Source organism: Buteo buteo, chromosome 10, assembly GCF_964188355.1.
Source record: "Buteo buteo chromosome 10, bButBut1.hap1.1, whole genome shotgun sequence".
NCBI classification, from domain to species: domain Eukaryota; kingdom Metazoa; phylum Chordata; class Aves; order Accipitriformes; family Accipitridae; genus Buteo; species Buteo buteo.
This window is the reverse complement of record NC_134180.1, coordinates 24,313,100-24,457,278: the sequence shown is the minus strand read 5'-3', so window position 1 is coordinate 24,457,278 and position 144,179 is coordinate 24,313,100. Positions and strand designations below refer to the sequence as shown.

Here is a 144,179-nt window from a genome sequence, read left to right as displayed (position 1 = left end):
AAATAATCCTCATTCAAAACAGAGAGGAAATGTCATCTGCATGAGTGTCTTCTGAGTTTAAGATTGGATTATACAGGGAATTATGTAGAGTAGCTTTGGAAATGTGATAATTAAAAAAACTTTGGACTCTTTTATTTATGACATTTTAAGCCCCTGTAACATTTGGGGAAGTTTTCAGTGTTGTACATGTGCTGTTAACCTCACGTGTAAAATTTTCTTGCGTAACTTCACATGAATTAAAGGTCATAGAGCCTGAGTTCAGATTCAGTCAAGCTGGATTTGCTGGGATTTGAAGCCAATTCTTGGGTCTGCATGAGGTTAAAGTGGGAGTACGGGCAGATCAGAATGTTGCACTCAGCCACCTCATGTGGGACATTCTCCTGCTCCATAGGGAAGTCGGGGAGAGCATAGCTAGAGGTTACTGTTAGCTGTTATGACTGTCCTCCCTCCATCCTGTATGGGGATCCCACAACATCCCCAAATAGAAAACCTCAACATTTCAGTGCCCATTTATTAATGAGCACAGTGAGTCCTGGGAGTCCCTCTGAAAAGGGCCAAATAAAGTCCCTTTAGAGCCATTCCAGTTTACACATTTAAGTGTAGCAGAAAAATGCTTGCAGGTGATCAGGACGGGGCTTCTGGACTGCCCCAAGCCCTGCAGCTCATGTCCAGCATGGGATGCCAAAGCATCCGTAGGATGCTTTCCACAGGTCTGCCACCAGAGCAGGGAAAAGAAGGGGTCCTCACATCAGTCTGACATGCCAGGGAACAGGGCTCATTTCCAGGGAGAGCAGACAGGATTTCTTTCCAAGGCTGATGGATGTTCTGCTTTGTGGGGCAGAGACTAAAACCTTCACATCATTTGGCTTGGCTTTTTGCATCGATGCATGCACAGCACAGGCTTTGGCGAAATGTCACAACAGTGGGAGGACAGTACTGTGAATGACCCTGGAGCTTGCGTGTGGGCTTGCCGTCTAGCTCTTCCCAGCATGTACCAGACCCCAGACCAGAAAAGCCATGATATCTCTGACTCTGCGGTCACGTCCACAGTTGGTGTTCATCAGGGCTGCTAGTGCATGACTCCCCGTGCCTTTCTCAGCAGCAGCAGCTGAACTGGAAGACATGTCTGCTTATGTAGAAGTGTTCCTGATAAATATTGACCAGGGAATTTATCATAAATATGCAACGAATCTATGAGCTAGTGGGAAAAGTTAAAGCAAATATGTTTAGGACAGAGGCTTTCAAAACGGGCCAGGAAAATTCTTATTCCAGCAAGAGGTGACACGCGCCTATTCTTTCTTCAGCTGGCTAAGCAACAGCGGGAGTGTTTCCTACTAAACAGCCTCATTAGCATAAGAATAACTACAGGGTAAATTTTCAAGCTCATTCCAAGTGAATTCAAGGGGAGGGGGGGAAATATTCTTTTAATATGCGCAACTCATGCAAACAATGATATGAAACTAATTCATTTCATCATATTATCACCATATCATATTAACTTAAAAGAAATAATAATGCAACATGGAAATGTTTGCATATTAGAGAGAACTCTCATTGTACCCTATTAGCACCATATCGTATTAGTATTGCATTAGGCTATTATGCTCCAGTGCTAAAATGATGAAATCCCACTGTGAAAACTGATATTGAATTCTTGTAATGTTTCAGAACCATTTTTAGCACTGCATATAAATAATTCATGGGAGCAGATCTAATGAATTGATGAAAAACTCCCATCCCTTGACATTGTGAGAGTATTTATGAATGTAAAGTCATGAACAGGATTTTTTTTTTTTTTAAATAGAGATGGGCTGGGACTGAAATATCTGGTTTATCACCAGACCCAGCTTGCCCGTGTCACACAGAGCATCAGGTTGGGTGGCCACATTTCTCTGTTAACATGGCAAAGGCAGTGTCTAAGAAGTGGCCTGTACCAGGGTCAGGGGTGCAGAGCTCACCTTTCCAACTGTGCTGACTCCGGAAGCCCTCCACAATGTCCTGAGGTGCCTGAGCGGGGAGAGCCTGCCAGGCACAGGATCACTGCACTAGTGTCACTCTGGTCCGTCTGCATCGGCTTTCTGAGTTGTTCAGATCTGAGACTAATGGCAAGTTGTTATATGTATCTAGCTCAAAGGCTTTTATGGAAATAGCCTTTCACTCACTTAGCATTTGGGTACTACGGTGTGATTGTAATGGTAGTTATTAACGTACACTGTGCTGAACTTTGTTTTATACGGATGTATTATTGGCAAACCGGATCCCAGTGACTGTTTAGGAAAGCAGAGGGCTGTATGATGAACTAGTGACAATTAAATCAGCCTTTAAGGGCCCCATGAGGAACAGCTGAAGAAGACAGCATTGCCCATCCCTGTGCCCGGGAAAAGAGGGAGCAGCTGTGCTGGCGCAGCGAACCGGTTGACCTGTGTGCTGTTGTCTGAGTTACAGTCACTGATTTACACCCTGAGTTACCATCACCTTGTTCCTTTCTTGCTGCTTTCTGATATCTCTTGGCTTATGCTTCAGCTCTCTCCTGTCTCTCCTCTGGCAGCCTGCTTTCATGTCCAATCCCACCCAGCACAGAGGACCCTCGACTCAAACCACGCTGCTGCACAACCTAAAGGAGAAATGGTAATGCAGGACCCCTTCACAAACCCATTAGCCCCCTTTTCATCAAGGTGTAAATTCAGGTAGGAGATGCATGGAGAGCAAAACTGGATTACTGTCTCCTTTGCTTTCCAAAAGGACATGAGGATACTGGCAAGCTGCGTAACCTGCTGCCAGGCTCAGAGAAAGAAGCCCTTCTGAGCCCATGGATGCCATGTCTTGAAAGTTTATTGCGCTCTTCAGGCTTGTCCTTTCTTCAGTAGTCTGGGATGCATCTGCTGTGCTTGCAGTGGGAAACAAATCAGGCAGAGGGAATGACTCTCTGTTTTCAGTGCAAGAGGCAGCAATGTGGGGGAAGTTTCTTTAAAGGTCAGCAGGAGTCATGCACTCTCAATGCTTTCCCCTAGTCTGGAGATTTCAAGGAAGAAAATTCAACAGCGAGCTATGGGATGTTTTTGGTTTTGCAGGATACGAGGTCAGTGCGTTATGACCTTGTTCTGAGCAGAGAAGGAGCTGATGCGGTGTGAGATCCCAGGGACAGCATTATGCAGAGCAAGTGTAGGTGAAGAAATATGAAATGTAGAGTATCCTGTGACTCTTTACAGGCATGCTGTACACATGGTTATTTTCTTTAAGACTGGGTTGAGAAATGAATCTTTTAAAGAGAAGTTTGATAGCAGGGTAGTGGGGGAGTGTTTGTTTTCTCTCTGCTCATTTCCCCCCCCCCTCCCCCGTACAGTTTTGCTTTTCCATCCTTTCCTCCAGAAAATACTGCTGTAATCATTGCAGAGGTGCTGCAAGTGCTCTGCTTAGCTCCCATTTTTTGTGTCTAAAACTTGAAAAATTAGCAGTGCTTGGAGTTTATCCCAGCCAGTTCAGCTACTTCTAGTTTTCACTGGTGATATTAAATTACACATATGTCACTAGTAAAAATAATTTCAGTTTTTCCTATAGTTGGTATATAAAGTGTATAAATAACATGTGAGAGAGCATTTTTTTTTGGTGCTGTACTTTTCAGCTAAGTTGAACACCAGACTTTACATTTATTTGTAAAGGAGGTAGAGAAGACTTTTCCTCTGTGAGCTGCAGAGTTGCAGAGATGGTTGAGTGTTCACCTAATTCATACTAAAAGTAATGGATTTTTTTTCCATGTTGGTGTATGAACCACAATAGTAGCATATGCCATCTCTACACTAGCAAATAAAAACACGTGCTTATCTCACCAGAATATTTATATATATATATTTTGATAGGAAATGGGCCCTAAGTTAACTAACCAGTTAGTAAACTATTTTTGCACTGTGCTGCCAAAATATTCTTTTAAATAGACTTCAGCAGCTTGTTGTGGTTTGCTGAATTTGTTTATGTGGGTCAGTATGGCCTAATTTTTCCTGTGGAACTCTTCTCCAATTATAACTGTGAATCATTTTAGGTGAATGTGACAATTCATGAATTGTTCCATAGCTATAAATATCGAACATTTAGAAAATACACCTTAACCTCCAAACATTTACTGCTATAATTACCACCGAATACCGCGGTAAGCTGGGAACAACTGTTGCTAGTGAAGAATGCCGTATTTTATCGGAAAGGTGAGCGAGAACACGGCTGAGATGCTCACTGTGCCCAGAGAGGACTTTGTCAGGGACAAGATGAAAAAATTGAAAGCTCCACACACAGGAGTGGAGACAGGGTCGCGCTTGGTGCTGAGAGGTCCTGGGCTCGGGGCACACACTGAGCCCCAGGGACACAGCCCAGAGCGGGGGTTGCGGTTGCTGCCACTGGGGCTTGCTTTGAGCACTGCGGAGGGCATGTCCCCTGGCTGTGCTCCCATCTGTCCTTGCTGGTGGCACCTGCTAGGATGCAGAGGGGTGATCTCCCGTGCTGGAGAGATGTGATGTCCTTCGCCTGCAAGGCAGACTGCCTCCTGCAAGCTGTTTGCCAGTCAATAGATATGGCGTACCCTAACTTTAAGAAATGCCTTTTACATTATTAACTAAAAATTACCATATGCTTTATTAAAATTCTGCAGGTTCAGTGAGATATCTAGTAGGAAATATTATCACAGATTGGACTGTTTCAGTGCTGGAATTATTCTTGACATTCATGAACAGCTCTTCCAATGGCATATTGGTTCTCCCACAGAGATCGGTATTCAAACAGCTTACTGTTTTCTGGGCACAAGTGTTCATGTCTATTTGCCACTCTAAAACACTCTTTAATCATGATTTTGGAGCTTAGATTTTGGTTCTGCTCCCTGTGAATGAATATGACTAGTGCGATTCTGCTTTTGCACTTCCTTGAATTTGGCTGCTATGGGGATGGGAATGGCTGCAGCGTAAGTTAGCAGCTTCAAAATGTGTTTCATTATTTCAGCATCTCCACAGCTCTATGCTTTCTATCATCCGCCACACCTGAGGACTGCAAACCTCCTCCCTGCTGCTGCTCGTGTTGGTCGCACTGCAGGAGAGGAATACACGTTTGCGTGGCACGTTGCAGTAGGGTACCAGGAATAGCCTTGTGGGGCTGCGAAAGAGCCATCAGGGCTAGATTTTCAGATTTCCCTTCTTCTCGTGTAGCCTGAATCTCTGTACACAGCATTGAGGTGCAGACATACTCCAGCGATAACCGGGTTGTATTGCTCTAGGAAAAATTCTTCTTGTGTGCGCTGTATTCCTTCATCTTGCTGGGAATCACTGGGAGACTGGGGCAGGGGCCAATGTCGTGGACGGTTCCCCTGGATATCTGTCCAACCCTTTTTCTTCCTTACCTCAGATATATCTCTCCCACACATCTCCTATAGCCTTTGTTTCCCTACTCATTCATGTTTCTGATGCCAAAAATCTAAAGCCGGACCCCCAGTAGTATTGACCTCCTTGTGCCTGTCTCTGTTTCTAAATAGCAGGGGGGAGAATTTCTATCAGAATCAGAAAGTACATGGGTTGAAGACATCAGTAGCCCTGTGTGAGCTGGATTGCAAACAGCTCAGCTCCTTAAAAATTCGGTTGCTTTTACTGTGATGAATACAGCAAACTCTTCTTGTTTTCCAGAGCATCTCTCAAACATGCATGCACTCAGCCATGCAGACAGGCCACAGCCTGAGCTCTCAATCTGGGACTGTGAGCTGAGGTCCCCAGGAGCCAGAGGAGCCTGGATCCAGTGTGGCATTGGTGCTTCTGTCCATCTGTCCACGGTGCAGCAGGAGGGAGGCGGTGCAGCAACGAGGAGGGGAGCTGACCTCTCTTCTCAGCTCCCGACAGGACCGCGGTGGTGAGCCCCGCCACCATGCGCAGACGAAAGCAGCGCAGTAAAAGAACCACAGCTGTGCTCTGAGGGGTAAAAACAGGGTGAGTCTGCAGAAGCTGCCTTTGGCTTTTCGGAAACAAGAGCCACAATGTTAAGAGGCTTCAGGAATCTGAGCAGTTCCTCAGAGCATTAGGTTTAGATGGGGAATAGTCATCAGCATCATCTATTTTTTGTGCTAACTATTATGAGTGTTCATCTGATGAAATGCTAAATGAGCTATGCCATGTCACTGCTGGAGAAATTTCACTACGTGGAAGAAGTGCTGGGTGCTCATTTACCACATACAAAAATGCAAAATTTGTCATAACAGTGACTCTCTTCAGCAGCTCTAATATTTGAAAGGAACATCAAGATTGGTGCCGTGATAGGGGACAAGCATAAGTTTGTGAACTGGTGGTGAATGGAAAGGGAAGGAAAAGGGTATGAGAAGATAGAAGACGACACCAGGATGGCAACGAATTGGGTAGAAGAGATGCTTTACAAGTCATGAAATAGGAAGATAGGAGAGCAGGTCAAGGTCTGCAGGCTGTCTGGGAAGCTGTTGTGGTTTAACCTCAGCTGGCAACTAAGCCCCACACAGCCGCTCACTGCCTGCCTCAGGTGGGATGGGGGGAGAACGGGAAGGGTAAAAGTGAGAAAACACGTGGGCTGAGATAAAGACATTTTAATAGGTAAAGCAAAAGCTGCGCACACAAGAAAACAAAACAAGGAATTCATCCACCACTTCCCGTTGGCAGGCAGGTGTTCAGCCATCTCCAGGAAAGCAGGGCTCCATCATGCTAAGTAATGGTTACTTGGGAAGACGGATGCCATAACTCCAAACGTGTCCCCCCCTTCCTTCTTCTTCCCCCAGCTGTATGTGCTGAGCATGATGTCACATGGTCCGGAATATCCCTTTGGTCAGCTGGGGTCAGCTGTCCCGGCTGTGTCTCCCCCCAGCTTCTTGTGCGCCCCCAGCCTGCCCCCTGGGGATGAGGGGGGACGGACACGGGGAGAGGCAGAAAAGGCCCTGACTCTGTGCGAGCACTGCTCAGCAGTAATGAAAACATCTCGGCATTATCAGTGCTGTTTTCAGCACAAACCCAAAACTCAGCCCCATACCAGCTACTATGAAGAAAATTAAGTCTATCCCAGCCAAAACCAGCGCAGAAGTCCTCTTTGAGGGGGGAAGCAGGAATGCCATTCATCTGTTGGGTGTACTGTGGGTCCGTGTTCCTTCAGGGGAACAACAGTCATGGACATGATTGTGAGGGGACAAAATCATGGACGTGAAGTGGGTCATTAATCAGCTGTTGAGGTAGTTCTGGAAACAAAGTCGATGAGCTGCAAGGTTAGACTTCTAGAGGGATGGCAAGATTGTGCTAGTGCCCAGATCATAAAGGGACTAAAGCAAGGAGGGAGCTGCATCCAAATATCAGTGTGTGTATAGGTGCACTTAGTAATACTGCTGGAGCTACATTCAGTCGTGCCTGGACTGAATTTCCTGGCACTGTGGAAGGTGTCTGATACATGGAAAGAAAGCAACGGCTTGGGAAAGCAGACTAAAAATTATCATTGGGAGCATAGCCCAAATCATGGCCTGGCCCTGCTTTTGGTGAACTCCCAGGGAGAGCTTATGCTGACTTGGGAGCAGGTTTAACCCCAGCTCCCAGGACAGGACTTGCTTGCCAATGTACAGGGACAGCCCAAGCTATAGCAGGATCCTGGCGAGCAGGAGATGCTCTGCACCTTCTCCAGCACAAGGCTCTGCCAAGTAATACAGCAAAGCCCAATGGTAGCACGCCTATGGATTTCATATGGATTTCATGCAGCTTTAACAGGCTTCTGCACAGAGAAAACATCCTGCATTTGGCAGCATAATAGCTGAATTGCTCAAGGTCCAATTACAATCAAATCTTGCTAATTTGTGCCCATAACTGGAGACTCAGTGAGAATGACAAAACTTTAGCAAGTTATGGAGTAAGTGGTACACACATTTTAAGAAGTGTGGCTAATGCATTACAGAATTCATTATCACCTCACAAACTTCTTCACACTCTGGAAAAGGATGAATGCTCTTAATTCATTTATTTTGACAAGGTTTGTTTCTTAAACGTCTTTTGTTATAGCTGATAAGTTTGTACTGTCAAAAAAAAAGAAGTAATGAATTGTAATTAAGGAGACATTATAATAGCCCCTTCTTAGCAAGTCTGTGCCATTTTTTGCGGGTACAGACTGTGGCAGGTGTGGGTAGAAGCAAATGTGTGGCACTTCATTCTGCTCCCAAATCCACTGACGTAGCCAGTGCCTGGCAAGTCCTTTCTGCAAAACAGCAATACCAATGACTCCATTTGTCTTCCTCTTGGGGAACTGTTGCTTTTTTTAAAAGCAAACAAACAAATGAATTCTCATTTGGCATAATATCTTTAGGAAAAAAACCCTCAAGTTAAAAAGGAATCTTTTCTATCACAAGGAGGGTATCTCTGGCGCTCTGAGAACATGCTGCACGGAAGAAGTTTGACTGAATGTTTGTTACTGTTCTTAAAATCTTACGGGCTTGTTCACTGCTAACGTATTGCATCTCATTGAATAAGAAATACAGTTTGGTGGAAAATAGATCAGATTTGCAGGTCAGAGGCTCTGCAAAAATAGGATTTGAACCTAAGTGCAGCAACCTTGAGGCAAGGCTGCCCTTCCTTGAATGCCAGATGTGCAACGAGGGTAATTACCATCACCTGTGCTGGCACTCTGATTCGGACGGCGAGCGAGGCAAAGGTCAATTCGTGGCATGAATCTTCATGCTGATACCTGGGCCGCCCCGGGCTGCAGACAGGCAGTTTTCTTTCTTGCCAGTAGCGCAGTGGTTGCAGATACCTGTATCTGCCTGTGTACCACTTGTAAATCTATAATTAATTACCATAGGTTAAACAGACTGAGGAAATAACTGGAGTCTTTTTGAGGAAATGTAATTGTCAATATAGCAAGACCCCTGAATTACGGATTCAGCAATGATTGCTATTACAGAGATGGTGTTAGACGAGTATCATTTTGTCAATTAACCTTTTACAATTCATAGTTTATTATAGCCTAGAACAATCCATTTTTAATGACTTTTCTTTTTTTTTAAACACGACTCTTGCTGCTTTAAACACTTACTACCTGCTCTTTAGCCTTTGAACATAGACTGTTATACTTGCTTAGCATAATGTATAACCCTAGGTCACAAAGCTAAAGCAAACCCTTTTAATTTATGGAGGATTTCATTTTAGCTGAATATTTTGAAGAATTTCCTAACTTTCTGATGGCACATCAGGCTGACCAAGGATACAAATGTATCTGTGTTCCCGGGTCCAACCACTTTACCCTACCATAATTTAAGCTTTAATTTCATGACCTACAGTGGCCTGGGTACTTAGCAAAAGAAAAAAGCATTCTTAGTCAAGACTGTGTAATAGAGAATTCTTCTGCTACAGCAGATAAGATGACAATGACAAAGTCATTATCATAAAATTATTCTTTTCTAAAAGTACTCTATACAAAAATCTCTACTGTAGGAAAGGAAACAGACAGTAGTTTTGATGAAAAACACTTGGAAAAATGGCGATAGGGTTTCTTTGCTATACAAATACAGTTATTTTTCTGCTAGAAATAGTGTTGCTGTAGCTGCAATGGTAGAACAGTAGGAGAGAGGCAAAGTTTGCAGGAGAGGCAATACTTTTTATTAGAACAATAGATATAGTTGAAAAAAACCAGAAACACTTTTGGCGGCCTTGTGTGTCTGAAAGTTTTCCTTTTTTTTTTTTCCCCCAACTATACCAGCTGGTCTAATAAGAGATATTCTCTCTGCCTGCTAACCTTGCTATTTTTGTATATAGCCATTTCTGTACATGTGATTTTTCCACTAAGAGGACAAAGAATTCTACAATTCTTAAAACTGGTATAATTTGGTAAAAATTAACTCTGAAATACTAAAAAATTTAAAATGCTTCCGTAAAATGTTGAGAACATGGGATTGGCTTTGTGTTTTAGAGAGAATAATTGCAACTCATGAAGGAATTACACACATACAATAAAATGTGGTCAACTCTTCCTTTCAGTAGCTTTGAAGCAGCAGTAATCTAACAAAGCACCTTGCTCTTGCTGTGCTGACAATGAGTCCAGTGTACAAAAAAGAAATTAAACAAAAAAAGACATTTTAATTTCAAGGTTCACTGGAAAAAACATGAAAAAAAAAATCAATGTTTGCCAAAGAGAAAGACGAAATCTGAAGGGAAATGAAAAAAATGTATTTACAAGACTCAAAGAGAATTTTATAAATAACAGGGCAATAAAAAAGGAAATAAAATATTTGGCCCTCAACTCTAAATATGCAGGTAATATTCCCAATAAATCTACCACATGAAATGACCTTAAGGAATCATCCAATTATATTGTTATCAAGAAATTATTAGGAAAAGCAAAAAAAGCCTCGAATCAAAAAACCCAGCTGTGATAATATTAATGACTGAGGCTGGATCCGGCATTGCCCTTCACCTCCTGCCTCTCATTGCTCCCTGCTCCCAGTGACTCCGAGGCTGTGGCCTCTCCTGCTCTCTCCCCTACAAGCTCTCCGCCTGCTCCTCCATCATTGGTGTGCCAGCAGCTCGTGGAGGAGTGTTTGGGGTGGTTACCTCTCCACTGCACAGCCACATCACCCCAGAGCTCGGAGGAGGCTACAAAACCTCCCCAAGTTGCCCATGGGACATGCAGAGCTCCTGCGCAGCTCCGTGCCCCGGGAGTGGTGGCCCTGGACCCACGGAGCCTGTCTGCACATGTACGTGGTTATGATGTCAGGATGTGCTCGAGTCCCTCAGCTCAGAGCTCCCCGGTGCTCATGCTGCACCGTTGGCCACTTCTGAGCTCGACAGTGTCTCGAGCACAGCTGCGTGGGCTGCAGCCATCCCCCACCACAGCAAGGACGAGGTCCTCTGCAGCACGCAGCCCCATCCATGCTCGCCCACCTTCCCCCCAGGATGGCCAACTCTGCTGGAGGCCTGGCACGGTGCCCATGCACAATGAGCCGCAGCAGAGAGTGGCACCGCCTGACGGGTAACCATCCAGGGCCGGCTTTGCCGTTATGCTGCGACTGCGCAGCTACTGTACGTGAAGCCTGTAGAGAGAGCTACAGATTCAGCTATGCATCAGGCGCAGCCCCAGCGTCACTCTGCTTTGACCTAACAACAACTGGTAGAACTGAACAGCTTTCAGATTTGAAGCTTCATCTAAATTAACACCCTCGTTCCCTTCTGTGTGTTCCCGGAGCCTGGGTGTGAGTGGTGGGAGGGTGGTGGGAGATGAAGGCAAGCAGAGGGAGGATAGCAGTGGCTGCAGCCGTGCATCCCCTCGCTTCTGTGGAGGGCGGCACGCGGGGCTGGCCACTGAGCACTGGTGTCCTCTGTGCTGTCCTGCACCCCAACGACGCCTGTGAACACAGCCCAAGCCTGCACACTATGCGGGACTGGCAAATTAACTGCAAATAGTTTTTAATTAGCTCCCCCAGACACACGGTCTTCTCGAGTGGGTAACACAGGGATGAGCAGGATCAGCCCAGGGAGCGCGGTGAGAAGTGCTGGGGTAGCGCCTTCCCTGCCTGCACCTGCCTCCCAAGGCCGCTCTCCTCTGGGATTAAATTGATTTTCACAAGCTCTAGCGTTCTGGATCAGACCCGATCTCTCTGCCAGGTCTGTAATGCCTTTCTCCCTATTAGTCTTCTGATATTCAGCTATTGGAGCTTTCTGTAAGGATGTTTAGGTTTCATATACACTTTGTCTGACATCTAAAACACTTTATAAACTTTATCCATTTAATTCTCCTATACTGTGCCATGTGCTGTAGTAGCATTACCTTCACTTTACCGATAAGGAGATTTACATTCACGCAAAGCCAGGCTGGAATTGGGGTAAGGACCGGGCTCAGAGCTCCAGATGTGATGATAACAGGCTGCCTGCTTACAGCAGTAGCTTGTACAGCTCTATCTCTCCCCAGCATGACACTGCAGGTCAGGCCATGGATTTCCTTCTTAGAGGCACCTTTTTGTTTCAGATTGGGCTAAACCTAGCTGAATGTGTGAGGTTGTACGGGCCCTAGCTAAAGGCTCCCCTTTATTTCAGATAGTAGAGCAGGTAAGCTTCTTTAGGAAACCAAAGTGGCTCCAGACTGAAAAGGAGGCACGTATCCTCACCTGCAACAAATGCATGTGTAAAATCATTCAGAAATGTCAACTAGGGGGTTTGCTAGGTGCCTGTGCACTGTGATGCTTGTATAAGTGAGAGAGAGAGAAAAGAAGAGGAAGCACAACGGCTCGGGGAGGGAACAGTGCAAAGTGCTGCCCCCTAAATGTTCCCATGACTAGGGCCCTGAGGAAAGTGGCAGGGACAGAGTTTTTTGGCTAACTGCTGACCTGTGGTAAAGGAGTGTAAGAAAGACCCCATCTCTGGTGTTTAGGTAGGTAAATGGGACTGCATCCTGAACCAAAAAAACAAAACACTTCATTTGATCTTCCTAACTAAAATAACCCAAACTTTGGGAGTTCCCCCCCCCCCCCAGCTAATTGCATGTGTCAGAAGGGATCACAATATTTAATTTGCAGCCATTAGGTTGGACTGCCTGGTCAGCATCAAAAACATTTACAAACTGTGGGTTGACCTAAGCACATCAACTATGCTGCGCTAGCCTCAGCCCTCCAGAGCATGCACTGATGCTCTTGGGTTTGGAAATTATGTTGGTGCTGCTTGGCTGGTTTGCATCTTACTCCAGAAAGGTTTTAAAGAACTCAGCTTCTGAGATAGACCGAAATTTAATGATTTAAGTGAAGCAATGTCTTGTCAGCTACGGAGTTGTTTCAGGGTCTGTAAATCTGATCAAATGCACTGAATATGGTTAAGGCTGGATTCACAACTCTGGGAGGAGAAAACAGCACTTACTGGACAAGAGGATTTTATACCCAATAATTAGGCTAAATGAAGCTGTTACACAGAATGGTGGCAAAGAGCCATGTTTTTCTGGCATGCTATAACATCACATAATACATGAATGTGGTGTATGCAGTAGGTGCTGCTTTCTCCTTCCAAAATTTTTATTACAGCCCTAACCACTGACACTTCATTCTCTGCCAATTCCTCTGCTTCCTTCTCTCATGCTGGCAAAAATATAGCAGGACACCTAAAGCTGTAGGCCTTGGCAGGATCATGTGAATATGCTGAACACACATGCTGATTAATTCATTGCCTTAGCAACTGAAAAGTCTCAGATTATTCTTCCTTGTTTATTGGCCCTTTCAGAGCTAATGTGAACAGTAAAGATCATCCATAGGCAAAATACAGCATCCATTAACTGCTTGCACCTGCAAGGGCCAAAAAACTCTTTTGATCCCAAAAGATTACCTGTTCCACACAAGTCAGATACATGTTCTTTAAAACGCCAACCCAATAGCCGCACATACATGTACAGACCATACATGCTACCCAACTAAATTTTCCATGGTGCCACCAGTGGCGATGTATAACTGTTTCCCTTTGCTTTGTGGGTGCACAGATTATTGCTCAATGAGCAAGGGAGGAGGGAATCTCGCTTTTGGAAAAAGGTGTGCAGACGGAGCCCTTGATGGTGCAATGTCACCTTGGTTTCTTCTCAGAAAGCTCATAGATCTGTAGAGAAAGAGATGTCCAGGGTGTTACGGTAAGCAGGACGTTTGGGTGCCGATCCGTGCATACTAAACATTAACAGCAGCCTCACAAATCCCATACCATTTGTAACGTGGCAGTTGCAGTTTGGTAACACATGGCCCCATGCAGCACTGGCCCAGTGGCTGGCCGGCGCACGGCGCCCCTCTGGCCTTGGCTGCGGCACTGCCGAGAGAAGGCAGTGCGGAGCAGCACCGTGCTCGTGTGGAAGTGGCTAATGAGGGAAATACAGATGGACTCGCTGGGTATTGGGCAAACAGCGCAAAAGGAGCTGGCTCATTAGATGGGGATGTCTCAGTTCAAGAGCAAACATTATGTTCATGTTTCTTTTTTTTTATTAGCTTTCATAGCACTCAGTAAAAAAACCCTGTTGGCTGCGTCCTTACTACCCAATGAATATGTTGCTTCACTCAAAGTCCAAGGATGACAACAATATCTCCCGTTCTGCAGTAATGGACCATGGCAGCTATAGACCACTTCATATTCTTTTGGAAATTCTGCCTGGTTTTCATGCTAGAGCAACCCACTGCCTCTCATTTGGGTGGTTTTGTTACTGAGGGCATCAAAGAGAAGTAACCAGACTGCCTGCTTCTCCTGGGTGTCCTCCCTGTAGGTCCAAAGGTTGTCACAAGTGCATCTCCACATGCATGAGTCCTAACAAAAGTCCTGTCCATTTCTTCTGGAAGACTTTCCAGAAGGTCTCCTTTCCTCTGATGAGCTGTGGTTGTGGGCTTCTGGTGCAGCTGCCCCCTGTCCCCAGACACATTGCATAGTGCCTTAAGACCCTGAAAATGCACAGGAGAAAAAGCACTCCCCACTTTTTGCCCTGGAATCTTTTGATGCCAGTGGCAGGTCCTGCAGACTTTGTGGGGAGACTGCACCAGCAAAGGGTCCCGTCTCTCCCAGAAAGGATGGGAAGGTCCCAGTGCTTATGCCGCTTTCTCTACGGGACCTACAACAATTTCACCACCTCTGAAGTACCTGCTTCTCTATTTTTCTATTTCTATGCAAACACAAGCAACCCGTTGTTAAACTGAGCTTAGAAACATCTAAGTGCTGTCAGGACGAACCTACATTTGCTTCAAGGAAACTAGGTGACTCATCCCTGTGTTCCTTCTACAGCTGCATGGAGTGAAGTCAAATCCCCCCATGGCTGGGATGAAGCCAACTCCTAGCCATCCTTCTATGAATAAGCCCAACACAAATGCCTACAGATGTTTCACAGACTGAACTCAGAAATGTGCTCATTGACACAGAGCCACCATATTAAAGGTTTTGAAGTACAGGTTGTGTACGCCTGAGGGAATGTACAGAATTAATGAAAGAAATGCTGCATAGTCTGGGATTCATAGACCACAACATGAAATAATATCTGGATTTCTTCACACACATTTTTCTTCATGTCTGTGAAAACCCTGATTCTGTATATCCTAATAAATAACTAACAGTCCCCTGACCCTGGCGAGGCAATTCCCTACTAGGAGATTTTCTTTAAATTTGCAGCTGTTGGCTATTAGAAATGGTTTGAGGGTATTGGTTTTGAAAGCAGCATTTTTTCCTACATACTACTTCCATTGCCCTTCTTGAAAGATGCACCATTTGATGTGAGTTTTTGCAAAAAAAAAAAAAAGAATATTTGAGTTTTGGGCTATGGCTTTTTCTGAAAAGATTGTAATACATACTGATGCTCAGAGCCCACTGGGGTTGTATTAATTGATATCCAGAGGTGAGCTAGTGTTCTACCATAAACCAGTCCTCCTCCTGCAAGAAGCATGGAATAATAAGAGGGGCTGTTGGCAGAGTGCCAGGTAAATGTTGCCATGGGCCCAAGGGCTCTCCCTTTCCCTAGAGCTCTTTTTGGAAACAAGGAAATGACTATCAAATAAAAACATATTTACTTGATGCAAACAGCAGTGAAAAGACCGATGTTTGCAAATGCCTCCTTCTGTTTCCAGACACAGTACAAACAAAAAATTACTGCCTCTGATAGACTGGTTTCCACCAAATACATTTTAACCTTTTTTCAATGGTTAGCTTATGGGAAGGGGGAAAAGCCAATGCTTTAGAAGCTCTCCTCAGCCAGAAAAAGGTGAAGAATTAATGCTATTTCAAGTCCACGCTCTTTAGGCAGAACTCTGATATCAGTAGTTAGTTAATCTTTTGGTCTCTGCCTGTTGGTGGAAGATCACATTGGTTTTGTCTTTTGCCTGGTTTGCTTGAACAGCACAGAAAACCTAGCTCAAATGCTTATTTTGGTCAAGCAGCACTTCAGAAAATTACTGATGCTGCATTTGAAAGCCCTGCTTACTTTACAGGGATGAGGTGGGGAATACTTAAAACTCAGTGATACGAAACTAACTAGATATATTTGAAATATTGATTACATATATCTTCTGAAATAGGGTAATGGGATACTCCTGGATGCTATATGCATGTTTATACATCTCTGAAATGTTTGATTAATGTGCACCTAATCTTTCTTTCTACTAATAGACCATCATATTTCTTACTAAGAAATGAATTATTCGACCACTGGTACAAGTGGCTGAGAGAAGACCATTTATAATGCTGCATCTTCAGCTAGTGTTTCTTCAGCAAGTAATCCTTGACCTGGAAAGCTGTTTCACTGAAAATGACTAATTTTGCCAATTTTATTTTTTGCTTTGAATATGTTTTTATGGTGGCAGTCTAATCTATCCTAAAAGACTTATTTTATACTTTACAATATTGGAAAAACATAAATAGAAAATAGACAAAGGAAAACCTTCATGAAGCAAAACTTCAACTCCATTTGCAGAGATGTTATCCCAGAGCTTTGAATTTGGAAGTGCAAAATGAAGTATTGGCAAGCAGAAAGAAAAAAAAAAGAAAAAAACCTAACCCAGTATTGACTAACACTTTTCTTTGTTCATAAAATATATTGTCATTCTACACTGGCTTTGATTTTGCTTTCCATTTTTCTTTTAAGATTATGTCACATTTGACTATTTTCATCATTTTCTGTATCATTTGTTTTGAGGAACACTACTTTTCATATCTCCCAAAACTGCTTAATTAAGAGATTCAACAAATCACAGGTAGTGATAACAACAGTTGCTCTCTGCCAGCCTCATCTGTATCAGCCCCAATCTTGCCATTTATATGCTATAAGCAGCACTTCTCCATGAAATCATTTTCAAAATTACAGTGCTAAACTTTAGGGAACAGGGGTATTCACCAAGCATGTTTGCACACTTGGTCGCAAGCTCAGCTGAGAACATTGAACATTACGCTGGCAAACCATGACAACCTACAGCTGTGGGACTGGGTCAATTTTGTAGAAAAGCTGCTGAGGGTTAGTTTGATCCTTGGCAACTTCTGTAAGAGTAATTGAGCATTTGCATGTGTATTTTCAAGAGGTCAATAAAGATCAACAGACAATGTAATCCTGTATCACTGATGTAAAATTCTGAGCACACTGAGTTTGCGTCGTGGCCCTGAAGACAAGTCCTAGTGTCCAAATTCTCCTTCCAACCAGCAACTAAGAAGTGGTATTTTGGAATTTCCATCCACTTTAATGAATTGCACAGACTTCAGCCTGCCCTGCATCTGGTATTCGGAGCCTTTTAGAGAGTATCTGTCGGGGGATGCAACGAGCCTACGGAATTCCTGACAGTTCGAGAACAGTGCGACCTTGAGCAGCTTGTAGTGTATCCTTGAGAGTCTGGAAAGATCCAAGAAGACCAGTACAAAAACAAGATAGTGATAAGAAGAACCGTCCTAACGAACTCACCAATCATGAGTTGTTAGTTACTAACCAAACCAATCATATACTAACACATACTCAAAAGAAGGGTATAAAAAGGTGTGTTAGAACAATAAAGTAGCCATTTTGCATGATCTATTACTTGTCGTGTCCGTCTCTACCGCGACAAATGGTGACCCCGATGCGTCTGAGCGAACAGATCATTTAAAGGCAATAAATCCAGCACTAGCAAGAAGTATACCGGCGGCGACGAGCGCTGCGAAAGAGTATACGGGCAGCGAGACAAGCTGCGGAGACGGAGCCCGGTGAAGCTGAGAGCAGTGGAATCTGCCTGGTCCGGACCTGAGCCTAGACACCTAATAAGGTGAGCCACCGGGGACAAAACTGTTAGAATGGGGCAGCAATTAACACAAGAAAAGGAGACGATTTTGTCTACCTGGAAAGCCCTATTAAAAAGAAAAGGGGTTAAAACCCCAGAACAAAGCTTGAAAAGGATTTTAATATGGTGTAAGATGCAAGGCTTTCAAGCCACAACAGTTACTGCATTCAGTGTGGGTGTGTGGCAAGCAGTGGGATGGAAAATGTTTGGTGAAATCTCTAAAGGACAGAAAGAGCTGTGTATGTTGGCGATCGTATGGTGTCTATTACGCGAGACCCTGAAGGAATGGACAGCAGAATGTGATGCGAAAGATCAGCAAAAGAAAGCTGAGGACTCTGACAATGTTAGCAATGAAAAAGTTTCTGCTCAAGTACCAGCTGCAGCCAATGCTGCAATCTCAGCAGTTGCAGGCAGAAAACCCCTCATGGGCAAAATCAGATCATACCCTTATTCACCTCCTCCTCCTCCTATGCCATTAATTACTTTACCGGGCGATGAGGGGCCCTCCTCACCTACTGGTGCTGCGGCAGAAGGGGTGACTCCATCAGCCCCCCCCGACGAGAATGATGTGGCGATTAACACCGAGCCGGACAGTGTGGGCCGTACTGAAATTGAGGGCCGAAAGGACGGTGAGAGTCAAACTGAGTGTGAGGGCCGAACGGAAAGTGAGAGCCGAAATGAAACTGAGGCAGAAAAATCTCTAACTGACACTATGCGATCTCTGCAGCTCACAGATAAAACCATACCGAAGGAACCCCTGCTGGGGGCTCTCCCTCCATCCACAATAACTGTGGTCCTGAGATCCCCTGATCAGTTCTGGGAGGGAGTTAGAAAATATGCTGCCGACTCTGGCAACTGGGATCTAGTAGAACGCCTCAGCCCGTGCTCTCTAACACCGGCGTTTCTAAAGCCTCTAGATAAAGCAGCAGAGGCTCCTGTTACATTTCCTGTTTTCAGAGCTGCTCCAGGCACGAACCGGCACGATGAGCACAATCCAATCGGCTGGAGAGTAGTGCAGGATTTGCAGAATAGAGTACAAAAATACGGAATCAGTTCTCCTGAGGTGATGCAACTTATTCGTATAATCAGCACAGATCTGCTGTGTCCATATGACATTACGCATCTAGCACAGGTGCTGTTTCAGCCCGTACAATTGCACGTATTTCAATCTACTTGGAGGCAGATGGCACGCACAGCAGCACAGCAAAATTTACGACTGCTACAGGGTGACCTGAGATTAGGCCTTGGAGAGGATGCTTTGCTTGGTGAAGGGCAGTATAGTAGCCCTCAGCTGCAGGCTACATGGCCTCCGATGGCTCTCGAACGAGCACAAAATATAGGCCTTATGGCAATGAAGCGAACCATGGACATGGCAGCTCCGAAGCAAAAATATGCCACTATCTGCCAAGGCCCCACAGAACCCTTTTTACAATTTGTAGAAAAAATATCTGCCGCCCTGGAAAAACAGGTAGAAGATGAGGTCTTAAGGCAAATTCTATGCAAACGGTTGGCAAGAGATAATGCTGATAAGGACTGTCAAAAGATCATACAGGCTTTACCAGGAGATCCTTCTGTCCCTGACATGGTAGCTGCATGTTCTAAAGCTGGGACACTGGAACACACGGTGACCACCATAGCCAATGCTATGAGAAATTCTGGAAAGTGCTGTGGGTGTGGCAGTGAAGGGCACATCAATGTAACTTCTCCACACAAAACATCACCAGGTCACATTTGTGCGATGGTTTCGACCCCCTACCCACCAGTGACAATCCCTAAAGGTACTCGTATTGCTCAACTTGTTCCTTTTTCGAGTTCTATTTCAAGAGCAGGACAGCACCTGCGATGCGATGGAGGCTTCGGCTCTACGGGACCCCCTCAGTTCTGCTGGTCTCAGACTGTCTCGTCATCCCGACCATGTATGACGTGCACGCTGTCGAATCACGGAAGATCGCCGACTACAGTAAGGCTTGCAGGGCTCCTGGACACCGGAGCCAATGTGACTATTACTGCCGATTGTCTGTGGCTGTCCACCTGGCCCACAGAGGAGGCTGGTATGGGAGTAGTGGGGCTGGGAGGCTCTGCGCAAGCAAAGACAGCAGACACACCAGTTCTGATTACCGATCCTGAGGGCCAACAAGCAGTTATTAAACCATATGTGACGGCAGCTCCCCGCAATTTATGGGGGAGGGATTGCTTGTCGCAGTGGGGGGTGAGAATTACCACGGATTTTTAACGGGGGCCACTGTGCTGCAGGGTGTTAGACAACCCATGCTTGTTTTAACCTGGTTAACAAATAACCCTGTGTGGGTGGATCAGTGGCCCCTACCAATTGAAGAATTAAAGGCCCTGCAAGAATTGGTAGCAGAACAACTAGCTGCCAGACACATTGAACCATCTCACAGCCCATGGAATACTCCAGTGTTTGTGATAAAACAGAAATCAGGTAAATGGTGATTTTTGCATGACCTGCGGTAAGTCAATGCTGTCATGGCCATGATGGGGGCTCTGCAACCAGGCATGCCTTCACCTGCCATGATCCCTCAAGATTGGGAAATCATTGTCATGAACCTTAAGGATTGTTTTTTTACAATTCCATTAGCTTCTCAAGATGAAAAAAAAATTTGCATTTTCTGTGCCTTCTATCAATCATGCGGAACAAGCACAAAGATATCAATGGAGAGTTCTGCCGCAGGGCATGAAAAATTCACCAACCATTTGTTAATGGTTTGTTGCACAAGCTCTGTCACCTGTAAGGGAAAAATTGCCCACTAGTTATTGTTATCACTATATGGATGACATTCTGTTAGCATCAGACAACAAGGAGCAGTTGAATGACATGAAAAATTTGGCCACAAATTCGCTACGACAATATGGGTTGGTTATTGCCCCTGGAAAAGTGCAAGAAATAGCACCCTGGAAATATTTGGGAATGGCAATTACAAACATGCAGGTTGTGCCCCAACCTGTGAAACTTAATCTTGCGGTTAAGACACTCAATGATGTACAGAAATTAATGGGATCCTTGGACTGGATCAGGCCCTATCTTGGACTGACCAATTCGCAGTTACAACCTCTATTGGACTTATTAAAACATTCCAATGATCCAACAGAACCCAGAATATTGAATACGGAAGCGTTAAATGTAATTCACATGGTGGAACAATGTATATACTAGAAATTTGTTTCTCGAATTGATCTGTCTCGATTGGTACAATTCTTTGTGCTAATTGCCAAAACTGTGCCATTTGGTGCTTTGGTGCAGTGGAATTCTGAGTGGGATGACCCATTACGTAATTTAGAATGGATGTTTTTGTCATTCCAGCCATGAAATACTGCTCCTGGCTTGTTTGAACTTATTGCTGATGTAATCATAAAAGCCAGAAAACGCTGTGTAGAACTAATAGGACGTGATCTAGCTACGATTGTTTTACCTGTTCAAAATTGGTACTTTGAATGGTGTCTGGCAAACAATTATGAGCTGCAAGCAGCTATGGCGGGTTTTCAAGGACAGATTTCGTATCATCTACCGTCGTGCCCGCTCCTGAAATTTGCTCAAGAAATACCATTTGGTCAGAAAAACTTAAGCCAGTTGGAACCTGTGAAAGGCCCTACTGTCTTCACAGATGGTTCTGGAATAACGGGTAAAGCAGCAGTAGTATGGTATGAAAACAACAACCTGGAACAGCAAAGTAGTGCATCAAAATGGTTCTCCACAAGTGGTAGAGCTGCGTGCAATGGCTGTTGCTTTTTCTATTTTTTCTACTCCTGTAAATATTGTAACTGACTCAGCATATGTAGCTAATTTAGTTTCTCGACTAGACAAAGTGGCTTTGACCATGTCAGACAATCAATTATTATTTGATGTGCTTTTAGAACTCTGGAAAAGTATTCAACTACGAACAGAACCTTATTTTATCATGCATATCTGGAGTCATACCACTTCACCAGGTTTTTATACGGAAGGTAATGCCAGAATAAAAAAAAAACCAAAAAAACAAAAAGGGGGAATGGTTGGGGAACTACCATAGGCATGCTTAGATAAAGCAGTTTATGTTCTTAACTTTCTCCGTTATGGGGACAATTCTTCCCTACCTCCTCTTTCTCAACACTTCTCTCTTTTCAACACAGAATTTACAAAAGGGTATCAAAGTACATGTTAAAGATTTAGTTACTGGTCAGTGGAATTGACCATGTGAGCTATTAACCTGGGGGCGAGGTTATGCTTGTGTTTCCACAGATGCAGGCCCACAATGGACTCCCACTCGATTTGTGTGACTGTCATCATCTGGAACATCCCAGAGGGTGCGGCAATATAAATACCACCTCAACCAAAAAACTAAGTGTAGGTCACCTTGGCCAATATAACAGGTCAAGATTCTCTGTGTATTGCAACCGCACCACAAAGCCCATGAACCAATAGACAGGATGGCTATGACTCGTGCAGCGCGCCTGGCCAGCGAGCGCATGCGTCATAGGTTGCAACTGAGGCGGATTTTGGCACCCGCTGGCCACGTGTGTTGAAATCCGTTCCTCTGCAAATGTATAAATACTGGGATTTTCCGAAGAGCATCGGGCTGGTGTACAGCAAGGCCATCGTTGCCTCCGTGGGGACGCCCACGCAAAGCTGGCACCTACCGATTGCTGGGCTGAGTTCGCAGAGCAAGACAGCACAAGAATGTACAGATGGTTCATCTACCTCACAGTCCTCAGATGGACGTAGTCATGGATACCGCCACAAACCAAAGAAAACATCTGGATGACCCTGGCTGATGTGACCGGACAAGATTGCTTATACCTTAGTACAGTAACACCAAGCAATCCTTTTTTTGCAGGTTTAATAGGGGGTTACACTGACATCAACAGAGTTTAAGAACTTATTGATGGAGACCCCTGTGCAGCAGGTCATGGACTCAATGGATGGGAATGCCTGGTTTCCACGAATCGGGCATTCACCCTCATTGCCACCCCAGGAATCACAAATTCTGGGGTCCCTGAATACAGACTGGTGTAGTATTATCTGATTTACTGCTAGACTTTGATAGTGTCAGACATGCTACACTACAAAATAGAGCTACAATTGATTTCTTGCTTTTAGCACAAGGACATGGTTGTGATGAGTTTGAAGGGATGTGTTGTATGAATTTATCCGATCACTCAGAATCCATTTTCAGTAGTATTCAACAATTAAAGAAGGGAGTCAGTAAGCTGACAGAAAGCGATGAATTAGATTGGCTGACGAAGATGTTCGAGGGTTGGGGATTGTCTGGATGGTTGATATCTCTGCTCAAGACTGTGGGGGTAGTGATCTTGGTTGTGATAACTATGCTCCTGATGTTACCCTGTCTTTTCAGCCTTCTGCAAAGGGCCCTGCAGAGGGCAGCCGGGACAATATCTTTAGCACAAATACAAAAAGGGGGAATTGTCGGGGGATGCAACGAGCCTACGGAATTCCTGACAGTTCGAGAACAGTGCGACCTTGAGCAGCTTGTAGTGTATCCTTGAGAGTCTGGAAAGATCCAAGAAGACCAGTACAAAAACAAGATAGTGATAAGAAGAACCGTCCTAACGAACTCACCAATCATGAGTTGTTAGTTACTAACCAAACCAATCATATACTAACACATACTCAAAAGAAGGGTATAAAAAGGTGTGTTAGAACAATAAAGTAGCCATTTTGCATGATCTATTACTTGTCGTGTCCGTCTCTACCGCGACAAGTATCTAGTTGTCACTCAAAAGCAGGAGCATTTTAAAATGTAGGCCTTTTTTTAAAAATAGAAAACACCCACTGAATCCACCTATCAGTAAAATCCAGCCTTGCATTTTAGCATGACTTCAGCTTCGGTCTAAGCCTTTTCTGCACTAGTGTTTTCCAGGAATGACATTCACAAGAAGTAGCAGTAGGTTATGTGGCATCTGTTGGTTTTGACATGGAGCTTTTTCGATCCATTTTATGGATTAAAGTTCTTCCTATTGTGTCAACATTGACTTTTGTAAAGCAGAGGAGGCGGACTTCAAATGAGGCTCTCCTCCTACCCCTGCCTCCAGCTCTCTCCAGACCTTGGACCTCCCAAGGGCTTTTGGGAGGGGGAAGGGAAATAAAGTTTACCATGACTGAAGAAAGCAATTGGTGTGATCAGTCTCTCAATAAGATATCTACTAGGAGCCCTGTTAAAAGGAAAATGGAGTTGGGGGAGGGGGGGGTGGGAGAGAAAATTTTCAGAAACCGGCTATGTAGGAAGAGCAAAGGATTATGCAGAGCTGGAGCAGGTGAGCTAATGGCCTCCTGCCCCACTCCATTCTTTCTCCTCTTCTTCTTTCTTCTTCTTCCTCCTCCTCCTCCTCCCCTGCTATTATCTGGGCAGGTGAGAGGGCATCTCTGGTGGTGAAAAAGGTCAAGGCAAGTGTTAGGGTTACTCTTTTAAAGACATGATTTCATAATTCAACAAGCTATTTCTAAGCTGAGCGAGTTGGGAAGGAGCAGCTGTACATGCCCAGGGAGTAAGTACCTGTCTCAGGGGCTAATATTGGTACTTTTTAGCTGTGGAAGTACTGCAGTTAGCTATGTGTGCTTACCATATGAAAGGCAAAACAGTCTTCTAATTGAATTTAAAAATGTATGGGTGTAGTTTGTTTTTATTCTCAAAAGCTTCTGTTGAAACAGAAAAATATCTTTTTGATAAGTGAGAAGTGTCCACTTTCTTACCCTTTAAAAAACATTGCCATCTAAGCCTGTCTGAGAATCTGGGGTAAATCTCTGCTCTGTATTTTGAGCTATCTTGCTCATTCTTGGGAGGAATGCATAAGGAGCTAGAGGAGCTCTGAGTACTTCCAGTGAAGCTGGTTCTGCGCTGGTAAGCTATGGTCCTGCTGGTGTTTGCAAAGGAATGAGAGATAAGCTTTGCTTGTGGAGGATGACATAAGAAATGGTTTCTAGAGGTTTTTTGCCTTCTCTATTTTGAAGGAGGCCTATATTTTTTTACAATAAAAAAAAAAAGCAGTTCTCCTCTTGTTATTTAAGAGGGATACTTCATAGTGAGCTCCTAAGCATTTTTATCAAGCTCAGTACTAAAAGAAAGGGAAAAGAAGCATTGAGCATAGCACGTGAATAGCAGAGGAAGATTTGAAAAAAATTGGCTATTACAGGAAACCTTGTCATAAAGTACATCTCTGTTAAAAACAAAAACAAGCAAAAATGATCTCTTTTCCTGTTTTGCTATGTTACTGCTAAGCTCTGGTTTGTCTGGGAGAGGCAACTTCTCAGGTGCAGCTCCTGCTCTCTGAGGTGATGTTAAAGCCTACTGGCAGTGGGACCATGGGGTGTTGGGCAGGTCCCCTCCAAGCACTTCTTGGCCTTAGCTGGGTACTTGGGTCCTGATGCTCAAAGAGAATAAATGCCATGGAGCAGGAAGCCTTGTCCTGAAAGCCCCAGCTCCTCCAGTCTTGTTAGATCTGTTCCTCTCCCCCCTGGGCTGGTGCCCAGCCCTGAGCAAGACCCTCCTGTCTCTGCAGCGACTGCCCTCCTTGCCAGGGTGCGAGGTGGTGTCAGCATGTGCTTCAGGATGGCACAATGAGCTGCTAATTAATGGGAGGTGAAGGCAGCTGCTGAGGAAGTGCCTGATTAATCCATATCAGAGCAAAAGAGGATGTATGAAGCCTCTGTAAATTGAACACAACTTTAGGAAAGCGTGTTACTCTTCAGGCTTGTTTGTGAGACAACAGCTCTTGACATCCAGCAAAGTTGAAGGAAAACCTGGAAAAACAATGCGAAGCTTTTGAGTGAACAGTTCAGACACAAGAGGGAGAGAAATGTACATACTTTCAGTTTTCCTCCTTGCTTAATTGCTTGCAATTTTTCTTTTTCCAGGCTGTGATTCATCTGTTCATGTTCTCTTGAGAGGAAGCCCTGGTACCACAGCTGGGCTTCGGCTCTCAGCAGGCGCAAGTGCTGGTGCTGCTGATCTGTGCTTACATATCCAAGGGCTGGGGGGGACAGTAGTCCCAGCCAGTGACCCTGGTCCAGGGAAACGTGATGGCGTGGGAGCAGCAGGCAAACCTGCAAGATGGAGCACAACACCTGCCACCAGTGCAGAGTAATAGGCACCTTCCCACAGAGATGAGCTTTATTTCCCTGGAAATAACAGATTGCCACCATTTTTCACTTCTATAGATTCTTTTTCTCCTGTGCCCATATTGATCTGTTCCACTTGGTTTGGTTTTAGAAATAACTTTTTATGCATGCAGCTTATCACCCTCAGGTCCCTGCTTGTCACTCCTCAGCAGCCAAGGAAGGGTGGGCCAGGGCAGCGGCCCAGCATGTGAGGTGGGCACCTACCCTCCTGGTAGTTACACGGGCACATCTCAGACTGACGCTGTTGGAAACACTCCACAGAGAGCAAACAAATAAAGCTTGTGAAGGCACAGTTATGCTGAGAATAATGAATATCAGCTATTCCAGAGGGAAAACTTAGCTGGGTACTTACGTATCTGACAGTTAAATGATCTTAATTTTCTTTAATTAACTTCTGATACCTTCCCTTCCTCTCCAGTGCGGCTACCAGCAGAGAGGAGATGAGGGGACCCTGTGAGATACCCTACAAAAAGCTATGTGTAAAGCCTTCACACAAATGTCACAAATCAAGTTTTTTGTCCCCTGCCCCCTCAGGTAGAAGTTGTTTCAAATGACAGTGACACATTAGAATTAGGGAAAGATAGAGGTTTGGGTTTGGGGTTTTTTTCCCCTTCTTTACTGGTTTCTGAAAAGTGTGGTTTATAAGCTGTCAATCCTTTCCAATGATCTCAGTCCGGTGTTTATTCAAAAACCATGTTTGGTGTAGCTGGAAGTGTTGTTACTAACTGATGAGCAAGTCTGAATGCTGAGAATGAGAAATGATTGACATTCTTTAAGGTAAAGAGGGAGACTCTTCATCCAGCAGAAGCTGCCACTGCAACAGATGCTGTTATAGCTTCTGACACTGATCGTGATGAGTGGTGTGTAATGTCAGTAAAAGATGAGAGGCTACAACAACAAAGTGAAAAGGAAGCCTCTGAACACGAATCCCATGGCACCCAGGTAGCAGTTAATAGCCATGACTTTCCTGGCTAGAAATATGACTTTAAAAGGTCAGGCATATATTGGTTAACTTATCACCTATCCAGTAAATAAGCACAAGAGCTTGCTAATTAGCGATCTATTATTACTTGACTCTGGGTTAACTATTTTTTAAAATTTTTGGTTCCTTTTTCCCATGGCTTTTGGCAAATACGTTGCCTGGTTCCCTTTTTTATTTCAGCTTTTCCTTTTGGTTAAATATAGTAGATGTTTACGGAGAATAATTCATAGCAGAGCTATACATGGTCCTGAATACTGTGGTGTACTCAGGGGTGATACTGCATTTTGGGCATCTTGCTAGCAATATCAAACATCATTTCCACGTGCAGTTATAAACTTTCTCCCTAAGCAGGAACATTTTTAGGTTTAATACTCCCTCCCTCACTTTGCTACAGAAAATCCCTTGCCAGGTGTATTGAAGCAGTGTGAGTCTGGTACAAGGCTCCCAGGGAGAAGTCTGGGAGCTTTGCAGAGTTAGGCCACGACTCCCAGCCTCAAGGAAATCTCTCCTGAGCAAGCGGCCTTGAGTTACCATGGATGAGGGCCCTTTTGGGGTACAACGTTTCACTGAACTCCAAAATTGCTGATCGAGTTCATTTTAGATGACAAAAAAAAAAAAACCAAAAAAACAACCAACGCCAAAAAGTGTATGAACCTTTTTTTTTTCTCTCTTTCTGGTGAGATGTTCAGCTTTAAGCCATGATCTTACTCTTGTCCTCCCAGCTTTCATCTTGCAAGTGTAATTAGTGTCTTTAAATTGTTCTGTAAGTTGTATAAATATTTCCACTGCTGCAATGTGTAAATCAGTCTCTTGCATACATAAGTAGTAAAATTTGATTGGTTATATTCATGTAGCCTCTTGACATGTGCGCGTGTGATAAGAGTGAAGTGAGTGGAGATCCAGGGGTGAAAAGTGAAACGCAACGCCTTGTCAGCCTACAAAACTGCAGCTGCATGCCTATCCCCAACATGGGGATGTGATCCTGGCTGCTGTGCTGAGGATGTGTTGCTCTGTTTGCTGCCTCTGGTGAGCTGGGGATAACCCACCCGCCACCCCCATGGGTCCCACCAGTCACCAGTGGGAACCAGGCAGCACAGCCTATGAGGCCCCACACTGCCCACTTCACTGGGGCAGAGCCCACTGCCTTCACTGGGACTTGACTGGTGGCCAAGCACCTGGAGGTGCTGCTCTGGAGTGAACTCCAGCACTCACCCCGGCTCCCAGTGAGGAAATGCCACAAGGCAGAGCAGGATCACCTCCGCTCCTTTCTCATCCTTCTTTTCACGTTCCTTTGTGCTTCGACTTCTTTAACTGCTGAACTTACTGTTGTATGGTGGGGTAGCTATAATTCAGTTTTCTTTAAATGCAAGAACTCTCAGTGTTGTCCATTTGGGGATAGTGTGTTCAACAATGCAATATTTCTTCAAAAAAGCACTTTCTCTCACATGGAGAATTTCACATGTGTTTCTCCAGGAGCTACAGCAAATCTAGTTGGAGGGTACATGTTTTCATATGTTCAGAATTTAAAAAAAACCCAGTAACTTCTTCCTTATTTTTCTCTTTCCCTGCTTGGCTTCCTTTGGGTCTCTGTGGCATATGTGCCCATATATATCCACACCCAGGGGATGTTGGGGATCCAGATACATTGTGAAGGGCTGGATTACTGATTCCCACTGTCTTCTTTTGTTATACTGCCCCATGGAAATAGCTATGGAGCTAGATGCTAGGATCTGGGTATGTTTTAAGTGGTAACTTCTGTGTTAGTCATGCTTAATATCTGTAATCAATCAACAGTTTTCCTCTTGTAATAGTGTAGAGGGTTTGTTGCAGTGAGATGATTCAGAGAGACCATGTGTAGGCACAGATGCCCTGAATGGCCACAAGCAAGCCAAGCAACGAAATTTATTTTCTGCCCCCTCTCCCCCCATTTTGGGGTGTTTGCCTTATGAGGTAGGTTATCTTAGCATTCTGCACCCCAAGGACCATGCTGTGATTTGTAAAGCATCTTCACCTGGATGGTAGGAATTGGTGCAAGGAGACTGTCACAAAGTTACCAGTCTGCTAGTGGATGTGTTGGCCAGCCCCATGTTTTGCATGCCATTAACTTTGAATGTTGACAGCTGTCTGCTGCATCGTGCCTGGAGGTTACAGTTATTTTAGCCCATAAATTCCAGATTCCTTCCAGCCTTCTGCACTAAGGCTGACATTGTACCTTCTCCTCCCCTGCAGGAGGCAGTGGTAGTATCTTTGTTATTTGTTTGTGAAACACAGACAAAGACAAATCTAACTTTTTGGAAGGCCTCTTGCAGAAGCCTGGTAAGGCATCATTGGTCTCCTGCTAGATGTGACCACCTCCAAGTGCTGTATCTTTCTGGAGTTTCTGTTGCTTTCTGCACACCAAACAAGGCTTCCCTTCTTCCTCCAGCCTTCCCCTTAGGAATCATCCCTAGTTCAAAGATCCCTCTGTAGGACCATGGGCCTTCAAAGGAGACCCTTCCTTTGTACAGCAGCTTTGATACAAATGAACCTCAGAGGTTTAACTGCCAGATAAAAGTAGAGTGCATTAACCCCCACAATTGCTCTAATGAAGTCAGGGTGAAGTTGTGAAGTCTGGGTCACAACTAATGGATGAGCCATTAACACCTCTCAGGCATAACAGCACTTAAAAATATCAAACAGAAAATGCATTTAGTGACTTTCAGGTGCAGAACTGGTCACGGTGTTTTGAGAGCAAGCGGTCATGAAAAGATTGCAATTTCACTGCCTCTCCCCCACTCTGCTTCCTGCTTTCCACATATTTACATTTAAGGTCAACTCTACTCTGGAAGATTTTTGCCATCATGAAGCTGCCAGGTAACTTTTTTGTTTAAGTGCTTAACGCTTCAAGAACTTGGGTTGATCCAGAAACTTTATTTCAAAACTCTAGCTCTGATCAGCAGTTCTGTACTGGCAGGTATTTTTTGCTGGCATATTCACTGAATTTATATCAGAAAGGTCTGAGGTCCTAATCTATCAGGAAGGATTTCCTAGTGGATGAGGTAATTTTTTCCTCCAACACCAAGGGACTGGATTAAGACCAGTTGCTTTCCACAGTGAAGCTGAGTGCTGTGAGTGGACAGGGAAGGGGAGCATGTCCCAGCAGAGAGTCAGATTTGTAGCCGAGATGATGCTGTTGAACAATGGAGGATGTTTCAGAGGTTAGCAGGCTCTTTTGGGCAGGGGTTTGCCTTCTTGGACTGGGATGCAAGCTCCAAACATGGTTTTGTGGAGGTGAGCACCTAGGGGAAAAAAAGGCTCTCCAAAATTTCTTCTCACAGGATCTATTACAGAAGGCCTAGTCATGCTGCTTGCCTTGCCCTGGGCCTTTGGCACTGACTGCAGCCCCGATTATGTTCTCCATAAAACAAAGCTGTTGCATGCTTTTTTTTGCCAGCAAAAAGTTGCTTGAGCTGCAGCTGGCCTGTGTGCAAACCTCCGGTGTTCCTATGGCTGAGCCTCTGCAGTGCTTGCACAACCCACGTGTGGGGAGAGGCTTGACCACGCGTGCTTGGGGTCTCCCGGGGTCTCCCATGGTCTCCTGAGCAGCTGCTGCTTAGTGTGCTGCAGCTGCACTGGTCCTCCCTGTGATCCCGTGCTCGGCCCTCCCGGCCACTGTTCTCTTGCTAGCCTCTGCGATGCTTTTGTCCCAGGCACTCCAGAAAGACATTTTTATTGCACTTGCGAAACACTTCCAAGCTGTGGTTGAGTGCATGTCTTGCATCTATGGCCTTGTTGCAGCTCTGAATTAACTGTACCTGCCTGGGAGAGGAGGTGGTTCATTGGGGAAAGCTGGGGGGGCAGAAAGCTGGCACGGGAGAAGGCTGGGAAACTGCAAGCATCCATGCAGCTGCATTAGACCCTGCCCCTTGAGCATGCACTCAGTTTGGACAATTGTACAAGGCTGTAAATTAGAAATTCCCTTTTAACTCTGCTGTGCTATGATAAACTGTGTCACAGGCGTGTTTAAGCTTTTACCTGCATGTGAAGAATCTGTTCTCCAGCTGTGACCAGCCTGTTACAGATAGTCTTATGCAAAGCCCCTGTGAAACCTGGCTTTGCTGCGCTAGCATCTCCTGGTGCCGCAGATGGAAGAAATGTTTGCACAAAATGCTCTCTGCCGCTCCCTCAGCATACTGGAGCATACAGGTGGGATTACGGAGTCGTAAAGGAAAGATGTATGTTTTAATTTCCTGTGAGCAGTTTGTTAGTCTATAAAATTGAAATACTGAATTGTTATTTAAGCCTTCTTTGTATCATTGTTTTCATACTGAGCAAACACTGCATACTAAATTTACAAGGTGGGACAAGAACAGAGTCACTAGCATTCCTGTTAAAACCCTGCACAGTGAGAAGGTATATCTTGTGTCTAATTCTCCACTTGTGTGCCAGATTTGTACCACCATCCACATTCAGAAGAAGGAACTGCTACCATAAAGCTGCAAAGACTTTAGGCTCTCTGATGAATCCTTAGGGTATAATTTAAGGAAACAGGGTCATGTGTTGGACACCGTCTTGCACGATGGTGTCATTATCTCTTATGTATTAGCAGACTACTAATGCTGACATCTAATTAGCACCAAGAAACTGATTAACTCTCAATAGGGTCAAGAGAAAGAAGAAAAATAGATCTCAGGCAAGCAATTAGGTCATTTATTTAATAAATTAAAATACTCCTGATTATAAGCTCACTCTGGCAATTTTTTTCTGTACTGCACAGCTGATGGCAGAAACAATGATAAAATTCAAATAGTAAATGTAACACCATGTTAATGGCAGCATAATCAAAACATAGAACACAAAAAAACCCCACTTGAGCTTTCTCTAATGGACAATTTATCATCCAAAATGGATGCATTTATTAGGGGAAAAGTTGTATTCAAATACCAGTAAAATAAATGGAGTCTGTTCAGATTTCTTATTCTTGTGATAGGGTTGTTCCACACTGTGGAAGCCAAGTACATAAAAGATGCTTCAATACACACTTGTTACATGGCAGACATTTATGTTTATTGTGTACCTCTTGCAAATTAACCTGAATGCTCAGAAATGGCAGATAAATATTGAGCAGGCAACAGTCACCATCTTTTTGTATGTCACCCTTGCCATTTTCTTTTTCTTTTTTTTATTTTTTTAAATAAGACAAAAAAATTTTTTCTTTCTGTGACAATGAAATGTAAAATGCTCCTACCTATGCTACTGGGCAGTGCATTTGACCCGCAGAACCTGATGTTTACTGCTCTCGCTATAGTGCCCTAAAATGGTTTGGCTTTTCACGCAGTAGCACTCCAGAGCTTTCTAATAGACAAGTTGCCCAGACTCCCTTCTTGCATGCTCAGTTTAAAGCATTTCTTAATTGGGTTCATTTAAATGCTAATTTTATTGAATGCAGACTCCTCTAAATCACTGAGGTGAGTTCTCGCCAGACTCCTTCAGTAATAATAATATTTCAAAAGGTTTGAAGTTCAGATTAGGTTTGGACAAGCACTGGAAGGTCTGTTTGCATGTCCAGCATTGACTGCAAACCATGAGGCTTCTCACACCTTGCTTTCCTCTGGCTTCCTGTGCAAGCTGTCCTCTTCCCTGCTGCAGGTTCAGCTCCTTTGTCCACTACTTTGAACCCCCTTCCTGGCATTTAAAGGCCACCTTTTATTTAAAATAAAAAAAATCTCCCCCTGATGTGTATATATACTACAAGGAAAACCCCAAATCCCTGTTAACTAGAACTATGTGGCCCTTCACAGCCATTTTTTACAGTTCACAAGCAAAATTTTTTGGCATGAGACCTGCATTTTAGTGCACAGCTGATGGCACAGTGTAGTTACCCAGTATATGTCACAAATGCTCCATAGCAGGCTGTGCTGGAGACTTACAAAAGTGTGGTTTTCTGTTCAAATTAGAAGGTAAAGCCCGTGATGCCTGTGGTAAGAGGGTCTGCTGGGGGGAGCAGCTGATAGCACGCTCTACCCCCTTGCTTTTCCTTCCTGGGCTCTAGCCATGTGAAGTGTGGGTTCTGCTCTTGCTCGAAAACAGAGAGCTCCCCCAGCTTTTTTCAAAGGTACCTTTAGAAGATGAGAAGGATCGTCAGACCTTTTCCAAGGCTCAGGATTAGTTTGGAGCTGGCAGTGACAGGCTTGGAAGGAGCTTGTGGTTTCTTCCCAACTTGCTCCAGTTGCAGTGAGGACAGTGGCTGGGGAGGGACCCAGTGGGGTCCTGCTTGTGCCCCCATGAGCAGCCTTCAATAAGTGCCCTCTTCCTGCCCCTGAACGCGCTCACCCTGGCTGCCAGTGTCACCACAGCCACAGGGGTGGTCCTGGCTGTCAGTCAAAGGGTCTCAGGGGCAGCGAAATGCCGGGGGCGAGTGAAGTTGAGTCACTGCTGCGCTCCCAGTAGTGCTGGTCCTCCAAGAAATGGTCTGGTCAGTCCCTGGAAGCAGCAGCACTCTCTGACTGCCTCCGGCAGGTCCAGAGTTAATTCAGGGCTAACATAACTATCTCTCAATCTAACAACCAATGCAACAAAGGTTGTTTAAAAGAATAGGAAAATAACCTCTCAAAATGTTTTTCTTCTCTTAATATTTTCCTCTTGTTATTAAAACAAGTCTATCGAGGATGAGGTAGAGTATGTAGTATGGAGCAGTGAGAAAGTCATCATTGGTACCTAATCTTAAACAGTTGATTTTTTTTTTTTTGAGTGTCTTGAAAAAGTTGTCATAAACACCAACAAATGCAAAGCAGCTTTCAAGATGACTTTTTGTTATAGGCATATTCCTGAACTATTCATCTGTGTTAAATGCATTTTGCCTTGAATCATATGTCATGTTGCCAGAAAAGAGTTGTTTCCATGCCAACTCATTTGCAACATGGGGGAAAAAAATCAAAGCTACTAACATCTGCAAGATGTCAGTACTGATATAAGCCACTTGCAATGAAAAACACAGAACTGCAGGAGGGTTTGCCAAATAGGCACTATATATAGGGTAGAATGTCATAAACTAATCACCCAACAGTGTATTTCCATTCCTTTTTTGGTTGTATTCTTGATCTAATCTCTTCGCCAGAAAAGGCTTGAAGCAAAAGGAGCATCAGTGTCATCCACGTGCATTTCTCTTGTAAACCAGGAATTACTTGGATTATTTTTTTTTTTTTTGACTGAAGCCTCCACAAAAGCCACTTAATTTAAAACACATAAGAACTTGTACAAGAAACTTTCCATACTATTGCCGTTCAATCCTCTCAGCTGTGGGGTCTTCTTTTATAAAGATCCTATTCATCAGCAAGATTAATGAGACCTGGTGTCTGAAACTATGGATTCCATTTCACAGCTACTATTTCCTCCGCATTCTTCCCTCCACCCCTTCTTTATTTTTTCGAGAAAAGAAGATTGTTCATTTATTACCTAAGTATTATGAAATGCCAGAGGCTGAGGCTCTGAAGCCTGAGCAGTTCAAATATCAAGGTATATTTAATTTTGAGATGATCCAAGCATTGCTGTATTGGAGAGACATTGGAGATGGCAGTATCCCCCCCCCCCCCTTTTTTTTTTTTTGCTTGGAGGTATTAAAACAGTTCTGATTTTCACAACTTTAATACAATGATGCAAATCTATTCTTTTTGTATCTGGGGAGTATAGCAGATGCTTAAGTCACCTGTTGCATGTGTTACCATGTCCATTGTCATCTTACCTCTCAATACCATGTCATGGCATTTGCCGTTGTGTTGTGTTGCAATAGCCGTGGTTTGATTTGCAGGGCTGTGTGTGTTGGGACATGCCTGGATGCAGCCCACACCAGCAGATGGACCTCCACAAAGAAGCTCCCCGGCGAACACACTGAGTTGGGGTGCCCCATAGCTACCTGAGCCAGGTCCCCGCAGCGGTTCTGTGCCTGCCCTGCCTGCCAGTCTTGAACGTGAGCAAATGAGGAGATAGTTTCCTGAGTGGAAAGGCTGCCAGCCAGCACCCTCCAGGTGTGGTGGGGTCAGTTGCTGGGCCGGTGCAGGGTGGCTTGTCACTTCGAAAGAGCCGTTTGCGAGGCCCGTCCCCGTGGCGCGGTGCTGGTGATCATGCGACTCAAGCCTTCCAGTTATGTGTAATTGCTAAATTTCACAAAGGAATATTCATACTTTCTGAATATTGCTTACCCCATGAAAGCAATTACCGGAGTTGTCACGGCGGCGGTGAATGGAAAGGAGTTAATTTCATGGGAGTCGTCTTTGCATAAGAGAGATTTGAAATATCAAATTGAAACATTTATGGCAAAACCTTTTGTAAAGGGAAGGTCCTGACTAGCTGTGCTTGCTGGTAAGGTAGAGGGGGGTGGGAAATAATTGATCTACTGTATTTCAGATATTTCCATAATTTCATTTCTACTATTTTTAGAATTATAAAAATGATCTGTATGAGAATTTTATACTTCATAAAGATCTCAATCCAAACTCATATAAGTTTGCTTTATTAAAATGCTTCTGCTGAGGCTTTTTAATAGAAGGTTATCACAAGCAAACAGAATTGAGAGCAAATGTAGGAATTGATTTCTACAGCACATTATTTATTTCACTGAGTTTTGAAAGTTAAACTACAAGTAAGACCACTTAAGGATGATATGAAGAATTACCCGGGGTTTGTTTGGTTTTTTTGGTTTTTTTTTTAATGAAAATGAAATGCCATGAGCTTTGCTATTACTGAGCAGAAGTTCAAGTTATAGCACCAAGTCCATATAGCACACACCTCATAATGTTGTTTTTCTGTGCAACTTGAGTGTGCATGTATGTGTTTACAGGTATATACACATATACATATCTTGCATATATATTAAAGTGCATATTACTATACGTAATAGGTTGGGTAAACAATGTGAAATTGGCTTCTGTCTGAAATACACTGTAGTAAATCTTGGAGACAACTGTAATTGAAAGAGATTAGAGGGTATTTACTTTCTGCTTCTTAAAATGTATGTGCTTTGTACAGTGACAATAGCATCCTTATAACTTAGCAGTTTCTTTTTTTTCCTGTGTGTCTACTACCTCAGCAGAGCAGGGAAACATCTTTAGAAGAGGAAAATATGACTGTAAAATTATTTTTAAGAGTTCATTTGAAGTCAGTCAGGCACAACACCTAGAAATGCTTTAAACTGGATTTTTTAAAAAATCAGATTTCGGGTTGACAGTGTCCTATACTGTTATGCTTAGAATTATAACCTGGAATTCTGTTGTGCTTTGCCTATTGCCACTCTCAAAAAAGTGCAGCATCTCTCCCTTCGCACAAATGTTAATGCAACAAGAGTAGCTCAGTTTGAATACTCTGAGCCTTGAAGAAGATTGAGTATGTTTTAAACAGGGTTTCAGCTTCAAGAAGTTACATGACGAGATAATCTTTATAAAGAAGGGCTGAGCACAGTTTGTTGATTCAAAAGGAAGACTGACTCAGTGGGTATGTCGGGGAGAGCCCATGAACCCCTGCCTTGCTCATTACTCCCCAGGTGGGAGGAAACCAGCCCTTCATCTTCTCACCTTTCCAGCCCCGCTAATGATGGTGTGGGCGAGAAGAGGTCATGGTGTGACAAGAACAGTGCTGGCCTTTCTGTGCTGGGGCTCAAAGTGCTCCTTGCAGGATAATTGATGCAGTTCTGTAATTACGGACACTTAGCATGAGGTTGGACGTGCTCTTGATCAAAGGGGTTGATCGTGCCACGCTTCTCACTCAAAATAAATATTCAATACTCCTTAGGTACACTTCTGAGAGAAAACGGCCAGCTGTAGGAACCCAAAGACATAAGTTTCCAGATTAGTATCTTGTCTGGGCACAAAATGTAGAAATGTGTGCAGGGAAATGCATATTGGTAAAAATGCATGGTCCTGAGACACCCCAGCCTATGCTACAGTTTATGACACTTGCTACCATTCCTGCAGCATCCTCTGCTCTCGTTCCAGGTTTGGCTACAAATGAGGTTGACCCAGAACATAAGTTACAGCACTAGGGCACAGTCATGCCCTAACAGACTATTCAGGTAGCTAGGATTTCTTAAGGAGCAACTCTTTCTCTTTATTTTTCAGAGAGATGAACAATGGCAGACTAAGTAAATCTGTCGTTGACTGCCTTCAGCCTTTTGCTTCATCTGAACTCCTGTGGCTTCCCCTCTCTGAATGTCAGGCAGTGCTGTTGCCCAGGTCCCACTCTATCTCCATGCTGAGCCTTTAGCCTCCATCTGATTCATCACAGTGATTTTTCAACTGAATTTGAGATGTGAGCTGCTGGCTCTACTGTTGTGTCATGGCTGTCGCTAATTTGGCGTGACTTGCATTGTGGTAGGTTATTCAGTCTCTGTTTTTTCCTTTTAAGTGTTTTGAACCTATGTCTGTCTGCTAGGTAGGATGTTGTCCTCACTTAACAGAAGCACTATACTGATTTTGCTGTGTTGTGATCACAGGGTTAGTTTTAAAATAACATTTGTGTCTAATACCTGTGTTTCCTAAGGCAGTGGTCACTTAATGATATCAAGAATTGCTACTAGGCTCTTTTGCTGGAATTACCTTCCTCACTCTAGGCTCCAGTAGGGAGAATCTAAATGGGCTCTCTGTACTTAAAAAAAAAAAATAAATCCAAGATAGTTTGATTTTTATCGAGGAATATTTTGTTTCTATAAATCAATTGCTGTTCTAAAGATCTTTAATCTATCAGTAAGAGATGTTAATGTGATTTTGATGTTTCCTGTGTGAGGGGAGCATGATGGCAAGCTCAGCAGGTGACCTGTGTTGGCGCTCTTTTCTGTGAAGACTGTGGGCCAGTGATACTGGTTTGGTTTTCAGGACGGGTCAAATACACAACTATCCAATCCTGTTCTTTGGTGTAGCCCATAAATATTTCTTTTCTTAACACATTGCCATGTTTAAATTAATGTTTGTTTCTGTGATCTTTTATGGCTCCTCTTTATAATAAGAAAGTTTCATTATGCTTTCATTTGATAATTTCATATTTTTGATCTATTTTGGAAATCACCTTTGAACTTGGAGCCTTTGAGCATGTTTTCCTGACTTGGATGAGCTTTCAGATACAGACTTCAAGAACATACTTTTTAGAGGGTTTCAAGCCAATCATTCAAATGAGATCTTTACAAAAGTGGTAATTCATCACTTGTTTGAAACTGGAATGGCTTTTACACCAGACCAATCATTTAAATATAATGGAGCCCAGAGTGAGCATCCTGTAACTGTCCTCTTTAGTCTCCCAATTGACTGCACACTATAGTCTTTGTAAGCTTATATTTCTGTATGTCTTTTTTCCTATTGTTTTGAGTGAAGGAGTTGCATGTTTTCTCTAAATGAAAAGGAGCATGTTCCTAGAGTTTTCATGTTGTGCTTTTTACTCTCTTTGCTAAATATACCAGCTGCTATTATCAGTACTGAATCTGAACTTCTTTGCCACTTAAGGGCCCAGGATGTCCCGTATTATCCCAGGATGTCATTAATCCTACTGTCATTATTTTTGGCTAGAATTCTTTCTGAGTAATCCTTAAAAAAAAAAGAAAAAAAGAAAAAAAAGGCATTCCTGTCTCCAAAAATGACATTCAGATCTTGGCCCTTGCTTCTTTATTCCTAGTAAATTCTGTTTCTTTAAGTCTTGATTTGATCCTGGTGAGCTTCAGTGGAAGAAGATTCTTGCTGTAGACTTCAGTGGGTTCCACAGGGCTCTTGCTTAGGAAGCCATCAAGACCTCTCTCATCTTTATGTTCTAGTAATGATGTTAGTGTTTAAAAAAAAAAAAAGAAGAAAACCAAACCAGTAAATCATGTTGTCATTAGCAATATACTTTTTCAAGGTGACTGCAGTGAGGTTTCTGTATCTGTAATTTTTCAATTACACTTTATTTTAAAAATAAAATATTCATGGAACATGTTCCTCTTGCAGCTCTTTCTCACCATCCTGGTAGTTTTGAAGGAGCTTACCTACTATTTTGGGGGTTTTTTTTCATCATCTTCTGCTATAAGAGCCTTGCACCTATACTTTGGATCAGCTTTTTTCAAGTGCTCAGCCACACTTAAGCTAGATGAGGTTTGTGAGTAGGTATGCTTATGTAGCTTTAAAGAGAAAGCAAGCTTTGAAGCATTTCTTGTCTGAAGAAAGATTTGTATGCCTGAACTGCTTTTCTCCCTATATTCCCATGTGTAGTGTAAGATATTACTTCAGCTTACAAAACTTGTTTTGCTTGCACCTTTAGAACATTATAGTCATAATGATTCTCATTGCTACAGATACATTTAGGCACTTAAAATTTATTTCAGTTCTAGTAGTGCCCACAATGGGTACTAAGTCTCTCCAAACACTTAAATGCAGTCTTGAGGAGTTTATAATCATCTGTTCCCAGGAATCAGCATCTGATGCTTGTTTAAATGTCTTACTTTCCACTGAGGGAAATATCTGTGTTGGAGAACCACGTGAGCTCTGAGGGTACCTGTGTTCCCTCCATCTCTAGTAGATAAGAAGTCTCTCTTGCATGTCTGCTCAGATGGGTTTGCTTTACAAGAAAAGATGGTTTGATCAAACATAGTCTCTTTAGGTTGTAGTCAGGTTCAGATACTACCTGGTTAAACAACAGAGTCCAACACTGACAGTTCAAACATTATTTTTTGCACAGATTGCCCCTCCAAGATGATTCTGAGACACTAAGCCTCCAAATACTCTGAATGGAATGAGCATTTGCTTCTGCCTTGAAGAAATCAAACTCTCGCTTCCTGATGGAACTCTTCATCTTGACGTAAATAGCATTGCTCTGCAGAGATGCTAAAAGTACGGCTTTGCTTCACTCCCGTAAAACCAGTGCTGTTCCACCAGGTTATCTACTATGTGTAGGGAGGTCCCTACATCAACAATAAACATTATGCCACTTTCTGCTTGCAAATAGAAACATATTTGCTTTGATTTCCCTGTGTAAATGCTTTGTTCTCTATTATTTTGGCAATTTCAACCTTCCTACCCTGTGTTAGCTGTTTAAATTTTCAGATTGGAGCACAGGTATTGTAGACGAGGGCCAGAATTAATTTTGTGCTAAAAGAGCTGTTCTAAACAGAAATACTGCTGATGTACTTTGCCTTTTCACCTTACAGGGGGAGATTATCTATGCATCACCTTGGCCTTACTGTAGTCTGCGCAAATATCACTCTTGCAACAACTTGAGGCTATGTATGCTGCATTTTAATCCTACAAATAAGCAGTTGTTAGGAGCACACTTTACTGATGTGAAATGCTTTGATCAAATGTGTGCTAGATATTGTGACTGAGCAGCACAGGAACACACAAAACATTAGTTGATATTGCTAGTGAAAAACAAAACCAAACAAAGCCAACGTTATGTAGTACAGTCTACTCTGGAGATAGCATTCCTATTAAGAGTGTGGCTATTAAGTTTAAAAAGACCAAATACATATACTTCTTTTTAAAGTTTAATCTGGTCCTTGAGAACCTTATATGAGGCCATTAACACTAAGAAGAAATCTACTGTCAAGAAATTGCAGTAAGAGACTAAATTGAAAGCAGAATGGGAGAGTCTTATTGCTACGCTGTGCCAATTATATTGCCACTTTTGTTTCTTCACTGCAAGACTGATAGTGATCTACAAATGCTTAGATCCCAAGGGATTCGAGCATGTCTGGTGAAAATTGGAAATCAATAGGAGTCTATAATCGCAAGCAAACCACATCATTTTCATTGGGGTGAATGATGGCAGCCATCCACAGAGATGCCATGGACGTGGGTCCATTAGGCATATTTGTTGGACCCTTGTGCTCAACATGAGAAGTAAAAGGACCTGGTTTCTTGGCAAATTAAGCATATTACTTGCCTCTTAATTAGCAAGGGAGGAGAAAAATACTCACTGACCTTTCCATTCAGATGAATATTTTGTAGCTTAAGAGGAAAGAAGAGGATTCATTTTCTGGATGTGGATTTGAAATATATTGGCAGTCCTGCTGAGGAGGCAAACATTGTTTAGTTTCCAGTCCTGTCAGTAGACTGCAAATTCATCTCAGGTCTGGCTTGAAGCAAGCTTCATCTCCAAAGCTGAGAGGTAATTTAGTTTCCAGGGTTATCCTGTCCTGGCTTTTGCTTAAGCAAAGGCTACCAATTCAATGTGACAATGAGAATTACTATCCACTAGGGGCCAAACTATGCCCACCAAATGCTTGATTTCCTTTCTGAAGCACTTTTCTTCCCCAGTAGTTCAAATTGCATGCTTTTCCCTTGGTTTTGTTTTTTTTTTTTTTTTGCACCCACTACTTGATGTATTCAATTCCAGATTGTCCTTGAGCTCTCCAGGTCTCAGGCTGAAGCCACAAGATACAGTTCACTTGTTCTAGAGAAATATGCAGCAATTATGAATATTATGACTGTATTTGTCTATAGGGCAGACAGGCAAGATATAAAAGTCAGTCTATTGATGATGAACATAAAAGAGATGTCAGTTTTCAGAGATGGGGAAATTATGTCTATTGAAGGCTCAAAACCAATTTTTTCAAAGTATGTAATAGCTGAAATGATCCTGCTCACCGTGTTGAAGAAGTGATTTTGAAAGGTCTCAACAGGAGATGGCTCAGTAAAGGTCTGATTCAAAGCTCAATGAAGTCAGTGGGCAGCCCTTCAAGCTACACATACTCCTAGACCATGTGCCCCTTGTACATCTCTCTGCTTTCTTTAGTGTTTGAGAAAGCTGGCGAATGGAGGAAAGCACTACTGAGATGCACCAAAGCATACACCTGTTTAAATGTAGATGTTCTTTGTGGTCACTGGCAAATAAAATCCAAGGCTGTAGGTTTTTAATGGGAATTTGGCATAACCAGCATCCTGTATCTCTCCACAGACTCCAAAAACTAGAATTCTGAGGTTGTTCTTGAGCTTTTCTTTCTTCCACAAGGTACTAACAAATGAGCTATTGGATTAGTTACAGCTTTCATTAAAATGTAATTAAAAGATGTCATACTTTTATAGTCGGACTCAGCTGTAGCCAAACATATGGGCATAGTAAAACATTTCACAGAGCTGAAAGATTTTGTGGTCCTGCTGAGAAAATGATAGCCTTACAGCTTCTCACTTAATTATTCTAAAATTAATAATAACAATTGTTAAAGTTCCCCTTGTTCTAACAAAGTAGCTTTTAATATTCCTGGATGAAATGCTCAGTGGTGAAGGTAGTTACTCTGCTGTGGATACGGAGAGACTCCAGAGCAGCTCAGGGTCCTCAATCCTGCTCAATATTTCCAAAAGACACCTTGCCACTCTGAGCACATGCATGAAACTGCATGCGTTCAGGGGAGAGGACCTGAACCTCTGCCACTCCAGTCTGGAGAGGACGTCGTGGCTGCCAGGTCTGTTGCTCTGTGCTGCATTCTCCGCTGCTGGAGGTGTGCTGTTGGCAAATTACTTGGGGATGGGAACAGGCTGGGATGCTGCATATTTAGGTCGCTTCCCTGGAATGGGAAAGTATGTCTGGTGCTTTATACCAGTAATTTGAAGTTAGCTGTACAAAGTCAAGTAGCTGCCAGAGGAGGGAATTCCATGCTAATAACTCAGTCCCTGTGCGGTCAGGGCACAGGAGCTTTAGTTCAAGTCATTGCTCAAGAGCAGGGATCTGAGCAGGGGCTCCCCATGCTGCAGCAGTGCCCAAAAGGCTGTAGGTTTACACAGTTTTCAGTGCTGGCTTTGTGCCTTGGCCGCGGATGCATAAATACCAGCACCTGGATATTTCTGTGTTGGCGAGTCTTGCTCTGGGCTGCTCGTTAGCTGCAGCTCAGTGTGGCTGCGTGGTCCAGCCCTGCCTGGCAGCGGACGCACAGGTACCTGTCGAGGTGGGCAGCAGCTTGGTGACTGTTTTGAGGACATTAGCGAGCCCCAAACAGTGGGGCCCATGCAGGTATGACAAAGCAGATAAGAGCTGCTACCCATCCAGCCCACTCCTCTCTGCAGAGCTGGTTTTAGGCATAAACAAATGGTGGAAAACTGCTAGAATAAACCAAGTGTCTGCGAGACACGGGCCTTAGCGGTGATGAGAACCTTGCCTCCCCCTGCCTGGGCAGCCAGAGATGGGGAGCCAGGCTGCTGCTTCCCCAGGTTGGCGCTGGGGAGGGGGTGATGCCAGCAGCGGGGGCGGTGATGCTGGCAGCGGGGGTTGCCTCCAGCTGCCCCCCAGCATGGTTTCCACAGCACTTCTGCTCTGCCCTCTCCTCTGCACCACCCTGAATGCCAGCCGGGGAGGGGGATACCTGGGAGGGATGCCTTGGGGATGCAGGCTTTGTTCCCTTCATTTTTTTGGAAGATGATAATGTTTCAGCTCCTCTGAAGATCTTATCTGTATGCAATGTCCACTGTACCCCTTTCTGAGATCCAGCTAGGGTTTTTTGAATTATAAATGCAGAGAGAGTTCATTTTCTGAAAGTAATTGGGGGGATGTTTGTTTATTCTAAAAGCTTCACAAATTTTAACATGGATCCAAAAAATTAATTTAAATATGCATTACTTATTGTTATTCACTTTTTCCACTTGCTTGTAAAACTTGTTCAGAAATGAGAAACTGCATCGCGTAGCCATAGCAGGCAACGGGGGGGGGGGGGGGGGGGAGATATAATAAACAACCTTACTGCAATCTATTTGCATGGATTACCTGCAATCTATTTGCATGGATTACCTGAACATTTATAAGTAACTAATCTGTACAGAGGAACCAGAATCAGCCTGCATACATGAAAAATGCAGAAGCTGCAAAATATAATGTGAGATAGAATTAACAACTCTCCAGTACCATCGCATATTGCTAGTCCCAGGAAAAAAGACTTTGTCGCCTTGTATATAATACTGGGATATTGAAAGCACTTGTTCAGTGTGGACAATGCAGTTGGTAGGTGTGCAGCACAACAAGCCCTACTGTTATTGGTGTTAATATTAATTAATTGGTATTAATAGCTGGGTCACAAAGCAATGACAACAAGGTAGAGGGGGCTTCTCAGTGCCAGCAGCTCCAGCACACGTGCATGTACCCACACACCTGGGACCTTGCGGTGCCCATGCCAAAGTCCCAGGCATCAGGTCCTTGGCTCAGCCAGGAGCGAGCAGCCCTGCTTTCCCTACCTGTGCACAGCTGGATCGTGCGAGAGTGAGACTGTCGCTGCTTGGGGCCAAGATAAAGGTTTTGGTGGGAGAGTAAGATCAGTAGTGTTGCCAGGATTTGAAATAGCAGGAGAAAGAAGTACATTTCTGCACTCTTGTGACTGGTACATGGAGGACGTTTCCGCTTCACGTGAGCTGCTTTCCTGGAGAAAGCTATCAAAGTATTACTTTAAACAAGCTGTCTTTTTCGAAGGACTGTACCTATTTCATCATGAGTGTGTGGTTCCTGAAGGGCCTGACCATGAGCCCGAGCCCTGCAATCGCTGTGAATTGGGGAAGGCTAGAATGGAAAAATGGCTAAAATACACAGAAGTTAGAAATTAAACAAGTTGCAGTAAAGTTAGTTTTATTTGGGGTACGAAATCTAAATAAATGATACAGTGTGGGACTGACTGTTCAGATATCGTGGACATCTGTCTGGAGATTATTCCCTAACAAAAGAGTCTTAGAAATCATTCATATAGTTTGTATTCATGTCAGGTTTTGGTCACAGACAAATTCACACATTCAGCAATGTAGTTAATCTCCTAGATACTCACCACAGAAGAATAGGGATTAATACATTTATCTTGTAAAACAATGCAGTCCTCCTCTGAATTACAACCAGAAATTAGACTGTAGTTATCAAATATGCTCAGTGAGGTTATGAATCAAGTCACCGCATTGTTAAAATTCCCGTCTCTTATCGCCTGCCATTTTGAAGGCTGCAGCTATCGGAGCGTCAGCTGCCAACTGGATTTGCTGGAGGCAGGCAAGTGCCTTCTCCAGCAGAGAATTTCTGCGTGAGGGCAGAGAGAGGGCTTTGCCTTGCAAATGTCATCCAGAAGTCCAGAAAAGATATCAGGAGACGCCCCTGGACTCGGTGATCCATAAAACCCTCATGAAAGTCAATGATTCTTCCGGCAGGGATTGAAGCCATCGTTTACATGGCATGCCAAAGGTGATAAATTTGTCCCACAGACACGCGCAGGACTAGTGGGTGTCAAGCTGCATGCCTGCTGAAGTCTCTGTTAAGCTCAGAAAAACTTATACTAATCTCAACCTAAAAAAATACCCAACCCAAAATAGAAATCAAAAAGCCACTGCTAGCTATAAGGGAAGAAAATCTTTTAGCTTGTAGTTTTGGAGAGGGGAGAGAGGAAGGGTTCTTTCATTTCCTATTCCTTCTAAATATATGTGGCACATATATTTATAGGTTAATGGTACCTTTGAGGAAATGCAACTCTTGCAGTGATTAACAGAATATTTATTTTCTACAAGCAGTGTTATAAAATCCACATAGTTCCTGCCTCCTAAATGATAATTAATCTGCTGGTGTGCATTGCCCATCTCAAGACTTCCACAGTGCAATGCTGGCATTTCTCATTAAAATGAATCCTGGAGGCACTTTGTTATTGTTTAGACTGTGAAAACCACTGGCGGGTTTGGTTTTTGGTTTTTTTTCCTCTGTATGTTTTGTAAGTGCTAAACGCAGGAGGAATTTAGCACGTTCTTTAAAGGACTGCACACTAATAATACATTCTCAACCACAAAAAGAAAGTCAAATTGCTGAATGGTAGTTGTATAAGACAACAGCATTCAGGAAAAGGCACTCTCCCTTTAATCTTTGCTACAAAGAGATGCCCTCATGGTCGAGACAGTATCATCTAGAAGTCGACTGATTCTTGCTTGATGTGCTGCTCTTGTGCCTTTCAACAGTGCTTTAGGGGGTTATTTCAACAGCATTGTAGATGACAAGGCTTGGATTAGTGAAACTTTTCAATTCCATCTTTGTTTTTTAAAAGGCTGCCAGCTGTATGAGAGCACTTGTATGGCTTTTTTGTGCATCTCTGTCTCTTGCCATAGGTAATTGCTTATTAATGTAAACCCTGCAAGAAAGATTGACTGTGTCAAGAGGAGAGCAAGGAAATAATAATCTAATAAAATTCTATCCTGATGCCCTTGTCTGATCCCAGTGAGAGTCAGTAGTTCTGTTTTTTACCACATTGCATCAGCTAATTCCCAAATTCAAAAGCAGTTTTGTTCAGTAGTGCTAAGACTATACCAAAACATGCCCACTATTAGGATCCTCTTTCTGTTAATTGATCAGAGTTGATAACATTAGTGTTGTGCTGCATAGAAGCCCGTGGCAATGCTGCTGTATTTACACAATACAGAGGATTAGGGTTAGTGGAGCTGCTGGTAGTTGTCTGAAATCAGCTGTCACATGAATAAAATGAACAGGGGAATACATGTTAGGAAAGTGGGTTTACTTTGGGTTTAGGTTTTGTTTTCACTCCTAACCCCACCAGCACTGTGTGCTTTTCTCACAAGTTTCTTTGTTTTCAATGTTTTCTGCTTTGTGCTTGGTCAGATGCTGCTGCCACTCCTGTATGCTGGCACTCCGGGCCATGCATATAGATGTATAAGCAACACCCTTTGCAACACCTGCTAGTAAACCTTGGGATTCAAAGGAGGAGGCCGGAAAGCTCATCACTCCATTTGGCAGTTTGGTTACGTCTCTGGTTACCTGTACTCCCTGTGAGCTATGATCTTCTGTCTAGGTTCTGATATAACTGTTCATGGACCTTGCTGTCCATGAACTTGTTTGAACGCTTCTTGCATCTGCTGACATGGTCCTTCTCCAGGCTCCTGTAGCAGCAGCTTCCAGAAGTTTGCTGCTTACTGTGTAAAGAAGTGCTTTCTTTCACCTCTTGTAAATGAATCTTCTTCATGTTCCACCAGGTGCCTCCTCATTCTCACACTGCAGTGATAAATTCTGAATAAAACCAAGATGCTGCTTTGCACTTGTTCCACCCATGAGCAGTTGCAAGGCTTTATTAAAAACCAAATTTAAATCTTACAGCTCTGTGGAAAGTGAAGGTACAGCGAGGTTTGCACAGACTGGTGAAAGACAGGGAGGTTTTGAGCTGTCAGGAAGTTTTGCAAAAGCTCTTAAATTACATATAAATTTTCAGTTTCAAATGAGACTGAATATAGCTTCTTTTGGTCATTTAGGAAGGGTTGCTCAAATCGCACAAAGCATCAGCTTCCTAATTTTACTTTGTCTTAAAATAATTGGCGAGTCAGTTGTCCCCTCAGGCATGCTATATAGTTTCATCAGGTAAAGTTTCCCTTATATGTGAAAAACTTTGGGTTACTTACAAAGCAAAACTTCATTAATTCCTTCTTAGGTTTTTGATTATTTTTCCCCCCCAATGGCAAAATGCCCAGTGCAAATCAAATCCTTCAATTCACTTTCCAAAAAAGAAGAAACTATCCTGTATGCCTGAAATATTAATTAAAAAGAAGCAAAAAAAGAAAGATTTGGACAGATCCCAAACCAGCTACTCAAATATAAATGTCTGCAACTGTCATATGAACTTCTCAGTAAATGAGACTATAATCCTTCCTTCCTAAAGTGGAAATACTACTTGATTAGCCCAATTAAGAGTGGATTTCTGACAGAATATTACTTTAGGGTATAGTTTCCTCAAGGATGAAAAGGTGCCAATTTAGAAAAAACTATATGTTACTCACGTTATTTAAAAATAGAAACAAGGAACGACACAGTAAATTAACCACTGGAATTACACATTGGCTTGAATTTCCCTTCAAAGCATTATTAAAGATGCAGAGCAGTTAGGCTATTTTTACACAGAGTAAATTCGTAAATCAATATCCTTCATTAAGCTTTTAATTTGCACAAGTAGAGCATGATCACTGAAGTATTTTTGTTTGTCTGGTTGTGGGTTGGTTGGTTGGTTGGTTGGTTTTTTACCACTCCATTTTGAGACCTTCTCTTAGCATGTTCTGACTAGAGAGTGAATGGGGCAGGTGACCCTTTCCGCCTGGCATATCCTTCCCCAGCAGGCTTGGGCATTCAGAGACTCCTTTTCCTCCTTGAACGACGGAATATTTCAACGTGGCACAGAAGAGCTCAAAGCTAGAGCCCTTCTCCCACCACAATAAAGAAATACACAACTTCTAATATTACGTTATCAGGCCAAGGGGAAATGGTTCACTCGAACAAGACCCCTCATTTGATCCTGGTAACCTCTAGTTTTTACGTATTTATTTGGTTTTGCTGCCATAGTCGTCTCTTTGTTGGTGAGAGTTGTTTTAAGGGGTCTGCCTGTGTTTAATTTTGGTGAACGTGCATGCAAGCATCTCTGAGCTGTCTGCTTCCCCAGCTACCTGAATACGAAAGACTGGGACCATTACTGATCTGAGCTGCCCGTGTTTCGGTTTGTTTATTTTAGATGCTCTACTTTCCTCCCCCATTACGAAGTTAGCCTGCAGTCTCCTTGCAAGCACTCTTCAATTCTGTGCATGGCACAGAGAAAAGCTACAGGGAAGCCGTGCCTGCTTAAAAAGCAGCGCACCAGCCCCGGGCAGTGCCATGGGGCTGCAAGGGCTCCCTTTGGGGCAAAGTAGGAGGATGCTGCCAGGCAGTGCCAGCAGCCCAGGGAAGTGCCAGGCGGCCGCGGGGCAAGCGCTGGCGGGAGGCACCCCGCTTTCGCCCCGGGCACAGCAACGCGGCCGTTGGCGCCTGCGACGCGGGGAGCCGATTCCAAAACCTTTCTTGTTTTGTGCAATGTAGTGTAAATATTTTACAGGGTTGCTTAAAGTTCCCCGTGTTTGTTTAACATTGTCAAGGCAAGGAACATTAATTTTCTGGGAAGATTTCTGCTCTGCACGATGCACAGAATTTCATATTGAAAGATTGCCTATCCGCACAGCCACACTTATTTTCCAGTTGCCCAAATTAAGACAATCTATAAAGAAATGTTCATTTATTAGCAACTGGTGTTTGACAGTTTATTTCATGTAAGCCTCCAGCTTTCCTTGGCAAGCTTATTTGCATAATGTGTTATTATGTCTAAATGGAAAACTAAATGGCTCCATGTGGTCTTTAAATGACAAGTGCTTGTCAGCTTCATGCAATATTCAGAAGTAATAGATCCAAATCACAACAGCACTCACTATGATGTACAAGGAGAAAAAGAAACAAAGCCCAAAAAACTTGTTGCACATCCTTCCCTGACAAATTTACACTTTGGTACAGAATTGTCAATTAGAGTTTTCATGTGTTAAACAGTTGAGTTCAACTGTGAAGGAATTTACTGTAGCTTTATTCTGCACTGCTTTTGAGTAATTACAATTCACACTGCTTTTTTTTTTTCCTCCTGTTTTTTTTCCCCCCTCTCAAACAATGCAGCTCAGGGAATAATCTTCAGAGGACCTTGGCAAGATATACCCAAGAATTTCTGCCTTAATTACTTCTGAAAACATGAATGCTCCCTGACAATGGTTGTAATAGCTTTGGAAGATCTGTTATGAAGCTCACATTTAAATAGTCCTTGGGTCTGAAATTTGAGGAGTTACATATTGAATTAATGCTTTCTTAAAACAGAAAACTGGCGTGTTTGTGTGTGGTTCCAGGTTATTAGAGGCTTCAGGAATGAAAGGTCTCTGAGTCAATGCTCACGTAAACATCCTCTTTACACACTTTCCTTGCATGTGTACGGTGCGCTGCCCAGTCCGTTGCAGCCCCCTTACACCCCGAGCACACCTGAAACATCGAAGCTGCTTTCACAAAAGAAGGAAAAGTCTAAATTCTGCATTTTACACCAGGGTGGAGCATGGCATGCTGGTACAATGAAGGGCTGGGGTTCAGCCCAGGATAAAACCCTGATAACTATTAATGGTACAACATGAGACAGTCAAGGGCAGCTCTGTGCTTTATCAGTGCTGCATCCCCTTTTTGATAAATGCTATTATTTTCATCTCCTATAAAAGGTTAGAAAAATCACACAGTATTTTACATATCAGATTATTTTTTAACTTTTAAAATAAATGGTTATCTTGTTTGCTATTCACTGAGCTGCATAGAATATTTTTGGTTGGGTTTGACATTAACAAATGCTCTCAAGATAGCATTAGCTGATTGAAATGGTTTGGAACAGGAGGTTTGGTTGCACAAGTTCTGTCTTTTTTTTTTTTTCCTTTTTATACTACAAAAGTCCAGAATGAAGACAGGCAGGAAATGGAAAAATATTAGAAGGAATTTGCTGCCTCTGGGATAAATCTGGTGGGGGAAAAGAAAGGAAGAAAGAAAAAAGGCCAGACACTGCACACGATTTTAGCACTAGTGTAAGGCCCAGGAAAGATGTATTAGTGTTGGACTGTTGAGTTTATTGCTTCTAACCGGTTACTCAGTGTTGCAGGGCAAGGAGATAAGGAGATGTGGCAAAAAAAGGACAGAAGGAGAAGAGAGGAGATATAAGCTGAAAGAAGGAAAACATCACGTGAGGGGCAGGGCAAGTAGCAAGGACTTGTGTCGCAACTCCCAGACTGACTTTGGGCTCAGCCCGCTTTCAGGTACCATCAGTCACCACCGTCTGGTCATTTTGCCTCTTAGAAGCTGAACAATGAAGGCTCAAAGAAATGACTGATGATGAGGTTTTTAGGTTTCAGGAAACAAGGGAAGTAGTAGACAGGCAAGCAGAAAGTAAGGTCTGTGCTTCCCACATGCTATCCCTTCTAGCCATCACTCTAGGCACTGCAGCCAAACAAGTTGTCTGGGGGTTTTTTATGCCTCTCCTCTCTGCACATGCTAGGTTACTCTTGTGTGCCACATTCAAGAAAAAGGGACCAAGTTCTGGTTCCATAAGCCAAGAGAGGCTGGAAACACTCCGAGTTCATGCCTGGTGTGGGATGCTTGGTAGCAGTGAGCAGCTGGGGGCTGGTGGGGCTCCTGAGCGAGCCCTTGTTAGGGGAGCAACAGGAGCTGCAGTTAATGAGTAGGTGGGAGCTCCTGGCTCGGCAGCATGTCTGCTGTGAAAGAAGGCAGTGTGGGGATAATTCCCTTCGGGAGGTCAGGGACAGACATAAAGTAAGGGAACAGTTCATCAGTTTTATTAAAAAATGTTTCAGTCCCAGGCCACAGCTCCCCTCAGTAATTTCACCAGCAGCTCTGACTGATGCAATCAGTGTAATTAAAGTAATTGTATCACTCGTAGCAGGCCTGGTGTCAGCGGGGCAAGAGGCGTTTCCAGCACTGGTGACCTGTGCCTCGTGGTGCCTTTGACCGCCTGAGCTGAACTGGCAGCCGATGGAAGGCTGATGCAATGCCTTATGCTGGGTTTCAGTCATGGAGCCGGTTAAATAGGCAGTGTTTTGTGCTCCGGTGACCTGTCTTGATGAGGATGCTCTGTCATTTGCTTCTTCTCAAGTTAAAACCTTCACTCACCGGTGGAAGGAAAAGCAAAACCGTCGGTGGCAAACAGCCGGGAAGGTTAACTTGGTTTTGACCCATCCTCCACCCAGTGCTCTCGCTAAACCCAGTGGCACCTCCCCACGACAGGCCCTGGAGGAGCTGGCTGTGGGGAGGGTCTCCCTGTGGGCTGCGACAAAGTGGGGCTCCCCTCGCTGCAGCAGGGCTGGGTGACCCCAAATGTGTCTTGCATCACGGGCAGGCAAAGCGGGCAGATGATCAGGCACTGTGGCCAATGGGAACCATTGGAGAAATGCTCAAATATTCTGAATAGCACATGCATTAACTAGGAAAAGCCAAAGACTGGCTCACAAGTAAGTCAAAAAAAGTAGCCATAAAGCTCTTCATAACGAGTAATTTCATTAGCTGTGTGACCATGCAAATAACACTATTTGCTATAAAAATTAGAGGTGGATTGCATAGACTTTGACAGCAGGTGAGTTGCATGCTCCATCTTCAGCTGCTCTTTCAGATCTTTGGCTCAAAATACTGTGCAGCATTATGTTCTTCTGCAGCTTATATCCCTGGATACTTTCAACAGTTCTTTTAAAAAGTAACTGTGCTGGTTTTGGCTGGGATAGAGTTAATTTTCTTCATAGTAGCTGGTATGGGGCTGTGTTTTAGGTATGGGGATTCGTGCTGAGAACAGTGTTGATAACCCAGGGATGTTTTCGTTACTGCTGAGCAGTGCTCGTACAGAGTCAGGGCCCTTTCTGCTTCTCCCCCCGTACCTGCCCCTCGTCCCCAGCGACCAGGCTGGGGGGGCACAAGAAGTTGGGAGGGGACACAGCCGGGACAGCTGATCCCAACTGACCAAAGGGATATTCCGGACCATGTGACGTCATGCTCAGCACATACAGCTGGGGGAAGAAGAAGGAAGGGGGGGACACGTTTGGAGTTATGGCATCCGTCTTCCCAAGTAACCATTACTTAGCATGATGGAGCCCTGCTTTCCTGGAGACGGCTGAACACCTGCCTGCCAACGGGAAGTGGCGGATGAATTCCTTGTTTTGTTTTCTTGTGTGCGCAGCTTTTGCTTTACCTATTAAACTGTCTTTATCTCAATCCACAAATTTTCTCACTTTTACCCTTCCGATTCTCTCCCCCATCCCACCGATGGGGAGTGGGTGAGCAACTGTGTGGGGCTTAGTTGCCAGCTGGGATTAAACCACTACAGTAACAGAAGAGTTAGCACCTCATCTCAGTGTGAGTGATATCTGTAGGTGCATGAAAATGAGGATAAACTGCCTGATGTTGGAAAACAACAAAATACAAAGCTTTCTACTGCATTGGTATGTACCTTTCCCTTGCCAAAACAATAGGTAAAATTATCTGAAGGAAATGGCAATCAGACTGGATCTCAGAGTACAGTGTCCAACAGGGTGAACTTTTCAAAGTATCACTACTGATTTTACAGCTATTAAAACCCAAGGCATTTCTTAAAAAATCCTCACCTTTTTTATGGTACCCTTATTTGAGATTAATTACATATGTAAAATTCTCAATGAAGAATGCAGCATTCAAGGAACCCATGTTGAGTTTCAGTAGTTAGTCCAGTGATATTAAAATGAAACAGGACCAACTTTGTAGGGGGCAATTATAACATATTACGGTGTGAATTGCATACTGTGATTAAACTCATAGGAGGTACTCAGCAGCAGCATTTGCTTTGAAAGGGGCCCTGATTACCATTTGTACTGTGCATTTTGGTAATCAGAAATCATTATGGAAAATATTACATCAACTAAACAAATACCCCCTTAGCAGCATGAAATATACAGATTTTTTTTTTTAAAGTAGCCTTATGCATGTAAATAAATAATTTTTCTGCACAGGACTAGCACTTGATCAGCACATCAAATCAGTATGCTGTCAGGCTACAGCAGGACCACACGCTGCAGAATGAATGGTTTAAAGTTAAAACACTTCCCGGGGCTGGGTTTGTCTTTCGTGTCTTAACTTCAGACTGGTTGCAATTACATTATAAACCATCATTTACTTGTGATTTATAAAAATAGCCTTGTGAAAGAATTAAACTAGCAAGAGGGGTTAACATTTACTTTGGAAGTCTTGAGTTATTTCTATTAAATGGCTTTCCCTAGGATTTAAGATAGGGCAGTCTTAAGGTTCTTACTGCCTATAAAGTACTAACGGGCCAGTGTTGCAAAGGTACTATATTTTGCCAGCATATTTTGACACCTAATATTTTAAGGGATTTGGAGAGAGCTCTCGTATCATGGCATTAACCGGCATTATTAGGGCATTTTTGCCACTGGTTTCTGAGGCATTTTGAACGTGCACGTGTACATGCAGGAGCACGTGGCTTTTGCATTACCACGTGCCCCTCCCGGCCTGGGGCTGTGCCTCCCCAAATGCGGTGGGTTTCATTGCAAAGCAGCAGAGAAGGGCCAGGCTGTCAACAGATCCCACCTGCGATTACTTTGTTGCAAGCTAACAGAAACCAAATAGCTGCTCACTCAGGGATTTCTTTCTTTCTTCTTTTCTTTCATAGGATGTAATCTAGAGAAAGTGTAATGTTAAACGTATAACGTTTCTGGCAGTCAGGGACTATGTGATTGCTTTAAAGATGGAAACTCATCTTCACTGTATCTTTATCATCTTCCTTCCTTTTCATCCTGCCATACCATTTTGATTGCTTAACATAAGGTCTAATGTCAAGTAATAATAAAGCAATTACAAGAAATACAAGCCATTCTAAAATGCATTAAGGAAGAACTAAATTAAGGCACATAATTAACAACAACAAAAAAAAGATACATTCAGGACAAAATGTTTTAACCCCTATATTTCTTCCAGCATTAACTACCTTGGCATTAACTCAAAACTGGTAGGGGAAAAAATACAGATTATATGCACAGACGCAGTAGGGCTTTTAGTGATTTATGTAGGGAAATTCACAGATCTGTCATGCATGATCCATTCTATCTAGTAATAGACTCAGTTCAAACTGTCATGCTAATTTTTTCTTCCTGTCCATCTGGTCCAATTATTAGAAAATTGTACTAAAGAAGGCTCCAATAACAAACATGAAACAGCTCAATACTTCAAGTTGCCAGTCTTTTTCTCATATTTGTTCTTTTTAATGAGAGAGCATACCAAGTTCCAACTGCAGGACCCCGGCATTTATTAAGTGATAGAGAAGCAGCACTATTTTATTGACTAATTCCCCAGGCTTTTATTATGTTTCCTAGCAAAATGTGATTTATAGGAAAGTTAATAAAGGTATCCTCACCTACTGCACCTGGAGACAGGACATCTACAAGGGGAAGACATTTAGACTAATAAGTGAAATCACAAATCTGGGAGATGAAATTGGATTTTATTTCTGGAAGTGCAGCAGAGAATGGACACAGGTTGGGCATTTAACATCTCCATTCTTAACTGGCTTTGCCTATAAAATGAAAGTAATAGTTCTCTGGATTTTCAGAAACATTATGCTAACTGATTACTTAACAACTTTTAAAGTTTTAATGCTGAAAAGCATCATTAAAATATTGTTTCCTCTCTATTACTTCCCATTTCCTCCCCACGGAGGAATGCTTGAGACGTGTATTTCAAGTAACTACTTGAAAACTGTATGCTGTATGCTGTTCCCAAATTCTTGTCACATTTTGACTGAGTCTTTCCCTTTTTACAGCATTTCCTTCACTGTTTGTGTATCAGCCAAGTGTTGTGCCGTGGGGGCATTCTGCAGGCTCTGCTGATGCCTGAAGGGTGGTACCAGGACAGAGGCACACGGGAAGCCAGTCCTTGCTACGTACATCACTTCCAAAAGCAGCTATAACAAAAATCATAGTACAACAGAATTGGACAAAGGCAATTTAAAATAAATGCATTGATTCTGATTCTTAATAAGGTTAGGCATGCAATTGTGGGATGACTAATTTGTGTGCCTAATTACCATGATTGTATGTGCAAATCAAGTAATTATAGAAGTAAATAACCATAATCAGTTATTTTCATGGGTAATTATTCAATTTTATGCACAATGGCAATAATTGGGTGTGCAAATTAAGCATGCAATTGTGCATGCATATTCAACACACACTTGTGTGTCTAATCTTTTCATAAATCATCCTTTTTTTTTTTCAAGGATTTTTCTCATTTCCTCTCCATTACTCTGGTGTAGTGTTACTGGGACATTATTGCTAGGGGTAAGGATTTGGAAACTCTACTATTCCAAACCTTCCTGACTTTTTAGCGGTTAATAATTCTCCACTGCAAATGGACTGCTCTCCTGAAAGATGGCTGTTTCATTCTTGTTCTTAGCACAGGTGCACTTTTTTCCTAATTGGGCAGGGAATTTCTAAAGAGGAGACTGAGATAGATACATTCCGTCTTTTCTTAAAATTTCAAATATGTCATTTTGTAACCTATTAAGAACACTTCAAATGCTGCTGCTTTTTTTTTTTCCACTCATATACACAATTACCTTGGGTTTTTAGACATAAACAATAGCTTCTTTGTGATCAAGAGGGACTTCATGCTGCATTGCATCAGAGGAGAAGCCCCTAAGCTGTCATTAAAGGCAAGAAACACACCGTACCTGCTTGCTTACCACACAGGTCTGATTTACAAAAGCACTTTGGCACTGACCTAATGTAGTTCCCACTTAAGACATGTAGAAAGAAATCCCATTGACCTCAATACAAGTGAAGTTTATCACTGCCGAGTGCTTCTAAAAACGTCACCCCATTTTTCTGTCTTAAGACCTGAATTTGTAGGCATATTATTATCTTTAAGCATATATGCTCAAATTCTTCTAGCTTCAGCAGCCTGAGAGAGATTGTTGAGTGTGATACGCTAATCCCCAGATACCAGGTTGGTTATTTCAGTGTCGCTCCAGTGTAGGTCTGTCCCAAGCAAAGTTGCTGGGCTGTCACCAAGTCATGCCTGTGGTACGAAGCTCAGTCCAGACTGACAGGGGCTATTTAAGGCTCTTGTCTGTACAGTTCCCAGTGCCAAAGGAGCTGTTATTTGTCGATATCTTTCCTCCCCATCTCTGCCCACGGCAGGGAGGCAGAGGAAGCATCCTGACTTCAGCCTGCCTTGGGAAGAGTCTCTCACTGCCCTGTTTAACCAAGGGATTTATTTCCTGTTGTTTGTCTTTTGTGTCCCTTTTTGTTCCTGATAGATTTCCCCAGCCTCACTGATGCTAATCTCATTGTCCAGGAACCAGCAAAGGGTAATTAGCTGCTGCAATAATGATCTATCTGTCACAAGATGGTGGCCTTTCATCACACACCATCTCAGATGTTTCCTAACTAAGCGCAGGAATGGGTGTCCAAAAGGAGCCCAACCATTTCGTGGCATTCAGCGCCAACTGCAGAGGCTTGGCATGGTGCATGGGAGCAATTCCCACTGCTGGTACTGGGGTATCCAGCCAGCACAGCCTCCCAGTCCCAGCCCAACTTGTCAGCAAACCAGAAAGGATTTCCTAGTGGGCAGAACCTGACCTTCTTTGTGGCTGAAAAGGTGACAACAACAACAATCAAAAAATACCCCTCAACCTGTTTTGATATTTCAAAGGAAAACTTGTTTAATTTTATTTTTTAGCTATGAAGTGACTTTTCTCAGCATGGCATGGTTTCCTATAGAAAAAGGCTAGAAAGGTCAAAACCAGAAGACACCTTGTTTTCATTGAAATGAAATGTTTTGTTCATGTGCAAAGCATTTCTCCCAGCTGTTTCATTTCATAGGGAATTTTTAAATTTCAGGTTTTGAAGCATTCCAAAACAAAAGGAGAAAGACTGAAAAGCAGAACTTTGTATAAAATAAAACTGGTTTGCTGAGTGTTTTCCTGGCAGCAGTGTCACACCAGTGTCACAGCTGGGCTTCCCAGCTTGGGATGAAACCAACTGCCTCATGCGGAGGTGTCACACATTGTGCTCCTGTCTCTGAGGCCGAACTGTCTCAACTCTACATGGTGTCACGCTCTACCATGCCGATTTTTCTAGTCAACCGTGAGCACTTTCTGAGCTCTTTCTCTCTACAAAAGAGGTACAGAGGTGTCCAGATGTTTCTTGGTGTGTCATCTTTAACTGCCAGACTAACCTGGCCTCCTACTTGATGAGCCCATCAGAAGGTTGCATGCTCAGTTTTGCATTTCACATCATTGAGAAGCTATGTAATCTATTCTTTAAAAATATAAAGAACAAGAAGCTTTCTTTCCATAAAAAGTTCAGTTACACCTTTAGGGAGGGGCTGTTGTTTTTAAATTGTATATATCCTACCCATAATATTACCACCTTCAAATATATATATGCACACACAAAATCATTTTGAATTATAATCTCTAAGAGAAGATAGTTTTCAAAATATCCATAAATGAGGATAATTGTGCTGGGTTCCTACATAGTAATATGGCCACTGAAGTCAAAGGGGAGAGGTAAATCACTAATTATAAACAATAAACACTGCATGTTGTCATTTTACAGTTCTGCTGACTTCACAGAGCTGCAGCTGCCTTATGGAAAGTCTTGCTAAATGTTTCTTTGTGTCAGAACAATTCTGCTTATATAGCCTATATTTTCCATATTTCCTTACCCTTATTCTGAATTACTGGCAGCATTTGCATTAAAAAAGTATCTTTGTTTCTTAAGAGTTCATCTGCTTTGCTGCTTATCATGCACATGCTGAGAAAATGAGATCAGCAGCAACAAGAAACGCCTGTTTCCCCAGGTTAGGAAGCCTTCTGCCTGAATGAACAGGAGCGACCTGGAGACCATACCCGACCTGGTGCCCTGCCTTCTGCTTTTTCAGATGGATTCAAAGATACTGCTCCAGCCTGACAGTATGTGACCTTGGGGAACTCTGGAGAATTCAGGACAAATTGAAATGCCAAGTAATTTATTTGGAGTTAAAATATTAATCTGGCCATTCATAGAAATATTCCCTTTAAAGAGGTATTGATCTCCAATAATGGCAGAATAAACAGTTGAACAAGAATCCTAGAAAGCCAGTTTCAAAAGTAGTTCTTCCTTAGGAATGGGGAGATACGGTAAGTTTATGCTCTTTCAGGGCCCTTTTCTGAATCACCTCTGTCTGGGGAGGCCGGGCTATGGTTGTCACATAGCAATTTGGGGATGCCACTGGGTATAATTGTACTGCACAGAAATGTGTTACATTGCTGCTGTCTCTGTTGTGGGAACACTTCCAGGGTCCAGAGAGAGACAGTTCAACACAGTCCTAGACTAGCAATTAATGCAATCGAAAGCAACACTGTAAACAGAGAGTGTTTGGCCTTTTAACTGACACGAGGGTGACTCTCGCAGAAGTCCTGGCAAGGCAGCCGGGCCAGCCAGTGCTCCCTGCACTGGCAGCCCTGGGCAAACCTCCACCGGTAGCAGTCGTGCAGGAGGAGGCAGGTCCCACAGTGATGTAACCAGCCCTGCATCATGCCTTGGGGCAGAGGAGTCCTGCCTCCTCTTCGTAGTGGAGGAGGAGAGGGGCCAGTTCAGTCCTGACATAGATGCAGCTCCAACCCACCCTGCGGGGAGCTGGATCGGTTGGTCTCGGACACATGTGGTCCAGTGAAGTTGTGCAGCTGGGCAGCTGAAGCCAACTGTAGGGCAAGGGCTGAAACCTCAAGGTAGACACTCTTTTTACAGCTCTTCTGTTGAAATTTATTCTATTCGTGCCTGATGTGGCATCTTCAGAGAGCTACATATAACTGGTACATATAGCCTGCATACCCTGCCCTGGTAACAGGTGCTGATGCCACAGGAAAGCAAGGAGCAGTCTGCAAGCTCACTGCTCTGCCCGTTGGTCACCTGTACCACAGGTGGCTTGGCAGGATAGGAACAGTGAGGAACTTGAGGAGCAGCCACCTCTAAGGAGAGGCTCAAAATAACATGATTGCATTAGTCGTTTCTCTGTTAAGGAACAAATGCCCAAGCAGGAGATGATTTTGTTGCGAGCAGAACAGGAACGGCAGGTGATTTCTCCTGGTGAGGTTGGGACCTTTTGTTTCTCCGTAGCTTAATCAAAAGGAAACAAAAGTACTTGCTGGAGAAGCAAGGATGTTGCCCCACACGTTTGGAAACAGAAATACAAAATAGACCACTCACTAGGAAACAAAACCAATGTTAATTTAGTAAAAACGTTTTTAAATGCCTTCCTATGAGAGGCAGCTAAAACCACTGACAGTCATCTGTCTTGAAAATTACTACTAATCAAATCATGCCCTTTTTTTCCCCAGTAAAATGCTTCGTGTCCTGCTGTTCTTCACACTTGTCTTATTACTCTTGATTACACCTGTTTGAGACTTATGCTTTGACTTAAATAGAACAATGCTGTTGTCTCAGTGAAGCCATTACTTGTTTCTTATGGCCACTTAATGCCATCCTGTGGTGCAAGATCATTCTTTTGTTCGTATGTTGCTCAGCTCAGCTTCTGTCGTACTGAAATTTGAATAATAGATGACGACTTGGGCATTCTCCTTCATATACAGCCTTGTCCTATCCTCCCAGCAATGACAGGAGTATTCATGAAGTGGAAGTAGGACTTGGTTGATAACGATGTCTTGAACAGCAGAGAGGAGGGTGACTGCTGAGAGAACCGTGCTAAGACCAGTGGTTAAACTTATCTACAGTGGGTTTCTACTTCACTGGATTTGAAGAGTTAGCTTCTGTCAGCAGCTAATTGTGCTACCTACTTCTTTTTTTTACGTAAATGACTTCTCCATTTGCAGTGGCTGTATTTCACATAAGGTGTCTACTGCACTTTTGCACATGCAGAATGACAGAGGGCTCTGGGGCAGGTGTCTGTAGGTCGCCAGGAGGTGCGACAAAGCAGACCAGTGAGAACAAGTACAACAATAACAACGATGTAAGTAATGAGTTAACCTAGAAAACTGGAAAACCATGAACTTGTTGTTTGCCTGTGCTTATGGTACAGTCTCTGAAACCACTTAAGATGTGTGAAATGTGAAGTTATATAAAAGAAAAGCTGTAATCTTTGGCTCACCCCAGAAATCTTAATTTCAAGACAGTCAAATTAGCTTCTATGTATATTCTTTATTTCACTTGTATTGGGGAGAACTTTAAAAATATGGAAATGGGAATTTTTAAGTTATTTAAGACCAGAAGTGCATTTGTTGCCACTAGCATGCTGTCTGGTAATACACATGGAGAAGCAGGCGGGGAAACTCCTAGCCTTCAGACTGCAGAGTTGCTGGGACAGGTACCACAACTGTGTGGGTGTGCTGCCTGCTGGCAGTGCAGGAGAGGACGCAGCTGCAGAACCTCTGCCTCCTGCTTTACCAGGCTCCTCTTTGCTTCGTCTGGGTGCCTTGGAGAAGAGCCCAGTTCCTTAGTATTGAAAGCTAGAGCATCTTCCTCTTGTTCCTTACCTATAAAATAAATTCAGAGTACTGCTTGCAGAGTAGCTCCATACTGGTAAGGCAAGGAGGACACTCTCTGTGACCATTTGCTTGAGGGCAGGATTTGCCTCTGTGTTTCTCTTGGTATCATTTAGCTATAAAACACAGGAAGTAATCTTCTTCTGTGTCATAGGGATATAGGCAGCTCAATTAAGGTTTATGAAGCATGATCTGATATCCTTAGAGCCAGAGCATTATGGATATGCAAAGCAAGACTTCAAGTTAGTTGTTACTGTTTATGATACTTTGCATCTTATTTTTTCAAGCAGAACAGTAGCTTGATCAGGAAATAGGTCTGATTTCATGGGAAGGAACATGATTTTGAGGATGAGAGAAATGTGGTAATTATTAATTATATATTGTAGCTTCTCTAGCACATCTTTTCATCCACATACCTGGAATACGCTACACGGACTGGATGGTAGGACTTTATGCTAGGATTTCTCCGTTTCAAAAAATGTAATGTTCATGTACCCTTGTCTGTTGAAATATGCTTCAAAGTATTTTGTGATGAACATTTGATTTTTCTGTTGACAGTGATCTGCTTGTGGTCACATAAAATACATCCTAGCTTAGATCTGACAATGAACACTGAAGATTTTTTTACAAATTCTTTAGAAAAGATGATTTACTTTGTTTTAAGAGCAGCTGGGAAGACTCATTTGATTGGATTACAGAAAGTGAGAGCAGTAAAGAAAACCTGATCCCCAATATTTAATATACCAGTGTCATGCAAGAAGAAAACATTAACTGTCTTCTCATGATGCGGTAACGAAGTCCACTGGTTGACTGTCTAACTGGTAGAATTAAAGGAGGAGCAAACAGAACCCATCTGCCCACCCTTTGCTTTTCAGAAAACCCAGAAATGGAAGCTTTGAATTTTGACAGGCGAAATGTTTTCTGATTATTTGCCAGCTCTTTCTCATCTCACTGATTTGAGTGGTCCTGCCAAGTTTCATGAAAACAGAATCTTTAAACTGTCTCCAGACACTCTGCCAGATCATTGTAGCTCCATTATTTCAACAGAGCTGTGTAATTTTGCATCATCAGAGCACTGTTCCTCTTTATTTATGCTCACCATTAAACCAGGAAATCCTTATCTAACGTATCTGGTTGCGTAGCACTCATGACATTATTAGGAGCAGGTGAAGCATCTCCAGCCTACTCTCATATCCTAAATTGAATCTGAGTTTTCTGGTTCATACTTTGTACAGATTGTAATGCTAATGCTCTTTTTCTAACTTGATTTGAGCCTCTATCACAGCCCTGAATCCATTGTGGAGCCCCTGTAGCAATGAATAAGGTAAATTTTGTACATGGACTAAAAATAACAGGGTGATACACTATGAGCTGTCACAGATTCTTTCTGCATTTATATGAACCACAATACACTAGCAGTGAATAACATCCTGCTATGGAACTCTTAGAAGTGATATAAACCCAGTTTTTTTGGCACATCACAGTAAGAACCGGGATCACGACAGCCTATTTGATAGCACAGCAGATATGGTGGAAAAGTTCAGCATTCTGCCTCAGAACCTGCTGTCGTTTTCCTCAGATAACCTAACATCTGCAGTTTCAAAAAAACCCAACATTTCAATTTGCTTTTGGCTTACATGAGTAAGTCCTGGTAATGAGTGAATATTTGGTATTATGCATAAATATCAGGCATTTACAGAAATGTAGGAGTGTGGTCATAATCACATTATAACTACTTTTTTCTACAAGCTTTTCTTGAACTCTGTATCAACAGTCTCCATACAAAAGAACTGCTAAAGGCACTTTGGTTGTAGGCTCAGTGCTGCCACTTCAGCTTTCTGGCTTTTGAGCTAAGATTTAATCACAAAGCACCAGCTGAACTTTGCAGCTATGTACTTAAAAGATGATCAGGCACCTTTAAATCAGTTCAGCCCATGGGCCCAGAGGAGAGAAAAGTCAGCTCAGGAGTGCACACAGATGCGCTGAGGCTTTTGCATCCACATGTGGGCAAACTTTCATGCTGAAGCTGTATTAAATTGCTAAAGGCAAACAAAGCTACTTTGTTAGGTAGCCTTAAAGCTTATTTTTACCTGATGATGACATTTGCATTGGGAGTGAGGTACAGCAGTAGAAAGCCCACAAGGGCAGCATCAATGGAACAGATATTGAAAAGAACAAAAAAGCCCTGCTTTTTTTAAGTCCTCCAAACTTGTAAATGTGAGACCTGTTGCTGCGATAAATGAAAGCATTGTGAGCAAATGCACTGGAGGATGATGAAATAACATAGGTGTATGAAATACAATACTGATTTTCCAAAGTTTGTTTAAAACCAGTGCAGCCTGCCCAGCCTGGTCTGGCTTTGCCCAGTTTGCCTAGGGAAAGGGTGCCTATCACGCTGCCCCGAACGGCTCCGCAGGTCTTGCTGTCTGGTGTGGTGTTTTCATAATCAATGGTGTATTAATAATGATGTATCTCACTGCTTGCCCTACCCTGGGGCCTGCAGTGCTGGCTCCCCACTCCCTCCTAGCCTTTCCCACCTCATCCTGCTGCCATGGGAGATGGAGCAAGTTCCCATTCCCTCTCTGCAGCCCAGATGGCCTGTTCACAACCAAATGTAAAATACCAAGGTGGATCCCACCATGCAGGGGCTATCTGTGGGCTACAGGGAGTCTGTGCTGGCTCCACTGCCCTGGCTGGGGCACTTCGGGAGAGAGGTGCGAGAAAAACCAGGGAGCAGCAATGGACGATTAGCTGCATCTACAGGGCTGCTGTCAAAGTATCCAAAAAGCTTGTTTTAAAAAGCAATCTGATTGCATGTAGGAGTAATTTCAGTGGCCTGCACTTCTTAGCTCTTATTTTGTATACTGCGGTTTGTGTCAGTAAGCAGAACTTAATAATACTTCACCCATATGAACCTTGGTGATTGCATGCAGCTTCAGCAGAATAACAAAATTAATTCTCTGATGACTTCACAGTAGTTTTGGGGGATAATAAGCTGATCTTTTGCATTTATTTTGTACCTAGAAAACACTACTAATTCATTAAGACAGGACAGACAGGGATTTCCAGATTAACATTTTAAGTGTTATTGCAAACAACACATTTTGTTATTTATAAAGTTTTAAAATACTTCCTACTTGAACCTGTTAGTGCATGAAATTTAAAACACAAGTATAAAAAATATGTCATATAAGATTAAAATATTTTAGGCTTCTAAAATTTGCATGCTATGGATAGCAACTACAAATAATGTCAGTGAAGAATACAGATGATGTAAACCATTATTGGTTTCTATTCTGATGATAAATCATTCATTAATCACTGTTAGTCTATTGCCTCATTTGAAAATCAGTTATGTAGATGAAACATGCTCACTTTTAGGTCATCCTTTTAATGAATAATTTCACTGGTATATCACCACACAATGTCACAATGGTAATCAATAAAAATAATAAAATGCCAGCTTATTTAGTAGCTAAACATAACAAATATCATTCTAAGTAGATCAAAACTTCATTTCAACCAGAGCTACAGTAGAGCCTTGTCCTAAGATTCAATATTGTTTCTCATTTTCACTATTAAAGAATTGTTATAGCTTGAGAGAGAAATTTCTATGGATGTGAGTTACATCACTTGTTATAATCAACTGCACATGCTCATCATTGCCTGCTCTGGGATATTTTGGTCCTCAGAGGGGGATTATGGCCAATGCTTGTACTATTACCTCAATTGCTTGAATTCTCTGGTGCAGTCTTTCTATTAGACAAAGTAAAAAGTACACAAAAACATAGTCCATTTGTAACTCAGATGAAGAAACTAGTCATGAGGTTTGCTGACAGCAAATTTCATTTAGCTAGTTTTACTATAAGCAACCTACTCTACATGTGCATTTTGCATTCAAATTGTTCTTTATTAAGATCCTTCCCTAATAATAAGAAAACGCGTTTATAAAGCCTGTAAGTGGTTTCTATAATAAGATTTTTAATGAGTTGGAATATTAAATTAAGTTTTGTAGAAATGCTTAAGGTGTTGTTATAACTAACTTAGAAACTGTACACCATTATCTTTATCATAAAGAGTGATTTTAGCTTCTCTTCATGCAACAATATACAGCTCTGAAGTAATAACTATCAGCTACTTTGCACTGCAAATTGTGTTTTGTTGACTAATTAGCAGTAGTCTAACTAGTCTTTGGTTGTGATACCTGACCCCTGCTGCAAAAGTCATCCAGCTGTTCAGTCAGCCTGGCATGGTCTTCTTCCTGGCTGGTCCTGGACTACATTTTCAGGCTCTGTGTTCCTTGCTGCATGACACAAATGAGAGCGGCCCAGCAGCACCGCAGCCTGGTCTGCTGGAGCCTGGCTGAGATCAGTTCTCCGTCCAGTGCGAGCCTGGAGATTCACGTTCTCTCTCCTTTGCCTGTAGCTGAGATTCCTTAAAAGTAAGAAACTGTGGAAACATCCCCATGTTTGCTGTCTGAATGGCCAGTGCACAGCAGATGAAACATGTCTTAACCTTACACAGCTTGCGTGTAAATCAAAATGATTGATGTGATTACATAGCAAGCAGGAAGTCAGAGTTTTACAGAAGTATTTTTGCATTCTGTAGTTAATACTGAAGTGTCTGACATTAGATGTATAATTTAGATTGCCCTTTCATTACCATTCCCTGGTGGTACAGAAAACTTACGCTCCTAACTTTTAAAAAGCAGGGAAAACCCTACCTCAGGGTCTTACAGAACAACTAATCTTGCTTGTGAGTTGCTGCCCTCTTTGCTCATGGCAAGAATGTCATGTGTTACTGCATGATGATTGCATGCCTGGTCATGTAACTAGGACTCTATGTATGTCCTATCATATGACCAAATGTGCAGTTCCCATAATGGGGAATATTTCTCCTTACCTGGTGGATGAGGGAATGGGGTGTGCTCCACTCTTTGGATAAGAGGCCAACGGTAGATGAGGGGTGAAACAATCTGCATTGCACTGAATTTGGATGCCAGAAGTTGTCTAAAATGGATGATGTGAGTACCTTTCTTCGAGGTCTTCTAACTAATTTGTAAACCTATGGACACTTTGTGTTTGTTACTCATGTTTTGCTTCACTTCATATACTTTTCATTTGTGTTCTCACTTCAAATTCTTCTGTCTGAGGTTTCTCATACCTCAAAGTGACAGGCCACTGAAAAATCTTCCAGTGAGTTGAAAGTACAACACACGTTTTGTCTTGATTTTGATTTTGACACCAAGAAGCTTGAGATGGTATGAGAAGAGCTTCATTTCTCCAAATCCCAGTGCTGTAACAGTGGGCAATAGTTTACCCTGTCTCAACCCCTTTGGCTACCAAACAATGGTAATGATATGTACCTCTGTCAAGTGCTAGGAGAACAACAGCATTATAAATAAAAACAAGGCATTACAATGATCTATTACACAGATTTAGCACCCAGCACTAGTTGAAGTTTCTAACCCCAGGGAAACGAGGAGCTGTTGGCTATGCAGGCTTGGAAGTGTAATGCTATGTGTCACTCTGGCAAGATCTACATCCTAACCAGAGAAACCAATAGTTAGAAAAGATGTTTCATGTCATAAGGGTGGCAATGGCATTCTCACTCCAAAGAAGAAAATAAAACATTTTTTACTGATAATATTTGGTTACGGTATATAGTTATTACTGCTCGCTTTTAATTAAAAGGTATTAAATGCTGCCAGTGAACTGCCAGTGCTGAGGAATACAGGGCTGCTGGTGAATATTCAGCAAGGCTAACTGCAGCTATTGAGGCACCTACCATTGCAGGAAATGGGCTGCAACATTAGATTTTAATATATAGGGCAATGCTCTTACACTGTGGTGTATCTCAGCTGTACTGCCTCTCTTCATGAGATTGATGGGGATTCTGCTGTGCTTGCCACACTCCAGTGCAGAGCACTGTAGGGCATTCAGCATGTTGAGAAAGGTCAAAACGAGACTACATCAGCTTCTGAACCTAAAAACTCTGAACTTTTTGCTACTTATTAGGATGAATGAAGAAAAGTTGTGTTTTGATGTGTGACATCCCAAAGAATTGCTCGAGGCAGATGGGAAAGTTACTGCTACTTAAAGGAAGGAGCAGTTGTCTACAAGCTAGATCTCTCAAAGCAAGTATCACAGCACAGCTCCAGCAAGCTGCCTTTTCAAACAAAAACTATGTCCTCAGTGAACTGGCTGGAGGTTCGGTAATGAAGTGCTCATCTCAACAGTCATTAAAATTTTGCCATCCTTTAATTTGGTTAAAGGAAAAAAAGCTCACTGTTTATTTTCATGTATTATGGAAGCTGGAATAAACAATGTTTAAAGAAATATGCCATGGCCTGACATATGCTACCAGTAAATCACACTTTCTACATTTTAAAAGCTTTAATATGCATTGCTCCAGCTTGTTGAGAGATATGAGAATCTCTCTTGGCAGAACATCAAAATAAACCTAAAATAAAGACTCGTCAACATGTAAAACCTTGGCTGTAGAGCAAGGGCAGCAGCAGTAGGGAAGGCAGCGTCTCCCAGACCTGGGCTGGGTCAGGCACGACCTGCAGGGAGGTTCTCCACTGTTTGGGGAGCATTCAGATACTAATTAAGTACCTTGTTTACTCCTAGCCAGGGAACTTGTCTTCTCAGAGCTTTGGACTGAGTGTCACCATAGCTGCGCTCCAGTCTCACCTGTGTTACCACTTGCTGGATGAGTCACGTCAGCTCTCCAAGCCTGACTGGTTCTTTCCTGTGCCAAGGGCTTTGGGAAGACCCCTCCTGGACTGTGAGCCTGGGCTGCCCCTGGTACTGTCACTGCAGCTTCAGCTGCTGTCTCTAATGCAAAGTTGGGTAATATACACTCTTGACCTATGCTTATTTGTTAATATTTTAATTTTTTGCAGGTCACTAACTGCCCTTTTTGACTTAGAAAAAATATTTTTCTTGTCTTTCTTCCTTACATAAAAATGGTATCCTAGACCCTTGCTTATAATACACTGGCTATAATGTTATCAGCACTGATGTGTTTAAAAGTAAATAGAAAAAAGGCAAAATAAATGTTTATGTATTTGCTTATGTTCTCATCCATGCACACTCATTCTCATAACTTTGATACAGTATTTATACAAGCTATTTTCTTCTTTTTACATCACATTAAATGAAGGGTGCTCAGAGAAAAAGAAGGACCTGTGCTGGTCTGGGAGGAAGGTTGTGCACAACAAGCCAGGGATCGACCCTCTTAATGTCATGCTGCTATTGATGATATACTTAAGTACTGCTTCTTTCTTTATAAGGATGTAGGCTGGGGCAAGGCAGTAATGTGAAAGACTGCCACAGAGTGTGACTCAGGGGATAAGTATGTAACTATAAGCTTGCTGCATCGCCACTATGGTCAGCATTACACCCGCCAGGAATTTCTTCTGGCAGGTCTACCACGTTGTGAGAGAAAAATAACACAGAAAGTTTCTGTTCCCTAACTTCCCCTCTTACCTGATCAGACATCCCACTGCATAAATATAACGGTCTCACAGAGGGGCTTCTGTAGTCGCTTTCCTTCTTGGTCTTCTCAGGAGTTCCATTTTCTAGTTTTTGTTAAAATTTTCATGAAGGGTGAATTAATACAGTGTATAATGTTTTTCAGTTACAAATCATGTTAGAATTTCTGCTAGTCCAATTACATTTAAATTAAGTAAAAACCTGGACATAAGAGCAGCTTTCCCTGTCTTCAAACTATGTTGTGACATTTATTAAAGGTCCTATGTATCCAGAATTAAGAACAACTTAAATTCTGCAGCCAGATCTGTGGAGCTGGTGCTGCTCTGCTGGAAATTCTACACCATTTTCAGCTTCATTAAAATCTGCATGCTTTTATTAATAAGCCATGACAATTGCAAATGTAGAGAATAAAACAGAACATAGTTCTTTTCCAGCACTCTTCTCTTTCCTTTCTGCATGTTCTGCTGCCTGCATGGCTCATGCAGGTCATCCAGAAGTACTTCTTGCATCACCATCTCCTAAACTGTGCAGCTCGCCTTTCAATACCTAGGGAAATGGAGAGTAGGCACTGCAAAAGCGTTCCAGTAACCTGGATTTATGGATCATTACAGCTAAGGAGATGGAATGGTGTGATTTTAGCCACTAAGCTTGAAATCTTACTCTTAACTGAAGCCATGTTAAAGTGAAGTATTTCTTTACAAAATCCAAAATAGACCAAGTTACAATGGCAAATATAGGAAGAGAAGTACATTTATCTGAAAATCAAATTTAATAGCTTGTCCTTATCTTCTCTTCTCTATATGCAGCTGACAGGCTGTGGGTGGCTAATGAATCCATGCTGTAAGGAAATGCCCTCCCTCAGTCCCCAGGCTGCAGGACGGCAGAGAGCCACCAGCTGAGACACCCACCAGCTGGCTTCCTTTTCTTCCCTCTTCTCTGTCTGGTGGATTGCTCAGCAGGTCATTCAAAATCAAATCTTCTCTCCTCTCTGCTTTGCCTCATGTATTATTGATTCTTAGCTAATTTAGGAGGCAACTTCCAAGTTCTCTTTCTGTATGATTAAGGGCCCCTACTTTTTCGGAGATGCTTATTTCCCTTTGGTAGACTTGGTGCCAAAATCCCCTGTACTTAATGAGACTACTTAAAAATCATTGACCACTGAGAAGTGATATGCTTTCTTGGTAAGATAATGTCCAAATCTGCACTGAATCTATAAATGTGTCATACTTTATACAAGCCTGTAAGAGAGATTAATGCTTGTGGCTTATTATTGGCTCTTGATAGACACTATGCATGATAGTAATCAACGATTTTAGGATGGTAATAGGTTTGGGGTGTTTGATTTCATGTCCTACCTTTTAGAGACACTCTGATAGTCACTAAAACAGTTAAAAATCTTGTTACTTGTATCACTAGGCTGATGTTTCAGCTTCTGTTTAGTAAGGCAGCTCACACACCTCAGACAGTTAATATGTCAGGTTGTCTGTACCTCCAGGAGTGAAATGGTTTAAAAATTATCTTTCTGACCATAACAGCTGGGATCATTATATTTTTCACTGAAAGCTGAGCATATAGAGTGTAATACCATCACAGAGGAAGGAGTCGGTAGCCGATCAGAATCTATGCATTCTTGAATACTTGGGAATTCAAAATAAAATTTTTGTAAGTCCCATAAAATTTGCTTTTTAATTTGTTTCTTTATGGAGTATTTTATTGTTGCAGACATGAAATTCAAAGATATGACTGTCCTGTTACTAAAGAATCCCACTGTGAGTACTACGCTTTTGAGGGTACCATTGTGGTTACAATGAGAGACTAAGGACTCAGCCCTAAACCTCTTTTTCTTCCTCTGCTGTCGTGCTGCTGCTTTGTGACTTGAAATGAATCAGTTCGTCCAACAATAAAAAACATATAAAAATAATTATTATTGTATGTCTTACAGAAGACTTGTGAGACAATTTATACTGGTACAGCATTTGTGATCTCTGGATGAAAGGTGCTTATGACATCTAAGTGCAATGTGTTATTAAATCTTCATATCTTGTTGCAAACCTCTCTAGAATAGTGCTCCAGTCAAGCCTTCACTGTACGTGCCTGAGTACCTTAACTTTAGCTAATACTCAGACTAATTTGTTTCAAGAAGAATAAGCCTTAACACATGAATGCTATTAACTTGTTAATTCTGGGGAACCCCAGCTTGCTTTGTTTTACTTGTGCCCTTATGAAAATAATTGAGCAAAACCAACTGAAAGTGAAGAAGGCAGAAGAGTGTGAAAACTAGTTCTGAAGTTGTTGTTGGCTTTGTATTTTTGTTACTCTCAGCCTGCACTATTAATGCATTGTCCAGCTGAGTATGGTTTTAACAGGGCATGGCATAGGGTGTCACATCTAATTCCAAAAGTGACAGGCTGAGGAAGCATGTACCTTGAGCAGATGTACCTTGGATACTGTAATGATAGCCTGGTGTTTTATTCTGCTGTTTACCAGTAAAAAAACATGTGGTATCTGAATAAGAATATGTTGTATACTAAAACTTTTCCTTTTCAACTGAGCATGTATGCCTGCTGTTTCTCTATGATTAAGAACATGCCTTTAGCAATGTTAGACAATCAAAAGCCAGAGTTTTTAAGATTTAGGTCTGGTGGTCCCTAAGCTTTAAGTCAGGGATGATCTCCGCAACATTTTGAAATATAAATACAACTAAGAACAAAAATCAGTGGAGGGCAATTGTGTCTGAACTAAAATAATAATACGGAGCTGAAAAAGGAGGCTAGAGATATGTAAACAGAGTCTCTGCAGCTTTTAGGACCATGTTTGTGCAGAACATATTTTGTTCAGCAGTGCATGTCTTTAATTGGAGGGAGCTGCAGTGCCTCAGGTTGGGTTGGTGCTGGGTGGTATTTTTGTGCCTCTGAATAACCCGTTCATCCTGACGAGCACTTTTATGTGTCAGTGGCCTTGATCCTTTCTCACTCAGGCCAGTGAGCTCCTGTGCCTCGAGGCCAAAGGTTAACTCTGCCGGCCCCCATGCAGAAAGCAGGAGGCATATGACACTCCTGACACTCCAATCCATTTGAAAACCTGCACCAGGACCACAGCAATACAGTATTTTGATTACTTATCACAGGATGATGACTTCTACTTTACACACTCTGTGCTTATAATGGTTGTAAATTATCAGTTTTGCCCTTTTAAAATCATATTTTAAATCTGCTAAGTCACCACATCAGACAGCAAGCACAATATTGGACTGATACCTGAACTAAAAAATAAGTAAACAACTATAGACATGTAAATTTGACATAAGATGATTGTTGCGGTCCAAGTCTTGAAGAGTCAACATATCGCCAGACTGCATCTCATCCTGCTGACAGTATTTGTTAAAAGTTGCTGCAGTTCACTGGGGGAGTTGAGATGATAGCTGCTGTTTATTCTCAAAATGCAGATATCTTTGCTGGGTTCAGATATTGCAAAAGGTTAATGAGATATTATGTCACAAGTGGCCAGAAATTCTCTGAAGTTTGCAAGCAGACGGTTAGTAATGCAGTGTGACAAGCTGCTCTTGTTCTCCAGCTTCATCAGCACTCCTAAAGGACAGCAGACTACATAGAAGATTACTCTCAAAACTATACAGTACATTAGTTTTGGGGATGGCAAACTGAAATAAAAAAAAAATAAATCCATTCTGGAAACATAATGAATTTAAGAACAGGATTATTTCTGACTACCATTTCTAATCTGTTGCTCTTCTATTCAGCACACATTTTCAGATTTCCAGAGTGAGTTGATGTGCCTTTTACCACATAAAGTTTCTGAAACTGTTTATGCTACATAAGAAAGGAAACTGTAACTGCGTTGTATGGTCTATAGAGCAAATTACGATTTTCAAATGGAAAATACCATTTAGTCTAGAGAGGAATATTTGCGACCTCAGAAACATTGGATTTTTCTGTTATTTCCAAATTACAAAGACAAGAAGAGTTAGGTTTGACAAGGAAAATTACTGAGGTGCCCTTGATCTGTTGTCCCTACTTCTCCATAAGTGAGATTTTTGTTTGCTGTAGCAGGTCAGCTTTAAATTATAGCTAACATAGCACGAAATTCCTGTGGAGCATGAGGAATAGAAAAAAACCCCACCCCAAAACATTAGCTTATGAATTGCTTTCTGGTGCCTTTTTAGCCTTGTAACCTATGGCACAGCAGAAGTCACTAGTTCTACTTGTGATAGTGAAGTCTTAAGATTACTCAGGCATTCATGCTCATAACACCAAAGACTCATGCTCACCAGACCAGCTGTGCCATACCAGAGCTGCAGGGGTACCCACCCCTCCGAAAATCTTGTTTGGAGGGTGGGAGCAAATTTACCAGTCTGAGCTTGAGCAAGAGCCTGGGAAGGGGCTTAAATATTTTCTCATGGATTGATGTAAAGCACTGGGTACAATGCTGGGAGAGTTTTAGGTGCAGAAAAGCTCAACAGTGGCTGCAGTTAAGGACCCAGACTACGGCAGCTCTGGGGCTGTCTGGGGGCTGCACGTTGGCTGCAGGAGGTGGGAGAATGCTGCCAGCACGTGCAGCATGGGCTGCTCTCCACTTCGGTGTCCACAAAGGAAGAACGCTGCATTGACACTGGCTTTGTGGGTGGCAGAGAGAGCCTGCAGCCTAGTTCGGGAGTTTTGGTGTTTTGAGAGGCAGTGCTACAGAAAAGTTTTTATGCGCAGCTATTTTGGGCAGATTGTCTTCAAAATGGTCTCACAAGGTATTTGTAGCTTTTACTTAGATTCTCTAAGCATTGCCAGCTGCATTGACTGTATTTATTCAGTGACTGAAAAGACTGTAATAGCAACCGAACACTGTAATTGGTCCTTGCAATCTGGATTTTTTTCCTGATATTAGCAAAAACATTATTCATGTCTACCTTCTAGTGTACCAGCAACTTCTACTTTTTGTGGTTGTCTATGTTTTTCTAAAACTCAAAACCAGATCCTGGTTATAAGCTATTATTAAAGAACTCTGTTGTATAGGGTACACCATTTGGGTCAAATTTGCCTCCTATGTATACATATTGGATCTCCCATTACTGCACACTATAGAAATCCCAGTTTGTGAAAACTGCAGGAATAATTTCATCTACAATATTTAATACAGAAAGATGTTTAAGTGATCCCAGTTAAACTGCTGCTAGACAAACAGACAAGTGGGAAGAGTAGGTACAGTAAAGCAATCAAAAACCAGAACGCCACAATGCGCCACCTTAGCTGCATTTTCCTAAGGGTGTTTAGGATACCCAAATCCTGAAGTGAGGATGTGTGAGGACAGCATGAGAAGATAATAAGGAAGAGTGGGGGAGACACCATTTGGTTTGATATCCACTGTATATTTGAGTGTAGGAACTGTGTGAAGGTGGTTGGCACCATTGTAGGTTCACACAGCCAGGAGCAGAAGCTGATTAGAATGCTGCTTCCATGAGCCTCATAGGTAAGAGAGAAGGTGGACAAATATGTATTTTATCTTCTGATTTCTGAATTTCTCTGTGTCTCTCCAGGCTGCTTTAAACTCCAATGTCTTGCGCTCCAAATCATTTTGGCTTGCCCTTGGCTTTGGGTCAGCTGCAGTTCACTCACACTCCAATAGCTAGTCTAGTGTCACAGCAGTCAGCCTCTTTAAATGGTACTATAAATCCTTCTCCTTGCATTGCTCAAAACCAGGACTCAACAGCAGTCATCTTAAAGGCCATGACGTTTCAGCATGGCACAACAAGCAAACTGTCTTTTCACTGTTTCCTTTCTAACCTATATATAGTGTATTTAATTTGCTTTGTTGTCACATCCTTGCATTATATTACTTCTCTGTAAAGCTTTTAACCAGAAATGACTCCATGGACTGTGCTAGTTGGAAAAAAATTGAAAATGGATTCCCATCCTGGAAAAATAGTCCATATTCCAAAACCCATACTATTCTGAACTGGAAAATATACTGCACAGCTGGCATTTTCTGTGAAAAGTCTTACTTTTACAAAAAAAGTATTACTGCATGGGAATATAATTCACAGAAATATTTCCAACAAGCTCCACTCCATGCACTTTCTTACTTAAATCTTTTAAAATGAAGAAGTTGTTTTCAAGTCAGCAGTGTGTATGAAACTGCCTGTCCAGTGATGAAAGAGTATACTGCCACCAATACTTTTTATTGTTAAAAATACTGTAATAATGTAGTTTAATAACTCTGTGATTACGATAAAATGTTTTAAAAAATCTTTATTCCTTCTTGTAAGGGAGTAGGGGTTGATAACCTCTATGCACAATGCACAATGGTGCAGTCATTTCTCCCTTTAAGAATATCCTATACTCTGCCAAGGAAATACTGCCTTCAATTTTAGCAATGGTTTATTGCTTTCAAAGTTTTCATATCAGTTAAGAGATTTCATTTTCAAAGATTCTCACTCTGAAGGAATGCCCCTTTGAGGATTTCCTCAGAGAAAGAGGTGCCTGCTTTGAAGATTTTCATTTTTAAAAAAAAACAGTCACATTTCTGGGGTGTCCTGTTTGAAGACCTTTTTCTGTAACACTTGAAAGGTTTTCATGCTGAATATCGTTCACCACCATGGACAGCATCCATTTGAAAATATTTTTCCTCTATGGTATCCTTTTTGATAATTTATACAGTCTTGTAGGAGTCCATAAAATAATCCCTATTAAAAATGCCCAGGAACATAATGCTGTTCCTGCATAAGGTGCAAAAGGGTTTGGAAGCACCACTGTAGGATGGGATGTTATGTGAGCACAGTTTTGGAAAAATTGTACAAAAATAATTCTATTTTCTAACATCAAAGAGTAAAGTGGAAAGGTGAGCTCGTCTGTCACTTACATGACCTTTTAAAAATTACTGTGAGACACTTTTTACTCCTTTTAAATTATTTGAGTTCAGAGTTCAAATTCTGGTATTCCTGAAATCAATAGCAGAAGTCCCATTTCAGTCCAGCTGTGCAAAGAACATTCTTCGAAATTACTGTGAGTTTTCTTTCTTTGTTTGAGAATATATTGCTTTAATTTACTATGTTATTGGAGATTTGAAGTCTTTTCCTTGCTGGTGTTGAGTTTTTTTAAAAAAATGTATGTTTTCCCCATTCCTTCTTTGTCACCTTTTTAGTAATCATAATTGTCATGTCTGTAAAACTAGGCAACCTCAGACCTTGTAGAAGACTGGGGTCACTGTGTATGTTACATAAAGTCTTCTGTCCGATGTTGTTCTGTGAGTTAGACAGAGGGTGAGTCAAAATATATCTAAGCGGCCCCTTAAGCTTACATCTAAGCCTAGTTTGGGGATATTTACTCAGGCTGTAGCTTAAACCTCTGTCTGAGCTCACTCCCATCTGCAGGGTGCAGAGCAGGAAGGGCTCTCAGACTGCAAATGAGCAGCTGGAGGCAGGAGGGTTGGGGTCTTGGGGCTCTCCTCTGATAAAAAAGACTGTGAGACTGTCTAGATAGCTTCGGTGCAAAGTCAAACCAGATGAGTTTAGATCACCTGCAGCTGTGATTTGCTTGATTTTGCACTGGAACTAAAGAAAAGACCCCACCCCCCACCAAAGCAGGCATATCGGATGAGGAGGTTAATCATTGCTATGTCTCAGCCACCAGTCACCACCTACCTGCTGAGACATTATGCCAGACTGGGCACAAATTTGCACAAAGCAACAGCTTTCCAGGGAGTCACTGGGCTAAACGCTTGAGCTCAGTTACATTAGCCATACCCTTATATAAGAGTACCATTAGCCAAAATGTAGGCATCTTCACTTCAGCTCAAAAATAAAAATCATTTTGAAGTCCCTAAATTTATACTTTGTCAGATCCTTAAACAGAGAACCTTTGTTATTGCAATACTGCTTGGCAAAAGCTATTGTAATAATGAGGGAGTCTGTAAGTAGTAAAGCTAGTCTCTCCTGATTGTGGGTCTTTTATGGAACCCACACATAAAAATAAACATTAAATAATGATTTAAAAAGTATTGTGCTTAGAGATTTTTTAATGGGTTGTATGACTCTCTGGTAGGTGGGACAGCTATGCTGCCTGCAATGTAAAGATCTAGGCTTGTAAAAGCACGCATCATTAAGGGAGCAGTCCTCATCAGTACTGATCAGCCAGTCAGGTGAAAACTAGGTTCTCACAACCAATTAAATTACTTTACTAACATACTTGGAGAGCAATCATAGCTTTAGTGTTGGAATATTTCACCTGTGTCTTGGAGAGTGCCAGGCCAGCACTTAGACACCTGTTTGTGACAACAGAAGGATCTATACATTTTTTTAGGTCAAGAAGCAGAGCACTTCCTACCCTTTGTCTTATAACCTCAACAGACATCTTTGCATTCAGAAAAAAAATTATTCATTTCACTTCTTTTCCATGACAGAAGAGAGTACCGTCTTCCCAGATCTGAAGCCCTGGCTGTACACCACCCACAACATTATCTTCACTCCACTACCAATCAGCTGAGGCAAAACCCAAGAAAACCCTATAGTATGAAAGACGTTTACAATCACCACTGGCATACAATGTTTGTAATAAAAAGTAAAACTTATCTTCAGCCCTGAAGAAAGTAAATGTACGTGTATCTAATCACAGTGGTAGAAAAAGGTGAACTGACTCTGGAAAATAAATTTCCAGGTGGATATAGTACAAGCAAGAGAGGGAAAGTGGGCAGGCAAATAATAATCTAGTTGTCAAGAATGGACCTTTGGACCCATACGAATGTTTACTGAAGTACAGTATGAGCTATGTCACATGTTTTGGTGTTTGAGATGGTAGAGAGCAGTAACGCTCCCAGCCCACCCAAGATAAGCTGTCTTTCTAGCAAGGATGCTGGAAATAAAATGCTGGAGAGCAGCCTGTGGGATTCAGACCAGCAAGACAAGTTCTGACCTGAACTTGAAAAAGAGACATTTATTTAGGGCACTGAGCTTGTAAGAGCTACTCGATAGCTTCAAAACTTAGTTCAATAAAACAAAGTAAATCAACACAGACTGCTGGGAAGAAATGTTAAGAATATTGTTCACAGGAGCACAAAATGATGAATAGCTACTAATAAATGTTGGGACTTTGCTCAAAGGCATCTGGGGAATTTATGAAGTTGATAAGAACTGGCTTAAGACAGAATAATGTGGTTTAATATAACAAAGACTGGTAAACCGAATGATCAACCTTTCCCATGATAACCAGAGGATCTGTTGTACTAAGCAATGCCATTCAAAGACACAGGAAACTAAAGAGACAGGGCTATTTGGTTTGGTGATAGGGACAAATGAAGAGTTGTTACTGTGTAAGTGCATCTAATAGCAAAAAGTATCATATTCTTTGAAGGAGTCACTAAGTTTGAGTTTTAGCATAGTCTGATCAAAACAACATGATATAATTTCAAAAAAAGAATTTGTTGAAATTCACTGCCTAAAGCTCTTGAGAGAAACCACCACATAAGCTGAGAGAGGATTAACAAGTATGTTATTTGATCTATTAATATCTTATTAATTATTAGTTATTAATACTGGATTATTAAAAGATTTTAAATGAAGGGCAAGAAAAAATGGCCTATTTTTTACAGCAGAGGGAGGTCACTGGTAGTGTACCACAGGGACCTGCACTGTTCAGCATATTCTTAAATGATCTGGAAAAAAGAGTGATTATCAAGGTGACCAAGTTTGCTGATGATGCTGAATTATTCATGGCAACAAAAACAAAAGCTGACCATGAAGAATTGTGGAAAGCTCTCATGATACTGTGTGATTGAATGATAAAATGGCAAGTTAAATTCTGTACTGAAAAATGGAAGTAATATGCAAGGGAGAAAATAAGCCAAACTATACATGCAAAATCCCGGAATCTAAATGAATGACTTCCACACAGCAAAAAGTGCTTGAGTTGTGGGGGGTTCTGTGAAAACATCAGGTCATGGCTTAGCAGCATTCAAACATGCAAATGAGATTGGTACTATCAGAAAAAAAATAATATAAAACCAGAAATGAACAAGAAAGCATTTATTATGCACCTATATAGCCATTGGATTTGTAACTTGAATAATAAGGACCATTATGATCTTCTAGAATAGGATTAGGAAAGGTGTACAAAAAGGCAAAACAAATTACTGAAAATATGGAATGACTTCTAATAGAGGAGACATTAAATTTACTAGGACTCTTCAAATATAACTGAAGATGATATGATGAAGGTATATGTATTCACAAACTGCATGAACAGGGAAAATCATCCATCTGTTTTTTGTAAGAAAAGAACTGATGGACATTGAAGGAAATTATCAGGCAGTAGGCTTGAAACAAAATATTTTCCACACAATGATTTCTTAAATCGCCTAACTTGTTGCCCTAAAATGCTGCAGACGCCAAAAAGTGCTCAGGCAAATTCTTGGACAAGATACTCTCTGAGCATGTGGATGCTATCCCCCCCCCGAACTCCAGGGACTCAATTTGGGATAACGTACTGCAGAAAATATCTTTGTGTGCTTCCTAATTCCTGAAATCTTTCACTAAGCATACACCACTCATACTGCTGCTGAACTACACAGACTGTTATTTATCAGCTGTTCTTGAAATAAAAAGAAACAACCAATGAAAGTGAAACATCTAAATATATCAATGAGTGAAAGAAATTATTTTGGAAAACAAAATATAATTGCAGCAATAAGGTTACTAGGATTTAAAAAGTACAGAACTTTTGAACAGCTAATAATAGTATCTACACTTAAATTTTGGTTGGAATAAAATGGATAGAGGATATAAGCTCTCACGTTTCATAATATAACAATTGAATGTGGAGGGGTTTGCTAGAGGTGTTTTACTGAATTGTCACCTATTACCGGACATTTTAGCTGCCTTCTGAAATAAGTGATGCAGGACTTCAGCAGGAAGTTGACAAGTCCTAAGGACAACAGGGTGCATTTGGCCAGTTTTTTTCTGACCTTCTAAAACATGAGAAAGACAAAGCAAAGACATACTCTAGCCACAGAGAAAACAGATCAAGTCATTGTTTATACTATCACAATGTCCAAAACATGGTAGACATTCTACAAGGCATCCAAAAGCATACTAAAAATAATCTAATAGTATAAAAAGGCAAAGCTACCTGAAGAGGAAAGTGTAATACCATGCTGAACAAACAAATGAGCAAGAGGATGCTATGGCATTTTATTAGTAACCCGCTGATTGTTGGTATCTTTTTTTTCCCTTCTAAAATTAAATGCTCTAGGTAAAATCCTGATTGATTAATTATCACTTTTATTGCTGGTTTCAGGGGGACCAGAGTTTTGCTCTATAAAGTCACATCCTTATTTCACCAAGATTTGCAAACTCAGTTCTAGTGTCTTTTCTGCTATAAACACTCAACACGTGCTCCTCAGTCTTCCTTATATGGAAGACCATCTAACTCAGAGGATAAACCGAAAGAGTGTTAGCTCACTTAATCAGACGGATTCTGGTAGGTGTCATGAAAGAAGGAGAAAACAGGGATATTACAAAAGAGAAACACAGGTTCGAAGACGGCATTACTATAAAGGCAAAGGAGGTAAGCAAGACAGGCAGTGAGGTACATACATCAGATGGAAAGACAGATTTTCTACTAATTGCTAAGAAGTAGAAGGATTAGTACTTCTACCAATACAAAACCGGACAAGATGTGTTTAGATTTATAAGGGGGAAAAAAGACAAAAAAATCCCCAATACAGTACAAGAGAAACCAACTGTAACCCCAAGCTCCAGTGGTGCAAAGCCTACTAAACATGCTAGAATCTACAGGAATGATATATATATGGAGTAAATATATAAAAATGCACTGGATTTATAGAGATGGTTATAAGCAATTCTAAATCTCTTAAGTCCTTGATGTTACTGTCAAGCATAGTACTTTAACAGATGCAATCAGTAAAGAATACTATAATCAGATACTTTAAAAAAAAAAATAACAATGTTGAAAGCAAAAAAGTAAAGAATAGCATTTGGCATGATGAACTTTATATACAATCTAAGTAAATGAAATGTTTAAGAGGGATTTTGTAAGAATGAGAATAACAAATCATTTAGTCTAGTGGTCAGCAATGGGTGCTGAAGGCAGTTGCTGAAAGAGAAGGTAGTTGCAGATATCCAAACGATATTGACATCTAGGAGAAGCAATATTAGTTATTGTCCACCTAGTAAATTGATTGCTGCACAGAATCAGAGTGACTTTTCCAGAACAGAACAACAAAAAGTCACAGGGTAGAATGAAAATGTGCAGGTACTCGTAATCATTGAGTTAGTTACTGGGCTGCTCATGGAGTCAGTTAGAGGAGAGGCAGGCAGACAGGAGTAGTAAAGCCTAGTGAAAAACTTTCTGATTATGGAGATATGCATAGCCTTTTCACTCTTAAATTCTTTATCAGGCTCTGTTGCAATATTTTCAGTGACAAACTCCAAGGGTCTTACAGTAACCTAAAAAAATTAAAGTGCAATCAAGTAATGGGCTACCTCCTCAAAACCTATTTTTAGAACCAGTATTGCCAGATCAAACCACAGAAAATACAGAAAATGTTTTGAATATTTTTTAATACCCTTCTGGGTTTGGGATCTTCTAGGAACATTTGGATCACATTTTCAAATTTTCCTTCATAGGTATAAAATCCTTAGTTTGACTTTTTGTTAAATGCAATCCAGGATTGTCCCAGGAACAGCTCTTTCTAGAAACTCGGTATCAAACACTGTAGGATTTGTGATGAAATACTGAGACCCAGCATATAAATACCGGGGGGGAAAAGCCTATTTCCTAATGGCCATGTAGAGCGAACAGTTTGTACCCTGATACGGTAGTTTACAGAGAACCATGGCTACACCAGTTTCTGTGAAGAAACAGCCCAACTCACTGCAATAGTTAGTTTTTATGTTCATCTGAATTATTTTTTGAAATAGTATTAGTGGTCAGCTATATAGTCAACAGGTTGTTTCCTTAAAAATGGCTGTGTAGCCGAAGGCACTGAGCGATGAGGACAGGGCTCCCTGTCAGGGTTGGGTCCTCTGAGGGGACGGGGTGCACGGGGGTGCCCGGGCCTGGCGCGGCCTCTCTGAACGTTTTTCATGACGAGAAGGGACAGGCTCCCTGCGCCGGGAAGTTCTGGCACGGAGCACGGAAAGTCTCTCCGCGCAACAAGCGCGGTCCGGCGCGCCAGCTGCGGCCCCGGGCGGGGCGGCAGACACCGCCCGAGGACTGAGGAGCCCCCGGAGCGGGCCTGCCCCCAGCGCCCCCGGCGGCCTCGGGCGCTCTCCCCGGGCGGGACCGTGAGCCGCGCTCCTCCGCGGCAACCTCTCTCCCTCGCGCACGCACAAACGCTCCCGAAGCGGTGCGTTGCTACGTGAGAAGCGGGAATGCCCCGCCTCGCCGCGCGGCGGGTCCCGCGCGCGGGGTGGTAAGGAACCCGCTGCCGCGCCCCCCTTCTTCCCGCCCCAGGTGGGGCAGACTGGCGGCGCCTCGCGACTCTGCTCGGCCCGGGCAGCTGATGGCAGAAACTTCAGCGGCGCCAACGGCGCATGCCCGCGCGGCTGGCGCATGCTCTGTAGCGGCGAGGGACAAGGAGCGGAATCCGGCACTCGGCAACGGTCGGCGGTTTTCGTGCAGGCCGGGCAGCCATTTTCTTACAGCCTCTTCGTACGCGTCGCCTGCGCGGCTGTCTGTCCCGCTTGTCCGTGCTTTGTCCTGCTCGGCGATGGACGGGTGAGTAGTGAGCGGGGCGGTGTGGGCGAAGGCACTGCCGCGGTTGTGCCGCCGGTCGGCGGTGGGACCTGTCCCAGCGCTGGGGGCTCGCTCCCCGCCGCGGCTGGCTGTCGGCGGGCGGGCGTCTCCGCGGGTGTGGGGAGCGGCCGCTGCCCCGGCGGTGGTAGGGACGGGCCGGCTTCCCGCCGCCGCGCAGCTGAGGCCCAGTACGGGGTGGGGGGGGCGGGGGACGGGGCTCAGCTTCTCCGTAGCGTGGGCCCTTCGGTAGGGTCTTCCGTTTAAATTGCTGCGGGCTTTGGGCCGCCCCCTACTTAGTATAGTACCCGAGACGCTGGATCTGGCTGTAAAGAGGGAGCGCTGTCTACCCCCCTCCGTCCGCTCCAGAACCTCTTGTTCTTTCCTTGTCCCCCGCCTTTACCTTCTCCCCCCCCCCCCCCGCGCCCCGACCGTGGGGTGAGGAGGAGCGCTCTGTAGGGTTCGGGTTTGTTTTGGAGCTGGTTGGAGGGGAGGAGCAAATACCAGCAGGAGCCAGATGTCGAGCTCTTTTGTTTTCAGGAGCTGCCTAATAAGCCCTCTGCCTTCCCCCCCGGCCAGGTAGAAAGATGCCTTTCTGCGTGCTGGAGTCTGGCTGTATAAGCCAAAGAAGGGAAGGTTTTGAAGGAGTCGGCCCTATGGGACAGCGAGGGCCCTCGGTCCTGGCCGGGAGCTGGGGTGGGCAGTCAGTATACTCAAGGCCTTCTTTCTGTTGGACCTGGAAAGTGAGGCTGGTGGCTGTAGCCTTCGTCGGTGTAAATACAACATCTTTCAGCTTCCAAATTTCCTCTTGTTTACTCTGCTTCAAACAGAGAAGCAGTCTCTTTGGTATGCTTTAAGCATATAACCTTTCAACTGTGAGATGTTTTAAAGGCTTTTTATGGTTAGTTGTGATTATAATGTTGGGAGTTACAAATCCTGTCTGAGAAGTCATTAATGAGTATTACATTGTGGAATGCTTTCACGTATTCATGTCTTGCTTTCATTTTTTTTTGGCGGGGACTTAGATTTCTTTTGGGATTGTGTTACATGCTGCGAGTTGTGATGTCACAACCTCTCAGAAGAAGATTTACCTTGATATACCTGTTGCAGAGTTTCGTATAGGTGTACCTGATTAAATTTCATACAGGTGTACCTGCCAATGCATTCTTTTTTTTTAAGCTAATTTCAAAAAATGTGTTCGTTGCTTTCTGTTGTAAGAAGATCTATAGGGTAGGCTATGTTGCTCAACTAGCTGTCTAGTTAATACGGGTGTGTGAGAAAAGTTATGTACTTACTTTTAAATTCTTTTATTTTCACCCTATGATCTCAGGTAGTCCAGAAACCTGAGTTTCCTAAATAAATTTCCTGACAGTGCTGCTTTAAAGTAATGTTTACTTGAAACTTTGGGCTCTTTTGGAGAAGCCCATAAGCTGGGCAAGTCAGTGGCTTTTCTGAGTTTCTTTTGTACTTCCTCCAACTCCTGCTGTGTTCTTTGAATATACTTTCTTGATTGGGGAAGTTGTTGGCTGTTTTGATTCCTCATTATCTTGGCATTGCAATACATAGAACAGTTGGTTTTATGAGGATAAATTGGTTGACTTGTGTTCTTGTTTTTTTTCTTTTTTTACAGCATTGTCACCGATGTTGCAGTTGGTGTGAAGGTAGGATGTATACTCAGCAAATAAGGGGGCAAATTGTTGATACAAAATGAACTACTTTGAGCATCAGTAATTGCAAGTTTTAAGATTTTAACTAGTCATTGTCAGCTGCTATTTAGTCAGCTGTATATGCTTTATTAACCAAAAATCCCTAGAGGTAAATTGGAGGCTCTACACAAAAGACTTTTCTAGGCGCTGAACTGCGGACAGTGGTTCTAGATTAATGTAGTGGTGTCAGCTTCTTATTTTAAAGCTTAATTTTGCAGATTTTGTTCAAAACAACACTTTCTCATTGTTGCATGGTGAATGTAAAAGACATGTTTTCTTCTTCCCCCTCCCCCCACCTTTTTTTTTTTTTTTTCAAAATAGTTATCACTGAAGTTAAAAAAGTGACTAATCTGTAATAGGACACAAAAATATGGGAGGTAGACTTTGTTATGTAGACAGAGAAGTGGGCGTTTGCTTTGCTTTACTTTTTATTTTTCAAGTTCAGTTATGAATTTATCGTATTTGTTATAACAAGGAAAGAGCTTCCAAATGGTTGTTAATTTACTGTTTGTTTCACTTTTGTATTCAAATCTGTTGCAGGAATTAGATTGGTACTTCATAGAAGCAGACCGAGAAATAATGAGAATGTAAAGATATATGGGACAAGGGAACTTTAGGTTATGTTAATGGATGCATGCAAGCAGTTCTGTTTCAGTGGTAGAAATGTAGACTCCACGTTGGTCCAGAGACTTTGTAGCTATACTATATAGCTGCCTTTTCACCTGAAGCTGATCTATGTTAACTGCTTGGTAAGCCAGGTTTTGTCTAGTAAAACTCTTTGGCTCAGATTCAGTATTGGTCCTGGATTTGGACTAGTTCTTATACAATACAGCTAGCCTGTAGATACAGTAGCTATTTTGTCAGATGTACCTCTATTAAGCAAGCTTGCTTCTAGGAGGAGCTGTAAGAAGTGAGTTACGTAGATTCTAGACCCATCTGGCTTCACATGTTCGCGCAGTATCGGAGCAAGCTTAAAATCACTCTCTGAATCAAGAGGAAAGTGTAATTATTAAAGTACTTCTGTCAGAGCTAATCCCAATCAGAAATATGAACTTTAGGAATGTATTTAATAGTTTGGAGAAATACCCAAGGAAGTTCAAGTCTTTCAGAAGTAAACTGCCTCACGTGAACAGCTTTGGGGCAGAACAATTTCTAAATTGCCCTCAATCCTGTCTAATGAAGAAGCAATTTCAGGCAGACTGTGTATTGCCTGAACCTTAAATTCTGACATTCACACTTTGGGAGAAGTAAATGGATTCAGTATCCCTTTCATTCTTAACTATGAGTGACTTAGAATCTTAGGGGAATTTGAACGTTGATGAAATATGTTGTAAGCGTGTAGTGTGATTTTGGAACCATTTTCAGGTACTAGCCAGACAATGAAGAAAAGACACTTCAGATGACATAACTGCTTCTTTCTGTTGATTGTACAAGTTATACTATGAATATAATAAAGAAGGTAAGGCAGGTGTATCAGAGGTAGTGATTAAAATCAGTACAAGGAGAGGCACAGATGTGTCAAAAAGGTGTGGTCTTTGCCTTGTAAGAATGCCTTATTCTCTGGATTTTAAAAGGGAACAATCAGTTTGTGCATGGAAGTAGTGGGAATCCATAAAAAGGATGATGGTTTTCTGAAGAAAGGTGTTAGATATGGGAGCAGTAAACTGGAATGTATTCTGGAGCCTTTGTATCTCAAGATACTAATAAGAATGGAAAATTGAATTTCTTGCTAATTGATATATGCAGTTTGGGTAGCAGTCTAATGCTAGCTTCAGTCATGTTTTGTGGTAGGCCGTGTGAAACATTTGTCCTTTATGTTCTCTGGTGACTGTTCGTTGCTCTTGATGAACTGATGTTTTAAAGTTGAGGAATGCTTTACCTATAGGTGGTATATAAACAACTGGGAACATTCATCTGGCCTTTCCTTGGCCATTTTCTTTTCTTTGGGGTGCTTTGGGAATGGGAGGAGCAAGTTTTGAGTCCAAGGAGTTGCATCAGCAGTTTTAATGCTCTTTTGACACTGCTTTTCTTGTGACTGGATAGCTGTTGAAAGTGGGCAGGGATTTACCTGTGTGAAATCGACTTATCCAGAATATTTGTTTGACCTGATGCTTTCTTGAGATTTTGCGCCTACTGTATGTATATATGCTGATCAGTTATACGGTATGTTTGTGATGTACTCAATTATACTTGGAGAAAGGGATTGTGACGTGTGACCCTTCTGTTTGGAAAATTTGCTTTGCTTTATCATCATCAGTCATGTTGATACAAAATTGAAAATTACATTAACTATTGTCTGGCTGGTTTCTCTCTTAAACAGAAAAGTGAATGTTATATTTTTAAACCCATTTGTAAAAGAGTAATAGCAGAATTGAACTACTGTAGTCTGGGAATTGTCTTTGAATTAAAAAAGGGCTTTTGAGCTTTAGGGACTGCATGTGGGCAAGGCAAGTATGAAGTAAAATGAATACTTGCTTATAATGTTTTATTAACAGTTTTATAGTCTCAGAGTTACCTGCTAATGAGGCTGCTAAATTTGAAGCTGTTATTTTTGTGCTGTATGCTTTGATTTAAAACTTTTTTGTTCATCAAATTGTTGAATGTTCAATCTTGATTTTATTTACGTGTTGAGCCACCAGAAATTAACACCAAAGGCTGAGAAAAAAAAGAAAACTCAAAATGGAGGTGGAAAAAATGACATATACTATTTGAAAACTTGTTTTACATAGAGTAAATGTGGGGATTTGCACAACTCAAAATATGGAGTGGAAGCACGCTTCCCAGTTAAATCTGTCAGAGGAGCAGAGTGCTTTAATTTCTCAAAGTGTTAGAACATGTCAAAACCCAATCATCTTGTGAGTACATATAAAATAATTCGTATTTGATTTGGTCTGTAATGTGTTAGTTTGCTTACCTGGAATTCATGGAGGCAAGGAAATGTCACTCTGCACACAGTTCACCCCTTATGTCACAGTTTACAAAATACTACAAGAAGAATGAGCTTTAGCTCTATGTCTGATGTTACTTTGTGAACTCCTGTTGTATATAAGCAGTTTGTGTATTTTCGAATAGAACAGAGCTAAGGATTCCAGTAATGATAATATATTACATAGTTCATAGATTTTTTTATTTTCAGTTTCTTGAAGAAATGCTATACATTTTAAATTTATGGATTTCTTCACGCATAGTTTTAAAAATTGCCATAGTATATAAAATGTTTGCTTTTATGTTTTAAAAAGATGCATCTTTGTTGTTCTGTTTTTATTACATGAGGTCCTTAGTCACTAAATATGAAATAGCCTGCTAGTTAGCTTCTAGTCTCAAACTTCTCATTGCTCATTGGCTATGTAGGTTTGACTATTAGAATCTAATAACTGTATTTTGAATTACTGTCTTGTGTTCTCTTTACAGTTATGATGCTTTAATCTGAATAAGTAAACTGATTTGGCACTTGGAGTGATAAAGCCTTTTTCAATTGTTGAAGTGAATGTATGAAGTATATAATGTATCTTTTCTCTGGAGTAGTTAAAAGAATCCTTAGAGGGATATAAAATGTGATGCAAAGAATATACACTACACAGGTGCATGGAATAACTTAGGTGAACTTTTGGTGTGTATTGAAGATTATAGTTCTCTTTTACTGTATTTCAGTGTGTGCCACTTCAGTCTAATTTATCATCTTTCTCCTGGATGGCACATGTAGCTGTGCAAGTAAATGGGGCCTGAACAATTGACTGTCTCATTTTGTATACATACATTGCACATCTTGGAATGGCTGAGCTGTACTTCTATCTGACGGGAGAAAAGCAGCAGTCATTCCTTCATGGGTGCGTTATTTGGTACATAGCACTTGGGAATTTGTGACGTTGTTGACAGTGCTTTGGTCTACACTGGCCAAAAACTGAGCTTCAGCTGCCAAGTGTGGACAGCCCCAGTTATACCTAGGAGGGAAAATTCATGTATTCCTGTAAACATAGTTTTGTAATGTTTAAAGATGTGGGAATGGCCTTTTTCCCCAGAAGTCAGGGCATTAGCCTTTGCACTATGCTTAAGAAAAGAGGGAATTCTTAGTGTGTATTTAGTTGGTTATGTTAGGATTGGGTAGAAGATGCTAAGAAGCACTGTCCTAGTACTTTCTAATAGTTTTCCAAACAGTAATGTGTTACAAAGTCCCCCTTTTTCCTAGTTGCTGAAATTTAACATGGGGGAATATAGTAGTATGGGGGAAGGGCAGTAGCTAAAAGCAAAAGAGATAGGAGCTGATGGAGAAAAGGAAGAGAGCACAAAGTAGCAGTGTCTGGAGAAAAGGAAGAGAGCACAAAGTAGCAGTGTCTGGAGAAAAGGGAGAGAGCACAAAATAGCAGTGTCTGTAAGTACTCTGAAGTGTTGTCCACTTTTTTTTTTTTGCCTCAAGTTCTGAGGGTTAATCTCTTCTCTTACAAAACTACATAATACTGACCCTTTCTTGCTACTAATAACTGAGAGTTTCCTTGTGGTGGAAACACATATTGTGGATATATTGTGACTTTTTATTTGAGCTGTACACTGTATAATGAAAATATGTGTGGAAAAAAGTCAGAAATCCTAGCAAGTTGTCAGAAGAGAAGTTTACACTAAACTTAAGAAATGAGAAAATGTATTTAAATAGCTTTTTCCTTTTGTTTTTTTCTTCTTTTTCTGAAATCTCTTTTGCCTTCACTGTCGTCATTCTAGATACTTAAATAAAAGGAAGGAAGTGGTAGGATAAAAAAAAGTTTGACATTCATACAGACAAATGGTATGTGATGGTCTGTTTTATTGTATTTAAAATATTAGAATGATAGTTTTGAGCTATTTTTGCATGTCTAATATAATTACTAGTAGATTGCTTGTAGATTAGACAAAGACTGCGAAGGGCAGCAATATGAGAAAAATTACTTGATAGTGAATTAGAAGAACTATTTTGATTTTATGTTAGCTAGGAGAATGTTTTATATCAACTTTTGTGTTCAATAATACTTAGTTGTAGCAACAGTAGACAGCAAAAAATGTGCAGAACATTCTGACAGTGAAGTAAGAATGAAGTGTGACTATCTTCAGAAGTTTAGAACCAGCATCTGGACTTCTCTCTTCAGTGGTGGTATGTCGTGGTTTAACCCCAGCCAGCAACTAAGCACCATGCAGCTGCTCACTTACTCCCCTCGCCCAGTGGGATGGGAGCGAGAATCAGAAGGAAAAAGATAAAACTTGTGGGTTGAGATAAGAACAGTTTAATAGAACAGAAAGGAAGAAACTAATAATGATAATAATAAAATGACAATAATAATTAAAGGATTGGAATATACAAAACAAGTGATGCACAATGCAGTTGCTCACCACTCACCAACTGATGTCCAGTAGTTCCCAAGCGGTGATCCCCCCCCGGCCAACTCCCCCCAATTTATATACTGGGCATGGCGTCACATGGTATGGAATACCTCTTTGGCCAGTTTGGGTCAGTTGTCCTGGCTGTGTCCCTGCCCAGCTTCTTGTGCCCTTTCAGCCTTCTTGCTGGCTGGGCATGAGAAGCTGAAAAATCCTTGACTTAGTCTAAACAACACTTAGCAGCAACTGAAAACATCAGTGTGTTATCAACATTCTTCTCATACTGAATCCAGGACATAACACTATACCAGCTACTAGAAAGAAAATTAACTCTGTCCCAGCCGAAACCAGGACAAGGTATGGGGAACATATCCTTGGTGACAAAAAATAATTTCTTACAATGAAAGACATCTGCTCTCTTTTTAACAGTAACTTCAGTAAATTGACCCTGTTTGAAATGACACTCATATTTATTCCCAGAACAGCCTACTTCAATTCTTTTTCCTTTGTAACTTTGGGGTTTTTTCCTTGGTGCTCATTCTTCCACTGTAATATTTGCAGAAAAACAAGGAGAGCTGAAAAGGGAGAGAAAGGAAAAATGTTGAAAATTAGTTTGTACTCTGTAGCAAGTATGCATCAATGTAAGGAAGGCTTAGTGTTCCTATTTGATACGTTGTGATGTCTGTCACTAATTGGAAATCGCGTATTTTTCATTTGTAACAGAACACCTATATTTGCATCTTGAGGGGGTTGTAGGAAGAGCAATGAGATCACTTGCACCATCTGAAAAATATGACCCGATACCAGCTGGAAAATACCTTTCCTGTTTCTTAAAGCTTTGGGCCATGTTTTCACAAGCTGATCAAGCTGCATTCCAGTTTTCTCTGTCACTGTAATACTTGTGCAACAAATGTTTGGGTAGCCACTTCACAAACCTCTCTTGGGAACTTAACCAGGTTAAAGCTAAGTTGACACAACAGTGCATTACATCTTTTTAGTCAGATTTGTACCAAAGCGTGTGGTTACGTAAATGCTTGTAGCAATATAGACTTGGGGAGGACAGAATAGGAACAAGTTGTTAGGGCCAGGGAGATGGCAGGACTGTTGCTTTTGGTGGTTCAAATGAGGTGGTTGTTTCACAAGCTGTTAATGGGACTGTGATGTTTGATTTAGGGGATTGGGTGGGGTTTTTTATAGCTGCAAGTACATACAGCCATTTTTAGCTTTTCATAAAAATCAGTTTTTCTATGAATGGATAACATGAGTATTGAGTTATAGACATAATAGCACTAGCGTTTTTAATTTATTATTGCAAAATAGCAGAGAATCAAGCAGAAAATACCTTCCTTATGGATCTTATTTTGAGATGTAGAAACTGCTGCTGAAGGACCAAATATGTACATCTAGGTGCCATGATTCTCTAACCAGAAAGCTAAGAACACATCCAGGTGGTATCTCTAGCAAGTTGTTCTCACCTATTCTAACTTACTACCAGTTATGTACAGCTGCTTCAGAGTAACACTTTCCTGGTAAAAGTGGAATAGAAAGTCTGAAATGCTGGAATAAATTGTTTGTGTACTTCCTCCTGGATGTTTGAAGCGTCAACTGGTATTGGACTAGAATCTTGCCTGCAGTCTTTCATTACAATTGGAAGTTTGAAGGTTTCCAAATGAGGCTGGGTGGCATGGTTTAAGTGGAGACTTGATTCTTTATTCTTCAGCTTTCTGGTTTAATAGTAGTCCATCTTGATCTTGAGATGCTTTGAGAAACTTGGCTCTTTTCCACATTGTATTTTGAGAACCTGGAGGCTTTTAAGAGGAATTGAGACTTGTCTCCTTTCAGTCTGAAAGACTTTTCAGATTCTGTTGATTGCTTGCTCTCAATTTCTACAAACTTTGTGTGTTTTTCATGAATTGAGTACATGGCATATACCATGCATGTAGTTGCAAGAAAAAAGAATAAAAGCTTAATTTTCTCCTACATCCTTACTGAAAAAAATATGAGTGTAAAAATGGTGAAGTTAGTTGTTAGGATATATAAACAATACATGGTTGGCTGAGGACAGCATGAAAAAGAATTGAAGTGGGGGAAAAAAAGAGAGTGCAGAGAATAAATATGGAAAGGTGGTCATATTGTACCAGTTAACTTCATACTGAATTAAAAGCAAGTGATGTTATAAGTGAGTTACTAAGCACCCATGGAGTTCATGGCCTTATCTGATAAGATTTCATGCTAGTATAGTTAAATAGTGTAGTCTTAAAAAATAAAAATCAAGTAGACATACTCCTTTTATGTAGGGTTCTGGTGAAGTGATTACAAGGTTATAGTTTAAATTGTATGCTTTGTAAAATACCTATGAACCTGCATGGAATTTCTTCTGGATTGTGTTTGGACCTGGCTTGTCCTGTTCTGAATGAGTCTTCTGTGATCCAGTATGTATGAGAGGTATAACAGTCTATTAATTAGGTAATTTAGATTATGTGTTTTGACAGTAGTGCGTATAGTCAGAGCATAAGGCAGATAAAGTATTTCTTCTTCACTAGAGTATGTGAGAGTGTATTTATGCAGTGTTTCATTAAAAATGTATCCTGTTAAAAATGAAGCATTCATTAAGTTCTGATCCATTGGATGTAAACTGAACAAAGCTTATAAATGCTGTTGTTGGGGGTTTAAAGTGTGTTGTCCTGTTGTTTCCAACATCCACTCCCCAGAGCTAATTCACACACTGAATATTGAAGCAGTGTGTTTACAAGTGTGTATCTGTTAGAGGGGAATGTTTAATGTCTGGGTTGGAATTATCATATGCTTTTATTCCTCTCCGTTAGGTTTCTGGCTTTTTCTTTTAAATTGTTCCCAGATGTTGTTAGAAATGAAGTGTTTTACAATGCTGTTAGATTTCTTTAAATCACAAGATCCGTCTCCTGGCTTGTCATACCCCTTGGGAAATTCATGCCTGTAGGCTGAGAATGACTGTGGTAAATGCACAGTGCAGCTGAAGTTCTCCTTTTTTCTTTCATCTGGGGGAGGAAGCAGGGAGAGAGGGAAGTGGTGGGGGGCAAAAGCATCCTGTTCTTGAAAGAGGCTTGTAATATCAGCAAATTTGAATACCACAAATGAGAGGATTTATCAGAAAATGTATTTTTCAATATCTTTGAGTGTATTCTTTATCTTTTCTAGTGGGAGTTTAAGAATTTATTTTAGATGATGCTGTTGACTTTTTAACAAAGTGCAGTTTTGTCATTTGTTTACTGTTTCTCGTAGTATTGGTTTAGTGTTCTTGTAGTATAGTAGTAGTGCATCTACACATGCTTCTAATAAGCCTTCTGTGGTACACTCAATTTGTTATGTTAGGTTCAGCCATAACTTCTGATCAGAGCCTTCATAGCCCTGAATTATTGGGAAAAGAGCTGATAATGTTTCTCTCTCATTGGTAACTCTCAAGCCAAAGTTGTTACCGTTTGTGTTTTTTTTACTTTGGATGTAATAAAATCTGGGGAATGTTTGAAATTTTTAAAGCCCTATCTGGAACGTGAGGAAAACAGTTGGCAAAGACTTCTAAATAGTATATTTTTGATAAGCCTGGAAGGATAGTATGACTGTAATGACTTCCTGAAATTACATAGCTACTTAATATAACCTGTGATAGCATGAAGCTTTATAGTAGTCTGTTATGGGGGGAAAAATCTGAAATCCTCCCATGTAAATCCAGCTTGTGTAGTGAGGGATTCTGAGTTATCTATGACTGTTAAAGCAAGGAGCTAGGAGATTAATTTGATGAGCTAGGGGCTTTTTCCTTTTCTTTGTATAACTGATTTTGTAAATTGTAGAAGAGACAGTATATACAATAACTGTGTTCACTTACAGAAATTAACTGAAATATCAAAGTGATATCTTCAATTAACAGCATATAAAATAATTTTTGTATGTATAATTTTTAAGTTTCTCTGAAATACATGTTAGAAGTCTCAGTTGGTATATTTTTCATCTTTTTCTGAAAGTGATCCCATATGCCAGTTTTATGTAGTTCCATTGGTTGAAGCCATAAATTAACATGCTGTTTTCACACTGCAGATGGAAATGTTCTCATGGGGGCAAGGGTGATAACATGGGCTTCATTGAAAGGACAGTATTGACTCTGCAACAAATTTAAGGTTCACTCAGTGCAAGAAGTTAGTTTGGTGATTCCCTTGTTTTGTGTAATAGCATTTTGGCAGATGAGGGTTTTGTGAAGAAATGTTTTGGATATCTCTGATCAGAATAGTTACTGGTTTAGCATTTATGGAAGATTAATGTAGATTAATGTTCTTGACATTGGTAGGAATAGAAATATGGCATTGAAAACTTGTGCTGTTGAGGACTAGGTGTCAGAAGATGACCTATTAATAGTATAATAGTAGTTTGCACTTTTTATTTTGTCCTTTATAATCTTCTTCCCTCATGGTAAAATGGATATTCAATTAGTCTTTTACCATGTTGCTATTATAGGAACTTTCCTTTGCAGTCTATGGTGAAATAAAATCATTGTGGTGGTTTTTGTTCATTTGTTATTTTAATTTATATTTGGACATTCCTGTCACCTATGTACTTGTGATCTTCAGTCTTGTTATAAAATCTCAAACATGCTTTGATTCTTTAGAACACAGCAATTTGCATGGATGGGGAAAAGAGTTAAGTGAACATTGCTCTTTGATCTTCCATTCTTCATTGAATCTGATTCACTGTGTTCTTCAGAGATCTGAGTTTAGTTTCCTTATCTCTGAAACATTCAATAGAATTTACCTAAATTAGTTTAAAGGTTTCTTTGCATTGCATAATTTGACTAGCAGAACTGGCATGCTTGAGAATAAGACAAGCGAACGTTCAAGATGCTTGGGAAATGGGTTATAATTCTGAAATTTGTGTGTGAGTGGAGTGATGAAGAGCTCTGCCCTTGGAGCAAGATGCCAGGCCTTTTTGTCTTAGCACCCTCTCAAAGAAGATGCACATAAAACCAGAGCCAAGCACCCCAAAACACAAATTGAATAAAGTCTTATCTCTGCTGAATAAATGTAAGTAAGTATTTATGTCTGTGCTGTAATTCAGGAGACGCTTCTGTCACATAGTAGTGCCAGTCTAAGAGTATACATTGACTTACTTGAAATGCTTATACTGAATTGCTTTACTAGACAAGTGTTGTCCTAAGATAACCCTTTTGAAGTAAGTGACAATTACCAGGCAGTTACTGCTTTTGATTTTTTTTAATTTAACCGCTCTGTGTCCAAGTGTCTTTTGCAGCATAGCTGGTTTTAAAGTTACATACTGAATGGAGTGCAGAGGTGTCTAGGCTACTTAAGAACCAGTAAGGAAAAATAGCCATGTATATCTAATAAGGTCATTGGTCACACAGTACAAGATACCTTTGTCTTTTTAGTGAAAGCTTGGCAAGTATACATGGGAGTGAGTTAGCAGAGGTTTGCTATACGTTTGTGATTTCATGGTGAGCATTCCACATACAAACCTGTACATCTGTGACTCAGACTTGTGAACACTGATTTATGAGAACAAAACAAATGTAGAATTTATGATACATGCCAATATAAGGAATTCATGTTTACTTGTTCTTCTGAAGCAAAACTGTTAAAACTCTTTCAAGTGGAATGACAAAATCTGGTGATCGACTCTGAATGTATTCATGAAATGCAAAATGGTATGTTTCAAAATGAAGAGAAGACTCTTTTAACTGTTCACAAAACACAAATACAGTAACTGAATATCCACTCTATTGAGTAATTTGTGCTCCTTTTGGATTTTTCTGCTGTGGATTAAGAAATTAACAGCTTTTCAAAAGCCTGATTTACTAGGAACCAGAAGTTTATGTAATCACTCTTGTGTTCTGCTAGTCAGCAGTTGCTGATGGAAGTAACTTTTTGAAGCTGAAGACAGCACAAATTTGAGATATTTCAGAATTGTAAAGTTCCTGCAGGTTTTGGGAAGACCATTCATTTGGTACTGGGGATGCTTCGGGTGTTTACATAGTAAATGCTGTACTGTTCCAAATTAATGCCTGGCGTATAAAGGAAAAAAAAAAGCTGCTGAATTATCTTAATGTGCCTGACTATGAACTGATTCAGAGTCTGCTGCTACTTCTGCATATTCGGTTGAGCTGTCCAGTCTACAGACCAGGGCTTCCAAGCAAGGCTAAGTGGATAGCTGCAAGCAGAAATAACTGCAGTTATCAACCGAGTGAGCTAATACTGCTAGTAATCTTGAACTTTGCAATATTCTACCCATGCAAATATTATGTTAGAAAAATAGAACATTGAAGAGAAAGAAGGAATGTTTTATGTTTCAACTTATACTGAGTGCCTGGGTTAGTGTATTGTATTTACAGTACAAAGCAATGTAGTTTGAATAATGGAAGAGTTTCCATAACTTCTCTAACTTGTTTCTCAGTTTTGTCCAGCTAAGTTTTTCCTTAGTTATATCTGATTAGAGATCTGTCATTACATTGAGAAGGACAAGACACGGTCCTTCTCATGGTCCTACCTAATCTTGGTATTGGGTGTTACTCAATTTTAAAGGAAATCTGTTGTAGATTTGGTAGGCACAGCTTTGTTGGTTGCTATGTAGCCTTAAGAGCTTAGAGTATTCCATAAAGTGTATCAAGATTCTTCAGAGCTAATGTTGAAAACTGAGTAAACTTGAATGGCTCTATGTGTACATACACAGTATATACTATTTTTAAGAGCTTGTGGATTTCAGGTGTGGATTAAACAAACTTTAAGATACTGCTCTGATTATGAGCACACATATAGTACACTATGGTAAAATGGTAAAGGTTTGATTTTATGCATCTTGCAACTGTGCTGTCTAGAAAGGTGATATCCTCAGGTTAATTTAGTATGCAGTATTGAGGTGCCCTGTAAAACATATTCAATAACTATTCTTGAGATTCTATTGTATTATCCACAACAGAATGAAAAACATTTATTTTTGTAAAGATGGGTAGTAACTGTTTTCTTTCCTCATTTCTGTTTTAGCAGTGACCTGGATTAGTGTTATGGGTGCTGGGGAAATACTTTTGAAGGAAATACTTTTGAAGTGGGGAAAGAACCAATAAGAAATTAAAGATAATCTGCAAAGGATGTCAGGTTTATTCCCCTTTAAATTTTTTTTAATGAAGGATCACCTAAATATTTTGGGGGCTTTTTGAGAGAGGAAGTCTTGAGGGATTGAGAAGGGGTTGGGGGGTAAAAGAAAAAAGGGAAAAACAAAAAAGGCATGAAAAGAAGCAAAAGCCTCTTCAGCTATGTCAAATGCCCATCTCACAAGTAATTTGATAGAAAATACTATCTTGTACATTTTCAATATAAACCCTCTTCTGATTTTTGCAGCCCATTTTCGAGTAATTTTTGAAAAGACTGTTTAATTGATATGTACCATGTTTTAAGAATTACGATGAAGATGCAGTTCCCTGCCATAAATTGTGTTTTGCAGGACAAATGAATGCCCCCCAAATGAAAATTGACCATTTCCTATGAAGGAAGATGAGTCTTTTTTAATTTTTTTTTTTTTAATAGGGGTGTTAGAATTGAGCTAAACTCCATATTTCTATTTGTATAGATTTCCCTTATAGTTTCAGCTAGATATTGTAATTTAATATATGTATATTAAAATATTAAAACAATAAGTTAATTTAGTTGTTATTGAAATAGACTAAATATATTTAATTATCATAATATTTTAATTTGAAATGCTGGACAAAATTACTGTTCAGCAGTTCTTATTGTGTCTGGAGGTGGCTTCGCTTCAGTGGCGGGTGAAACAACTGTGCTTAAGCTGCTCTCATTTCAAAGATTGCCATGTAAATATACTGCTTTACTTAGATTTCAAGTTATTGCACTTATCTGAAAAGAGGAGGTCTGCCAAATCTGAATAGGTTTGGTTATGCTTGCTTACGTTCTTCTAAAGGTTTTCCCTGTCAAACTGACATTTTTAATATCATCTTCAAAAATCACAAAATAGAGGAAAAAAACTCTCTTACTGTCTCTTTCTTTTTAGAGAGGATCTGACGAACTTCTTTCAGGCAGTGTACTCAATAGCCCGAACTCTAACATGAGCAGCATGGTAGTTACTGGTAAGTGATGCCCTTTCAAAGGAGAAATCTATCATTTATACTTGGACTAATTTCCTGTTTACAAGGGGAGAACACTGAAACAAGAATCCATTGTGCTATAGAGAGATAAACTGTTGGCATGCATTAGACTGTAGTGACCTGGTATATACTCACAATTCTTGGGTATCTGAGAATAATAATCCCATAAAACAAGAGGCAACTTTCAGGTGTCTGTGCACTAAATTGTTGGTGGGTGATGGGATGAAAAATTACACTTGCCTTGTACAGCTGCCTTCAAAGTAAGGAATCACAACTACCAAGCAAAGGTAAACAGCTTAACAACTGTGTGACATCAGCTTTTTCATACATAGACATCTGTGAGTCTGGGCATTACAGGGAAGAACCCTGTGCAAGTGTCATAATATAATATGGATTCAGGAAAACAGAGTTTTGCTCTGTTCTAGTTTAGACTGCTAAAGCAGGAAACTTAACTTTGCTCCTTCAGTCTGAGATTGCAGTGATAGAATCTCAGAATGTCAGTGCAAAGTGAGTGTGTTGTTCTTGAGTCAAATTTTGGGTGGTGCTAGATGGAAAGGCTTCTCACGAATTGGCACATACTGAAATGCCTTCTATTGCAGTTAATGCTGCTGTATGTTGAACGTGCATTGAGTTCCCTTGGAGAGCTCACTTCAGGGGTCTTGCTTTTCTCTTTTTCCTCCCCCCCTTCCTTTCTTTTCCCCCCCTTCCTTTCTTTTCCCCCCTTCCTTTCTTTCCCCCCCTTCCTTTCTTTCCCCCCCTTCCTTTCTTTCCCCCCCTTCCTTTCTTTCCCCCCCTTCCTTTCTTTCCCCCCCTTCCTTTCTTTCCCCCCCTTCCTTTCTTTCCCCCCCTTCCTTTCTTTCCCCCCCTTCCTTTCTTTCCCCCCCTTCCTTTCTTTCCCCCCCTTCCTTTCTTTCCCCCCCTTCCTTTCTTTCCCCCCCTTCCTTTCTTTCCCCCCCTTCCTTTCTTTCCCCCCCTTCCTTTCTTTCCCCCCCTTCCTTTCTTTCCCCCCCTTCCTTTCTTTCCCCCCCTTCCTTTCTTTCCCCCCCTTCCTTTCTTTCCCCCCCTTCCTTTCTTTCCCCCCCTTCCTTTCTTTCCCCCCCTTCCTTTCTTTCCCCCCCTTCCTTTCTTTCCCCCCCTTCCTTTCTTTCCCCCCCTTCCTTTCTTTCCCCCCCTTCCTTTCTTTCCCCCCCTTCCTTTCTTTCCCCCCCTTCCTTTCTTTCCCCCCCTTCCTTTCTTTCCCCCCCTTCCTTTCTTTCCCCCCCTTCCTTTCTTTCCCCCCCTTCCTTTCTTTCCCCCCCTTCCTTTCTTTCCCCCCTTCCTTTCTTTCCCCCCCTTCCTTTCTTTCCCCCCCTTCCTTTCTTTCCCCCCTTCCTTTCTTTCCCCCCCTTCCTTTCTTTCCCCCCCTTCCTTTCTTTCCCCCCCTTCCTTTCTTTCCCCCCCTTCCTTTCTTTCCCCCCCTTCCTTTCTTTCCCCCCCTTCCTTTCTTTCCCCCCCTTCCTTTCTTTCCCCCCCTTCCTTTCTTTCCCCCCCTTCCTTTCTTTCCCCCCCTTCCTTTCTTTCCCCCCCTTCCTTTCTTTCCCCCCCTTCCTTTCTTTCCCCCCCTTCCTTTCTTTCCCCCCCTTCCTTTCTTTCCCCCCCTTCCTTTCTTTCCCCCCCTTCCTTTCTTTTCCCCCCTTCCTTTCTTTTCCCCCCTTCCTTTCTTTTCCCCCCTTCCTTTCTTTTCCCCCCTTCCTTTCTTTTCCCCCTTCCTTTCTTTTCCCCCCTTCCTTTCTTTTCCCCCCTTCCTTTCTTTTCCCCCCTTCCTTTCTTTTCCCCCCTTCCTTTCTTTTCCCCCCTTCCTTTCTTTCCCCCCCCTTCCTTTCTTTCCCCCCCCTTCCTTTCTTTCCCCCCCCTTCCTTCCTTTCCCCCCCCTTCCTTCCTTTCCCCCCCCTTCCTTCCTTTCCCCCCCCTTCCTTCCTTTCCCCCCCCTTCCTTCCTTTCCCCCCCCTTCCTTCCTTCCTTTCCCCCCCCTTCCTTCCTTCCTTTTCCCCCCCCCTTCCTTCCTTTTCCCCCCCCCTTCCTTCCTTTTCCCCCCCCTTCCTTCCTTTTCCCCCCCCCTTCCTTCCTTTTCCCCCCCCCCCCTCCTTCCTTTTTTTTCCCCCCCAAGATGTGAAGGAATTGGTTCATGGCAGCAGAGTGTTGCTGAGCTTTCCAAATAGTTGCCTGGTTCACTGCTTTAATAAGCTTGATCAGTTTTACCGTATTTTTCTGCTGAGCATTATAGTTGCTGATGAGCATTATAGTTGCTGATACTAGTAGCAGACTCTTTCCTTTTAATCTAGTAAAGTTTGGAATTCAGGGTGCAATTTCATTTATGTTTGGGGTGCTGTGGTGGCAGCTGCCAGAATGGGTAGTTCTGTGCTTTCTCATCCTACCTCCTTAGCACAGGCAGAACCCCCCCACCCAATGCCACATGTTTCTGCTCCACTCTCTGTGTTGGAGTGCTCATAGATGGGCAGAATGAGCTAATCCAGCATTAAACTGTACTGCCAAAAAGTGTAGTTTTTCCTTGGAGCAACTTAACTGATAAGTCATGTGGTTGCACAGTTGCTACATTCAGTGCATTGTGGGGTGGAGGAGAATGGCAGCAGAAGAGAGGAGAACCACTTCCATTGGCAGTTCTATAACCAAAGGTGAAGAGATGATACTTCTTTGGAATAGATCAAAAATGCGGTGCAGTGCATTCATAGCCAGTTTTGAACTCCAGAACATCTGTTAATCTCCCCTGCTTTTCTTTCTTCTTTCTGGTTCTTATTTTTATTTTCTTGATGTCCTCTGCAGTGCTGGATATTAGTGCTTCAGCAATTTGCTTCACTTAAATGAGAAACTAGAGTGAAAAGGAGCTTGGGTTGTGTGTGTGAGGGTTTGAATTGGGGGGGGGGGAGCACTGTTACCAGGACAAAGTCCTGAATGTTACCAAATTTTCCATGTATTTTGAGAGAAACTTTTAGTTCAGGAAAACTAAATGTAAGTTAATTTATCAAAGGAAAAAAAAATTAAAAGCTAAAGGGAAAACAAAATTTGATACATGAATTATTAAAATTTTGAGTTTTCAGCAGAAAAAATACAGAAGCTTGTCTAAGAAGGCTCAAACTTTAAACAGAAATTCTTTTCTCCTCAAAAAGTTCTTAAAATGGAAAAGAGTGCTTTGATTCCATTATATGGACTTGGGAGTTTGATGTATTTTAACAAATACAGATTCTCCTCCCCACCTTGGTTTTGTTTCCCCCCTTTTTAAGCTGATTTAGGGTTTGGGTTTTGTGTTGGTTTGTGGGATTTTTTTCTTGTTATCAAAGAAAAAGCATTTGTAAGAGTTTTCAAGTGAATTTATTCTTTACATTTTATACAAGTAAGACCTCTTGATATGTCTCTAGGCATACAGAACCATAAATGACTTCTCAGAAATGATCTCATTAACAAGCAACAGTGCTCTGAGTAGTGGCCTGGTTTCTGTAGTATCAGTTGCCTGTTATAAAAGTTTTCATATTAGTGTGCAATATATAAAGGAGGTTGGTAGAAAAATAGTCCCAAACAAACAAAAAACCCCAATCTGAATGCAGTATTATAATTCAAGTCATTCTCTATAGAGGTCAGTGGAAAGGGGGACATTTTGGGTTGGTTTTTTTGTTTGTTTTTGAGCAGTTTCTTGGGACTGCCTTCAAATTTCTCTTCTGCCTGCCTGCCTTTGTAAAATAGCATTTAAAAAAACCCTGTAGAGTGGGCTAAATCCACAGTTCAGTGTTATTTCTGAATATATCCTCCCATATCTCTCTTATTGTGAGTCTGGAAGTACTTTTTCCAGACTTGCACAGTTTACAAGTTCAGATTGTAGACTCGGAAGTAATTAGATCTGAAATGGAAACCCATGTGTTAATTTTTCTGTACCCATCTCCTGAAGCCAAATGAGTTCAAGTATTCTTTATGTCCAAATTAATGTCCTCCTTTTGCTTCAGTTCTGTTGTTACTTTTCTCTTTGCAAGAATTTAAAACTTTTGTGAACAGAGTTTTTTTTGATGTAGCCAAGGCATGGTAGTGATGAATCTTCTTTGGATTTTATAGGGCTTAAGAGAATCTGTAATCATTGATTTAAGTTCTTTGTAAAGGAGACATGTTGTAGAACTCTGCCTGAATGGTAATTCTTAAAACTAATGCTTGTTCTTGCCTTCTCATTCTTAGAGTTTGGAAGTGTCATGATTTTATGAGACCTGGTCATTGTTTTCTGGAGTACGTAGAAACCTATTCTGGTTTTTACCTTGATATTTTCAACATCTGATCACATATTTTTCCAAAGAGATACCTAGATGAACAGAAGAAAGACACAGTTTGTTTTGTAATCTTCTGAGCCTTATTGGTAAAAGCATACACAATCAAAAAACCAGTTGTCACTAGCAGTGCCCTAGCAGGCCTAAACTTAGAGCAAAACCTTGTGAATCACAGCCTCATTTCTTTCTGAATCTCTGCTGTAGAAATATTAACCTAAACCAAATTGCTTAAGTTGTCAAAAAAATGGCCTTATCACGGAAGTGGGTGGTTTTGGTAGAACGGGGGGCTGTGTCTTCAGGGGTGAAAGGAGATGAGGTTTTTAAAAATTATCATCCTACCCTTTTATCGTGGTAACAGTTCCATTAGGTTTTTTTGGTATTCAGCTGCTGTTCAGTTAGAATACTGTAGTACTTTAATGCTTTTATGAATACTCTTGCTCTAATTCTTTTTCTTAGTCTGAGAAAGGCATGAAAGATGCATGCTTTCTCTGCCCTATAGGGAGTCTTACATATGAATCCCTCCCTGGTTTTTTGTGAAAGAAAATTTTTGCAAAATTGTTGGACAAACATTTGGTTTGCTTTCTTATTGATTGTTTGAACCACTGGTAATCTGATAAACAATATGGAATTAAGGAAAATGCTAGCATGTTGGACTGTTGTCCAGAGGACATTGCTCAAAATACAAGGGCTGGTCCTTGAGCATTTTCTAAACAGCTTTGTCATCAGTATCAATCTTCAAGGGTGTACAGATGAAAGGAAATTGACAGTATGTTATATTAATATTCACTACAAGTTACTGTCTTAAGTACTTTGTGTGTCTTTTGTAAAAGAACAGCCTTAAAAGAAATTTACACTTGGATAATTGAGGATGACTTCTTTGTGAGTTCTTTTACCACTTAATTCTGAACCCTTATATCTCATCTTTTGGACATAATTTGATTACTGTCCTTATTGTTGTGGAATATCATTTCAGTCAAGCATTTATATTTAAATATACAATTTATTTTTTTGTCCTGAATTAGTTTATAAGCCATATGGCAGAAAATCATTCTGTAAACATTGAGGGAAGAATCCCATCTACTAGGTGAGGATTTGTTGCAAGGGAGGACAGCTTGTAAGGTTCCAGGTCAGCAAATATCTAAACTTTTCTAATAAGTTCTCTTTTTTATGTTAGATGTTTAATTTTCTGAGCTTTTTAGCACCAGCTGACATTGATATGTTGAAGTTGTATTGTCAGAACCACAGGCCTTTCAGCTTTTCTGAAAATATTGTCTGTTCTCATTTTCTGTTATAATCTTGCTTGGTTCCGATCTCTTTGGAGAGCATAACCTTGTCATAAACGTCTGTGAATTCATTTTTTTTGTCTTGGTGCACAGGAGACTGACTAGAAAGGCAGTTTAGGTAAACTATGGTTTGGTAACAGGATTCTGAGAAACCAGAGCTGAAGCCAGGATATTTAAAAAATATTTTGTCTCTGGGAGTTTTTCAAGACATTAGTTATGCACATTGTAAATGATTGTACATAAACAACTGTTTTCACCTTTCAGTGCTGTGTGTTCAGTAAATACATAACTGCAGTTGCTTATTCTGCAGCTTTTAAGTCTAAGAAAGTCCCTTCTCTTTAAGAAGTAGAAAAGGCATTTCCTCTGTGATGGGTTACTTTTATGCTGAACTTCTTGTGAGGCTTTTTTCTTTTCAGGTGGAGAACTGCTTAATGGAAGTTTTAGGAACAGTTATATATATATGAAGATGCTCATGCCATGAACTGTATTGCTGAAATCCACACCAAAAAAAATTAAAATTTTAAAGGGATGTAGATAAAAAGTGAAAGATGTTGATGAAAGTTCTATGAAACTTGGCTTGTCAAAGACAAGGGATGAAGCAGAAAGATTGGCAGGTTTTTTAACTATGGCTGCCACCAATTTCATTGTTCACATTTGTGTGTTGAAGTTGAATCAGTGAAAACATCTCAAAAATCGTTTTGTAGCTGAGCTCACCGAGCTCCTGGAGCTTTAAACGATACTATTAATCTTGATCTTATTTTTACTATATTAGCAGGGAATGTTAACAGTGACTTTGATAGGTAATTCATTGTATTAACAGAATATTTAGCACTGAGGCATACAAGCTAATAATATTTCAAGTGCTGTATTTAACTTGGGGAATAAACATAGATGTGCTGGTTTTGATGGCACATTAAGTAAAATTGGTTATTAGTTAACATTAATGATGTCTAAATATAGGTAATCTACTTCTGAAGTTTGCAAATTGATTACAATTAATAGTAATTGGAAAGATCTGAAGAAGTACAGTACATGCGATTGGAAAGTATAATAATTTAATAATAGACTATAATTTACATTTTTCTGCAGATATACTTGGGCATGTGCATGTGGATGAACTAAATTTTAATACTCTGAATGTCTGAACAATATATCTTTTTGCAAATTAAGAAACTTTAAAAAAAAATCCAAACAAACACACAAAAAACCCAAACCCCTCAACCTCAGGATGGGAGAAATAAAATGTGGCTATTATTATTAATTTAGTTCATTTCTGTCTGCATCGCTATGCCATGGTAATTCATTTTTGTCCCACTTCAGTTGCATTTCACTCTAGCTGTAGTATTTTTACATATTTTAAAGGCCGAAGGGAAGTGCATTAGTTTTAGACTGTGCAACATTGAACAGCCACTATACCATATTGTAAGTGTGCTATGGTAGTTGCTTAGAAAACTTACTCAGTGCTGCTCGGTGAATTTGGAAACAGAGGGGCAGCCTATGTGCAGGTTTGCCAGTTAGAAGCTGTGTAGTTAATTTTTTAATTGCTTGACCATGTTTACTTATTTAAGTTCAAATTCCTGAGAGGTGGTATTCTTTGTATGATAAGATAGTTTTATTACTGATTGGTCAAGATTTTCCTTTGCATGTGGCCAATGTCCATGGTAAAAATCCACTTATTACTACTGGTTAATGCTTTCGTTCAAGTGGTAAAACTTCCACATGTAGTAGTGGCCTAGCAAGGCAAGGATAATGGGGTATATAAAGTATGTTGAAGTACAAAGTCTTGCAGAACATACTCTGCCCTCCCCTGCCAAGCCCCAAAACAACAGCAAACCCCTTTAATTTTAAGGTTAACAAATGCAGACTTCAGAGTACTTCACATTCTTCATGTTTTCATCTTATTTTTGAATGTAGTATCTCCTTTTTTGCTCTTTCAAACATTTTAAATTCCAGATTTTATCTTTAGCTTGAACTTTTGTTGTCTGTACTAAAACACAAAGGTCCTGTTTTTCTTGTTTTGGGAACCTGTTGACACTTGTGGAGAAGTTTGTCACTGGATCAGACCAAAAGTCTCCTCTTCCTACATTTTATCTGTGACATCAGGCTGGGTATATATATTTAAGGAAAGAACCTCAGAAACAAAACCACAATATTCTCTGTTATACTTTCCCAATTTGTGGTTGTCTGTGGTTTCCTTAGCTGGTTGTTTTATGCAAATGATTGTGTTTAGTAGCCACTGCAATATTTAATCTTTCTCTCTGGTCATAATCCACAACTGTAAACTAGATATCTTCATAATTCCATTACCTTTCTCTTAGTCAGATATTTCCTGTGTGGATATGTGTTCTATGTTCTACTTGTTGATAACGTTAAATATCATATATTTAGCTAATGTGACAGAAGAAGTACTTTCTACGTTAGCAACAACAATGAATAATACTGTTAGTAAGCTTCTTGTCTTTAATGTATAAACTGATTGTATTGGAGGATGAAATAAGTGTTTCAGGAAAGCCTAAGTATTTACTTTTTTTTTTTTAGTTGGTTGGTGGTGTGTACTGACAGTTGTGAAACAGATGTTGACTCCTGCAGAAAGGATATTTATTTATCAATTATTTTGCTATGCTGATATGCAGGGATTTATCATCAGCATCTTGTAATGAATTTTTAAAATTTTTTTTCCCTTCTTTCCAGGAAATAATAGGTGAAAGCAACTTTTTATTGTATGCAAAATCTCTGCCCATAGCCACATAGTTACATTTCTATATTAGGAGATTGTGTGAATATGAAAGAAGGTTATTGTAAAGGAAAATTACACATCTAATTTAAAGGCTTCATATATTTTCAAGGTCAGTTACGTGTTTTTGGCCTCAGAGCACTTTAGGTTATATTTATGTACTTCTCAAAAAATTAAAAAAAAAACCTGCGCAGAGAAAAACTCCTCTAGGATGAAATCTCATTAAGATATGTTTTCAGAAATAGTTATCAGCAGGAAGTTAGTTATTCACTGTTTGTTAGGAGTTATGCTGAACTTTAAGATCAGTTTTTCTGCAAAAACTACTTGGGAGCATTGCATCTTCATAACTTTAACAATTGAATGCCATGGACTTAGAGTATTCCTTGTGTACATTGCACTTCATTCTGTTGCTTATAGATGTGTATAGGTTTCTATTTCTGTGTTTAATAAAATAGAAGTTACTAACTAAAAATGCCAGGGACCCAAGTTGTTTAGATAATGGCCATTTAGATAATGGCCAACTGTTAAGCATTCAATTTCAACAACTTCATTTTTGCTAAACTGAAGGAACTCTGTGCAACTCTGTGGCTTACATATCAACTATGTTTAGGGTGTAGTATCCTATTTAGGAGAATAATGCTTTGAATGCCATTTGTAGAGATGAGATTTTGTTTAGAAGTAGACAGCTGATGTCATACGGAAACTGGATTTTTCTTCTCCTTGGTGGAGAGCCAAAGAAGGCTTACATCAGTGCAATGGCTGTTACAGGACAGGGGGGGTGTTTTGGTAGTCTTGAGTTGAATATAATGAATATTCACGTTAGATTTCTGATGGTTTTTTTATTTTTTAAAACTATATATTTAAGGCTATAACTTGATTAGTAAATGAACTAATACTAACACTGTTTTAGTCATGCTATTCTCATGGTGATTTTTTTTACCCCAATGCAGATATTGTATCATTATGCTCTTCAGTGCATGTTTATTTTTATTAGTTATAGCAGCAAGAGGTTTGAATTGGATCAGGCTTTTCAAGTCTGGTGAAAGCTAAACTACTTGATGAAATACCTACTTGGCAATAAGCTTCCATTTAATAATAGTTCCTCAGCAGTATTTAGTTGGCTTGTGAGGTGTCCCCCTCCAACATCCCCTTGCCCCCTCCCAGTTTTCTGCAGTTTTGTCTTTCTCCTGCTGTATAGGGAGGGATCTTTTTGGTTACTTGTTTATCTCTTATCTCCACAGACTCCATTTCTACTGCAAGACAATGTTATTCTTTTAGTACCTTGCTCTTTTTGACTTAACCTTTTACCCTTTATGGACACTGATTATGCCGGTACAATTTGTTAGAGAATGAAGCTGTTGTTCTAACAGTAGTCGAATTCACCTTTTCAGTGTCTCTGAACAAGTTGTGTTCCCATGTTTTAAATGCTGCGGTTTTCTATTCCCAAGTGCAATTTAATGGTGTCTCTCCAGCTGAGAAGTACCCTTTAAAATGGCAAATAAGAGACTAAAGTTAGGGAGAAAGGTTTCATACAGTGCCAAAAACTCTTAATAACTGTTCTGAAAGCTAAATTTCACTTGTTGACAAATGTTGAAAAATTCACTTGTGTATGTGCATGCATATTTAGTATATGACACACACACACTTTATTACTGCCATTATTGAAATAGTAAGTGTTAGGCTACGCTGGCTGGATAATCAAAGGTAGAAACAGTACATGTTCTCTTGGCTTTCAAGAAAAGCAGTAATAACCAGTGTTGTGTTAATTTCTTCTCTTTTCTGAAAATCCAGTCATAAATGTTTTGGGATAAATTTTACTTTAAGAAGGTGGGCTTCATTTTTATGAATGTTACCAGTTCAGCTTTCACTGTGCAAGGCATGCTTCTGCCAATAAGTAATAAACAACTTCTGTCATGGTTGCTTGCCCTGCCACTGAAAACTTTCTTTGGGCATTACATAGCATTGAGAATGCTTGTTGCCAGTCCCCCCCATCCTGTCCACCCCCCCCCTTCCCCCATTTTTCTGATTGCCATACATTCTTTAGTGTGTAATTCTGTATCTTTTTGTGTATATTGTTTTAATATATATATACTTTTTCACTTAAACATTTTAGCATAGGCACTTCTCTTTTTTACAGTAAGAAAAAAGTTTAAAGAATAGTAGATGCTTAGTTTAAGATAGTTTAAAAAATAAAATTGCGTGAGAGACTTGTATACATGAGTTAAGGTAAAGCTGTTAACTGCTCTAGGAAAAGATATATATATATAAAAATAGTACAACAAAATATTTCTCATAAATTTGTTCTTTAAACTTACTGCAGCAAAAGTTGAAAAACTGTAAAATGTAGATATTACATAGCAATGCTAATAGATGGAAAAACAATTTATTCAGGTAATATAATAATTATTAAAGGAACATTTCTTTGCGATTACATGTATGTGAGTGATTGTATACTGGCCAGTGATAGTAACATAGAGATTACCTAAGCCCTAATCCAAATACAAGCTTTAGTTTAAGAAAATTCTTGGACATTGTGCTGTGGAAAAATTAATAGGTCAAAATTCTATGTTGAAAACCACACAAAGGTCAAAACAGCTCTGTAAGATCTGAGCATTCATGGTATATACTTTTCTGGTGATGTAATAAAAACAGAAGTTTCTTTCCAGTTTCAGAAAAACTTTTAGTTTAAAAACTTTATTTTTGCTTTCTCATTTCTCATTTTAATGTTTCATATTTAATTTTTGAAATTTGTAATGAATTAAAATTAGAAAGCTTAAGTATGAACGGCATTGGAAATCTGGTTTCAGGATCACTGTAATACTTTCATTCTTTGCAAGTTTGAAATGTGCTATTTGTAATACATTTTTGAAGCCTGTCATACTTTACAATGTTTTCTTCTAGTGTTTTGTAGAGATTTGAATTGAGAATTAGGGAAGACTATTGTGTAATGAGCTTCAGGTGAAAAATAAAAGTACTTTTTCATAAACTTTGGCTGTCTGTCACTTTGAGGATAAAGTAGGATATTGTGCAACTTTGAACAGGTGAAATCTGGTTACCTGGAAGCCCAGTCTCGCCACGTTTTCCAAAATGATGCAGGTTAGAGCCCTGTGTAGACGTAAGGATGGACTTCAGTTACTAGTTCAGTGTGTATTTTTGAAGTTTTAGTCATCTGTGTTCCACCAAAATTTGTCCTTCTGTGCAGCAGACCAAAATAAAATACATCCTATTGCATAGATTCAACCACTTCTAGCATTGTCAGTTGGAGATGCTGCTAGCTGAATTTCGACCACTTCTGATGTCAAAATAGGTTTTTGTTGTTTTGTCTGCTGTAGTAAGTTGGAAAAGACTTACAAAGTGTTCTGCAGTGCAAGAACTCTTTAAAAAGCTCAGTCCTTCAGTCTTGGATTTTTTTATTATTTGGGGGGCAGGGAGAGTTAAGGGATGACCTGACTCTAAGGCATACTTTTTTTTTAGCTAAGAGAATATCTTGAATTTTAGGTTTAGCTAAATCTCAAGATGGATAGCTGAAGTGGAAGGTAGAAACATTCAAATTAGAATGAAGAGGTTTAGCTGTTAGAAAAAGATATACGCAAGTGATGGAAACAATTCCTGATGTATAGATTTATCCTTTTTCCATCACTTACTTTAATGGAAATATGGAGAATGACCTTATTCTTGAAAAAGTAAAAAGTGGGTCCTTCCTAATAGCATTGAAAAGGTAGTTAAATGTCATACCTGGTTTGGCTTTTCAAGTCCAAATCTGGAGTGTCGATGTTCTTGACATGTAAAAAAACCAGTCCATTTCATTCTGTGTTTTTAATCTTGAGTAAGTTGGCTTGGTTTAGGCAAACTGAGTTAAAAACTTGAATTCTGGATTATGACTTAGGCATACCCTTAGCAAAACTTTCTGTGCTTAAGTCTGTCGTAAATAAATGCAATATTTTTATGCAGGGAATCAGATTAGGTGTAAATGGTTTTCCTGGCACAAATTCAGAATTATATTCTGTGGTTACAGCTGAGTGATAATTGAGGACTTATTTATTTTCTTCCCTGTGGAAATCACAGCCATCAACTTTCTTATGAAGACAAGGCTTTTGGAGGACTAAACATACATAAATGCTTCCTATTGATCCCCCTCCCCCCATTTATTGTTTCTACTTTTTTAGTGAGTAAACAAAAGTAGTCTTGTTCATAATTTTTTTTTTTTTTAAATCCTCTTTGGTATAAGCCTTCAACCCATGGACTTGAACTCTAATAATTTTTCTACTAGTCACAATTTGTGTGGTTTTTTGGAAATACAGGTAGCCATTGAACTGTTCTTGTAATGTGAAATCGGAAGTTGAATAGCTCACACAGTGACTTGCATGTTTTATAGCCAGAAGTAGAACAAAGGAAGTCTTAACACTTGCTTCTCTTGTATCTAAATGCATTCTGATTCCCAGCATTGATTCATTAATATCCATATAACTTATGACAGTGTTGTTCTTTAGCTCTTGACTCTGATGTTTACCCTACTGACATATTTGTAGGCAGCAGTTGCATTACCTTTTAACCAAAGCAAGTAATTTTTTTTCTGGCCTTCATTCCAGAGCAAGACTTCTTCCATTCAGCTGGCTAGTTCTTTTATTGCATATTCTCATGAAAAAGGAACTCAAGCTGGAATTTTGCTGGAATTCTGTATAGGAATTCTGGACAGTATTCTGAATAGTATCTTTCTGGTGCTTTGTAAAATGATGTTAGTGCTTCCCTGCTTCTGCTAGGAAAATCTTGTCTGGTTCTTTTGTTTTGTTTTGTTCCCCTATCCATATTGGCTGCATCATGTTTATTAGTTGGTTTTTCATTTTCTATTGGTGAGCTTGTAGTTCATAATGGACATTTTTGTACTTGGCCCTTAAATTCTGAGGCTGTGGATTTCATCAGACTTCTGTGACGTCAGTCCTCTGGGTCATCCCCTTTCTCCAGTGTGATCCTTCTCAGCATTAATAATGCTTCCTTTCTTGCTTTGATATTTTTCTACTTTTCATGTCTGGTTCCTTAGTGCAAACAATCCTTAAAACTTTCCTTTAGGAGCTCTTTAGTAACTATTCACCACCATTTTTCTCCCTTCAAAAAAATTCTGGGTAACCTTTAATTGTTTTTTTAATGTACTTTAGAGTTCTTATGCAAGCCTGTCTGAGTCATAATTAATATTCTTACATGGTATTATATGAGATGCTTCACTGAAAGTGAGATGAAGAGGATTTGCTGTGGTTTTTGTCTTGTTTAGAAAATGAGTTATCACAGAGGGCTATTGAGTTAGTGTAAGAGACCAGGTCAGTTAGTCTTCAACAGTCCAACTTTCCTGAAACTATGTAACATTTGTCTCTTCAGAAGTTGTTCTGAAACCTCAAATTTTATTTAGATCAAACTAAGAGATGGCTTACTTAAAAATTATCTCATATTTATAATTAAAACCATTTTTTAATAAAGCACTAATAATACCAGTAAACTTTTCAAATAGAGTCTGAATATGTCTTTCAGCCAATGGTAATGACAACAAGAAATTCAAAGGTGACGATAAAATGGATGGGGTTCCTTCTCGTGTTCTTCATATCAGGAAATTGCCTGGGGAAGTGACAGAAACAGAAGTTATTGCTTTAGGTTTACCTTTCGGTAAGGTAACCAACATCCTCATGCTGAAAGGGAAAAATCAGGTAATTTGTTGCTTTCCTTTTTTTAGTATGCTTACTGTCTAATTTCAAAATATGCTGTTAAAATGCTATTGAAAGAAGTCATGTAACAGTAAGTATTTAAAAAAAGAGCCTTTGTTCCTTTAATTTTTTTAATGAACTTATGCTGTCTTTTAGTAAATTGGGGGAGGGGGAACAGAGGATGGTTGGCAGCTATGTAAAGCAAAAAGTTAGCTATAAGATAAATATTTAGTCCTGCATCTTCACAGATGAATGTTTGAAGATGAATTAGCTTAGCAAATAAAGTTGGTATGTAGAGAATGACATCTTCTGAAGACTGATATTTGTTAAAATGTGTTATCAAACCCTTTAAGTGCTTTTTATATGCTGCTAATATCAAGATTATCTGCTTTGTAAATACTGAAAATTAACTTTTTAATTACAGGCATTTTTAGAACTTGCTACAGAAGAAGCAGCTATCACTATGGTTAACTACTACTCTGCTGTGACGCCTCATCTTCGTAACCAACCTATCTATATTCAGTATTCCAATCATAAAGAACTAAAGACTGATAACACACTTAACCAGGTATATTTACTGTTATGTAGTATTACAGATGCAAACAGTAGAAAATGAGGCATGGCATGTATTCTTGGCTTCATATGGCATATGTTTAAATAATTTGGTTTCGTCCACATTCTAATACTACTGTAGTCTCACCTATGATCATTCCATTTTGTGACATTAAAGGGATTTGCTTTCTGCGTGATCTTTCCATTACAATGAATTTTCTTAATGTTCCTTAATGTAAAAAGGAAAAGATTCTGTAGTGTCTTTTAACTTTAATTTTTTTTCGTAAAATAAGTTTTCATCTTAGTTTAGAGACTGTAGGATAAAAAAATTAACTTTCTAATTCTGACACCTGAGATTCTAATGCCAGTTTGAATTTCCCTAGGGATAATGACTAATGCCAATGCCTACGTTTCAGTGCTTTGAATGATCACTGGTAGCACTGGTAAGCTCAGCTTTTGTGATCTGCTGTTCCTGGAGAAGAATACCTTAATGATCACTGTAGAAACGAATATACTTAATAACAAAAAAATGTTTTGCTCTTGCCTCTGCAGAACCTATTTCACGATAAATATAGATGCATATGTATCTGTTTTCAGTAGAACAGGAAAATTAGCAAAAGTAACGTGGTGACCATTTTGTACAAATTATAGGAGGAGAAAAAGACATCAATTTACCACAAGTCAGATGATTATTTTTAGGTTAACTTCTTACATTTTCTTTTTGGTGTTACAAAACACAGTGTAAGTACCAAGTTACAGTTCCTGTTGCTTGTGTCCTGTCTTAGGTAAGGTACGTAACTAGTAAAATTATAGCAATTACCTTTAAAAACAGTTTCAGGGTAATCTGTTGAAAGACATCTTGGTTCAGATCAAGTATACTGTTGATTTTCCTGTTGATCTTTCTAAACATTCCAGTTCCTTAGAATCTTTTGATCGTTTGTCTGCTAAAGGTACTTTTTAAATATTGAGGGTTGGTTTTCTTTTTTTTCCCCACAAAATGTCAGTTATAAAGAAAAGAAAAATAAATACCTTCATTTACTTTTGAAAAAATAGAGTAGAGGTTGAATTCTGTCAGCACATACAGTGGATGGACATACTCCCTTAAGCTTTCTCTTACATTGTCTTTCTCTTACATTCTCTGGCTTCTGTGGTGGTACTGTTTTTGTACTTCACGTGTTCACCTTTTCAACATATAGAATGTACTGACTTTTCAGCAGCTTTTATGCCACCATACGCATTAATACCCAGTTTTAACATATTCCCAGTCTTTCAGGTCTCTATTTTCTTTAATTTAGAACTAAATAATATAAATAGGTACTTGGCAGTAAGCACTCTAACTAGTATCTTATGAGGCATTCTGTAAAACACAAGACAGTTGGCTATTTTTTTCTGTAAGGAAAAATAAAGGTGGTGCAGATATTGCTTGTAGACTGCCTTTTTTTATTCTTTTATGCTCAAAACTTAGATTTTTTAAATCTGTATTTGAAAGCTTTCTCATCCAGCCAAATTCCTTTTGAAATTGTCTTTTTCTGGATGTTCAAGCAGGAAGATATGAAGTCATCAGGATGTTAGTACATGTAACTGGAAAGATAGGATAAAAAAGTTGGAGAAAGGTGCAAATATCATAGTTGTAAAGAAGGTAGAAAAAAATGTGTTTAACCAAGGGGTACTTTAAACAGCCAGGCCTTTAGAAATAATGACAGTAGGGAAAATTCCATTAAGCTATGCTATTCTGAATTTCTCAGAAATAGTAGCTTCCAAGATTATTTTTAGTTATGTACTCAGAATGAGTTGACTCTGAATAAATAGATTCAAAAGGGACCATTTAAATTTTCATCTCAGCTTTATAATTCTATGAAAATCCTTTTCCTGTGAGACATCAGAACACTGTGAGAGGAGCATTTAAACTCAGATTTAAAACAAACATCTCATACCTTGTTTCATACAGTATCTAGACTCAGAAGGATTGAGAATAGAATGACCTCTGTAACTGCAATTCTCTTTAATCATCAGCCTGTCATAAATGCATGATTTTAGTCTTTCTGCACAGACATGGCAACATTTAGAAATAAATGTATGTTATACTTTCTGAATGTTGCAGCTGATCTTTTTAAATTAATTTCCATTTTGAAAAAATAAGAAAAAAGCTTACATACTACTCAAATGTCTTCAAAAATGGCTATTTATATATGATACTAAATGTTATTTTGAACTTGTTTGACAAAATACTCACTGCTATAATAATTTTACAGATTATATCCTTATTTGCCAATGTATTCCTTCAAGTATTCACATTCACTTTTGTGGAATGAAATATGATCTATAAGCATAGATGGATAGTGCTAACAAGGGTCATATGTTAAAATTGACTTCACAGGTTTTGGTTCTTTGGGTTATACAGTCTAAACTTTTCCAGTCACTTTAAGGAGTGAGTTTTAATTGATATGTGCTTCTTCTGTGCTTACAGAAAGAGTAGCAAATAGTTCTTTGCAACTCAGCCAAACATCTGGCCAGCTTGGAAGTTGTATATTTCATACATTAGGGAAAAAAAGAACCTGTTGGTATCAAAAGTTGTTTTTACAGTTACAGTAATTAATGTTAAACATAGAGGTAAATTTTGTTTTCCCAACTAGTGTTCATGAGGTCTTCCCCGCCCCCCCCCCCCCCAACTTTTCTTACTCATTGATTCGTTTCAGTATGAGGAATATCATGTAAGTTGTGAGATATGAAATTGTGTAGTAGCTCTAATACCTTTAAAATATGCAGTATGCGTTAATGTGGTGGTTACTATTTTTACCTTGCATGCTCACTTGTCTCTGTTTCGTATTGGTTTGCTTCCTAAGGCTACTGTAATGAAAGTATTAAATGGAAACCCTTTTTTCTGCACTTTTTCTTTCTCAGAAAAAGACATCTAATCTTTCTGATACTGGCAGTTTTGGCAGTGGAAGTAGTTACATAGATGTGTGTTCTTGTGATGTCATCATGTGGTTACTTTGAATTTCTAAAACCCTGCTTGTGTTTAAAGACCAAAAAATCCCCACACATGGAGAGGATTTTGTTTTTCTTTTCATGAAAGAGGGTGGATAACAGACACCAGTTTATTTACTTCTCTGTGGATACTACTTTCTGACACTTGTCAGTCTTGTGTATTATTTCATTGTGTTAAAACTGAGAAGTGTGGAAGTGTTAGTTTAGCCCTATCTCTTCCTATTAGAGCCTTCTACATAATTAAAGTGGCAGTGAAATGTTAACTGCGATACAATCTCTTGAAAAATAGGATAAGTACTTCTGGTTTCTGTATAGTCTTGGGTTTTTTTGTTGGTTGATTGGTTTTGTGGGTTTTGTTTGGTTTTTTTCTCTTCTAAAGAGTCTTGAAACCTACAAAATCCTCACTTTCTTTATCCTTACTAGTAGAACAATAAGCTTGCTACTAGAAGGATTGATATTGGTGCCGTTTGAAGCCCCTCCTTGCTGTGACATAAGGATTAATTGACATTTTCTTTTTTATTGTTTCTTCTGACAGAGTGGGACTGCATTGCACTTACGTTGTGTTATGTCAGTAGCTCTGAGTTTTAAATAAGTGGACTATTTTATGTTTCTGAAGTTAACTATATTAGTATTGCTAATTAATTTCCAGCTACCATCTTGAAATATTAAAAAAATTTGTCTTCTGTCATCTTTTTTTTTTTTTTTTTTTTTGTTAAGCGGGCCCAAGCTGTTCTTCAGGCAGTGACGGCTGTGCAGGCAACAAATGCTCCCATTAGTGGGACCACTGTTAGTGAGAGTGCAGTGACTCCAGCTCAGAGTCCAGTACTTAGAATAATTATTGACAATATGTACTATCCTGTAACCTTGGATGTTCTTCATCAGGTAAGCCAATTTTCATTTTAACTTGAGCTATGATTGGGAGGAACTTCTGTGTAAAACTTTACAATGTTTTTGGCAGATATTCTCTAAATTTGGTGCTGTATTGAAGATAATCACATTCACAAAGAATAACCAGTTTCAAGCTTTACTGCAGTATGGTGATCCAGTAAACGCACAGCAAGCAAAGCTAGTAAGTATAGTTCTCTTGTAAGGCTGGAGACCTTCCTGTACTCTAAACATTTGTAAAATGTTAATATAACAGAGTACTGACCATAATAATGTGTCATACTCCTCTACCACTTGTGTGAATTTTTTTGAGATCAGAAAATAACTGGGAGTTAATATATAATGTTCTATTGCGTGAAATCGGTGTTTAAAGATACTATGTTTAAGGATACTATGTTTAAGCAATTGTATACATCTATAATTATGAACAAATATTTTAATAACACTGCACAGAGATGAAATAATATGCAAGACTGCAATAGTGAAAATGTCAACCAGAAGTAAAAATGTAGGATGTAATGTTGCTGCATAATTAATTGACTGTAAGCAGCAGACTTAGTAAGCCCATTGGATTACTGTTGGCAGATACTTTCTAAGCATCAAAACAAAGATGTGATTCGTGGATTGGATATAGGTCTGCAAAAGTATTTAATTATAGTATCCTAAAAAAAAAAATCTAGACTTCATTATAACTATAAATGCCCAGAAGAGAGAGTGCAGTGTTACTCATGGGACCAGACTATGAAAAAGCTTTGCAGTAGTGACAGATGAGAGCAGGATCTTACTTTTTGTTTTATTGGAAACTCTCCTATCCTGGGTAGGAGAGGCAAAAACAGGTAACTGGTTTTATTCATTATAGCAGGAGAGAGCCTATGGATTAATTATGACAAAGATCAACAGTATGTCATCTAGACCAGATGTTTTGAATTAATTGAATGGGATATATTCACATCTGTGGCAATAGGAAAGTTGAACCAAAGGGGAGGGCTAGTTTGTTTTTTTGTTGTTTGGGTTTTTTTGGTTGTTTTTTTTTTTCTTTCTTTCTTCAAGAGATAAATGGAATGAATTTATATTTTCAAACCTTCACATGCAGTCTGGGTTTGTGGAAGGCTGATTAAAATTGATGAGCTGGTTAAGTGTTGCTTGGCAGCATAGAAAGTGCTTGTTGCCCATAGATGACAGAATAGCTGAGAACTTCAGGAAAAAGTGAAAAAGCTCACACCTCAGACTAAGTTGGCAATGAGTATCTCTTAGTAGAGAAAAGAAAAAATAGGCTGAGTTTTCTGTTGTAAAGAATGATGACTATATTGAAATAAAGACCCTCATTAAATAGTGGAGGATGTCATTTTTATCCTCGTCACCAAATGGAATGCTGGGTATTGATTAAAAAACTGTGAGGTGGTCGAGACAGGGAATCACAAAAAATAAGAGACGTTTTCAGAAAGCAGAGTGTAAATTTTCATGCTATTGAGAAAAATAAAGTTAGCCAGAGACAAGAAGATTTGTAACTTGATTTATGATGATCTATTTTAAGATAATCTAGTCCTGAAAAGCAGTCTGGAAATAGTTGTAGATTTGGAGTATGATTTAAATTAGGGATATCCTTTTCAGAGGTGAATAGTATTATGTACTAGACCATGTGTCAGAGTAGAGGGAAATGCAAATATTTCATTGTAATATGTAAAAAATTGCTTGGATGGGATACACCTTTCAGGTTTTAAGTAGGTTTAAAATAGTAACACAGAAACTAGATCTTTAAACTACAATTGCTGCAGAAATCGACTGTAGTCATTTAGATTCATATTTGAAATATTTGATAAACAGATGCTAATGTGTTTGTTGCAGAATGTAATTTAGTCTTGATTCGTGTTTGGGAAGTTATTTTTCAATAATAGATGTTAATGCTGCTTTTAAAGTGCGTTTTTGAAGCAAAATATGACATCATGATAAATCTTTTGACTTCAGTTTTTTGAGTTATATATTATCAGAAGATTTAATGGAAAGACGTCTGTGAAATCGACTGTAGTGATTTGAAAATTATCAGTGTAATTCTAGGAATATATTATAAAGAAGTGACAAAATAAAAGGATGAGGTATGTAAAAGTATGAAAGGAACATAAGAATCTCTTGATGTTGTTGACTTCTGACAGACTGATACTAGCTTGTGGGATACTGTATTGGTCATAATTTTTTTTTTTAAAAAGCATGTATTTGTTTCTCCAGTTTTGCATGTTTTGATTAGGGTAGCTGTTCACTAGTGGTACCTCATGTGTGAATGACTAAACTTCATTAAATAACAGTGACTGCTGCATGTACAGTCATTGTCAGAGTGATCTTGGAGCCTTAGTGACAAATTGAAATATTCTTAGGTTTATAGTTTCATATTTTAACCAATCTGTGCATAAACAGACAAAGTGCTAAGAGTAATACCAACTGCAAGTACTGAATAGTGCTATATTTGAAGGAAGGTTTGATTTCCCCACTACCCTCCCAAGCTAAATAGAGTAAAGTAAGTACAGCTCTGATGGTTGAGCTACAGTGGTAAAACATGAAGTGCTGCCAAAACAAAAATACCTAAAGGAAAGAAACAGTCAGATGATAGGAAGAAACTCTCCAGTTTAAATACAGCTGGAAATACAGTAGAAGCAGGAGGATGTGGTGGCTACACTTTAAGTTGCATGGAGTTCAAAATTAAAAGCATGTTAAAAGAGTAAAGAAGTTTTCAATTTTTTTCCGTCAGTTGTTACTATAGAAGATAATGGGGAAATTTAATTTTCCACTGGCACTCTTCACAGGAAATCAGAATGTGGCCTTAATAGAAATTGAAGACTTATTAAGGAAGTTAAAGAGCAATTTGAAAAACTCAAGTGATATAAGTACCAAGGAGAGATGCTATTCATTTGAAGGTTCTGAGAAAATAGTGACACTGACAAGAATGTACAATACGAAGCCTCTAGCCCTATGGGACCACTTTTGCTGTTTGAATGAGCAAGTAGTGAAAAATTGCATTCCTGCTCCACTTGCTTTGTGAGAAACTCATTTCCTGTAAAAGTAGATTATGGCTACACTGATTCATGTTTCATCAGCACCATCAGATTGGATCATTATAGTTCGTTATACTTGCACGTAAAGGTGAAGATGACAAACTTCAGGTTCTGTGCAATGCAGCAGTCTAGCCGTGGGTTGGAGAAAGTACTGAGACTGTGCAGCAGTAAAGCACATTGAACTACTGTGCTGCTCCTAATGAAGCAGAAGGTGATGTCCTGGAGATGTCTGTATGCATAAGGAGATATTCTAAGCATCAAAAATAGCTCATTTTCATAGTAAATGATCAGTACCCTCAGCATAAGCAGCAAACTTAAATATTTGAATGCCAGTAATCTGGTATACCATAGAAAGATTAGAGTGCCAGTGTTTCTGTCTGAACAGCTGGCTAGTCCAGAGTGTTGGTCTTTGTGTAAATGCACCAAAAGTACTCTTGCCAAATCTTGGATATTGACAGTTATTAATGCCTCATCTATGGAGGATTAACTGAGACTCATACGTAGCACGTGACAGTCATCTTGACCCAACATGGGTTAAAAATATCACAAGTCTAATTGAGAGTTTCTGTTACAGTTGGCCAGTTGGTCCTCACTTGGCCCGTAGGTAAATCAGAGTACCTCTACAGAGATTCTGTTGAGGTTTGACTCTACATTCAAGATGTCTTGTTTCCAGTTGTTAAGAGTGATAGCTTCAGGGTGGCTGTGCCCTGGTAGCAGTCTGCAAAAGACCTCTGCTAGGCTACATTGCCCTAAAGTCTGTAATAGGAACTTCAAGTAGTCATTGCCAGAATGGAAAGCAAGGACATCTCCAGATAAGATATTTAGCTTCAGGGCAGTTATCCATGATTATTGCATTAAGGATTTTCAGGCATCTTGAATCCTAAAGAGCACAATTTGTGCTCAGAAGTGATAAGCAGTGTTCAGGTAAACAGAAGAGTGCTGGATTGTATCCATTGTATCAGGAAGTGAAGCAACAGTGTTTGTCTCCTGGATATTCCAATTTTGTAGAAAAGAATAAGATATGCAACTGGTCCTTCAGTCAAGGAACTGCACGTAAAAAAAGAAAAAAATGATCTTATTTTTGGAGAATGTTTTACATAAACATTTTAGCCACAGAACTTCTCGTATCCAAGACACTTGTCTCAAAAGAAATTAATTTTATTCAAATGCATATCTGTAGGTTGCACTTGGGACACATCTCTCCCAAGAGATATTTACCATGTGACCTTCAGTTACTTTGAGGTACTTATTCGAGCTGGAGTATGTTTTGTAAGGATTACTTCTGGGTTTTTTAATGCCTTAAACTGTTATGCCCTTCTGAAGATCTTGTTTGTGGTTTCTCCTGCTTTGTGTGCTTTGGGAAGAGAGACAGTAGGGAGTAAATTTCTCTGTCTTCTTTTTTTCTCCTCATGAGTTTGGAGAGAAGGCAGCAGTTTTGTGTTGCCCCTCTCTGCCACTTTTTTCTCTCCACTCTTAATTTGATTTTTCTTTATCAGACCTTGGTAAATGCTTTCAAGCTATCCTCATCCTGCAAGAGATCCATTTCCTGTCTTGGATCATCATAGGTGTCTACGTGCTTGACAAAGAGAGGGGCAGATGCACTCGTTGTTGTGGCTTGAAGCCATGTGTCTCCAGAAATACCTGCTAGCTAAATATCTGGGCTCTTACTTCTGAAGAGGGAAATGAGAATATGAGAATGTCAAATCATTTTCTGTCTCCCATGCTGTGTTCTTGTCTGTTTGTTAGGTACTGTATGTGAATTAGCTAAATAGTATTTTAAGTAGCATATCTCTTCCTGATTTTTAGAGGGCTACCTTGACTATCTCCTGAGAGGGGTTTCATTGCACAGATTCATGGTCTATACAGGCCTTAGAAGCTCATCAAAAGCATAGTTCCTATGAATATAGCACTTTTCAAGGGAGTCTTCTTTCACAAGGATTTTCAGGCATCTTGAACGCTGAAAGTAAAAAAAAAAAAAAAGAGCAGTGAATTCTATCCATTACATCAGAAAGTCCTTCATTCAGGTGAGGAAAGCCTTAGAGAAGGAATGATTCTAGGAATGTTCTTCCTCCGCTTCAGAGCCTACCCATAGATCAGACTCTTAATCAGAGAGCTGCATCAGTCATTCAGGATGTTACAACATTTTGTAACTTTGTAGAGTACTTTTGCCATCTGAGATCACCTTTGCTGCTCTTACTGCTTCTCTCAGCCTCCACAATCACATTGGGAAATGAGAGATCCTAGTGTCATGAGTCCATGGTGACTAGATAGAAATTCTTACTGTCCTTTTGCAGAAAAGCTTGAGTGTGGTTGATTACATCAGCAGCAGGAGAAAATACTGTTTATTGAGCTTTTCTTTCTTTTTGTGGTGGGTTGACCCTGGCTGGATGCCAGGTGCCCACCAAAGCCACCTCTTCAACTGGACAGGGGAGAGAAAATAAAACAAAAGGCTTATGGGTCAAGGTAAGGACAGAGAGATCACTCAACCAATTATTGTCATTGGCAAAACAGACTCGACTTAGGGAAAATTAACTTACTTATTGCCAGTCAAACCAAAGTAGGGTAATGAGAAATGAAATCAAATCTTAAAACACCTCCCCCCCATCCCTCCCTTTTTCCCAGGCACAGCTTCACTCCCGGATTCTCTACCTACCCCCCTGCCAGCAGTGCAGGGGGACAGGGAATGGGGGTTGCGGTCAGTTCATCACATGTTGTCTCTGCCGCTCCTTCCTCCTCAGGTGCAGGACTCCTCACACTCTTCCCCTGCTCCAGCATGGGGTCCTTCCCACGGGAGACAGTTCTCCACAAACTTCTCCAACGTGAGTCCTTCCCACAGGCTGCAGTTCTTCATGAACTGCTCCAGCGTGGGTCCCTTCCATGGGGTGCAGTCCCTCAGGAGCACACTGCTCCAGCGTGGGTCCCCCAAGGGGTCACAAGTCCTGCCAGAAAACCTGCTCCAACGTGGGCTCCTCTCTGCACGGGTGAACAGGTCCTGCCAGGAGCCCGCTCCAGTGCGGCCTGGGCTTCCCATGGGATCACAGCCTCCTTCAGGCACATCTACCTGCTCCAGCCTGGGGTCCTCCATGGTCTGCAGGGGGACAGCCTGCCTCGCTATGGTCTTCCCCATGGGCTGCAGGGGAATCTCTGCTCTGGCGCCTGAAGCACCTCCTCTCCCTCCTTCTTCACTGACCTTGGGGTCTGCAGGGTTGTTTTTCACATGTTCTCACTCCTCTCTCCAGCTGCAGTTTCTGTGCTGCAGCAACTTTCTTTTTTTTTTCCCTTCTTGAATCTGTTCTCACAGAGGCGCTACCACTGTCGCTGATGGGCTTGGCCTCGGCCAGCTGCAGGTCTGTCTTGCCGCTGGCTGGCAGTTGCTCTGTCAGACATAGAGGAAGCTTCTAGAAGCTTCTCACAGAAGCCACCCCTGTAGCCCGCTGGCTACCAAAACCTTGCCATGCAGACCTAATACGCTTTTTTTTTTTTCTTCTTCAATTGGAACAATCTCTAGTCTCATCTCTTAATCTGTGGGATCTTTTCTCAGTCAGCAGTTTTCATCTCTTCATCCTCCTGGCTGCTATGACCGAAAGAGAGGATGGTTTGACGTTATTTTTAAGAAATGAGAGGGTATTGTGTTTTGTGGTGCAGACCTCCATCAATATTCCCTGTATTTTTACTGTCTGTGACAGACAGCCATAGCTCTCTGTTCTGGATCCTTATGACTTCCTGGACTATTTCTGCTACTTCCTGTGTTGTTAGGCCTTGCTTGCTTATTCTTGCCTTCACTGAAAGGTGCTTCCATGAGACATGAGCAGATTTTGGATTCTTTGTGAATGTTGCCCCAGTTGTTAAGACCCTTTCTAAATATCTGGAATTTTTCTACTGTACTAGTTGTCTAGGAATACTAGCTTCTTTCCAACCAACTCCACTATTTTGGAACTTTCACTAGTATTGGGGATTGTGATTTTCTTTATTTCTGGTTTGCTCCCTTTCGTAGCTGCCATAGCTGATGTAGAACCAAGCAGCATATTTTGTTATTAGGAGTAATCTTTTTGTTTCTTCTGTGTGGTGGTTTGGTTTGGTGTTGTTTTCTTTTTTCTTTTTTCTTTTGTTTTTTTTGGTTTTTTTGGTGGTGGTGGTTTTCTCCCCTCCCAAAAACAGTCTAAGTGGCCATAGGGAAACTTGTAGGGATAATGGTGTGTTTGCACTGTGGAGTCGAGGTAATGCACAGGAGTACACTGTGGAGTGGAGATTGTTGTGTCAGCACAGGCACATGCCTCTCTCCTTGGGTTATGTGTTAGTCTGAATTGAGAAAGGGATTTTTGCTTGTTCTTTTACCCCTGTTTTCTATTGGTCTTGGTTCTTACTAGCCGTCTTGTTTGTGTGCTTCTAAATACTTCAATGTGTTTTTTCAGGAATCTGTCTGCTGACAAGCTCTTGGCAGGAGGTGAGCCACTCATCAAAATCATTTTCCCCCTTGGGAAAGTCCAAGAGAAGGGTACTTTTTAGTAACAAGAGGGAGGGAGGGAAGGCAAGGACCTGGAAACAATTCAGTATCATGACACTTGATATCACATGATGATGTAAGTTTTGATACTTCGGTTGTTGAAGCTTAATAATGGGTTTGCTGGTCCATGCAAGATAAAGAACAATACTCACATTTTGTAGAGCTTGGTACTTGATCTCCTTGGTTTGGCATGTGTGTGGTGTGGTACTGAGTCACATGTGAATGTGTGCAGAGATAAATGCTCAAAGAAAGCAAAGTTTCTTAGCAGTAACTAGAGTTCTTTGAGATGATGTCCATATGTACATTCAATAACATTCAATGGCTACTGTCGTCTCGTTTTTTTTCAGGATGTCTGTTTGAGACGAACAGGTTTTGAGGGTTTGTTGCACCTTTTTTTATTGCCATATAAGAAGGAGCTCAGGATACGCATTCAGTTGTAACTTTACATGTGAACAGTTAATCTTGAAAAAACCCTAGTTGCTGGTAATCTTTTGTGCATTGGTGTTGAAGGTGTCTGCTATTGGTAGAGATGGGTGGGGTGATTTGGTTTTGATCTGTTGCAAGAAGCCTTTCCCGGAGTGTGACTACAGTGCTTATTAAGAGTGTGTCTCCTTCCTTTCTGGTTCAGGATGTTCTTTCAGAGTGTCTGTGTCCCAACTACAGGGGATTTCTCTTGTGCAGTATTCTTTTGTATGTGCTTTTGGTCACTTTGAATTTGTCAGAAAGAGGACTTTTTGCTGTTTCAGTGTAAGTTTTAGTTACTTATGCAGCTCCCTTTAAACATCAACTACTCTGGAAACTATGAACGCAGGTATATTTTGGTTTGCTGCTTTTTTAAGACTAAAAGATTTACATCAACTTCACAGCCTTCCGCCAGCCATAAATCAGTCTGTCTACAGACTCCATACAGAGGTATAATATGAATCTTGATTGTGTTTTAAAGACTTAGAGTTCTGTGTCATGGTCCTGTGATTTGGACAAAGCTAGAGGATACTGCCTTTTGGTCTCACTCGTACGTAGTTTTCTTCATTATGTGAATGGGTATTTCCTTGATGGCAATGGCATTGTCTTTGATAAGAAGTAAGCTCTGGCTGCAAAAACTGGACCTACCTTTAATCCGTATTTTAGTCTATTTTAGAAGGTAAGAAATCTTCTAAAAGTGATGACGGATTCTTGGTGTATACTTCTATTAGATGTAAGTGTTCCAAGTGAGATTTTTTTTCCCAAATACCAACATTAGGAGTCTTGGATTCTGCTTTGCCACTGTATGTAAAAGAGCTAGCAAACTCTGTATTCTGTAATGGTGACACCCACCACCACCCCAACAATACAGAATTAATCCTCAGCTTGTATTCTATGAATCAGGACAGTAGATTTTATTTTGCCAGTATTGTATAAAGCATTGTTTAAGCTGAGTTTCAAGCACAGGATTTTCTCTTCAATTGCTAAGTATTTTTTGAGACGATGTCTAGACTGTCAGGTTTCTATGCTTTTTTTTTTGGTATTATTTTATTTTCCCGTTACTTGGAAGTTCTAACAATACTGACGGACTTATTCTTGTACGTTGATTCATAATGGTGGTAATTTCACGAGCCCTGGAGATGTGAGCTGTGGTAATACATTTTGTGGGAAGGGACAGCCTTGCTGGCCCACACCTAGCAGAAGGGTGTCTGCAGTATGTTCAGTTTCCAGATGCATGACTGTGTGAAAATAGCTATGTTGCTTCCATACACAGCAGGCATACTAGGTTTGTGCAGTGCTTGGCTCAAAATAACAAGTCCTACCAGAACTTTAATGTGTTGGGAAGTACACTGCAGCGGTAACCAAGCTAGCTGTGCAAGAGCTAGCTCAGGTTCAGAAGTGGTACATTTCAGTCCAGCATTAATCAAGAGAAACAAAAGATCTGATTTTTGTATTTGGAGGTGTGATTTGTGTTTTTCACCGTGTATATATGAGGTAGTTTTATATTTAATATAATGACTTGATTGAATGGATTAATTTTTAGGATGAGCTGTATCTTTACTTCCTAGCATTTCTCAAGATTATAAACCAACTTAGTTACAAAAATGTCCATTTTTTAAATCTCTCATATTTAGCTTTTAGTGCTTCAACTGAAAGAAAGGTGTGCCCAAAATGTAAATGGAATAAAATCCAGGTATATCAATTTGCCTGGTATATAATGAAGACGGACAAAACACATAATTAGGTCTTTTTAGAGAGTGTTTTCATAGAGTTCTAAGTAGTGTCATGGTAAGAGTTCATGTGAATTTCACTGTTAATAGGCATCCTTTCAGAAGTACCAATTAATTGTGAAAATAGGATTTTTTAAAAAAAAGTGTTAGTAACATTAGGTTAGCAGATAAAGTTGCTTTTCTTTCAATTTTGGCACTAATTACCTTGAAGGGGAGAAGGAAAACATGCAGGAACAATGTAAATATTCTGCTTTAACAGATAGCTGTCTAACATGGTATTTAAGTCTAGATTTCTGCCCCGCCCTCAGGTCAGCTTTCCATGTAAAAGAGTACTTGTGTGATTTTTTTTTTTTTTTTTTTCCTTTGAGAAATTTATTTGGCATTATGTCTGAATTAAAGCTGTACTGTGGAATACAGGTTAGTTATCAATATTCAACAGCCTAACTTTTAAGTTTGACTGCATTAAAATGTATCTTGCCATTTTGGTGCATATCTAGGTAAGAGAAGTAAACATCAAGGTTCCTGGAATCATTTTAAAAGAGGTTAATGCATTTTAATCTTAATTGGTTTTAAGCTAGATGGTAAGATGGATAAATATCTATATGCTGACCTTATTTAAAAAAACAACAAGAACCAAACAAAAATAATTGTGTAACCAACCTGTATTGTATATTTTTTAAATAAATTGACTCCCTTTTCCAGGCCTTAGATGGTCAAAATATTTATAATGCTTGCTGTACCCTACGGATTGATTTTTCCAAATTGGTGAATTTGAATGTCAAGTACAACAATGATAAAAGCAGGGACTACACTCGTCCTGATCTTCCATCTGGTGATGGACAGCCAGCGCTGGACCCAGCCATTGCTGCGGCATTTGCAAAGGAGACGTCTCTTCTAGGTATGACTCTGACGTTGTTATTTTGTATTGCAAAGTCACTTGATGAAAAAGTTTATTAATCCTTCTAACAGTTAAAGATCTTAAATTACGATAGTGTCCAAAAGCCCATGCAGGGTTCAGTCTATATTGTGATCTGTAGTAACACAATTATATTGTCTTTAGAAGTCCTGCATAAATGAGTGAGAGAATGCATGACAAAATGAAAAATTCACAACATATAAGGAAAAGTCAAGTTAGTCCTACTTTTATTCCCAAATCTGTCGTCCTGTCTTTCATGTGTTCCTGTCAGCTGCTACTACCCACCTTGCTCACACTCCTACCCAAGTTTGTAACAGACTTAATGTGATTTGCATGTTTCATTCATGCTAATGCTTATTTGTAATATCAGATTATGAAAATAACATTTTGTTGGCTTCCTTCAATGAGGAAAGATTATGCTCTCTGCTTAAAAAGAAAAAGAAATAAAGGTTCTAGTCTGGGATTTCTGTAGATAAAAGGAAAAAAAATCTGTAGTTGCCTTCTAGTGCTATGGTACATGAGTTCTAATATCCTGTCAGCTTTTGAGTTCATCAGAAGAAGTAGGTGAAATGCTCTGAGAAAGAATACAGATAAATATATCCTCTGACTATTAGCAAAATAATTAATGCATGCTTTGAGAGAAATTTGTAATTTTTTTTTTTAATTTATCACAATTCATTGCATAAGTTTCACTCCTACTTCTGTCAAGTTGCTGTTCTTTGACAACACGTTTCACTCTTCAAAATTTAATAGTACTCAGACATAATCTCATGACTTTTATAAAACCTGATTTATTATGCTGTGATCATTGTTCTTCCCACTTAATGTATTTTCTCACTTTTTTTCTTTCATCATTTCCCATTTTTCTTCTAAAGAAAACTTAACAACGTAGATTTCATGCCTTGTTTTTCGTACAAGATGGGCCAACTTGGAGTAAGTCAGAGTTAATCTAGTAAAGAGGGGCCTCTGCTCTCTGTGTTTTCCAGAATTTAGAAGGCACTTAGTGAATGATGTGAGCCCAGGAAAAGGGTGAATATTGTAGTTAAGGCTACTGATATCTACTTCATATCTAGTTGTAAATTCCACACATGCCCACCTCCCACAAATTTTGGAGTGCTTGACTGCACAACCTCGAGTATGACTTGCAAAATGGTGTGTCACTTGTAGCTACTGCAGATGTTTTGGAAAGTAAAAAATACCGTAAGAATCTAAAGTCTCTGAAGAACCTGTGGCTAAAGTTTATTTTCTTTTTTTTCTCTTTTAACTTCCCATCATTTAAAAAATGAAACCTCTCATTTCATGGATTGATAGTGAAGGTGGATGAGTGTTTGTGAAGAAGTTTGATACCATAGAGTACTGTAGAAATGCCCTTGAGGCAGTTAGTAATTCTTTTGTCAGCATGTAATGACTAAAACATAGACATGGGGATGCACTATGAGTAGTAAGGAGGCAAAAACAAAGTAAAGAAGCTGCTTATTAATTAAAGACCTATCATATTAGCTGTTGTAAGGCAGGGATTCAGGAGAGAGAGAGTTGAAGATTCATGATTTATAAAACGGTGCCAAATGCAGGATTACTTACGGAACTCTAATTCTGACATTTTCCTGAATCTTGAGAAGTTGCTTTCTGGTCTCAGGCTTACTAATGCATTTCTTTATATATAATGCTTATAGTGTGCATCAAATTAACAGGTTTAATTTGCCTGGCATAGTGGAGTTACACTCTGAGGATGCTTGGATCATTGCATCACTTTCAATATGTTTAGTAATTGAGGTTACTATACTTGTTATAGTTTTCCAAGTGACTTTAGCTTTAGTGGACTTTATGTTCTAGTATTTTAGGCCTGAAAGTCACTTCAATGCTTTTGTAATTTCTGTCTACAAAACTGCGTAAGTTTTCTAACCTTTTGATTTTAATCAGGCTCATTCTTTTGTGTATATTAAATTTTTTTGCTAGTAAAATTATGAAGATGACAGTCATATTAGCTAATTAAATATTTTAATTCTTACTCTCTGGATGGACCTCTTTAAATGCAGTGTTTTTCCAAGCAGCAGGAAAATAAAAGGTACATGACATGAGTAACTTTCATTGCAGCTGTGGAACATTTTCAGAGCATCAGTGAAGTCAGTCATGTTTATTTTGATGAGTAGTGGAGATTATGTATCATGGTTGTTTTTTTCCTCTGTAAAAGCATTCATTGTTTTGAAAGAAATTTAAGGGAGCTGGGTTCATCTTCTAACTGCTCATGGCCAGTTGGGTGAGCTTGGTATATTGTAACTCTGCATCATCTGTCAAATGAGGATGATGATACAGTGATTTTTTTTTGTTGTTGTTGTTGTTTGGGTTTTGGGGGTTTTACTAGTTGCCTTTTCTGTTTGTTTTTACAGAATTTGAGCTCTACAGCTGAACAACTTTCTAAAAAGGCTCCATAGTACTGTTGGTACCTTAGCCATTTGGATAGTTGTCAAAATGGGAATGGTGCTTGTTTGAATATGGAAGAACAGGGTTCTCATTCTGAGCTGCTTACTGTGCAAAAACGCACAAAATACGTGACATAAATAAGAAAGGACAAAGGATAGAAAAACCTCAAAAGCCTAAATGGATGCTTGTGCATGCAATTTATAGCTGCATTTTAATTCAGCTACTCAAAAAGAGAAGGGTGAGAACACTTAAAAGTTCTGAGAGTTATAAGGTGGAGGTTGGCAAACTATGATGTGTGAAATATGACAGAATGATAGGAGCAACCTTCCTCCTGTTTCTTTCTTTTATCTTAATATTTCATTTCCTTTTATTTGCTTTAGAATTCTTATTTCTGTAATGTTGATAAAGATGTCTTCAGAGTATACTCAGAGTGTCTGACATGCCCTATTCACAAATGGTTCCCAAAGGGCATGATCCTCCATGAAAGAGTCAAGCTCCATTTTGAGCTTAATGTGATGCTCTTCAAGTTCTTTTGTGTGCTCAAAAAGAATACCATAAGTTGAACCTGTGGCATTCTTGCTGTAGCTGTTCTCTTATATGTATATAATGAGATCACCAACAGAAAACATGGTAAGGACTTAGTTCTGACTTTCGCTTCTGTTATGCTATTATATGCTGAATAGTTGTACAACTTGGGTGCCTTTTTGTTGTTGGCTTTTTAACAGTATACTGTAATTCACATGTCAGAAGTGAGGTTTAGGTCTAACATAATTTTGTGAGTTGAGTTTTAGTGACAAGATGTGAGTCCTTGTTAGTCTTGGTGTTTAAATCTGCCTTAATACCAAACCATTACATATCTCAATTTCCTTCTGGATGGAATTAACCCTTCTCTTCAGTAAATGTAACTTTATGATGTAGTGTAGTAACACTTCCAGCTTCATAAGCTGTTATGCAGAGATTTTAAAAGAACCTGCTATATCCCCCAAACCATTCAGGCTAAGTATAAGAAGCATGCCAGTAACAAGTACAAAAAGATGGTGGTTACTTGACATAAAGTTACAAAAAAGGTTCGTAACAGGACTAGGGACTAAATCCAGTTCTCAGTCACAGTTATGCATGCCTGCATTAAGATGACTACTCTTACTGCCTATGGTTTTCACACAAGTTCATTATATATTTTTAGTATAGTTTTAATTTGCCTTTTACTAAAATGGCGTTACTAATTTGAATTTCAGAAGTCATGCAGAAAGATAAACTGAGGGGGAATAAATAATGTGACATGCTGTGTTTAAACTTCATTGAGGAAAAAGACGTCAAAAAGCTAGGAAAAAGGTGTATAATATTTGTATGTTTTCATTAATATCCAGAAAAAGCAAAAACCTATTACTTGTAATTGTTGGAAGCTAAAATAAAACTAGTGACAAAGCTTTCTAATACCAGTTGATCGTGTTGTCAAAGTTGCTAACATTTCTAAGTAGTTTCAGATGAGTCCTCAAATCTTAAACAGTGTGTTGCATGATAACTAATAAACATAATACAAATTGTTCTTATTTATTAAAAATTTTTGACTTGCTTAATTCAGAATGGCAAATCAGAGTGCAGTGGAGACCTACAGAACAAAAATTGTGTTTTCTCTGGTTTTGTAATTTGTCTGACCTTTCCAAGAAACAAGGTCTATGTGTGCTTTGTATTCGGTTAGAAATGTATCAATCAAATAGATGATCCTAGCCTGCATGCATCATTACTCATTCGTCTACTACATCCTCAGCTGTGATGAAATAAGGTGTCAGAAATCTTTGAGACTGTAAATGGGACATCTTTTCAATGAGTCTTGTTATCTTTTGAAAGAAGTAGAAAATCACTAATGGACAGAATGGGCTAGTTTCAAATGAAATATCAGAAGCAGATGGTTTGGTTTTTTTCTTACCTTTTTTTATTTTTTTTCACATCCTATATGAAGAGATACACATTCTCTCCCCCCCCCCCCCCAAAAAAAAAAAAAAAAAAGTTACAGGAGATCTTACAGAAAAAGAACTTTGAATAAACAGTAACTGTATTATACTGAACCACAACAAACAAAAGATTTTAAATAAGAACTACTTATAGTTGCAAATACGAATATGTAATAATACTTTAACTCCAATTTAGACATTTGTTTAATGCTATAGCTGGAAATACATTGTTGTGGTTAGGTCTCCCACAGCTTTATCCCTTGCTGTCATTGCTGGCTTGCTTTATTAGCCCTTTCCAGTAATGCGTTGTCTTATGGTGGTTCTTAAATTAATCTATTTCAAAGGATAAGAATTGAAAATATTTTCATATGAATACTGTTGAATTAATCTTTGTTTTTAACTTCTTTAGTGGGACCAAAGAATGTCCTGTAGAGAGTCTGATGCTATGAAGACTTTTGCCTTTTAAAGTATGAATTACTCAGCTATGCTCTGCCCAACTATGGAAAGAGCAATAAAAACTTCACTAGTCATCTTTAGGTTCTTTTATTTGTAAAAATGCTGGACCAGCTTAAAGCTTCTAAGGTTAGGGAGAGGTACTTATACACACTTGAAGATTTGAAATGCTCTAGTATCTTGGCATTTTCTAATACCTAAATGATTGCTATTGACCTCGTATAAAATAAGTTGTTTCCCTTCGGGTGGGCATCTGTCACACCTTACTGTCATTCTTCACATTTCTGTCTCTATGACCTCTGCTGTACATGAATGTAAATAAACATGACATTCAGCATATGAAATACAAAGCACTCAAAAGTAAATTTCCAAAACATTTTTTAGAACAGAACTGGATTTTTTAAAGTTGTTTGAGAAATTTAATTTGATATTCACAGGTTTCCCTGTGTAGTACAGTCTGATTTGGGGAATAAACTTCTTTACTCCTTCCATAGGGGTACTTTCTGTAAGTGCATCCTTTATTAATTGTTTTTCTTGGAAGTAAAGCTATATTCTTCAGCTTTAACCAAAGAGCAAAACATGCATCATATTTATGTTAAATTATTATCTTGCTATTAATATATATGTTAGTATATAGTATTACACTTTCCTTTCACACAAAATGTATTTAGAGAAACGAAATTGCTATGCTTGGCCTAGCAGTGGCCCATCTGATTTCATATCCTTTCTCTGACAGCTAGTGTTACTTCTGCGTTCTCTGATGGAAGACCTAGCGCAGCCCTCGTAATGGATGATCATACAGTAGCATACCTGGGGGGAGTGCTTTCCTAACCCCCAGGTAGCTAGTGCTTGACTTATGTGATGAAGCATATTATATGTCACTTTATTGCCTATTTAATGTAACTGGCTGTTGTTTCCATAGACCATCTAATACAGTCTCAAATCTATTAAGTGTTTTTGCAGGATGGAGGGAAGAAAGACAAGATAGGGCTTTTCTTTTTTTATGTATTATAGTCAATCCCACAAATATCACATATAATGCAATAAAAGATCATATTTGTTGCCTTTTGATTCAAGTAGGTTTTCCCTTTATCTTGTGGCATGAGAGATGACTGGAATTGTCGTTACTCAGAACTTTCTATTCCTCTGGTTTGACCCCTGAATACGAACAGTTTAAATCTTTTAAATTTTATCAGAAAGCATTCCATGTCTTTAATTTCCTTTCTTAGAACATTTACTGTTTTTTCTTCTGTATGTGCTTTGACACGAAATGACCAGAAAATATTTGCAATATCACAAAGTAGTGATGGATGTCCTGTTCCCTTTGAGGGGTCATTTGTCCAGCCCCCCCCAATATCTCTCTTTCTCTCTCTCTCCCCCTCTCAGTGCTGCCCCCCTCCCCCGTATTTGTTTTTCACAAATTTGTGTGACAAAACATAAATAGTTGGAATGAAGATAGAAATCTTCTCTAGGCAGTTAGAAAAAAAAAAAATTGTAATCATGCTTACTCCCCGCTTTCTGTCTTCCTGTGTGTTTCCTTTTGATACTAAATCTGGGATTATTCTTTTTTAAAATTAACGGTTGAATGTATTTACTATTATCTGCTTAGTACTTGGGCATTCACTGAAACTGAAGAATTTTTTTTTTTTATGACTTCCTTTAAAATACAACTTAATGTGGGAAGGGAAGTAGTCTTAGGTGCCTAGTGAAAAGTTATATATAGACTGTCTACCTAGCATACTGGAATATTAGTCAAAAGTTGTATTAGCTTAGCGTGATCATATAAGCATTAGAAGTTTTGCCAAAATACTGAAATCTGAGAACCCAGTTGCAGTAAAAGAAAATAAAATACTGAAGTTATATTTCTTTATTGTTTTTTACACATTTTGTTATGTCGGTGTCCTTTTACTGAACTCTGTGAAATGTACAAATAAAATTTTGATGAAATATGATAAAGCTGTTCCTGTATAAGCTATGTATAGTGCATATGTATCACAAGAACCTTTCACAGATCCTGGGAGTAGCACACTTGCCTAGTACCCCAGTGACTTGACCAGGCAAAACCAGCGGGGCTCTACAGGATGTGAGTTTCCTTGGAAGAAGGAAAAAAAAAGCACAGCTGAAGGTTTAGCTAATGGTAACATGCATCTTCAGGGAATTGGATCACAAAAGCCACAGAGCATAATCAGTGGTGCTACCTTCAATCTTGAATTTACAACATTGTGTCCTCACCTAGTTCATGCTAAGGCTCTGAGAGATTTTTATTTTTTTTTACACCTCATCACTTCTTCGAAGACTTGATCTGAATCAAAAATAATTCTCTTCCTTCTGTTAATTTGACAACCCATTTCACAACCCTTTGGATGACTTTAACAGTAGAATGGTCTGCTTTGTAGAGCATTGTATGCAACACTTGTGCTGATAAAGGTACTTTTTTTTTAATGACTTGTGTGTGTTTCGTAAAATATGCTTTATTTTAAAATTAGGGCTTCCTGTTGCAGCTGTTCCAGGAGCTCTGAGTCCTTTGGCTATTCCAAATGCTGCTGCTGCAGCTGCAGCTGCTGCTGCTGGCCGTGTGGGAATGCCTGGAGTTTCAGCTGGTGGCAATACAGTCCTCCTGGTTAGCAATTTAAATGAAGAGGTCAGTGAAACAATTGTAATTGGTGGGTTTTTTTTTTCCTCTTTAGTCACACTTCATTTGTCAGTATTTTATAATTTCTTTGCATTTGGCCTCTTACATTTGGATTTTAAGCTCAACGTATTTTTGCTGTTTTTTTAATAATCCCCCAACGTTAATTTTAAAGCCATTATTGTTAAATACTTTTGTTTTCCCAGGTAGCTAACAACTTAAAATGTCCTTTGATAGTCAGCTACCTATTTTTTGTAAGAAAAATGTGGTAACTACTGCATGTTTGACATTTGAATTGAAAACTTTATTTTTACAAAATAGCAACTATGCTTTCTTTTGCAATTATAATCATGTGAACTAGAATTTCTGTTTTGTTTCTTCTAATTGTTTGCTGTTTCATTTCATGCTTGTATCTCACATTTTAAGGTCTTAATTTATGTGAACTACTCTAACACATTTTTCTTTGAAGGTTCTCCCAAAGATCTTGACGAGGCACTCTTCCAGTCTCTCTTAGTAATTTTTTTCTTTGCAGTTACTCATTTGTCTTTAAAAAATAATAATAAAAAAGTGGCAAAGCATTTTCACCTTAACTGTATCTTTCTTGCTAACTCTGAAATCTAAAAGGGTCTATGTAGTTTTGCATTTTTACTGTCCTTTACATTTATTTTGATGGCTGTGAAAGCTGGTATGAAATGTGGGAAGTTTGTATCAGTCTAGCTGTTCCATTTTTAACTGGCCTCTGTCACTGTAAATCATTAAGCTTTTTTGTCATCTGGTACTATTTTGTCATCCACAGTCTTGCATGTTAAAATGTTTTAGATCAGAGTGCCATTTTGAAAGATTTTTTGCCTGCATTTCATAACCAGCCATGCTTATGCAGTTAAAGGTCAAAGTTTAAAATTTCTATTGCATGCTTTTTTTAATTTATTTTCATGTTGAGATGAAATGCTGTAGTTTACTCTTGATATGAATGTACTTTACCCATATTTGTCTTGGGTGACTACATTTTACTCAGTTTTTCTTGTACAGTACATAAACCAACCATTTTCTGACCAAATTCCTGCATTTCCTATGTACTGACCTATATTTTATTTTTTTTGTTCCCCACTTCCTTATTTTTTTTTCTTCTGCATTGCTGTATTCCCTTCCCCATTTCATCCTTTTCCCTTTTGTGTTCAACTTCCCTTTCCTTGTCTTTACCCAAATTCCCATGCCCTTCCCTGTCTTACCCTTCTCGTCTTTGTCTGTGTTCCCTGTCTTCATTCCCTATGTTCATGCTTCTGTGCTTGAACAAAATGTTCCTCGGACCAACTTGCCCCAATTAACCGCCTTGAAACCATGATCCATGACCACCTCACCATTCTGCGGGAACCACCCTTCGTTATGGATGATCTGTTCATCTCCGCTCTTCCTCGACTCTTCTCTCTTCTTGTCTTACGCTGCTTGCTCTTCTCTCCTTCTAAAGATGGTTACGCCCCAAAGTCTGTTTACCCTCTTCGGTATGTTATTGTTAGCACTATACTTTTATTATTGATTTGATTTTGTTTTGGTTTGTTTTTGTTTTTTTTTGTTTCACCTTAATTCTTATTTGTAGCTAGCACTTCAGCTTAAAGTTGAATAGTAAATCTTTTGCTATTTTTCTTTTGCTGTTTAAAACTCTCCATAGACACAGATTTTCTTTTAATGCATGCTAATATATTTTGCATGGTCTTTAATTTAATATTCATTCACATAGCTTTGAGGGTTTATCAGAAATTATTCTTTTCAAAATTCACTATTCAAAATCTTTATCTCCTTTATTCATTTGTGAGAATGTTGAGTTTGAGTGAGTGATCTTGTTGCCGTCTGAATGTTCCATTGATATGTCAAACTGTATTACTTAGGTGACTGGCTTTAAAATGAACTTTTTCTTTTGGGTTACTTTGACTTTGAAAAGGTGTTTATGGCGATGTGCAGCGTGTGAAGATTTTATACAATAAGAAAGACAGTGCTCTTATACAGATGGCTGATGGAAACCAGTCACAGCTGGGTAAGATTACTTTTCTGTTGTATTCCCATTAGTCTAAGTACTTGAAATTATGCTGTGTAAAATCAGGTGAACTAAGCATGTTTACATTTGTCAGTTTGTCTTGTATCCTGGTTACCCTCAAGATCCAAAATCTTACTGCGTGCACTTGTATTCCAGAAGGTCTGCACAGTATCCTAAATGAATTCAACAACTGAATCACATGCGATGGTCTTTAAGTACTCATGCAGATTCTGCAGACCTAGTTCTTGATTCCAGTCTTTTAGCACGTTGACCCTTTGATTTGCTTGGGTGTTTTTCTTGTTCACTTGTGTGATGTATCACAAGCTATTGAAAATCAACACTGAATTGAGTAAACTTCCTGTCTTTTTCAGCCATGAGCCATCTTAATGGACAAAAAATGTATGGAAAGATTATTCGGGTTACCCTTTCTAAACATCAGACAGTACAACTACCTCGAGAGGGACTTGATGACCAAGGGTTGACTAAGGATTTTGGCAATTCACCTTTGCATCGCTTCAAGAAACCTGGTTCAAAAAACTTTCAAAATATATTCCCTCCTTCTGCAACACTTCATCTATCCAATATTCCGTAAGTGTTGGCTGTCAGTAAGCCAGTAGTATTAACCTGAGTCACAACACACTGAATTGATTAATAATTTCTTGCTTATGCTTATTTTCTTTCTGTCTGTAGACCATCAGTAGCAGAAGAGGATCTACGCACATTGTTTGCTAACACTGGAGGCACTGTGAAAGCATTTAAATTTTTTCAGTAAGTATCTTTTCTGTACATAGCTCTAACAAAAGACTGACTAAGTGCATTTTTGCAGCATGGCTTAAGGAAAAGTGCCTAGAGGATAGAAAACATTAGGAGCAACCCCTGTAGTGTTCGAGTTCCTAATGCCATTATTTTGTTTCAGAAGAGATCACAAGATGGCACTTCTTCAGATGTCAACAGTAGAAGAAGCTATTCAGGCTTTGATTGATCTTCACAATTACAATCTGGGAGAAAATCACCATCTGAGAGTTTCTTTCTCTAAGTCAACTATTTAAAAAGGCAGATTGAAAATGAGGGTGTATTGCATTGTTTGGTGTTGTCACCTATTGACGGTTCAGGAAAGTGGGGACCAGAGTTTGTCTTCTGTTGTCTTTTTCTTTTTTTTCCCATGCTGTTATCATTCCTTGGTTGTTTTAAAAAATAAAAAATAAAAAAAATTTAAAAAGCAGTGATACTAACTGCTGTTGTTCAACTGTTGTTTGGATAAACCATCATTTTGTTTAAAAGACTTCAAGTTAATACCACAGTTTTTCAACTTAGTTGACGTACGTGCCTTAAAAAGGAAAACTAGTACTGCTGGAATTGCATAACTAGTAAAAAGCAAATTTGGTTGTCTGGGGCACATTGTTACATGATAATTTAAATATGTTTAGGCAGGGGTGTGTAAAAAGGTTAAGCTTTTGTTTCTCCTGCTTGATAGATTTCTTTATCTTCTGGCTTTTCACTTACTTTTCTTTTTAATTGGATAAGATGCATTATGCTGAAAGAGTAAAATGACATTATTTGATTTCTGTTACTTTTTGCTTTGTGCTCTTTTTTTCAAAAGGCCGTTTGTATTTCATGGTTCTGGTCTAGATTCAGTTATGAATGTAGGCATTAGTTAAAATTAACAAGGTACAGAATATTAATTTCTTAAAGGACAAAAAGTGACTTCTGTGACTTTGAGCCCTACGTGAAAAGCATTGTGGAATCTTAACCTTTTTGTACACACTCTTGTGGGATGTATCATATAAATGTCAGCACTAAGTAATGTCTTGTTTGTGGCTGAATATTTTTCGTAGATGTTTGGAGTTGACATGACTTATGTGCATTTCAATATATATTGCCATCTTTAGTTTGTAATTAAGATATGGAATATGGTTGTGGATTTCTGAGCATGTACAGACTGGTCAAGCTAGTTCAGGAAATGGTGCATGTATTTTTCAATGATGAAGGAAGTTTGCTGCAAATGCTTGCAGGAAATCTTGTGGCAGTTTTCTAAAACTGACAACCAGGTGGGACCAAAGTTTATGTGCCTTTAGTCTTAATTTACCTTGCATTGTAATATTCAGTTTTAATAAATCTCTTCAAAATATTTTGTATTTAGAAATTGATCTGACTTTACTATAAACATGGCTCAGAATCTACAGATCCAGTTAATTTGAAAGCAGTTCTCTGTCAGTCTGAACTGTTACCTTGATTCTGTTTAAATGACCAATACTTTTTGAAATTGATGTACTTAGTTTCAGGATTCATAGATTCTGTTATCTATGTAGGAAAAAAAAAGGTCATGTATATTTTCTATTAGTTGAGTTTTTACATCTTTAGAATTGTAAAATTCAGTATAGTTTGAAAGTGGCACAATTAAAAATTAATTTTCTAACAAAGTTGGGAGGTTTGACGGTTGTTTAATTTCATTTTGTGTGTACTCTGCTTACCTCTGTAGCATGCTCAATAAACACTTCTGTAGCTCTATATTCACCTTTTCTGTCTTTCTCTGCTGCTTTCTATCTCTCCTTTTCTTTGTTTTTCACTTCTACTGTGCTTCTAAATTCATGTTTATTCTCTGCCAGGGTGGGAAAAGCATAATATTAAAAAATACAATTTATGGCTTTTTACCATAAATCTGATGCTGTGAAAAATACCAGCTCTTTACTTTCAGAAAGATAGTGACCCCTTTGCAGGCATATGTGCATATTAAACATTTCCCACCCTGTTATAACTTACTGCTTTAAAGACATAACTTTTATTGTAGTTCGTTAGCTCTCTCTTTCTATCTTTTTAGTTTTTTAAGCAGATTTATGCACTAATAGATCTCTCAGGTTTGCCATGCTCTCTTGCTGCAGTTTCATCTTTCATTTTTTTTGTGTCTGCTAAAGATTTTCTACTAATTGTACAGTATACTCATGGGTTGAAGTAACAAAGTCTTTAACATTAGATTAGCGGACCATACATATTCCAGACCAGGATGTTTTACCTTTTCAGAGGCATGGGTTCAAATGAATGTAGAAACAGTTTGGGCACTTTAATAGTGTTTCTTCATATTACTTTGAACTGATTGTTCTGAGGTTTTTTCCCCTCAATTAGAAATAGGATTAAATCTTTTATACAGTACCCTTTTAAGAGTAACTGTATGATCCTGAAGCATTACATTGGTAAAAGCTGTCAGTGTTCAATTCGAAGCATTTTTCTGTCACTTCTCCAGTACAACTACTGTAGATTTATTGATGTGAGATTACTTTGTGACCTGATGTCTGTTCTTTGGGTCAGGTTTCAAATCAATAAATAGCTATCAGCTTTTTAAAGGTCATGATATAACGTAGGGGGCTTTCATTAGTCTTCACTATATTAAATAAAATGCATTAGGTTCTTGTTTTATCAGAAATACACCCAAGATATGACTTAAGTTATACTCCAGGTATCACAGTGATCACCCAGTCTGAAATGCTAGTAGAATCAGATTCATCCATACATGAAACCTGTGAATCAACATCTTTTTACCGCTTGGGCACCCAAACACATTGATGTCACTATCTCCCAATCGACTTGAACAGTAGTTAAGGGTCTGACAGAGCTGATCTTATAAATTTTTCGTCTATATAGTATGATGTCCCATATTTTCAAAAGTAAAAATGTATCAGGTTTCCTTTTGCATATTAGAATGTGCTTGCTCATTTCAAATAGAAATGCAAATTGAAATTTACCATTCCATGGGTTCAGCCTGTGCCAAACTATTTCTACTCTAAAACGTCTGTATCAAATAGCATACAGTGATTGCCATATGTATAATTTTGAAATAACTTTAAACATCTGCAGTGCTTGAGTGTTTACAAATACAGGGGTTTTGTAAAAACTGTAACTTACTCATCTCTTGCCAGGCTTATTTCCTTAAGAAGAAGTTTCTATACTTCTTTTCTTGTTTTGAAAAGTTCTGTGGCAAAAACCTCAAGGGAAAGAATATATATTGAATCTGATTTGTTATAAATTCAGTAACTTTTATTATGAGGTTGTATTTGTATCAGCCAAAATTAAAAGTAATGATAGTCATAATTGTCATGGAAACATTTTTTTATTAAGTCAGTGAAGAAAATCACTGTTCAGTTATTGATACTTAGTCTTTAAAGTGGTATCTCTTCAGAAAATACAGGTTTCATGTCCTAACTGCTAGAACTTTCAAAAACTTGTTTTTCTTGAGATGGTTCTGCATTTTGTATAGTAATTTGTACATTTTTGTTGTTACAAAATGTAAATAAGTTTCTGTTGTATTTTTAGCTCTTTAGAATGTGAAAATTCAAAGCATTATTTTTATTAAAATTTTACTAAAAATAAGGTTTATGAATAACTTCTTACAGTCCATGAAATGTGAGTTTTCAGATGACATTAGTAGAACTTTACCACAGGCATGTTGATACTCCAAACTCAGTGTCAGGTTTTAAAATAATTATAGTATTTTGACAGAAGGTGGTTGCTGATTTTTTTTTTTTTCCTTTAATGGAGCAATGAAATTGGTTGGAGAAGTCTAAAAATGATTCTTTGATCACGTAATATCCACTGGCAAATACAATATGTAAATGAAGTAAAACAACACCTGATAGCATTCTGACTAAAAATTGTGGCAAAATTTTAAAGGTAAGTGAATGCACTTGGAAGTATTTCGGTATATTGTGGTTTAACATGTTACTAGAAGGCACCTTTGCCATGCAGGAATAACAGCTCATACGACTATTTTTAGATTGCCATTTTTAATGTTTTACATCAATTTTCAGTTTTATAAACCATCATACAAAAAAATCCCTTTTGATTCATTGTAAGTTTTCTTACGTTTGTTTTACTATGTTACAGCATGAAAGCACCAGTCGGACATTTATCTGCAGTATTTAAGGCACTGCAATTGCATAACCTAGTTTACTCCAGATAATTTCTCTAATTTGATGCTTAGATAATAAGTAATTCTGTAGCAAAACTAAAAAGATAAGAATTGTGTCTTTCTCTGCAAACAGGTATATAAATCCACTGGTCCATCTCAAGAAATGGTTTTCCCCATATTAAATGTTTTACAGTGAGCAAGGCTTCTTAAAAAGATTTGATTGTGTTAGGTAGGGATGAGGCAGAAGTCTGTATCTGTTAGACCTTATACCATTCCAGAGACTGGGACAACCTCAAGTTCAGTGTTTTGCTGAGGTGAACAAATCTTTTAAATAATTTGGCAAAATGTTGCATATCCTGTAATCCTGGTCTGTAGAAAGGGCTATATAAATTGTGAATGTGGTCAAGATTGTATTTGAAGATAGGTTTTCCCAGGTCTTGGTCATGCAACATCTGCAATATTTTTTACCTTCCTGCTCTCTTGGGGAGCAGCTGCGGCCTGCTAGCACAGTTCTCATCCACACAGAGGATAAGGACAGAGACTGATTTTTCTGAAACAGTGAGATTTGGCATGCTATTTTCTACTTAATGGGCCTCGGCAAAGTTAATCCATGGACTGCAGTAATCTAACTGTATAGGATGATAGCCTAGTATATATTATTCTGTTAGTCCACAGTTAGCTTGCTAGAACCAGTGACAAGGTTCCTACCTTGCTGAGGAATTATATGCCACTATAATGAAGCTTTAGAGCATTTCTTTAACTTGTGGTTGTTTTTTTTTTTTTTCTTTTAATGTAAGATTTTATTTAGAATTACCTAATCTGAGTTTCTAGAGCTTTGAAAAATCTCTACAGTGCATCTACACACACGCGCGCATGTATTTGGTCTCTTCAGGATGTTAACGAAAGGAGATTGGTGAGTTCCTACTTCACGTTTAAAAAAAAAAAGTCATTTTTACTGCATGATAAACCTTGGTTGTAATTTTCTGAGTTTACTGAACTTGCCCCTGATCAACAAACTGAATTTGGAAGAGGATTATGTTGCTTTGGTTTTCCCCCTTCAAAGTCTATAGCATGTAATGTTTAAAATATATGTTCTTTCTTGATTAGTTGTGCACACAGGCAGCAAAGGAAAAGCAAAGAACTTTTCATCCTTGGGAAAATGTGAATTAAATGCAGATTGGCTTAAATATCTCAAAAAAAAAAATTAGCTCAAAATAGCACTCCTATTATTGAGGAGTTCTGCATGTTTTATGAGTTTTAGCCCAGTTTCATAAGGAAATGAGACATGCATAATTACACTGCCTCCATGTGAATGTCCTGTTCCCTAGATAACCCCTGTCTCCTCCCTGTCACTCCTGCACCCGTTGGTTGATGTCCTGTCAGAGGGGATGGAGGTCTTGCATACTTAGGTGTTACTATTTCTGTGCTCATGATTAGTTGGTTTGCTAGGTCAAAGTCCTTTCGGTGCTATGGGAAAGGGAGGAAAAAAATCTGCTGCCTTCTCTTTTGTTTTGGCAGGAATTATCAAACGGGCATGCATAGTTCTCTCTTAACAGGCGGCAGCTTATGAGGTAGCAAATGTGATGGGGCCTGGGGATACTGGGTGGAGTATGTAAGAAATTGGAGGGAAGGAGTGTTTTGCAGCAGGAGCAGTATTTGGACAGAGGAGCCTTGAGGGAGTTTCTCAGTAGGTTTCTTTGTTTTCATGCATAAATAGCCCTTAAAAATTGTTGATAAGGGGAGAGTTACTGGTTGAATTATTTTGGGGGGGTATTCTACAAATAAGTCTGGTCAAAATCAGTACAGTTTGTGAGGTAAATGTGATATATTTTCACTTCCACTCAACAGGTGCAGAGGTGTCAGAGTTTAGCAATTGCATGCAGACTGCTGTGGAAGCTGGTTTTCCCAGGATGAGTACTGATCACCCCTGGAAGCCAGCGAGACTGAAAGCCTGAAGCCTCTAGCCCTAGGATGGGCTACATGTCAGGGTAGTTTAGGATGATTGACACTGATGGCTTGCCAAAGAGCTAGATAAAGTGAGCTAGCGGGATCTAGTAAAGATTTGTTAGAGGAGTCGTCAGAAGTGACACATGTTGGAACTGGCATTTTTTGATGAAAAAATATCTACTGTAAAATTTCTGACCATCTGTATTCCATGGAACAGTGCTCCAGTATCCTTTGGGCTGACCCCATCCCCTTTAGTTCCCTAATGCCCTGGGCTTACTTCTCGCAGCATCAGCATCCTTTGAAGATTTCAGTTGTGTGGCCAAAATTGTGCTGGACTAGTCTGTTCTTTTCTGAAGTGAGAGGGGTTTCTTGGCAGCTGCACCTGACAAGAACCAGTGATTTGCTGCATGTGGTGGGACACCCCCCTTGCTGCTGCTTTAAAGCATTGACAGTCCTGGGCTAGTAAATAGCCACAGTGCTGTGCCAACAAAATACTCTCTTCAGCATGCTGTGCTTTGTTGTCTGAACACTAACCTTCAGGTATTGACTTAAAGGGTATGTTTTTTGTGAACAAGGGTTGTGTTTCAAAGTGTGTGTGGGGTTTTTTGTTTGGGTTCCCCCCCCCCCCCCCTCTCTTTTTAGAGAGAGAGATTTTCCTGTTGTGTCACTGCTTTGCTATGCTTGCTGTTAGACCTTAGGGGAAAAAAAAAATTCTTGACCTAAATCTTTTGCTGCAATTTGTCCAGTTTGGTTTTTAGAAAGTGGTTATTTTCAAATTCCTCTGTTACATGTAGCTAAATCTCATCTTCTTTGGCGTGTTGTTACTTCAGACTATATGGTTAATTGTAGATGACCTTTTTCTCACAGGTGGCTCTTCACTCATGATAGTCCTTAAAAATGAAGGCATTTGTGGTGCCATCTTGTCACACAGAGTTGGGTGTACTTTGAATGAGTTGCTCTTCTGATTACAAAAGGAGAATGAGAATGGTAACACCAAGCGCTTCTGCATTGCTGTGGATGAACTCTAAATAGCTTTTTTCCTTCAGGCGATATATCTTGTTTGTCTAGGTCTGCAGCACATTTTGGTCCATGAAGGGATATGTTCTCAGCTGTGGCAATGGAAGAATTACTACATCGCTACCCATTATCACTAGCAAGTGACTGGAGTTACTTGGTAAAATTGAAGTCTATAGAATACAAATGTTCTTACTAACAGATCAATATTGACATTTATTTGCAGTTTTCTTAGGGTTACCTGGAAATGGTAATACTTCCCCTTTCAAAGAAAACATGTTAAAGTATCGGAACTTTTTTTCACAGGAATGTAGACTGTTGGTTGGTATAGGCCATGTTCTATAAGCTTTACATAGGCCTTCTGAATAGGTTGTCCCAAGGAAAGGGATTCCACATTTCATTTCTGATTCCAGCTTTTGCAAGTTTTGAGCCAGTTGAAAACCTGTGGTTTTGCTGAACTGAAAGAATACACCCCTTAACATCCTTCCTTTTTAAGTCCACAGCAGCTTCCTCATTTTCTAAAGAAGGGAGGTCTGTAAATCAGAGCTTTTTTCAAGGCAGTTTGAAACAACATACATGACATATTCCTCCATAGCTAAAGAAAGGTACAGAGAGTTTCTTCCTGTTGGGAGTAGCTATCCA

The 144,179-nt window shown here is 40.0% G+C and overlaps 1 protein-coding gene across 6 annotated transcripts; it reads left to right on the top strand.

The window, feature by feature from the left end:
• The first annotated feature begins 81,688 nt into the window (after positions 1–81,688).
• On the top strand, positions 81,689–137,859 carry PTBP2 (polypyrimidine tract binding protein 2). Of its 6 annotated transcripts, none has more exons than XM_075038936.1 (14): positions 81,722–81,905; positions 83,551–83,581; positions 97,010–97,085; positions 110,942–111,114; positions 111,536–111,679; positions 115,369–115,533; positions 115,610–115,720; positions 125,979–126,174; positions 133,520–133,659; positions 135,113–135,146; positions 135,584–135,676; positions 136,048–136,264; positions 136,367–136,444; positions 136,596–137,859. In XM_075038936.1, the coding sequence occupies exons 1-14, from the start codon at positions 81,898–81,900 to the stop codon at positions 136,723–136,725; spliced, it is 1,596 nt and encodes a 531-aa protein (XP_074895037.1). In that variant the 5' UTR covers positions 81,722–81,897; the 3' UTR covers positions 136,726–137,859. The 6 variants fall into 6 exon arrangements, 5 of the variants coding, with proteins under 5 accessions (XP_074895037.1, XP_074895036.1, XP_074895035.1 ...); XM_075038935.1 differs by having other exon boundaries at positions 136,593–137,859; XM_075038934.1 differs by having other exon boundaries at positions 133,505–133,659.
• The last annotated feature ends 6,320 nt before the right edge of the window (positions 137,860–144,179 follow it).

What these genes read in the sequence shown, in the direction of transcription:
- PTBP2 (XM_075038937.1), top strand. Translation starts at nt 81,741, where the DNA reads ATGCTCTGTAGCGGCGAGGGACAAGGAGCGGAATCCGGCACTCGGCAA. An exon ending in CCTTGGATGTTCTTCATCAG is followed by an intron (nt 115,534 to 115,609) that starts GTAAGCCAATTT and finishes TGTTTTTGGCAG; the next exon opens with ATATTCTCTAAATTTGGTGC. An exon ending in TTAGCAATTTAAATGAAGAG is followed by an intron (nt 133,660 to 135,112) that starts GTCAGTGAAACA and finishes CTCCTTCTAAAG; the next exon opens with ATGGTTACGCCCCAAAGTCT.